Source organism: Manacus vitellinus, unplaced genomic scaffold (assembly GCF_001715985.3).
Source record: "Manacus vitellinus isolate BGI_N305 unplaced genomic scaffold, ASM171598v3 scaffold_0_pilon, whole genome shotgun sequence".
In the NCBI taxonomy this organism is placed as follows: Eukaryota; Metazoa; Chordata; class Aves; order Passeriformes; family Pipridae; genus Manacus; species Manacus vitellinus.
The window spans coordinates 30,804,651-30,948,829 of record NW_021938789.1 but is presented as its reverse complement, the minus strand read 5'-3'; the positions used below and the strand labels follow the sequence as shown (position 1 = coordinate 30,948,829).

At 35.5% G+C, this 144,179-nt stretch overlaps 1 protein-coding gene across 2 annotated transcripts; it reads right to left on the bottom strand.

Annotated features, from left to right (window-relative positions):
- Positions 1 to 54,453: 54,453 nt before the first annotated feature.
- Positions 54,454 to 137,196, bottom strand: GLRA3 (glycine receptor alpha 3). Of its 2 annotated transcripts, XM_018080189.2 has the most exons (10): positions 137,078 to 137,196; positions 116,537 to 116,664; positions 110,321 to 110,388; positions 89,791 to 90,014; positions 86,844 to 86,926; positions 77,491 to 77,628; positions 66,186 to 66,400; positions 64,505 to 64,651; positions 59,285 to 59,404; positions 54,454 to 55,506 (listed from the first exon to the last, which is right to left on the bottom strand). In XM_018080189.2, the coding sequence occupies exons 1-10, from the start codon at positions 137,194 to 137,196 to the stop codon at positions 55,237 to 55,239; spliced, it is 1,512 nt and encodes a 503-aa protein (XP_017935678.1). In that variant the 3' UTR covers positions 54,454 to 55,236. The 2 variants fall into 2 exon arrangements, with proteins under 2 accessions (XP_017935678.1, XP_017935729.1); XM_018080240.2 differs by lacking the exon at positions 59,285 to 59,404 and having other exon boundaries at positions 137,078 to 137,133.
- Positions 137,197 to 144,179: the final 6,983 nt, after the last annotated feature.

Genomic DNA, 144,179 nt, shown 5'->3' with positions numbered 1-144,179 from the left:
GATTCACAAATGTTGTCCCATAGAAAATGCAATGTTGTGGAGTGTTGGGCAGGCAGAAAAATTCCATTGTTTCAGTCTTAAGTTCTCTAAACATGTACATCATGCAAGTACATGTGTGTATTAACACACACACATATTTGTCTTTTGTGTTCTCTGTTTTCTTTTGCCTGGTGTATCAGGTTTAAACTTCTCGCTTATGCTTTCAAGGCCCTGAAGTACTCTGACTCAGACTGCATCTCTATCATTGTCTGTTGTCATTTCTCCTAACTTCTCAGCAACAGTGTGCCTACCATGCCTTCTCTCTTATCCCAACTGCCTATTTTCTACTAGTCTGCCTTCATCTATGAAATTCTCCTCTTTTGTATTACCTAGAAGAAAGAAATTACATTGTTCCTAACACCAGCAAACTATTACAGAACCATTAAGGTAACTATGTTACCTAATTGAGTAAATTGAGTCAATTGGGTAACGCAAGATCTTGTTATTATAACCTTTGTCCTTAAAAATGTGAACTAATATAATCCAGCTGCTAAATTGGATCTAAGCCATTTAGTTTTCCTAAAGATCATGATTCACAGTACTTCATAAGAGCAGTCAGAGCTGGCCTCTGGGGTTAGTGAGTTGTTTGAATATGATACCCATGTTTCTGGGAGGACTCCAGATTGCTTTGGAGCTGTCAAATTTGTGCCACCTAAAGTGCCATGCCTAATGATTTCTTTCCCAACCAGCTGAGCCAGCTTCCCTAATTTGTTGGGAGACAAGTACAGTGCCAGGTCAAAGTCACATCATGAGAGCAGTATTACCACACAGGGACCTAACAATAGCATTGTAGTGGAGTCTTTCACCCTCAACCCAAACCTGATTAGCCCCCCCTTCCTGTTCTCCTCCACCCTTTATGACCAAGTCATTATCAACATCTGTCATGGTCTTTATTTCTGTGATGTAATAATATTTTTTTAAAGAGCTATGCAAGGGAAAAGATCAATAAAGCCCTTTACATTTCCAAACAGCTGTAGCTGGAATGACCTTTGGCAACCATTTCTTAAATTGTTGATAGTTTGGCATGAATGTTAAGAACAATCTGGACTCTTTAGAGATTCTGGAATGTTTTAAAATCTGAGTGCACACACTGTTTCCATAAAACAAAGCTTGTAAGTCTGCATCCCAAAGATCAGCTTGATTGAATATAGTCCTGGGTATCATAGATTGAAATTGTTTAGAAGTATTGTGATAAACTAAACCAGGGTTCTAATCTGTTTTTGTTGCTGAACAGGCTCTTTCCATTATTCCATTCAAGAATCTAAATGACACATCTTGCAAGATGGCAGAAAAAAAGGTTCCACATTGATACCAGTAAATTTGGAAAAATATATTTGAAATAAGACACAGCGTTCCTAGCTAAAACAGTATGTACCAATCCTCCAAATCTAGGCAGAAGTAATAGAAGGATGGCTCTGTGACTTACCCCTGCAGGCAGCAAAGTTAGCTTGACAGTAAGAGATATGTACACTCTTCTCATTCAAACTGCACTGGATTTGTTGCCAACTCACTACAGGTACTTTCAAGAAATTTGTTGGAACACAGTCCTTTACTGCCCCAAGTTTGCAATAAGGACAAAACATTGTCCATAGGAAAAAGCTCCTTGTAGACATTTGCTGTGTTAGCATCTCAGTCTTCTTGGTGAAATCTGAGGGGGGAGGTAGTTATGAAATATTTTTCTTCCGTGGTTCATAAATTGACAGTTTTTGAACCTTTCATTCAATTTTCAGGAAAACTTTCTTAAAAGCATGAGGACTTCCATTTGTCAGTGTTTCAATGGTCCATCTTTTCAGATAACCCGTCCTTAAGGAAGAAAAGTACCCAAGTTCACATAAAAAGTTGGAAGAACTGTCACAGCAGACAGTAGCATACTATAAAGAATCTGTCTTCCTAAATTACCAGTTTACAGAAGATTGAGTATATGCTTTGGGTACCTTGTTCTTCGTGTACTGATATGTTGATTTAAGCTGGTATGTTCATTTAAAAAAATGTGAGGTTGCATTATTCAATGGTAGAGTTAAACCGAATCTTACCACATTTATGTTTTTTTCATCAAAATGAAATGTGCACTAACACTTGCCCTAAGGGGTTCTTATCCAATACATTAGTTAGACTCAAAAATATCACAAACAACTATTATCTGAAATCACTAGCAAAATGTCTGGGTTTTTTGCTTTCCTTTCGTGTCTGTGGTGCTTTCTCTTCCATTTCCTTCCATTTACTTAGTCCATGGTTTATGCTGCACTGTTCCTCATAGAACACAGTGGCATCAAAGTGGGAAGAGACTCCAGGTAGTTTTAATCTGTTTTTGTAAAGGAATATGATCTGAGATGTATGCCGTCCTGTTCATTCAAAAATGGCTTTTCAAAAAAGCAACCCATGCCTCATTTTTGTTACCATCTCTTCATTCTCTGCAAGATATTTTCCAAGTTGCTATGAAAACTAAATAAGTGACATCATACCTGTGAATGGATTATCAGGCAATGCATATAGCAGGATATACAAACACAGGCAGCATGTGCACTTTGGTATGTAGCTTAGTGCATTTCCCCAGCTTCTACTGAGAAGAACAGGTGGAAAACGAAGATAGAGAAATGACACAAATGTCCAGCTTTGCATGGGGTAATTAAAGAACTGATTTCAGGTCACATGCTTAATCTGGTGTAATCAAACCTTCCTTAACAAGAAACTTAAGTGTTCAGCAAGTATAAAACAGTTTTCCATGTCCAAGAGGCTTTTTCATAATGAAATTTCTGTATGATCTCTTTGCATGTATTAAGTTGAAAGGCATCAATTACTGCATGAGAAGATGAGGTTATGCAGCTAGGCTTTATTTCAGATATTATATGTAAATAATATAAAATAATATAAAATAATTCAAGACATAGACCGGTTGCCAGAAATATCTAACTAACTCGGAGGGCAAGAAACTGAATGAACAACAGGCTCAGAGATTTGCCAAAATGCATTTTTAAAGCACAACATCATGTCAGCTCATGGTAGGTGAATGGCTAAATTATTTTGTTCATCCAGGACAACAGCAGTAGATGCACAAAATGTAATGTACTTGGCGAAAATAAGTGAAAACAGGATACATCAGAGTAGAGTACAAGAAAATAGTTGCGAAAAATCTACTTTTATGGTGCTCATGCTACATGCTTGAGATGTCAAGACTTCCATGGTGAGATTTGGAGTAAGACATTTAAACAGTCCTGTGATTGTCTGTCTTTTCAAAAATAGCAGGCTGGATAGAAGACAGCACAATATGGTGGTTTTTTTTTTAAATACAAGAAATAGAAATTGAGGTTAGTATTATTGTCATAATAGAAATGACAGTTCATGCATTAGCATTATATGAGAATAAAAAGGCTTGGTTTAGTAGCTTTATGAGGATCATACAGTGAAGACTAGACCACTTTGCATTATAAATTAGGAAAGAGAAGTCACTGAGGACATTAAAAAAGGGAATGAGAAACTCATATAGTGCAATTTCCTGATTCTTAAGAATATCTGAAAAGTATACAATTTTTGTGAAAAGATTTGTCAGAGCATGTGGGAGGATGTTACAGTAAATGAGAGGCAAGAGAGGCTATGACTGGTTTTTAGATTGCCTTCAACTGATATTAGAGAAGGAATGCTAAGAGGGAGAGAGAGTTTCCTGTCCATTTGGAAGTATCTACTACTACTGAAAGAAAAGTTTTGAAATACAGAAAATAATGTAGTAACAGATATCTAGGGAAAAGGGGAAGAAAATAGCTGCCTAGGAAGCTAAGGACAAAAGATTTAGGAACCGTGTCCTGGATACCTATTCAGAGAGGCTTTCTAGCTCTCCAGCATGTGTTTCCTTGACCAAATTCCTTCTGTCATGCTGAATATTGATTCAGCCTGTATCTTAGGCATCACAATTGTAAAGTTTTCAATCCATTGTCCTGCATATAGATCAAATAACTGAGGATCAATAAGCTGTTTGTGTTTCACCGTAGATACTTAATGCTGTTAAGGAAAAATAAAAGCTCAGCAAATAATGTAACACAATGCTCAATGAGGATATAAACATTACTATTAAAATAAATTTTAAAAACTAACTAGATAAGGTAGGAAATTTGGGTTTAATCTGATGCCTGAGATAACACATTTAAAAAAATTGTAGTCTGCTGGAAGAATGAGAACATGAGCATGAGGCCTTGCTAGGAAGGCAGTTCTGCAAGGTGTTAAACTTCTCAAGGCTTGAGCCAGGCTCTAAATGAATAAGGAAAGATTCAGTGTTAAAGCATGCCCTGCCCTTTCTCTATCTGATATAATTATAGGAGAACCTTTAAAACCCTGTATTTGGCACTCTCTTTAAACACCCCAGCAGTATGGCAGCTGGCAGCAAAAACGAAACAAAAATATGTGAACCCCTCCCATGCCTCTTGCAACTTTGGCAACACACTATATGCAGGACTGACTGTCTATTCTGTTAATTTGATTATCAACCCATCAAGCTGGGCAAATATCTACACATTTGGAAAGAAAATGTTGTAAGCTTACACTCAAATTGTGAAGGGCTTCTTAAAATCTAGTGTGAGCAATCAAAATCAGACCAGCCACCCAGCAGAGTAACTTGTGTTTCTTAGAACTGTGTAATTCTAGTGCAAGTGATTTGTTTACTTCCTTTCAGGATTAAAACCACAGAGATAAAAGTCATGGGTTTTGATATTTGTTGAAATGCTAGAGTCTGATTAATTATTTTATTTGATAAATACTACTAATGGGCCTTCTTTGAGTAATATCCAGTTGAGGAGAGAAAAAAAGCTTTTTATTATATTTTAACATTTAAAAGTAAGAATATTACAAAAAAAAAAGAGAAATCTCAGAAAACCCTCATTCCAACTCTGAAAAATAAGGAATTAGCAGGGAGGCATGAATCCAATGAGCCCTCCTTATTCTGCTTTCCAATTTTATGTATGGTCTGATGGATAGTTGTCTTTCAAGCTAGTGTTTTGACTCCTTCCTTTTTTTTTCTATACACGTCTCTATCTAGGTACCTCAATTTCTCGATGTTCTGTTTTAGAAAAAAATCTGTCTCATACGGAGTTTTTTTTTTAACTCTGCAGACTATTTTGTGCTGCAGAGTGATTGTTATATGTGTGTTTTAGGAAACTTCCACAACTGTCTTTTGTGCAAAAACTTGGAAGTGCTACAGAAAACTCGTACTGTGTTATAGATAAACATCTGGTCATAAGAATGATGTAGTGACATTCAGAAATTACATGAAAACATAAACAAAGCTCAAAGAAAATTATTAAAAAGGAAGCAAAAAAACTGGTGAGTGATGAACTTACTAGAAATTACACTTATCACGGAAAATGAAATTAAGAAATGATTAAAAAATCTCAAATGTTAACACCATGGTACTTTTTCTCATAGGAAGTTCATTCTTTTAAATTTTTTTTTTATGCTTAATGTTAAGAAATACATGAAATTGAATCAGAAACTGAGTAAAAACAACAAAAAATATATAAAACTACGAGAATCAATTTCATAATTTCTTAAGGAAATGTCATTGTTGATATTGGTGAAAATACAAAAAAGAAGCATAAATATTTACTTCAGGCATGATCAATATAAGCTTAGATGTAGATATTAAAAATAATAACATTTTTTAAAAAAAAATCTATTAAAAGGAAATATCCTATGCCAAAGGGAGGACTGTAGCTAATACTTAAAATTTTAGCCACTGGCCTGTTTTTGAAGTGTTTTAACTAATAGAAGTTTACAGTCAATTAATGAATATTATTTTTGATCACTGAAAAGCTCTCAGCTAGTGCTGAGTGCTTATGGAGGGTGTACACAGGCGCCTTTCACAAAGTCTCAGCTGTGTGGCCTTCAGAGAAAATAAGATGTATTTACTAGACAATTGAGAATGATATATTGTGGACTTTCTAGCTGAAATTCTTAGATGAATCTTGACTTACAAAGGAACATTCAGGGTTTTAAGGAACTCATCTATGCGGCTTGGTAAAAGAACCATGTTATGCTGGTATAAGAATCTTTACTTTTTTATGAATGCAGCCACAATCATCCTTCTGTTCATATTAAAAACTCCAACTAAATATTTAGTACAAATCCATGTGGAGGCATTATCTGCACATAGTGAATTCATTTACTGAGATATACAAATTAGTTCCTGCTTACATAATAGGGTTTCCTTCATATCACCATTAGAAAGAAGCTGAAATCCTCGATGTAATTATTTGGCTAAGTTAGAATTTGCCATTATATTCTAGAATATCTGAAAATCTTACTAGTAGGTACATTCTTCTAAGACAGTGTAAATAACTAGGTATCTTTCTTCCATTTTATATTTCTGCTATTTGGGCAAGTAGAAATAAACTTACCAATTTTTAGAATTGTTGTCTAACTGAAAGCCTTTTTTTACTACTAGAAAAATGATATCTTTGACTATGTTATGAAACTTGAAACCTCATGACGGTTTTGTTTGGATTGTAAATCTATAATGTATTGCAAAATTTTTTGCATGAAGTCATATAAATAAGTCTTTCAAGACACTTCAGAAGTCATATAAAAACAGAATGCACAGCCACATCAAATTTGATGACATACTTAGGTATTTGTGGTAGAAAAGTAACTGATACACTCTTTTAAATATTTTAATATTTTCCAATTAGCAGTTACAGTACAGAATTAAAAAACCCATCAACATTTATTGGATTAATTCCATTTTGAAATTAGTCAGAAGCTGGTAGCAAAAGTAGTTTAACTTTATTTCATTTCATACATGCACATTCATTAGAAAATAGCATGAAAAGATTGAGGTCACATATGTCTATGAACTGGAGACAATAAAAAGTATTTACAGGAAATATTTAATTTTGCTCATACACTAAATTACTACATTTCAAAAAACATTTATTTAATTTTTTTTTAATATTTTATTTTTAGTTTTCACAATAAGAGGTCTTCATGAGTGTCCTAGTTTGAGCAGCCGGGAGCAGTTTATCACTGTGTGGGTGTAACCAAAACTGTGTATTCTACATCTTCTATGTCATTTCCCAGGAACTGTTGACAATATACCATTTGCAGCAGCTGCCCAGAGCAGGCTATAGTCATGGGTGATGCCCTGACCCCTCAGGCTATAGTTATGGGTGATGTTAACTCCCCTCCAGGGAGTCACTAGCACCTTCACACCCAGCCTGAGGGGTCATGTCTGCTAACAGGCCACCAAGGATTCCAAAAATATCTCAGGACTCACAACCACCCACTGTGGAACTCCCTGCACTTCGGGAGGTACTGGGCATTCCCACTCGAACCTGTGTGTATATATCTTGGGGTCTTGGGACTTCTGGTACCATTTGTTGGATCCAGAGGAGAACCAGAACCTCGACCGGACTGCAACCACCACTCTCGATTGGACTATGACCACCACCCTTGACCAGACTGCGACTAGCGCTCTCACCAGCAGGTTTTCCACCCCCTTTTACTTTGGCCTCAGGAGGACCACGTGGGGCTCAGCACGGGGGCCAATGAACACCATTCTGTTCGTGCCCCAGGGTGCTGGGTTATACATCTGGGTTTGTGGGTTAAAACCAATTGCTTGTCCGTATAATTGTATTATTGTATTACTTTTTATTAAATTGTAACTCTGACTTGTGATCTCTTTTGAGTTGGGTTCATTCCTCCTGCTGGTTTACCTTTAAACCAGCACAATGAGAGAGATCATAAAGTACTTTCTTAGAAATTATTATGAGGGCATCTATAAACAGGGTTGGTAGCACAGCCCAAGAAACTGTCTCACATTTCTCATTAGAATTTGCCTGCTTAAAATTCTTCATAATTCTACGGTGTCAAAAGTAAGATATTTTCATATCAGATGTTTTCTTCAAATTGGAAAACTGCAGGTAAAGACAAGTTAAGTAAGAACTGAGACTCCCTACATCTGCAAAAGTATTTCTGTAATTTTCAAACAAATGCTCAGTCACAACACCCTCAGGATGTTTTTGTTTTTACCAGGAAAACTGTCTCACTGACGGTGTTGATGTGCAAAGTGTAAACTCTGTGTTAATATTTGTCTAGTTCATGCATAAAATCTTCCAGTCTTGTGATCAGTCCTATATGCTGTGATGCGAGCAGTGAGCACAGATACTCATCTGGGCTTTGTGCTTAATACCATGGCAGTGCCTCTCTCACTACATTATGTTTTCGTGCAACTCCAACTTTTCAAAATAATTCCATAGTAAAATAATTACCTTGGTTTTGGTTCTTTTCTTTTTCCTCTCATCAGGGAGAGGGGACTGTTCAATCCACATTTCTGTCTTTCGAGAGGTGTCATTTACCTATATAATTTAAAGCTCCTGCAGGGTTTAAATACTTCTGGCATTCACGTGACACAGGGTAACGATGGAATTTCACTAGGCCAGATACAAACAGAGATAGGCCAGATACAAAGGCAGAAACACAGCAAATATCTTCTTCTTACTGTTTCTTACTTAGTGCCTTTGAAAGTATTTAGAAATGCATACAGTGCACTAATTAAGTTTTGTGTTAAGATAGGCAGACTATTTATTGGGATACTTAATTTCTCTCCTAAATATTATAAGGCACTACTGTTGATGGAAGTAACAGGTCTGTAGAAATGAAACATATACATGATTACTGAGATATAGATACAATCCTGAGATGAGCTCAGTTGGTTAGAGTATTGTGCTAATAATGCCAAGGTCATGTGTTCAATCCTTTTATGGGTTATTCATTTAAGAGCTGGACTTGATGATCCTTGTGGGTCCCTTCCAATATGTTCTGTGAAATCACCTTTTTATGGACCCAGACCTTCCTCCTTATGTGACTGAATTTCATTTCTTGGAATGGAGATTGTGAGTACCTTAACATTATACTATTAAAATAAAATTTTCAATTTTCTTAAATGCCTTTTCAATTAAGAGAGAAATATCGCTCCTATTTGAATTATTTCATATCCTGTAACACTACTGAATAACATAACGTTTGAGATGCTAAGAATTACTTCTTAGTCTTTTCAAAAGAAAAGTGAAAAAAAATTCCAAAAACTGAGAAGTTAAAAATCCAAAATAAGAATATGAGACTGAACATAGGAATGAACATGAAAATGAACATAATCTGACAAAAATCTGTGAACCATGAACCATGTAAGACCAGAATGAGTCCTGGTGACAACTGAAGTATTTTTGTTAAAGTGAAGTGAATCAGACTGGATCATTCCACCTTTCTAGCTCCCCATACCACACCATATTTCAAGTCATTATTCTCTGTAAGTAGAGATGTTCAGAGTTTCAGTATTAAGAGAGCCCCGATCTCTTATGGAACCACATTTATTATGACAAGTTTCAAAGAAAAAAATCATTAGAACAAGACAGTTCTTATTTTATTAATAAGGAATTTTTTTTTCAAAATTAATTTTATTCTTAATTCATTTTGTTATTTTTTATTTGGGCCTTTATATTCTATTAGTTGATAAATAGTCTCTGTTATATACAGTATTTTTAATGTTTTTCAATTTTGTAGCAGTTCTTTTTCCCACGGAATTTCTAATTTCATATTCCCTGAATAATTTCTTGACTGTGAATTCCTTTGTAGTGATAAAAGTACTTATGAAATGTGAGAATTTTCCATAAAATTGAACATCAACCATTCTAATCAGGGGTTTTTAAGGCTTATTACATTTTAAGACTTATTAGACAAACACATTTAGACAGATTGTCTGCCTGGAAAAAAAATAAGGATAATACTATTAGACTGAATTCCCATGAGTGAAACCATTTATTCAATTCCCCCCTAATTTTTATTGCCTCACAATTATTGCCTTTTCTTTTGCTTCAAATAATGAGTCTCCCACGAGGTACTCAAATGTGTGTTGTAGAAACATTTATTAGATATACCAGGACATGATAAAAAGATCATCCTCTCAGTTTTGGAGGGAAAATTTGTGTTGTTTTGTGAATCATGGCCTAAGTCTAAAGAACTATGTAATCCATTTTTAGGTAGCAGAGACAGCAAAATCTATAAGGCAATTTACAGCAGAAGCATTGCAGCAGAAGTCTACAACAAAGTTTAATTAAAGTGTTCTGGTGATCTGAACATATTCATAATCCAGCACTGTAATTAAAAAAGTCCTCATCAACAGAACTTTTTCTCAGGCTCATGGTGCCAGTTACCATTGTTATGCATATATATATATATATATATATCTCACATGTATAAATCTACTGTTAATGATCATTATTCAGCCATCTCCAAGTAAGCAAAGCAATGCCAAGATATGATGCACTGGTCCCAGATGGTTGATTCATATCACTCAAGTGATGCATAAGCTTTTTATACAGTTCATTGAGAGAATATAGTGTGTGATCTAAATGGGAAACTTTTCTGCTGAGCCACTTAGAGCTTGTGAGTAAGAATGTTAAGCATTGCGTAGGACTTATGCACAAGCCTTGTGCTTTGGGTGTCTGTTCATTTGGCTCCAGTGCACCTGTGGACTGTGGAACCCATTGCCATACGATGTTGTATAATTTTAAATGGGTTCAAAAATTATCAATGAGATTTACGTTAATTAGACACCAAATTATCATCACTGAAGGTGAGAGCAAAATGTGGGAAACTTAGTATATACATATATATGTGTGTGTGTGTGTGTGTGTATGTATGTATGTATGTATATGTATGTTCTGATCTAATCTGGCGACTGTCAAGGAAGGGATTCTAGAATATGTGGATTTTTGTTCAGAATGAGTGCTGTCGTTTTCTATATTATGGCAATACTGCAATGTCTGTAAAGTTAATTAAATCTATTACATACATTTTTTCAGAACATTTTTTCCAGAGAAAACAGATTATTTTTCAAGAATGTTTGATTGGTTTTTTAAATCTAATTTAGGTATATTCCTGTCCTTCTTCATATATCAATATTCATTCAATAATCAAAATATATTTGCGTGTGTGTATCTAAATATATATAACTTGCATACCTTTCTATACCAAGGAAATAGACCAGTTCTGCATGTCACTAATTTCTATTTGAAAGATAAATTAGCCCATTATGAAATACCCAAACTGGTACAGCTTGAAAAATAACAACACTATTTACAGAGTGAGTTTATGTTTTCTTTCCTGGCTTAGGTGACATTAGGTGGGGCTCACAGAGTTCAGTGACAAAAAATGCATATGTATATGCATCTTATAGTGCATTTTGATGAATTTATCCGATTCTATGCCTTAAAAATTATTTTCATGTAAATGACAAAAAAGAAATTTTGATATGTGATATTTTTAGCACTTATACAGTAAGATTTTTTGTTCTTTCTCCTCCTGGATTTCATGAGATTATGGTCAGGCAGATCCAGTTTCTGTGTGATTATAAATTAATTTCAGACAAGCTGCAGGTATCTAGTGGCTCTTATGAGACTCTGCTAAGATCAGGATTCCACACACTAAAGGCAATTTAACCGTAGAGTTTATAATATAGTTTAAAACAACAGTAATGTTATTTTGTAGTGGGTGAAGATAAAAAATAGCATTGGTTCGAACAGACTTTTCTTAATGTGTTTTTTTCACAAATTATAGAGGTATAAAATATTAAAATACTCTTAAAATATTGTCTGCCTCTATAAATCCTATTGAATTACTTGAATTCTCTAAAATAAAGAGTATTCTTCGTAAAGAAGAATAGCACAATGCCTCTTACTATCATTGGATAGTCTATTTCTGAATTTATTTGTTTTATTTTGGACTTTTTGTTTTTACAAGTAAATCTGGTTGTTTATTTAATTCATGTCTATCTTCTGTAGTGTAGAAATATGTTCTTCTGAAATTGGTTGTGTAGGGTCTTCCCAGGTATGTTTCCACAAGTAAACTCTATATATGTCGAATCAGAGGTCTAGTAAATACAAAGTGCACTACTAGGCTGGAGCCTTCAAGTTTTCTTTAGGCAATTTTTCTGAGGTCATTTTTTCACAGCATTAAGCGTGTGGATGGAGCATTTGTTTGCTCAAAGTTTTCAGTGTACCTTCTATGCATGAAAAGTGAGGGTGGATCTTGGCACCACTGTAGGTTCTTTTTCCATATCTGTTTTGACCTTTTTTTTTTAGTTTCTGGGCTCGAGTTCAAAGTTACTAACCACATCTGGCATCTGGAGCAGATAAAGTTCAAGGCAGGATGTCTCAACAGCCAGCAAAGATGTCCAAAAATTTAGAGAGTAACTATGTGCAAATTCAAAACCGTACACTAGGAATCTAGGGATCAAGACAAATCAAATATTGCATGACTAAATGTAATCCAATGAAGCTAAGACACATGAATTATTTTGTGCTGATTCACTTAGGTATATGACTAATCAGGCAGAGTTAATACACTTGCAAACTCAAAAGGGAAAGACAGCTGGAGAAATCAGCAAATTTTGTGAAAATATCTGAAACCAGGAGAACACTTTGCTTAACACTTAAGTTATTGCACAAATTCATTGCATGGCTTCCTTCTGTTGCACTGAGAACAAATAATTAACCTAAACAATCAGAGATGTGTCTACTCTAGCCTTTTACCCTTCATCTTTCAACCACTAGTATTAGTGAGGAAGCAGTCCTCATGGTAGCTAATACAGTACTACTAGCAATAATAACTCTTGGCATGCCTGATTGCAGATAGCTTGGGCCTCAAAGATAGTAGTAACTTTCCCATAGCAGACCTCTATAGTTTCTTGGAGTACTAGAGCTATTTTAGTCTAAATCAAGGCTTAGAGAGTTTCAGGTCAAGATCCAAAAAAATATGATAGTGCCAAAAGTGGATCTGTAGATGGTTCAAGCATCTAAATCCAAGACTGTGATTCTCAAAAGCCCTGTTGAACCATGTTAGGTCTGTAGTTTTGGCAGTACATCTACTCTAACGCAGAAGATTCCACAATTTTCAGTGACTGACTTGTTAGGATTAAAACTGGTAGCTGTATGAAACTCAAATCCAATCAGTAGTCTGAAAAAATGATGTTTCTCTGCCCGAGTATTTACCTGTTCTGCTCCACATTAACTTCAATCAAAATATGGTTGTTTTGACCACTTTCTTTAAATTTACAGAAAGGGTGGGAAACATGATCTGTCCTCTGTTTTGTGGAATACCTGAGCAATTAAAGCATTTGCATGGAATATGGGGCTAAGGTTGTCAAGACTTTCAACAAAACAAATGCACTGAAATCCTCATCTCCCTGGAAAGTATCTTAACCGTAAGGCCATGAGGCTGTACAATGATACTGTATACTGGTGGGGGGAAATGCCCTTCTTTTGAAACTAGGGCACTTGAAGTAGTTCCTGAAGTATACTTGTGTATTTTAAACTAAATGATCATTTTATGTAGCTCCAGAAACTCCCAGGCTTCTGTGAGATTTTGTTATTGTTTATTTGTTTTTAAGTGTACCAAAATGATTAAGTTCTAGACAAAATAATTTCTTGCAAAGACTGCTGTGTCACCCTGTGGGGAATTAAAAAAATCTTGAAATTATTAACTCCAATTAGAAAATCCATCTTATCATAACTATGGATTAACTATTGCATCTGGATATTGCTAAAATAGTCTTCAAGAAGAACACAGAATGAAATAATAGATATAGAAGTAAAGCAGAAATCTATATCAAATTCTTACGTGGGATTGTTGCTGTTCATTTAACCTAGAAGTTGTACCAGCAGAAAATGTAATTTATCATAACATTAACTAGTTGTGACTAGTATTTAAAAAGCAATATATTTTTTAAAAAAATTAGGTAAACAACTGAGTATTAGCCTACTTTGAGACTGCTGTTCTCAGTTTGTTTTTCTGGCGTCAGACAGTATTCTTTTGTCATAGAAGTGAACTCAGTTTTCAATGCTGTTATTATAAAAGGCATATGTAGTCAGAGTTAAAGTAAAAAAAGGAAACCAGAACTAAAGAGATAGAAGTGGAAAATGGGAAAAAGAAATAAACACACAGTATACGGAAACTACGATTTAGTAAAGTATAAAGACAAAATACAGATGAAGTATCCTGTGATAGGGAACTTGCAACTAAACATTTGTTTCTTCAAAATTTCTAAAGAAAAATATATTCATGCATTATGCCTAAATGTTTAAGAAATTAGACTATACACACATGAGAAAATGTCAACTTTGTATTCAAATTGTAAGAACTTAGTTTGTATGTTTATAGACTTTATTTAGTACAATCACTGTCAAATAAGCATTAGTCAGCAAAAAATGAAGATTTACACCATATGGGAAACATCCTGACTTTTGAACAGTGACTATTCTGGCTATTTCTGTTCCCTAAGAATTTTTTACATAAATCTTGAAAATAGTTATTGTTGAAAGTTAAAGTACTGAACCACCTTTGACCCACACTGTATTTTGCAATATACCTTTTACTTCAATTTAGAGACAATAATAGGAAGGATTCTGCTGCTTAAACACTGGCATCCACATATTTTTAGATGTTTTAAGGAATCTTGGATATCTATTGACAGGTTTGACATGAGACATTCAAGAAACCCAGATTTTCTGGAACAACAGTGAAAATGTAATCATGAACATAATCCTGAAACCCAAGTCTGCCCCATGCAACAAGTGGAGAATTCCTGAAAGTAAATGAGTTTTTCTGCAGCATAAAGGCTCTCATATCCATATAGTCTTAACAATCCTGAGATCCAAGAGTTATGCTGAGGGGACCGAGCATATAGATGCACGTATACGTATGTCATACATATACATAGGTGGAGACAATGAGTTAATAAATTCATAGTATCATGAAATGTTTGAGATCACATAAATGATTAGTTCTCAGTCCATTGTGAAGTTATTTTAGGTTAAGCCTACTGCTTTCTCACCTTAGAGCAACTCATGCTAAAGGCATCCTGGCCATGGAACAATATAAGGTAATAAATAAAAAAGAATTTAAATATTTTTCTGTCATACCAGGATGTTTACAGCAACCAAGCATGAAATGAATTATTACCTCAGGATGACTCCAGGAAGATATTATAATTGTATTTGGAAGATGGAAGATCTAAAAAAGGTGTTGCCTCTGGTGCATGCAAGCCTGTTGCTCACTTCAGTTTACTTAATTGATTCATTACTAGTGTTTAATTTAAGTGTGGTGACTATATGCTAATGGTTGCCACATAGATTCTTTACTGCACAAGTACAATCAAGCGACTATTCACTCATGGGTCTTTAGCAGGATTTTAGCTCCTCAGTTTGTTCCTAAATGCTAACATCAGTGTATCATCCCTGAATAGAGAATAGATTTTTCAAGCAGTCGGAGAATACTCTGAATATCAGATCTCTGAGGTTTTATGAGTCTATTCTGCACTTTGCAAGCAGTTTTCACTGAAGTTGGTCCAAATTTTTCACAAATGGCGTTTTTGCCACAGAAAATACTGGTAAACCATAGCCACATAATTTGTATTGGCTTCAGAAAAATTTCCAGTAGTATGCTCAAGCTAATTGAAAACTATGTTGCCTATTTAGTATCAATGTGGTTTTACTGTTTCATTCTGACTTGACTTCAGGAAGTTTTACTTCTGTTACATGTTATTGCATGTGTCTGTTGACTTTGTCAGTTCATAGTGGTGATACATGTGGTTCACTATAGCCTGGAGGAGACTTAGGAGGGATCTTATCAATGTGTGTAAGTAAAGGGAGGGTGTCAGGAACCAGGCTGGTTCTTGACTCAGTGATGCTGGGCAACAGGACAAGAGAAAATAAGTAGAAACAAGAACACAGGAAGTTCCACCCAAATATGAAGAAGAACTTTGTTGTGTGGGTGACCCTGAGCACTGGAACAGATTGCTCAGTGAAGTTGTGGAGTCTCTTTCCCTGGAGATATTCAAAAGCTGTCAGGACATAATCCTGAGGGTCTAGGGGTCTAAGGGATCCTGCTTGAGCAGGGAGGCTGAACTAGATGACCTCCAGTGGTCCCTTCCAACCTTAACCATACTGTGAAACTGAGGTAACACTCGAAGTCTGCCCTTTATTGTAGTTGTAAGTTTGTTCATTTGAAACTGTGTCTGTTTACAGTGGTGAAGGGAAGGGACTACCCAGAGGAACAGAAGTAGAAGGAGCAGTCACTTCAGAGGATTCTTTAGAAAAGTGGAGTGATTGCATACATAAGTATACTTTTGAATGATGGAAAAGAGGATTGGGAGTTATTAATTTTCCTAGTCTCAAGAAAGAAAGAGAACTATCTCTGATAATGCAATACTGCTGCTTGATCTGGCAACTTCACCATTCTCAAAGCAACAAACTGTGCTTATGGTTCTAGGAACAGCAGTACAGGCTGTTCACAGGCAGCATTCCTCTGACCGGTACTTCAGAAGGAGAAACAGAAAGAAGTCCTCTGCTTCTGGAAGGTTGCTTAGTGGAACAGCTAGTCTAGAAGTTTTGCAACATGAATCCCAAGAATCAGTGAATATGAATTTCCTATGCCAAACTCTGACCTTGAGGCACAGCTCTTCATTTTGAACATGTTAATGATGTGGAAGAAGAAGATCTCTAATTGGCCTGGAATCAACTGATGTAACTTCTCAAAAGTCACAAAAGTTGTCAACCATTTCCCAGAGATTGTCAATTAATTCTATAATTGTGATCTACACTCAATTATGGAAAGAATGTTGTTGGTTTTTTTCATGATATCTAGCTAGAGGAATTTCCTACCAGGAGATCAAGTGACATATTACTTGGTAGAGACCATCTCCACTTGTAATTTTTTGAACCCAAAACTATCAAATGGCACAATGGCCTTTAGCTGGCTGTGCAGATGTTTTGACTCTGATCTGAAAAGGATGGGGACACCAGGCATGATAAAACAAATTAAAAACAATCACAGAATCAGTATGCCCCAAAAAGTTACTTCAGGTAAAAAGAAGTCAAGCACTGTGTCTGCTAGCAATCTGAATATAACATTTAACTGTTGCTTCTCATGATTTCGTCACTTCATTCCAGCAGCATGGCTCAACAGACTTTAGCAAGTCTTTTCAGAGGCAGCAAAAATATCATTGCAAACACCCTGGAGCCATGAACTTCGTCATGTAATGTTCATGGATGCTGACCACAGTTATGCTTTCTTCTAGGGAATAACAGAGATATTAGGTACTTTGCTGCTGCTCCTACCTTTACTGACAGGTTTCCCATAGTCTTAAAAAGAGCATTCGTCAGGCTGTAGTACCATGAGAAGAACATAACAGAAATGATGTTGTGTGTGCTGTAAAATCAAAGTAAATTTATACACAACTCCTTAATTGTGAAAAAGAAAATACCAACTGCATCATGGTTGGTATTCAACTATCATTGAAAACCAACTACAAAATCACTTCTGAATGGTAATCGAAAACATACTTACATTATCCATACAAAAATCAAGTTAATGATTTGGTATGAAAAAATTAATCTTGTGAAACACTCTTTACAGAATTTGTACTTTCTTTTAATGCAAATTTAGTCACTACTTTGACTGAAAGTAGTTCAGATTTAATATGCAATGGATGAGAATTCAAAAATCATATATACCCCGTGTTCTTAAAAAAGGCTGAACTGACTTCAGCTTTACATCTCTAGCCAAATCTGCTTGCTTACCAAAGCATATTCTCTAAATTAGAACAAATGACAGATAACCTTCAAGACCTTGCAGAACTGTACAGAAAATAACAGGAACTAAACTGTCTAAAGCTGAAAACAAAGTTCTTTCTGCTTGAGAAAATGTTCATAACGAACATTTCAAAAAAACAAGTCATAGCCCTCTTTGAGGAAATTAGGAGTGTTTTTCTTTGGATGATGTCTGTACTACAAGATATGTTTTGGGATGAAGGCATCCCAGAAGACAAGCAAACAGTCTGAAAGATTGTATGTCAAAGAAGCTAGATGCTTTGATGTGACAGTTCTGAATAAAAAGGCTTTGCACAAAAAGCCATAGTGAACACAGAATGTATGGTAATGTAAATGCAGAATGTTTCTTCAGTGATGTGAAGAAAACGAAGAAAAGATCCAGGATTTGATCTGGGAGACTAAAGTGTAAGTTTCTAGTATAAATTGTCAAAAGCAGTCACCCATATGTGGTATGTATTTTGCCCTTAAATTTGCACGAATGCAAAGGAAACACAGTCTTCTTGAGCAGTTTGATATAAGAAACAAGACCTGGTTTTTTCTCTGTTACACACATAATGATCTAAAAAGTAAGGGTGAATTTATTTCAGTTCCCCTTTAAACAGTTGCGCGTTCCCATGCCTCAGTCAGTGCTTCCAAGTGAGAGAGTCATTCCTCGGCCATTGGGCAGACCTGGAAGTATCTGTCAAAGTGTCAAAATATGCAGCTGCAAGACATTGCAGTGACTAAGATATGAAAAAGGAAGCAAAAAATAAGTTCTCTTTTGGCTGCTGAAATGAAATATGTTTTGTTGTTTGCTGTACTGAAAAAAGCTTGATCCTTACTTTCCTTACCCACTTCTTATAAAACGTTTTGTTCAAAACGAATGCTTTCCAGGTTTTGTCAGAAAAGCAAAAGGAAGGAGTGTATTCACAAATCTAGTAAAAACTCAGCTTTTATTTTTCCAGAACCTAGCATATTCAAACATGGCATATGGAATCTAGCATTCTGTATGAGAGATTTTTGAGATTTGAAATCACGTCCTTTACCTCCTGAAAGAGCATTCTGACTTCCTAGGTTTAGAATAGCTATCTTAACTACTCCTGTAACTGTCCTTTCTCATGGAAACTGCAGAAAGAAAAGAGTGAGACACTAAAAACAGGAAGGAGAAGAGTGACTCTAATCTTTGGGATATTTACTATAGAAATGAGGCACCTGGACTCCCATTTCACTGTGGAGTTTTAATTATTATTGCTTGCAAGGATATGTTGAGCAAATCTTCCACTGCTGATGTTACTTTAAGAGGTGGGAGATGCAAATAGTCAGCAAGTTATGAAATAATTTTTTACAACTCTAATCTCAAACAATCTTTTTTTACTAAAGCTGGTGTTTGCTATTTATATGTTCAAATTTTGTGAAGTAAAAATTGTATTTCTTTTCATCCTTTCCTTATTTCTGATGTATGAAAGCATACAGAATTTTTGATAAGTTCACTGTATTCAGTATTTTGCTATTTAACAAAGACCCTACCAAACTTAAAAAGATTATACTTAAAAAAAAAAAAATCTAACCACCGTGGATTGATTGACAATATTTGTTTATATTTCTCTGCACTTGAATGCTGCCAAGGTTGGCTTTTCTCTCTCTTTCTCTCTCTCTTTCTCTCTCTCTTTCTTTAAATGCTTATTATTGTATGAGTAAGCATTAAGCTTAATCCTGTTGTGGTTAAATGAGAAGGTTTAGCAATTTCATTCCATGTCTTCATCTTTAACTGTTCTTATCCATGAATGCATGTCTCTTGCTACTGTTTGATCTGTTCAGAAGAAATTTCGTTCAGAATGTCATCTATGTGGAGTTTCATCAGAGTTATGAACATATGATTTGGAGGCTGTTAGCAAAAATATTTGTTGTAAGTTCATATCTTTGTAGTTGAAAGTAGTTAAGGGAGAGAAACATAAGGCATTTTTGATGGTCATGGCATGGGTATAAATTGCTTACTGGATGAAGCCATACCAGAAGGCAAAAGAGACTGAAATACTCCCCGCGAGGAGAATTCCAAGGCAGCCAATGAGCAGGTTGATGGTGCTAGGCCTTGCTACGCAGTCATCTGGAGTATCAAAACTCCAGTTACAGACATGCAAAAAAATGAACTGAAACCAGTTTATTTTCAAGACGAGACTACGAGGGTGAGGAAAGGAGATCCTGATTAATGAGAGGTGATGGAAGACTGTGATTTATTTAACTTTGCAAAAGGAAGGCTGAGAAGGGATAAGATTGTTCTCCTCAGGGATAAACACCTCAAGGGAACAGATCTGTTTAAGTTAAAGAACAATGTCGGCACAAGAACAAATAGATATAGGCTGACCCTGAAAAAATCTTGGAGTGACTGTTAAAAGAATATTGCTAAGTATTAATAAAGTGTTCTTCAAGTAACCATCCTGCAAGTATGACCAATGTACACCTACAGTTGAAGCTAAGAGATTTATGTCTCTGAGTGACAGTGGATCATCCATAAGCAGAAAGCTTACACATATATATGTACACCTGTAGGTGTATTTCTCTAGTAGCAGCAGGTTTTTCACTTTAAGTCAGGTTTACCAAATGAGTCTGATGCAAGGGTCCAAGTGTAAAGGCTGTATTCCAAACTCTCTTTCCAGCACATATTCCCAGCACATGTTCCCATTAATCTCTTAAAATTTAACTGATAGGAGTTCAATTCTTCTGTACTGTGATATATTCCAACTCAAGAGGAAGTTATTGACTTAATGCAGTGTTTACTTGCTGATCTGCTCTCTATCTGACATATATATCAGGCCATAACAAATGATCCTAACAGTACCTTCTAGTCTTAAAGCCAATTAATATATGGGTGACCTGATCATAGGTTCACTGCAATCCATGAGTACATCGATATTTATAGATAATAAGTATATTTTTTTAAACAGCAAATTATTTTTGCTAATAGGGATTTTGTGAGGTGTCAGCTATAAAAGCTGCCATCAAGCTTTGTTACGACATTGCAAAGAGAAAGTAAAGGGGCCTTGAAAATTACATAATTTACAATAGATTATTTACTTTTGGCTGTCACTTTTGAAAGATTTAGAGCCCTGCCCAGGTTGTATTGCAGAACAACATTAGGGGTTATGAACTTAAAAGCACCTACTTTTTATGTAGTAGACTAATATGATCTGCTGTCATATGCTGTAATGTTTTCCTTGCAGGTAAAGCCTCTGTTCTACAGACAGCATTTTACTGAGGAAAAATAAATTCAGCTATTGAAGACTTTATCTAGGTATCTTCATTTTTGTAGGAAACATAGATGTAGGAGCAAACACCTGGCATAAAAAAAGCTAAGATGAGGTCTGTTGAGAACAGCAGAGTTAGATAAAAGAAAATCAAATAATTTTCTGAAACAAAATAAAAGTTAGTCTTTTAGTTACCAGCTTTTCCAAATTAACATATCACCGAGACTTTAGTAATTTTTTATATTTTTTTTAACACAGAGTTGAATAGCACTTTCTAAAAATTTAAATGGTGTCCTTGCTCTAGATTATTTACAATCCAGTGAATCAAACCAGTAAACACTAGGGTGGTCATAAACCAATGGTTAAAAAGCAAAATAAGTTTATGTTCTTACAAGGAACAACATAATATTTAGAATGATAACTAGTAATAATGCTTGATTTGTTCAGCAAGAAATAGCCTATTTTCAAAAAAACCTGTTTTCACAAAAAAAGTGGCAGTTTCTTGGTCCAGATAACTCAGTGATGACCAGAACTAACCTGTTTTGCTAGAACTGTGTGCCTCACATATGACTGGTTTTCATTTCTAAAAATGTCAGCAATTTTTCTGTGGCAGGCATATTTATAAGATGTATCTCCCATGCATTTGGGATTTGTTCGTGTTTAATAATGTACAAACTGACTGCATCTTTTCTCACAGTTTGAAGAACTGCATGGTTTGGATTTTCTCCCTGGAATCTATTTTCATGGAAACTACCTCCAGCCTTCTATGAGAATTGTTCAAAATCTGCTGAACATCTATTGGGAGAAACCAAACAGTCAGAAAAAAACCACTGACAACACATTCACATTGTCTTATTACAGAATCACAGAAACACAGAATCATGTAGGTTAGTAGACCTAAGACCACTGAGTCCAACATTTTACCAATTATTTCCGTGGAACATCATAGCACAAATTAAAAGAAATGCATCAAAAGTATTACCTGTTGTCCTGCTGTCTTCTGACAACTAATTAGTCAGAAACAGTTGATCATTGTTTCAATAGCCTTCCATACGTATTTGGAAGAAGTAAAAGTAAATTCAACAGCAAAAGAGAACTTACCTGTAAACTTCTGAAATGGAAAACCTTAGAACTTTTAACATTTTTGATCATGTTTTATCAACTGAATAAATCTTGTTCTCACAGAAACTGGGAGCCAGTGTGGGAGAGCAGAAGAAATGAAGTAAGGAAAGATGGTAAGTGACAATCAGTCTTCAGTGGATGAGCATTTGCTGAGAATTAAATTGAAAAACAGTGTATATCTCCTGCAGGGATTTGGAGTTTCTAGCACACAATGGCACAGATGTGAATTTACTGAGGGGAAGGAAAACCATTTTCCTAAGACAATAGAGTCACCAATTTTCCTGCCGGCAGGATAACACCTCATGTAATTTCTGTGCTATGCTGTGACTCCTGTCCAATAGTTGACCCTCCACAAAGATAAACGGAGCAAAGATGGGATGTTGACAGTGTATAAGTAATGTTTCTCTTTTCTCACTGCAAACCAGACAGCATCATCCAACATAAACTAGGGAACAGTCTAGTCATGTAATCCTCTCCACTCTTTACTTCAAGATTGTAGACATCCTTGAAGTCATAGATGCCTTTAAAAAGTTCATTTTATTACTGCGTTTTTAAAAATGCTTTTATTTTTTAAAATGCAGATGTTTTCCCAGAGGTACTTCCAGTTGGTTACAGTACATTCAGGATTTACCATACATCAAGAAAGTACAGGAAGTTTTCTCACAGGCCTTCATGGAGATGCTCTTTTAGAAAATGTACTACTTTAATGATGAAATGACAACTGTGCTCTTAAAATAGGACAAGAAGGGATATTCAGGGTAGAAAGGAAATCAAGTAGAACCTGATGTAAACACAATCTTAAGCAGAAGGATCAACTTATCTAGAATAATTCCTGTTCCCTTCATTGACAGTAGGTGAAATACATAGCACACATTTTGGTGCTTGCTTTTCTTTTATTTTTGAAAGTGCCATGGAATCAGTGTGTGAACTGGGTTCCTGGCAATCAGTTTTTGGATTCCTGGCAATCAGTTTTTGGTCTCCAGAAGAAAATTTTCATTGTATCCAGGTTGACTTACACACAATGTTTCATCTTTTTTTTGTGTCCGTTGGTCTTTAAAAAGAATTAGTAAAACAATAAGAAAGAGTAAGAAGAGTATTGAATACTTGCAGTTCTGTTGCAATATGTGGCCAGTCCTCTGGGAAGAGCTCTGAGGGATTTCATGTGACCTGGCACTGTTTGTTGGATGCAAGATCTTAAAAGAAATAAGAGAGACTTGAAGTCCTATTAGCCTGAGTTTCCCTCACATGTGCCATTATGCTTCCTCACATGGTAAGCGAGAAGCTTCTTAGGGGAGCTGAATTATAGAATTTCAGCTGAAAAGCATCAGGACTGCATTCTGACATGCAGATATTTCTCTGGGATATGTTCATTATGTAGGCTGAAAATTATCTTTGTTGAACTCAGTAAAAGGCATATTCCGCTTTAAAATCCCTCCAAAATATCCTGCTTCACAAGTACTTTATTACTAGGAGCCATGCTGAAAGGTGTTTACTTGCAGAGCTGAATACAAAACAAATATAGAACAAGTGTGCTAATAAGGGAAATGTTAGAAAGACAAACTTTTAAGAACTTCCTGTTCTTCCTTGAGATCTGGAAGAACAAGCTGTAACTCCAGCACCTGCCCTATGCTCTGTGTATCATCTCTGCAAATATGTCATCTATTAAGCCATGACACAGAGAAAAAGCTTTCTTCAGGCCTGCAACAACATTTAAAGGGCTGCTTAGCAGTTCCCTGTTTCAAACAGATATTTAAAAGGCAGATTGATGAAGAATGTACGGTCCAGATGAGCACAATATATGTCAAACATTTCTTAGCTTCTCAGTATCAGTATTTTTCAGTTTAGGGTAGATTGGATAGATCAGTGGTAATATTTAGACCAAAAAAACCCAGAAACCTGATCAGTCATTATCAAGTAGATTACCTCCTTCTAGGACTTCTCTGAAACTGTATGTGGATGTCACAGGAAGAAATGGGACTAACAGTAATATTCACAGAATCACAGAATATGCTGAAATGAAAGGGAACCACAAGGATCATCAAGTCCAACTCTTAGCCCTGCAGAGGACCATCCCCAAGAGTCACACCATGTACCTGAGAGTATCACGCAAATGCTTCTTGAACTCTGTCAGGTTTGGTGCTGTGACCACTTCCCTGGGAAGCCTGTTCCAGTGCCCAACCACCCCTCTGGGGGAAGAACCTCTTTCTAATACCCAACCTAAACCTCCTCTGACACAACTTCAGGCCATTCCCTTGAATCCTGTCACTGGTCACCACAGAGAAGAGATCAGTGCCCACCCCTCCTCTTCCCCTCAGGAGGAAGTTGTAACTGTGATGAGGTCTTCCCTCAGTCTCTTCTCCAGGCTGAGCAGAACAAGTGACCTCATCTGCCTTTCATACGGCTTCCCCTCAAGGCCCTTCACCATCTTCATTGCCCTCCTTTGGACACTCTCTAATAGCTTAATATCTTTCTTATGTTGTGGTGCCCAAAACTGCACACAATATTCAAGGTGAGGTTGTACCCATGCAGAGCAGAGAGGGACAATCCCCTCCCTTGACCAGCCAGCGATGCTTTGCCTGATGCCCCCTAGAACACAGTTGGCCCTCCTGGCTGCCAGGGCACTGCTGACTCATATTCAACTTGCCATCGACCAGGATCCCCAGGTCTCTTTCCTTGACACTGTTCTGCAGACTCTCATTCCCCAGTCTGTACAAACATCCAGGGTTGCCCCATCCCATATGCAGAATCCAGCACTTTCCCTTCTTGAACTTCATATGGTTGGTGATTGCCCTGTCTTATAATTTGCCGAGGTGTCTCTGCAGGGCCTTCTTGCCTTTGAGGGAGTCAACATCTCCTCTCAGCTGTGGGCTGGACATTTTGTCCAGAAGGATCCTATGAGAGACAGTATCAAAAGCTTTACTGAAATTCAAAAAGATTGCATCAACTGGCTTCCCTTGATCAACTAGGTAGGTTACCTTGTCATAAAAGGAAATCAGGTTTGATAAGAAGGACTTTCACGAAGCAGTGCTGGCTGTGACTGATGACAGCGTTGTCTTCCAGGTGTTTTTCAATACCTCCCAGAATAATCTTCTCCGTAATTTACCACTGAAGTGAGACTGACAGACCTGTAGTTTCTGGGGTTCTTCTTTTTGCCCTTCTTGAAAACTGGGACAATGTTCACCAGCTTCCAGTCAACTGGAACTTCTCTGGCTTCCCAAGACTGTTCAAAAATCATCAAGAGAGCTTTGACAATGATATCAGCCAGCACTTGAGGATTCTGGGATGAATCCTATCAGGCCCCATGATAGGAGACGCTTTGTGATTGTCCTGTTGCTTCCATATGCTTACGGAGACTATCCATCCCCATCCAGTGCTGCTTTTCCAGAGAGGGACTGTGTTTGTGTGTTGTCTGGCCAGGGGAGAACTTCAACCCTTATCATACCCTGTGGCACTGGGGCTAAACGAGAATGGCTCTTCAGCTCAGCATGATTCCTCTCTTTGGGAGTACTTCACCTGTGTGTCCAGTAAGTTTCAATGTCTGTGGATCCCACAGGCCACCACACATGGCCCTGTTCCATCAGGTGATGTGGGGAGAGGTGGCTTCAGGTGGCCCATGGCAGGGCCTCAGGAGCCACTTTGGGCTAGTTACAGGACTGGTCTGAGAAATTGCCACAGCCATTGTGTACATCTGTGGGTCTGGGCCTGGGCTGCCTCCCAGGCACCAAGCCCTTCCCAATGCTTGGCTGGGATGGTGAGACAGTCTCTGTTCTGATGGATGCTGGGGGAGTTCCTGTGGCTGTTGGTTGACATGCAGAAATTGATTCTGCAGGGGTAGGGATAACTGTTCTTTGTGTGCACAAGCATAGATGTTATTTTCAGGAGTAAATATCTGTGTTTAGTAATCCATGTCTTTTTAAAGTTCTGATCTTGGAAAACAAGTGCTCAGATAACCCACATGTTCAGGTAACATCTGTAAGGACAAAAGAGAGGCTAGGCACTGACAGCAGTGTGTCTGTGGTCACAGGGAGAGTGAGCTTTGGAAATCAGGAAGTAAGGAGGTTGAAGTGGAAGGGGAAGACTAGATGAAAATGGGGGCCAGTGGATACCAGGAAGGAAAAGCAGCAGGCTGTCACAGATCAGAGGGTAGAGCAAAAATACTCTGCTGTAATCTTTTGTATATGATATAGAGACTTATGTTCAATCCACATAGCTGCTGAACTGCACTGGATTTTAGTAGATAACCTGGAAGATGGCCAAGTATGGTAAGTGTGTGTGATCTACCTGTGATCTACCAATAGCCTTTTTGTCAGGAACCTGGGAAAAGGTTTGTTGTTGTGAAAATCACATCCCTCCTTCAGATGCTTTAAGGACTTTCAAACTTAGTATAAGGGGTTTCCTATAACTTTAAGATTTCCTATGATTTCTTATTGGACTATTTGTTGTCTTTGCTACTATGTTCTGTTACCAAATGTTCATAGAGAACCCTACTCAGCTGGCATATCCAGCTAATTTGCTGGGAACACAATCATTTACTGATAAAATCACCCATATTTGCCCCATCCCCATCTCCCCCCCAACAACAAATACTGTCAAGGTAAGGAATATTTCTTTCTTTTGTAGCCACACCCAGCTTACTGTAACCCTGACTCAGTCTTGTGTTCATCCTATGTGGTAATACTATCAGCTTAATTTTTCAAGGGGTAGAATAAATAACCATACTTCTTTTTCCACATTACAATGTAACAGCCATAAATATTTCCTTCCAAAGGAAAACTACATAAAAATAATTTTCAGAATATCCTACTCTTCTTAAAATGTCTGATTGTGACTGAAATGTGAAACTAAACTCTACTCTTATTTGCAGAGTAATCTGGAACATATCCATTGACTTCAATAAAGAGATTCCAGATTTACATTTCTTTAGGCAGAATTTGGTTTAAATCCTTGTGGTTAAAAATTTTTCACAGGGTTGTAATATTTAAAACTCATGTGATGCAATAAATTTGAATCAAAACTTTGTCCTTATGGTAAACTCTTCTAAAATACCCATTACATGTGCCAAAAGTACTATGACAATATCAGGGGAATATAGGGTTTCATGCTTCTTTTATCTCCAAATCTCAAATAAATTTGAAATCAGACTAATTTGTAAATTGGAAAACTGTGACAGGTCACAGTCTTTTTTGCTTCAGGGGCAAAACCTAGGGCTCTTCTTAATATATAGCTCCTCTTAAATACAGTTGGTACACAAAGCTGTTCCTTTTCTAAAGAAATCTTCTAAAGATCAGATCTTGCATATTTTTTGATGTCTTCTTAAGCTTAAGTAGGTAAGCAGTTTATTCAATTCAATGGAACCTACTGTTATGTAAAGTTTACTTGTAAATTCAAGACCTTTGAGAACATATCCATATAATGCCATTGTTTGCAGTCACAGTATCCGAACACTATTTTCATAAGTGTATGCTGATCTGTAACTAATTTAGCCTTATACATAGTAGTTGTGACAATGAAAAAAAAATACAGGAGCATGATCTAAACATCTAGAGAATATGCAATGAGACATAAACCAGTATGAAGTTAAAACATGGAGATGAACTTGCAGGGAAATGTTTCAATATATGATACAAGGACAGAAAAGATGTGAAAGGGAGATTAAAAATATATGAACAGTAATAAAATTGCCTAAGTTAATCTATAGAAAGTAATTTTTCTTAGACTGTGCGGTTATTTATTGTTAGATAAGATTGATTTTCCTGTACTCTTCATACATCAGAAGTAATTTACTCAATATAGGAATGGTCATGGTCTTCCCAAGAAAGGTGATGCAAACACCACTGAGGAAGAGACATGTTGATCCCTGTCTACAATTTATTGTTAACACAGATTATAAAATTGACACCAAATAAATACAAAACCAACCAGCACACTTCACTATTTTTCCTGAATATATTTTTTGGATCTCACTAAAGCTGATATGGAGTTCAACATGTTTACTTTGAAGTCTAAATGTTCATTTCACTGCAGTGGTTAAAAATGTATTTATCTCTCATGTTGTGATTTATTAAATTTGTCACTGAAGGAGAAATATAGATGTATAAATAATGTGAATAATATGCCCTTATTTCTTGTGACTAATACATGGAAATGGAAATTAAATAAAACAACATCTAGGACAATAAAATAATGGAGACATTTATTACTTTAAATAGTTAACATCTTAGCAATGGAAACATGTTTAAATAAATATACAACCAAACTATTCTTCTAACTTTTTTTTATTTAGATAATGGGTATATTTGTCTTTCAGTATGTTTATTTAATAGTTGTGTCTCCCATTAGAGTCTTCAAAGCAAATATTCTAAAATCTCTGTTAATTCTTTAAAATAACTATACACTCCCTTACTTTAAAATAGAACAGTTTTGTTTAGTCTAAGACAGCTGTGACAGCATGAAAAAATGATAACACAACATAAATATTAGAACTCCACTTTGTTTCTCAGCTTACTGAGAGAAAATTATGAGTTTTGTATGTTAGGAAAAGAAGACTATCACAGCTCCTTTAAGATAAGTGTTATTTCTGTATAGAGTATGTTTTAATGCAAATTCCAGCTAATGTTACAATTTTATTTGAGATGGAAAAATTAATAGTCCATCTCTATTTCAGAGAGGTGGACTCGGGTAAAATAAACTACTACATTAGACACATAAATCACAAGCATTCTTTCAGTGCTAGAAAAAAAAGTGTTCTTTTGGAATGGAAAATTTCCAGATCTCAGTAAGACCAAGGAAGCAACTTATTCCCTGAGATGTGAAACAGTGCTTATACTTTTTCTCTTCTTCCCTTTTCTTAAAAAAACCCAAAACTCCCCCAAAAACCTAAACCAAACAAAAAAACCCAAACCCAAACAAACAAACAAACAAAACACCATAAAGGGAATAAAAGAAATCTTCTTTCTCTCTATTACAAGATCAATTACAAAACACTTGAAATTTTTGTTATATCAAATAAAAATTTGTTTTCACAAAGTAAACCCCAATCATTGCAAACTAGAATATAGGTATATGAAACCAGTACCAAACACAGCAAAGAGACCATATACGACCATAATGCTTATCTTATTTATACCACTGTGATTTCATTGTCAGAAGTAATTGTGAAGGTAAGTCACAACAAATTTGTCGTTTTTCTGATGCTGAGTGGCAGTCATACATAGGAACAGCTCTTCATTGTAATGCCACTTTATATCTTAGCTTTGGTTAAGTATTGCTGGGAATTGCTTTTGATTTACACCTGCTCCAATTCCAGCTGTCATGACTTGTTCCTTACTCTGTCCTCTGGACATAGTAATTAATCTTCATGGCCATTAGGATGTGATCCATTGATTTCCATACTTTCTGATTTCTCTTCCTGACTGTTTTGCCACCAGACATGCAGTGAGACCAAGAATGCAGCATTCTAGACACAGCTCTGCTAATGAGATTTTGTTTGAAAATATCTTGTGCAGATATGTCAGTCTCACAGACTCTGAGCCTCACATGAGAGACCTCTTGCAAATGGAAGTTTCCTGATAATTATATATTACTAATTTTAAAGGATAGTATCAAAATACACTACCTCTGCCATTTCCCATTAAAAATATCTCAGACAAATAATGCCATCATCATTAGGCCTGAAGCATACTTCTGACAATCTGCTAGTTATACCTGTATGGGTTAGAGATTGCTAGCAGTTCATCTGAGCTCAGTCTCTATCACCAGCTCAGTCTGGTTGTGAATACCTACCTAAGACTGTCACGCAGGTCTTTGTATTTTGTGGAATAAACCATTTAGCTGCATGTTTGGCATAGTACCCTCTTTGTGCCTTTGAATATTCTACTTTCATGTAAATTTACTGAGATCTTGTGAATTACATCAGTGTGTGTCACATAGAAAAAGTCATTCTTCATGTCCTACTTGTGAAAAAAATTTCAGAAGAATAATAAATACTTGCCAGTCATGCAGTCCTCTCCTTCAAAAATGTTTATGTTGTGTATCCATCTCAAGAAGCAGTGTTTTTTCTCATCTGATCGGTTTTTGTGGAATTATTTTTATTCAAATCTAGACTGAATATATTTCATTCTCTCTGACTTCTAAAATATAACCATTAAAAACTGAGTTACAGGTATTTTCTAATTCATAGGAATCTCTTGTCTTTTAAAAATGCAGTTCAACAATGATGGAATATATTCACTTGTTCAATAGAAAATGAATTTAAGAAAATGTGGAACAGCTTTCCAAGCTTCTCTGCAAAAGCTAGGCACAGGAATTGCTTTTATGTCGGAAAAGCATACTGCTTTATGTAATTTTTAATTAGACATTTCATCATAACAGAACACAATTTTGATTAATTGTTCTCTACTTCTGATATAGCAATAAATTAATTTGCTTGTTGAGTTATACCTACCTAATTAATATATCATCTGCCTGGTGCAAGATCTTGTGTTTTGGAAATGTAGTAATGGTGAAGCATATAGTCATCTGTGACCTATAATCTGTGTTGCAATAAAATACCATTTTACACAGGCCCAGACAATTTGTGTTACTGTGGTAGTTGGCTCCATAATCTGGCCTCAGTGTTCTGTAAATTTGCACTGCAGGATTCTTATGTGTGTGTCCTGTACACAATCACCTAATTTGTACTCAGTGTGAGAGTTGAAGTTTGTTACAGATCAATGTTTTTAGTATCATATACAGTATTCCATTAGATACCATTCATGATAGTGTAACAACAAAACACCTCTCTATTACTTCTGTTCCATTTTCTGTTCTTGAAGCTTTGTGTGTTGTAGTTCCTACCGGCAAACATGGTAGCCAGGTTTTCCTTATTAGTTTCTATTAAACTTTGTTCTGCTTCAGTCAGAGTTCACTTTACTTGTAGTGTAGAAATTCCTAAACTATCTTTGCATGTTCAAATGACAAAAGATTAATTTAGAAAAGTATTCAGTGCCTAAAAAGCAATGTGATGTTTGGAAAGTCAGACAATAAGAGATTTCAAACTATGAATTTCTGTCTTTGTTGGACAGCAAGCACTGCAGTCTTACATAACACAACACTGTATCCAGTTGCTGCAAAGTTCCATCATATTTCTCTGACCACTGACAAGTTATCCTGTTGTCTCAGCAAAGATGTCTTCCCTTGGGTACCCTCTGTGGTTACTCTAATTATCTGCAGAATCTTTTATACGTCTTCCTGTACTATAAAATTTTCATTTTCGCTTCTGCTGAAACATCTTTGCTGTCATCTGTCTAGATTCCTTTTGCATTTACCATCTTTCCATCTTCACTTGAATTAAATTAATATTTTCTATTTGGGTCTTTGCCTTCCCTTTCATCTGTTTCTGGTCGCGTTCTGCCTTGATTGACATTGTAATTACCATGTCCCCAATTATTATGTGGATGTCTATAATAACTCCATATGTTTCACTGTTGCTTTGTTGAAACAGTTTCCTCATTGCCCTTATTCCCAAAGCTAGATGTTATCTATCTTCTAGCTGCCTCAGGAGTTCCTTAGTCTAGATGATTCCTCATTTTAACAGACTTGCCAATATTGGTCTTTTTTTTTCGTTGAATAGAGTAAATATGTTTTCATCGAGTAGTCAATGCTGAACATCTGTTTGTGAACAAATGGAATAATCCTTAGCAGAGACCTGTTAAAATGTCTGGGATTAAGATAAATTGCAACTTTTTTAGCTGTGTGAACCTCAGTGTGTATTAAATTAATTGAGGGTAGAAACCTGGATCAATACAATCTTTTGGGAAGCTTTACTAAGGGAAAGTCCTGCACTACAAAACTGTTGAAGACCTTCAAAGGGCTCAGCAGACATGTACCTAAAGACTGTAGATTACCTGTATTTGTCCAAAGGCTTTCAAGGGGACTAAATAGTCTTGGAATAAGAAGGAAGGTCCCACTGACAAAATGCTGGTTAAAAGATAACCAAAATAAAATATATATGTTTTCATTAGAGGAGAGAAAGGTTAATACTGTAGTTCCACTGCAGCTCTGCCCATCACCGTATTCTTAAATTATTTAGAAAATTATATTACTATTGGGTGAGACCATTTTCAGATGATATCATTTACCAGAGCACTTGAAGACAGCTAAAGGACCTTAGAAGTCTATGTAACTATGTAATGAAAAGTCAGTTGACATTCATTTTAAATATACACATGAGGAAAAACAATCCTAACTTTACATTTGACCTGGTAGGCTTCAACTTTGCTCCTCATAAGTGAACTGGTGCTGTGATAAATAGATCAGTCAAAACACTGACTTAACATTCAGCAGTAGACAAAAAAGGAATGTTAAGAATTACTACAAAAGGAAGAAAGAGCTAATGCTAAATAAATGTTTATGCCACTTTGTAAACATATGCTTCATCTTCTCCTAGAATACTGTGATTTTTTCTCATCTCACTACAGCAGAAAATAGGCCTACAGCAGAAATCATGAAGGTTCAAAGACCAACAAGGATGATCAAAGATATAGAACAGCTTCAGAATGAATAATGATTAAACTGAATGATATTCAACTAAAAGAGAGATGACTGGATAGGCATATGGTAAAACTCTTCAGAATCATAACTATATGGAGATAGTTGTGGAGAAGCAAGAGAGAACTTTTCGCTGTCTCTTACAGGACAGGAACTGGGGGCTAATGAATAAAACTGGTATGAATTTAATTTAAAACAGAAGGAGGTGTCTGATCATGGTTTTATATCTTTTGAACTTTTTGCTAAACAATGTTTAATATTTAAAAAATAAACTTGCTCAAGCAGACAACTGGAAAGGCACTTAGAAATGTGATACAAGTACTTGGGAGAGGTTACAAAATAGGTAAACTAAATTTAAAAAAATTCCATAAACTGAAGATAACAGAGGCCAAGGAATTATTAGAGAAAATACAATCTGTGTTTGCTGTGTACTATCTTTTCTCTAGTTACTGCCTTTGTCTTTTAGAATCAGGATCCTGGGAAATAAATATTACTCATAACCCATCATCTCATAGTTTTCTGTGTTTCAGTTCTGGTTTCATTATTTATTTATATTGTCTACTTATCAATTATTTATATTTATTCCTCTAAATTAAATCAGCCTCTGCTTTAGTTCATTTCAGTAGTCACTTTATTGAAACTGATTCATTTACACTGGTATTCTTAACAAAGTTGTCCAAATTTGGTTTATACTAAAGCATGCATACAAGCATGCTCTCAGCCTCTCTAATAAGCACATTTCAAAGAAAAAAATTGTCAAAGAGAGCTATTCATGCAATTAATGGGGATAATGAATAAAAGCATGTATTTATTTGCTGGAAATTGCTGGATGAACTTTGCCATTAAACTAAGTTAATTAAAGTTATATGCAAAAACTCAATTATTGTTGCATGTAAGTTTTTTATGTGTAGCTGTTTCTTCTAGGTTTATAGTGACTTTGCTTACTCTATTCAGGAGCCACGGCAAAGGTGTGGTATTATAGGATAAAATACAGAGTTGCTTTAACTTTTACTCAGAATGTACCTAGAAACATGATCTGAGAAAAATTTTATCTGAAAGCAAGACAGGAGTTAGCTTGGTTCCATTCAGATTCTGTTGCAGGAGAATAGAGAACCTTGTTGTATTTACTAAACAGTAATAATTTTAGACTATACCAAGCAGACAACAGGCTTCATACTCTTACCAACTCCATGCAACCACCACTCCAAACCCCACAATTTTAAAAACATTAGTCTTGTTTTCATTATTAAGTAAGCTTTTACCTCAGGGTAATTACTACAAGCAAAATGCATGCAGTGACAAGGAACTTCAGTGTTTCTACCAGGTAAATAAATATAAACTAAAAAAAAGAGAGACCTACTAACCTAATCTGTTTTACTTAAAAGCAAAACTGAAGGATCTTGCCTCTATTAAGCTTTTAATATTCAGCATATGTCTGTAACTCTGGATGTAAAAATTAAACAAAGCAGAACAACAGTAAAAAACAACTCCTCTCAAATTACCATTTTCTAAAGTAATAAAGCAGGAAATTTTCTCCACTAATCTAAACCAAAGCATAAACCTCAGGATTTTAGGAATATTATATTTGTATGTTTCATTTGGAAAAGCAGTCAAATCACCAGAACCCCGGCTTAGATTTTTAAAGAATGTAAACCTGGAGATTGCTTGCCAAGAAAAAAAAAATTGAAAACCTCCTATATGACTCAATCTAATTAGCAGATTGTGCCAAGAAGGCCTTTGAAAAAGGACCAATATCTAGCCCAACACATAGTCAATTCCCACCTGCCCTGTGGTCCTTTTGAGATATTTGCATCCTAACAGTTCAAGAGACTTCCTTCTTTTGTAACACTAAGATGATAAAGATCACTAGACTATTCTCAATGTAATCATTAGTAGACTTTGTTTACAGATGAGTCAATTTAGATCTCAGGTAAACAGATGAATTATCTCATACATCTTGTTTTCTTCAAAAAATCAAGGTGTTCATTATTCAGTTTAGCTACCACATGATAACTAAGATTACAAATATGAGGTCAAGTGCTCATGATGATAAATAAGTTCAGAATTTCAACACGAATTTAGAGATCAAGCTGGACCTTTGCTGCAGCACCATCTGCTGCGGTAAATTGCTGATGTGTGAAAGCCGCACATTGTCTGACTTTGGGAATTTATTAACCATTTTTACCCTAGGTGACTACACACCTTGTTTTCTAGTGAAGACACATCCTCCATGGAAATGGCTTCCATACTTGGAAAAGATTTTGCTAACTGCAGACAGGCAGATTAAGACACACAGACTTAACAGTCATTTGGACTACTTGCCTGCTTCAGATGAAGCAGTTAATTGTTTTGTGGCTCACACCCTAAATGTTGGAATTTTAGGCCCTTTCCCCTTCCCCCATCAATTAGAGAGAGCCTACTGTCAAGACCTTTGAAGGTGGTGTTATGCAGACCTTTAAAATTTTTGCTTAGAGAGCTCTATAGAGTGGGGTTTCATTAAATGTTTCTCTTAATAGCAAGGAGTTGTTTATTTTTGTTTGTTTTAATATTTTCTTATTTTGCTTTTTTTGTGTTTGTTTGCTAAAGACTATGTTCATGTTGTGGTAGAAAGTTTGTGGAACCTAAAGAACAAATACTAATGATGCTACTAGGTAGATAAATAACACAGCTATGATTGTTAAGAAAACTAATAAGTATCTAAACAGTACTAGTGGACTTTTACTTGTTTTCAAGGAAGTTATCAAATCTAGTAAATGGCAAGACTCCAAATGCTGTAGCTAGAACATGCCATAATTAATCTCATAATTTTTTTCTGATGTATGTCAGATAATGATTCATTTTGCAATAACTGTTTAACATAATGCGTGACTTCTCTCTTTCTTTTGTGTTATGGAGGACTGAAAACTGTAGCAAAACATTGTCTCGCTATGCCAGTCATAACTACAAAAAGGCAGAGGATATAGAAATGGATTAACAACATTTAAAGGTACTTCTTTTGCAGTTAGGGCAGATAGTCTTGACAGAAATTCTTGGTTCAATTGAACCTTTTGTAGGTCAGTCATATAGTGGTAATTTGCCCATAGCCCCACATATGTTTCCAGTCTCCTAATAATACAGAATGAAATTCTTGACTTCTTGTTAAATACCTGCTGTCTTCTGCAGGCTTGTAGGAATAACAAAGATTTCAAGCAGGTGATATACAAGGTACTGTTTACATATGTTATACAAGCACACATATATAAACATATGTGCACAGACGTATGTAAACAATACAATTCAAAATAATTAGGTGATATTTAGCCATAAATCACGTTCTTACTTGTTTTCTTATCTAAGTCATCTACCTACTGGGCCTAGTGAAAAACAAATGAGAAACTTGTAAATGAAAACTCTGACAGTAATTGTCAGAGATACAGTTTTGCTGTGATAACTGTATATCTGGTGACACTGGTCTTTTGCAGGAAAGTAATGAGGATTAGAGTTATTTAAATCGATCTGATGCTATATCCTGCTCCAAGATTTTTATTGTGCTACACACCTTCCTTTAAGCAAGACACAATTTCTTATGCATATAAGTAATTAATTTCATGTTTCATGTACATTTTAATTAGAACAAACTGTGATTTGAAACACATTGTCACTATCATTATGTGAGAATTCAGGAAGGCTTCTCTCCTCAATTTTTTCAAGAAAAACAAAATTATCAACAGGCTTTTTAATATCCTGTTTTCCGAGGTAATAGCTTGACATGTTTCTAAGTCAACTGGAAACACTCTTGGCAGGTTTACCAAGTATAAATTTAACATGTAACAATGAACTTCTTGTTTTCTTACTGTCCACAAGAATATGTACACAACTGGGGACAAAGAGAGTTCTAAATTTAGGAGATAGCTTTAGGCTTAAAAGATGTTTATATTAACTGAGCAGAAGACCACAAGAAACAAGTCTATTTTGCAGAATCTTTTCTACACCATTTTCCTCCTCCACTCCACCACATGAATTCTTTTTCCTAGACTGTGTGAAATGAGCTTTTCATCACAGGAAGACTCTTCAGGGACAGCTTAACCTGCCTCTTATGTGTTTTTGAGGTAACAGGATCAAGTGAGAGACAGTAGTTCATCAGCCTTCTCATAAAAAGCTGACATTCAAATAAGAGGACGAAGCTCATGAAGTAATGATAAAACAGAAGAAAGAAGTTCAGGATCTCTCTCTGCTTTGTATGAGAGTTGTATTTTATTTCTCTCAAACACGCCACCACCATTCCCCACTCCTCTCTGAAGACATGAAGTCAAATTCTTATAGAATAACTTCATAGATTATATTTTCTCTTAAAAAATGCTCTTCAAGACAACTTGTTCAGTCTTTTTCAGGTAAAAGTTAAAAGCAAACAAAACAAAAAACCGTAAAGAAGTGAAATCTTTCTGCATTTTCAAGGGAAAATTCTGAATTACCCAAATAATTCATTTCAAATTTCAAAATCTTCCACTTCCACAGGGCATTTAGCCATAAGTTTGGTGACCAATTTTTCTCCTGTCTCACAGCAATCCCTTTTCCAACACTGTATATTCTGAAGAGCAATTGCCGTGACTGTGAGAAAGCAAGGTTTAAAGCTCTCTGACATAAAAAAAGTCTTCCTAAAATTGCACAACTACTTTCATTCAGTCCTTTTGCATAAAGTGAATTTTATGATTCTGTTTCTATCATTAAACACACTAAAACTTCACCTGTCATGCAGATATGAAAAGGGATGGTATTTATGAGACAAATTCACACTTCAGTGTTGCAGTTTGAGGAAGCTGCAGAAAGTGAAGGGTGAAGCTAAAGATTCCAGAAGAGAAAGAAGAGCTTTAATTACAGTGATAGGCTTTAATAGGTTAAAGCCTATCACTGTAATTAAACTGAAGTTTAATTATTAATTAAGCCTTGATAAGTTAAAGACTTTTATTACAGTGAGAGGGAAGCTGATGTCTATAACTTGGTGGACTTTGTGTTTTTGGACTTTGCGTAGTGTGAAATGAAGCTTTCTGAAGACACACGAAAACATGAAAGGTTACCTCTGATGCTGTGTGAAAGAGGAACCAAAAGAAGTTATTCTGACTCTAGCATAATCATTTTTACACAGAAATTTGTTTCCAGATTTTTCTATAAAATTTTTAAGCTTTTAAAACCCATAGATTTGTCATTTAGAGTAGATCCAATGAAGGAAGGGAAAGAGAATATTTATCATTACAGTTGGATGATGGAAGAATTTCAGTCCAGATGTTATAAACTATAAAAGCAGATGTATATCTGTGATTTTGATTATTTTTCAGCCAGTGTTTCTCAAGACCAAGTCTTGAGAAACCAAGTGTTTTGACTCCATCCCCTCTGACTCATAACAGAGCACAACAATATTTCCTCAGTACAACTCTGGCACTTGTGCTTTTCATGTAATTCCCTTCACAATGGGAAACCTTTCAACAAAAATAAATATGGAATTGAAAGCTAGAGAGTTAAGGGGAAATGGAAAGGTATGGTACTTATAAAAATTTGATTGCAATCTGTTTACTGAGGCACAAAATCATGGCTTAATCTGTAATTCGTGGGTCTGATGATAACTAACCATATTATCATTCCAGAAAAAGAGAGCATTTCATTCTTTGGAAAGGAACTCTCATAAGGACGAGTAACATAATGTTACTAAAAAGGAAAACTGTAGAAGGAAATTAGTGAAATTTCTTTTGCATAAAGTTATGCAGAGCCATATATGTATCATATATTGTAGGATTTGTTCTATCGGTTAGATAGGAAAAAATGCAAATAAATCAGCACAACCTTACCATGTTGCATTGAAAAACAGTGTAATTCAAATGCATGGTAAGCAGCTGTTGAGTTATTAGGAAGAGAAGGGAAGGTTGTTCCAACTGCCTATGTGTTCCTGGGTTTTTCTTTTGGGAGTGGCTGAGAACATGCTGTGCTGCTCTTGCTAATACCACTGAGCATAAAAAAGATGGATGAAGGCAGTAAAGTAAAATATTAAATGTATCCCATGTTCCTTTTGTTATCATTGCATCACTTAAGTATGCAGCCTCACTGCTACTAGCTTAGTGTAAGATCATTTCAGTCAAAATGAACAAGACAACGTCCAGTTGTTCCAAGTAACCCAGCTCAGTTTGAAGAAAGCTGCTTAGGGACTTCAGAAACTGAGTTACAGATTGCTAGCCTGAGGAAGGCCTTGAGTGGGGTCTTTGTCAACTGATTCAAGAAATACTATAATTTCTTTTGCCCCTTTAGAAATATCCAAGAAACTCCTCAGTACTATGGAACAAATATTGTTGCTTCTTCTAGTGATTTGGGTCACTATTCTGAATAATCTAATCATCAAGGCAACAGGTATTTTTGGCTATAAATGTTAATAACGAGTTTTGAAACATGAAATGGGTAACTTGGTTCTTCTTTATTTACATATATACAATACACTCACAAATGCGTACACATTTTTATCTATCCAGAAGAAATTTAGATCTAAAGATTAATACTAAATAAAAATGTGTACATTTTTGGTATAATCCTGGACAAATTATGTTTCCTTACTCTTCTTCCATGTTTTGGCAGAATGATTGCCTAAAAGATATAAGTGAAAATGCTGTTATTAACACTTAAGAAGTAGTGTCTTTCACCCCTTTTGAAGATTGTGAATGTAATTTCAGATGAATGAACCAATTGAAGAACATTTTATACTGAAAACATAGCCTTGTCTCCCATGGCCCTGACTTTGGGCAGCTAGAATTGACTGTTCCTTCCCTATTTTTATTGGTAAAATAGAGAGTTTAGTGAGCTGAATTAAATTTCTTAAGGGCAGCCTCAGAGCTGGTATGAGAGACGGAGCTGTGCATCTGGGCATCAGGGAGGAGGCTGAGTTCACCTCTTTCGCTGTCAGTGGGTTGCTGGCCGGAGTTTTTATTGAACTGTCTTGAAGACTATGTTGTGCTCAGTATAGTAGGTGAACACTGATTTCAGTAATTCCATCAACACTGTGATTGAACTAACAATAGTAAAAATAGGCCCCACTTGGCTTTCTTCTCACTAATTGTAAGTCCATGATAGAGCAGAAATTAAACATATCCTTTAAAACTGGTGCCCTAATGAGTCACTCCTAAATTATACACTGTTTTTCAGAGTATACTAAGGTACGCTAGATCCTAACGAGTTCCTGGAAAAATGTATTTGTTCTTGCTTTGTCATATTTATCTAAAATAAAAATATTGTATAACAATTGAATGTCAATAAAAACAGTGACTCAGGGCTATACACCCAAAGTACATATTTTGCTTTGCAGTGGCAAGAGGTTATGACATTTAATTCCTAGCTGACCTTTCATGTATCTCTGTTTACTGTTCACATATATAAAGTCAGATTGAATACTCCACACTGTCATGGGTAAAATGCATTGTACAATAACATGTAGTTTCTATGTACTGGAAATATTATCTTCATATATATATGCGTGCATGTATGTACACACATGTTTGCACAGTAATGAAAACAATGGACTAGAAGGAAATTAGTCATTGAAAGAAATCCCATTCTGCAGTAGGTAATCAAATTATGTTCCTTCAAAGTTCTCTATTTGAAAGCCTTTACCCCTACTGTTTTCACTAGAAGTCTGTTTCCTAGAATTCCTTTTGCCTTTTTCTCGCCTGCAACACATGACAGTTTCCTGACATTCTGTAGTCATCTTTAAGTCCTTTTTCTGGGCATTTCAAGCTGACCAGCTTCCAGTTTACAGCATAATTCAAAGACTTGCTGTGTTATACTATCGAATGAGAATTTGTTCCTCCTTCTCTTCTAGAACACAACATCATTGAGAAGTTTATGGAAACTGCTTTACATATTTCCAAACAGCCGTGTTTGGAAGCTGTAAAAATGAATTTTAAGTCACACAGTATTGGAGAGTTACAGAATCTACTGTGATAGATCTTGTGTACTGGTAATGCTGATCTGGGATTGTGCCTTGTGCTTCTAAATCATCAAAGGATTGACGGAGCAGTAGCTGTTAAATGTAACTTAATCAACTGCATCTACTTCTTGGAAAGGGTTTTTGTGACCAGGAATGTTTATGCCTATGATTTGATAATGGCTCTGGTGTGACAGGAGTCCAGAACCACTCAGGGGATTTCCATGTTCAATGTAATGTCTTTTATTGAGGCTTCATCCTTATGTGGAAAATTTAACCATTTTCTCTTTTCACTCTCTCCTTCTATTTATGGTTTAAAAAAAATAAATCAAAGAGAATCACTGTAAAGTTACAATTAATTTCCAGGTAGTTATTTTGTTTCTGTCCTCAGAGAAGTTTTCTCAGAACAACACTCTCACAGTTGTTTAGCTAAAGAATTTTTGTCAGATATAACTGTAGGCACAACCAGCCCTTCTTTTCTATTACCTTATATTTTTGTAGTAATTTACACCATTGCAAGCATTGTCAGGATTACAGGACCTCTTGAATGAACTGTGGGTAAAAACAATAATGCCAGGATTCTAGGGAAAACAAATAAAACAAACAAACAGACCAATAAAAAGACATGAGAATTCTTATTACCATGCTACAAAATTAATTGTGACTGTATTCCTGTTTCAACAGAACCCATCCCTTTCTGCATCACAGATAGCATTACTGAAATAGCATTCTGTCACTTATTTTAATATATTTAGTAAATCATGACAGCCATTAAGTATGAACCACAATCAAGATAAGAAACTTATCAGAAAAATATATTAGGGTGAAGAAAAGAAATTGCTTTCCTTGAAATGAAATTCTCAATATATTACACATTGCTACTTTCTCTGCTTCCCATGGGGTACACAACCTTGTGTTTCCTCTCACTTAGAAATCGGAGATGCAACTGATATGAAAGAGGGAAGCAAAAGGACAATTCACCTTCACCAATCAATAGTAAATCTCTTTTCTTTAGAAAGTGCTGAAAAGGAGAAATTTTCCCCACTGAATCTGAGCCAGTTGATATCTAATCACCCTCCAGTTTACACCAAAGAGTTTACTTTTAATAGATGAAATACTTCACTGCCCTCCCACTCAATTTTAAAATTAGTATCTTCTTGTGTACATTTTACTATATAAGACAAAACCCAGTAAGAATCAGGTCTATTATCTTCTTTGTTTCTTTAATGATTTAAGAGAAATCCTTAGCATTGGGCTATTAATGTTTTTCCAGATGTTTGAAAGTACATCAAAGGAAGGTTTTGGATTTCCTGACATTTCTGGATTTTGGAAGGGTATCTAGTTTTTTTTCCCCCCTGTGCTTTCTGAAATAACTGGCAGTCCCAGTTAATAATTCTTGACATGCTGAAAAGTTTGGCAGGTTCAGAGAAAATTTTCCTTTAAAAATAAGTATTGAATCTGAACACATTGTCCTTAGCAACAGGGGGAAAAGAGGTATGACTGTCCTCTTGGAAATATTGGAAACCCAACTGTAAGTATATTAAATCGTTTTGCCACATTTTATTACAATTTAGATTTTGGCAACTATATAAAAACTCAAAAAATTCACCTACATATTCTCTAAGAACAGTGAAAGACAACTTTAACCACAGTTTTCCATAGCAGTACTACCGATTTCTGAATTCACTTTCTGCAAAGGCTTCTCACCAGATCCAGCTGCCTCTGTAAATGATACCATCTTTTGTAGATAGCATCAGTATAGCTTTTGGGACTGTGGTTGAAGAATGAGAGATATTTTTTTTTTTCCCCTTACTAGCTAATGGTTGAAACTCACTTAGAGAAAATGTAAAGGTTCCACAATGGGGAAACCCAAAATGTCTTTGGAATAAACTAATGCTACGCATATGAGAATACGACATTTTTAAAACAATGCTTGGCTTACTCCCCACCCTCCCTGGATAAAGCTTCAGCAGAAGAGAAACCACTCTGATCAGCAAAAGGGTGGATAGAGAGATGCTAGGCAACATAGACTGCAAGACTGGTTTACATTCTGACCATCAATACCCTCAGCAGAACACAAGGTACCCAAAAATCCACAAAAGCATTATTGTCAGTTTGCAGTAAGTCATGCCATTTAAGTTAATTAGGTTAATTTACTGTGAGTTATCCTGGAGGCTGTGTCTAAACACTTACATGAAGGTGAGCTAGAACATCTCAATTGCTTTTTGGAAATGGGACTTTCCTGTTTTTTCCCTTATGAGATGTGATGGTACCAAAGTTACATTTATCCAATGATGGCAAGTTTCCTAGTGTTCTGAAAACCTAAAATTTCATTTATTTATATGAACCTCTGTCATCATTACTTTTTATGTAATACCTTTATGTAATTATTTGTATAGATTGTCACTTAAACTTTTTATGGTGGCAGTAAATTCTCTCTTCTTGTTAGGTGCTCGTAAGGTAGCTCTTAACCTGCTGAATGAATGCTAACCACCTAGCCTCTGTAAAAGAGCAAGTTTCACTGAGTTTGTTAACTGTGGCCTCAGAAATGCATAAAATAAACTTAAGAAGCTCCATATTCTTAGGAGAAATGCCTTATTTAATGACAGCTTAGCTTTTACCCGGGAACTGCCTCCAACAGAATTTATCCTGAGTTTTGAATAGGTGAAAAATCTTAAATTGAGACATGGCAGTGTAAATCAATTTGATACTAAAAGGTTTCAAAATATTTATGCAAATAGAGGTAAATCTAATATATAAACAACTTGTCTATTACTTGATGTTTGGAGGGCATTCTTTAGGAACTGTTTTCAGTTCCTTAGTTGTAACACTAATAATCAGGCATGAAAAGATGTATGTTTGGCTGTTGAGCCAGAGAAAAGTCAAAGGACACGTTCAGGGAAGGGTGAATATACTTTGAGTAACAACAGAGTGTTACTCTCAGTTTCTGTAATGTCAGTTGCAACAGTATTGTTTCCATGGAATCTATTAGCTTGGTTTTACCTTGACCTTGAGCTGTCATTCCTGGGACATTACATAATTGGTTTGGCAGTAACAGTTCATAGATTTTTGATCATTAAGAAATAATAGTAATCTTTGCATCTCATATTGTCATTTTTCACAACTGAGAAGTGACTTTCATTACATGATTTCAGACTGGAATAAACACAAGCGTTTGTTTTGAATCTGCTGCTTTCAGAACTATGTAGATGCCTCTGTGGCATCTGGCTATTTGGATCAGGTTTCAAGTTAACTGGTCAAGAATAATTACCTTCTATGGATTTATTTGTATGGACAAAAGAACTGAAAATCCATCAATACACTGTTCTACACTTTTCCCCTTCTGAATCAACTGATCTCCCAAGAGAAGCACACTAAGCGTCTACCTATTTCCACATCCATCTACAGAGTGATAAATCTGCCAAATTCCTCCTTTTTTTTTTCAGCCTAGATAATCTTAGGGATAGTGCACTAATGAAGTCAAATGAATAGAATTCTCATACCTTTGAAGAAGGAATAGGATATAAAAGAGCTGATTGAAAAGGAGGTCTCCAAGGCTTTGCATTTTTTTTTTCCCAAAAAAGTGCAACAATATCCAAGGGTGATTCTTCAGCAGGTAAAACATGGGTAAAATCTATTTAATCACCTATGCAAGCTTTTCCCCTTCTCTCTGATGATCAAAGATAAGTTCCTGTCAGCACAGAATCTACAGGGAGGCAGTTTATGTTTGGACTTTGAGTAGTGGCAAAGATATCTCTGTTAATTGGTATATCTATTTGGAAGGGATAGCCAACCTCTGAAGGAGTCTACTTCCTTCTGCGAAGGATTTGATAAAGATTTTAATAAGGATAACTGTCCAGGGAAAGGCAAGAGCTGTTGTCCTCTGCTGGATTTAAAATGTTGATTGAAGAAATTTCAGTCTGGGCTTTTAAGCAGAAAAGGAACAAATGCATTGTAAAGGAACCATTGAGAATAGTTATGAAGCTTCTCTAAAACATGATAAATAAAAAGACAAATGTGATCATTTTCTAGACCTCAACTCAAATGTATTGTCTAAGTCTAAGTGATTTCAGTGTTACTTTCCTTGTCTGACTTCTATGTAACTATAATTGTCTGGATATAAACAGCACAAACAAAAATATTTAGTCTGTTTTCACAGTCTTTTATTTCTAAAATTAAAAAAAACCCAAAACAACAAACCAAAAAACCAAAACCAAACAAACAGAACAACCAACAAAAAGAGACTGGAGGATAAAAGAAGTGTCAAAGAGTTATATAATGAAAAGGATTTTTTTTTTGGCAGCGTTTCTGGATGTTTCATGATTACTATCTTGCCATTTCTGATAATATTTTACATGTTTATTTTACTATTTAAAACATTATAGTATAATTGAAACTAACCACTCTTGATGTCTGTAGTAATATGAGAGGCTGCAAAGCAGTGCCACAGAAAGGGACCTGGGGATCCTGGCTGATGGAAAGTTGAATACGAGTCATTGTGCCCTGGCAGCCAGGAGGACCAACCATGTCCTGGGGGGCATCAGGCAAAGTGTCACAGACTGGTCAAGGGAGGGGTGTGTCCCACTCTGCTCTGTACTGGTGTGGCCTCACCTTGAACACTGTGTGCAGTTTTGGGCACCACAACACAGGAAAGACATTAAACCATTAGAAAGTGTCCAAAGGAGGGCAACAAAGATGGTGAAGGGCCTTGAGGGGAAGTTGTGTGAAGAGCGGCTGAGGGCACTTGTTCTGTTCAGCCTGGAGAAGAGGAGATTGAGGGGAGACCTCATTGCAGTTACAACTTCCTCATGAGGGGAAGAGGAGGGGCAGGCACTGATCTCTTCTGCGTGGTGACCAGTGACAGGACCCAAGGGAATGGCCTGAAGTTGTGTCAGAGGAGGTTTAGGCTGAATATTAGAAAGAGGTTCTTCACCCTGAGTGCTGGAACAGGCTTCCCAGGAAAGTGGTCACAGCACCAAGCCTGACAAAATTCAAGGATCATTTGGATGATACTCTCAGGCCCATGGTGTGACTCTTGCAGGGCCAGGAGTTGGACTTGATGATCCTTTTCGGTCCCCTCCAACTCTGCATATTCTGTGATTTTTTGATTCTGTAATACTGAAAACTGAGTTTGAACTTTTTCCAGGATTAGGTAGTAAAGAAAGGAAAGAGGTGAGGAAGGGATCTAAGTACCTGAATTTTCTTGTAACTCTTATCCTAAGAGACTACTTGGGGATTTTCATGTTATTGTGGGTCCACACCTTCCCTTACAGGAGGAGCTGGAACACAAGCATGGGTACTATAGGTAAGAATGAAGTATTAGAGATTTAATAATCTGAAGGACAGTGTAACTGTTCTACAAGTGGAACAACTGTGTCAAATGGGAGAAATATTAGAAGGTGAACAGGAATAACAAAACAGTTCAATACACTTCCTCTGTGTCGTACAGTGGTGTTGGAATGTACTGCTTTTCAAATTAAAGCAGCATCCTGGAGGTGTCATTAAGAAACAAAATAACTAATGAATGGGTGAAATCATCTCAGGTCAGCATGTAAGGAGCTCTCAGAAAGGGACCTTCTTGCACTGTCAGAACTTTACCTGAACTACTGACACAACCAGTAGTACTTTTTCCCTGTTCCCTCACCCAGAAGCTGCTTTGATACTGCTTCAAAATTCTTCAGAAAGTTACTTGGCCTCATTTATTTGCAATAAAAAATTCAAGGTGTTTTTTGGTACTTAGAAACCTTAATTAAATCTGAGGCTGCTGAAAAAGGGGTAGGACACTTTTGAAAGTGTTTTAAAATTTATTTTCTCAAAATTGTGTGTGGGAATAAAATTGTTTCTGTGTTACCTCTGACCACAACTGTATACAATTGAAAGTTTTTCTGTTGGAGTGAGATATGCTCTTCTTGTCTTATTTTTACTGACCTTCTTTTAGTGGTAATGCAGTTAAATATTGAACATTTGGTTGTTATGCCAAAGTAATTCCGTCATGTTATCACTGAGGAGACCCTGCAAAGCCAGTGGGGAAAAGAATATAACGACCACGATACTAATTGATTTTTAGGTTGTAAATGCTTCCGTGAACCTTAAACATATAATTCTTTAACTTTTAGGAGACAATTTATTAACTAGTACAAATTCAAAATTAATAGTGTTCATCATCATCCCATTTAACTAGCATCTAAATCATGTTCTTGAGAAATTAAGGATAAACAGTAAATGGATGCTAGTGTCTGTTCTAGTCTGCAACTATTCTGTAGTATCTATCTATAATATCTATCTGTAGTATCTATCTATAATATCATCCTTGGTATCATTTCAGATCGAAGTTCAGGTGTTCTCAATGCTGTTTCCATATTTATTCAGTGAATGTGAAAAAGGTGAAGTCTGCTAGGAAAGCAACATGGTGGTGATACAACAGACAAACTGACTTACAGATTTACATTGTTAACATTGCTGAAGTGTATGGGTTCATGTCCTCTTAGATATAATATGAAGCTACTCATTCCTCAGCAAAACCTATATATCATAGAATTGTAGAATGGTTTGAGTTAGAATCTTAAATATCATCTAATTCCCACTCCCTTGCCATGGGCAGGGGTTACACTGGACCAGGTTGCTCAGAACTCCATTCAACCCAGCCTTGAACACTTCCAGCTTCTCTTGGAGACCTGTTCCAGTGCCTCATCACCCTCACAGGAAAGAATTTCTTTGTAATATCTGATTTAAACCTACTCTCTTTCAGTTTGAAGCCACTATCCCTTGTCCTATTTCTACATTCCCTGTTATAAAGTCTCCATCTTTCTTGAAGGTTCCCTTCAAGTACTGAAAGGCCACAATTAGGTCACCCTGAAACCTTCTAATACTTTTTTCTTTGCCTTTATTATAGCATGACAGCACACCTATTGTTAATAACTTTCAAAATGAAGTATGATTTGTAGCATGAATAGTAGTTATGTTTTATAAATTTCCCTCTTAATAGTGGCAGTCAGTGTCTGGATCGTCTTCCGGAAGAATGCATTTTGCTGAAGTCTATCTCCTGGAACAAAACCGAAATACCCATGACATCCCTCAATCCATGTGCGAGGGAGCCATCTTGTGGTCTAATTTATACTGTCCGGAGAAATGACGATGCTTTTGCTACTGTAAAACAAGAAATGGATGGGGAGGGAAACCTCATTGGCATATAATGCATTAAGTATAATTGAAACTTGTAAAAATGTCCGATATCCTCCTAAATAAGTTCATCTTAATACTCATAACGAGTGATCTAGCACACCTACATGAGGTTTACTCCAACTTCATACAGAATCACAGAATGGGTCAGGTTGGAAGAGAGCAGAGTGGGTCAGCTGGTCCAACCTCCCTGCTCAAGCAGTGTTATTCTAGAGCACATTGCACAGGATTGCATCCAGGTGGTTCTTGAGTATGTCCAGTGAGGGAGACTCCACAACATCTCTGGGCAATCTGTTCCAGTGCTCGGTCACCTGCACAGTAAAGTGCTTCCTCATATTCAGGTGGAAAAACAAGTTGCAGTATAATGTGCTTTTAGAAACAACTGTTTAATGTCTTCTGTACCTACTGAACATACCTACTGAGAATAAGTAAACATATCCAAAGTAACACCCTGATGTTTTCAAGTAAGTCAGAGTGTTATTTGGCTTGTTAAGAGAGGAATTAAAACATGACATAAGTGGATTTGAGGCTGAACTCATTACCTCAGTAGAGATTTTAAATACAGATCACTTAAGGACTAACATTACAAGAAAAGTTTTTTCAGTCTTGTGAAAGTGCAAAGCCCTGCATCTGGGGAGTAACAACCTACGCACCAGTGTATGCTGGGGGATGAACAGCTGGAAAGTAGGTGTTCAGAACAGGACCTGGGGGTCCTGTGGGCCCCAAGCTGAACATGAGCCAGAAATGTGCCCTTGCAACAAAGATGACTAATGGTGTGCTTGGCTGCATTAACAGTGTTGCCAGCAGGCTGAGGGAGGTGATTGTTCCCATCCATTCAGGACTGGTAGGACCACATCTGGACTATTGTGTCCAGTTTAGGGGAATTTCATCAGTTTGTGTAAAATTTGTGTGGAGTTTGTAAAGAAGACGGAGTTAGGCTCTTTTCAGTGGTAACAGATCAGAGGCAATGAGCACAAACCAAAACACAGGATGTTCTCTCTGAATATTACAAAACACTTTTTGCTCTGAGGGTGACCGAGCACTCCACAGAGGCTGTGGACTCTTCATCCTTGGAGATATTCAAAAGCCATCTGAACATGATGCTGGGCAACCGGCTGTAAGTGGTCCTCCTTGAGCAGGGGATTTGCAGAAGATGACATCCAAAGGTCCCTTCCAACATCAGCCATTCTCTGACTTTGTAAGTCTGTGAAGTAATTGTTGAAATATCTCTTTTTTTTTTTTTAATGAGGAAACATTAAATATAAAATATGTATTTGCTTATTAAATGTTTAGAAGTATATTATTTAAATTTTGAAAAAGTTTGATTTATTTCCAAAATGACAATTTTGCTGTAATTCTAGTTTGTGACTTCTGGGTTTTAAATTCACATATTCAGAAAAAAAAATTGTTCTCAGATCCTGATAGTGTATAGTGAGTAGGATAGTACAAAATAAAATCTAATGTATGGACCATGTGAAATTAAATATTTTTTAAAATTTAAAAAATAATGAGATATTTTAAAAATAATTAGGTAGCTATATATACAATCATGAAAAAGAATATTTGATATCTGATTTTCCAGAATTCTGTGTTGAAAAGGCCACATAGTTTATGCCATACAATCATATATTGATCTCTTTAAGATCTGTTACTTCTCTTTTCTATGACTCTCGGGTGACATTATTTGGCTGTTAATTTCTTGTTTAATTGTTTGTTGCTCGCCTGGTACAGTACATTTGCGGTTTTCATGCTCTGGGAACTATGTGAAAACATTTGCTACTGCAGTAGTTTCATGGCGTTGTTGCTTGGGAACATACTGGAACAAGGTCAGAGGTACCAGTTATGCTTTGCTTTTGGGAAGACAAGGTGTTACAGATCTGCTGGAGCAACAACTGTCACAAATAGTAAAGATCTGATCACACAGTTCTGTGGGCTCTATGAAGGCTTGCTCAAGATTTCTGTTAAGGTTTCCCTGGTGGTCTTGTTACATTTGACTGTTCTCTTGAGAAATTTCTATTTTATGAAGCTCCAAGTCATAAGTTTGCTGAACTGAATTATTAGAGACAGGTAATGGAAATACTTCATTAGCAATTATGTCAAACTTTTTGTTTTGTATTCCATCAATGTGAAAAGCAAGTTGAAATGTATGAACTGATGTTGCCTTTTGTCATATGTGGGCAGGGACTGCAAAACATTTATGATGTCTGTTAAAAATTTCTAGTCTAAATGGCATCACATTGACATGTGGCTATTACTTAGATGGGCGTTCTCTGTGCTCTTTATAAGTGCATTAACAATGCTGCAATCAGATTATCAGAACTCAGACTGTTTGCAAAGGATTTATTTACTAACTTCAGGCATTTTTTATCAAGGAATACTTAGGAGGGCTCACAGTTCTATAAAATTTTCAAAAGTCTGTTTTGCTGCAATTGACGTTCTTTGCCTTTTTGATAATAAGATCAGCAGGACTATTTGAGCATGGCTGTACTTATTTCAATAGATATTTGTCAAGATAACTTTCCTTGAGTTTTCAGAATGAGCTTTTTTGAGAACTGGAGCCCATGTAACAATTGAAGGCACTCAATCCTTCTCTCAAGTTTTCACTCCTGAAATTCTTAATGGTAATGCACCTTAACTACTGCTGAGGATTTAATCCTTTTTTTTCCAGTGGTGTTGATACTCCTTCCTTTGACTCTAAATTCGTTGCCTAAAATATCATAAAAAATTGCATGTTTTCTGAAAAAAGTTGTTTATTTTTTTTGAACAAAATATCTACAATGATACGGATGTTACCATAAATTTCACATTTTTAACACTTCTGTCTGCAGAGAATGTCAGCTTAAGTGCAATATGATACTGTAATACAACAAAAAGGAATCTAATTAAATCCATGCACGACACATTTATAGATTTTTACCAAAAAGGAAGTACTTTGAGATGAAATTGCCATCAGACAGAACTCACGGAGAATATTTTGAAAACTCACAGACAAGTTATTAATACACTATCATATAAATTTTTCTTTTTTCTTGCTGTAACCTTTAAAAAGCCAGGATCACTAACACACAAAATACTGTATATTATGTTAAACCTTTATGTCAAAAGCTTATGGTGCAATTTCTTTTTATACAACTCACAATTCCACATTCATGGAACATCAGTAGCTACTTTAGTCCATTTCATCTGTTAGTATCACTCTGTCATCCATTAAAATACAAACATAAGAAACGTTTCTTGCATATTTCACAAAGATGAAAGTGAAGAAGTGCAGTAATATTTGAGAATGTCAAGAATACAGGATGAGCCAACATTTTTTCTGGCATTAACCCACTGTTTCTAGCAATCTAACCTGCTTCCACAAGCCTTCCAAATTGATAGTACTTCAGTAATTACTGTAGGTGATGTGTGTTGCCTGAAGACACCTTTTCCATAACCACTCCAAAACAGAATACTCATTTTATTATTAACAAGTAGTCTGGTTTGTGAATTATATTTTTCTTCTTAGTTGTCTCAAAAAGGAAAAGAGCTGTGAAGGTCTGATATAATTGTCATCTAAATAGCCATATGATTGTGCAGTAAGATGTGGATAAAGTTATTTTATTATCTCACAGGCGTACTGTAAGCACTACGAGCTCATTTAGCAGTTTCACAGTTTAAGGCCAAATTCTTCTCTGTTGGATTAGATTAATTCCTATAATAGCTCAAATGAGAGCAGAAGTTACACAAAAGTACATCTTTTCCAGCCAACCATGTTAGCTTGGGCTGGAAATGGTATAAATAAATTTATTTCCATCTAATATAAAATTATTGCTACAAATAATACTTTTTTCTCCCCCTAAGGTTAAGGAAGACTTTCTATTTTTTACTACTGTTAAAAATATAAGGTTTTGTACAGTTTATTATATTCTATTTTTATCTACATTATCAGCCTACAGTTCTGTAAGGGCTTAATACAAAAAGTGGAAGCAATACCTTACTCCTTAAATGTAAAGTGCACATCTAAATCACCTAAATATGTCTGTCTAGTGAGCAAACAGAATCACCCCTCACACACTACAAATGATTCTTTAGAAAATAGCTGAATTCTAAACAGTAAAACACCTTAAAGCCTCCTATAGTTTGTCAGCATTATAGAGAAAAAAAGCCATTCCTCTAACCATGAGAGCGCATTGTGTTGGTATTTGAATATAATTTTAAAAATAAAATGCCTTTTGCTGTTTCGAATTTAAGCAGGAATTTGGTACTGTGGTAGTTCAGTAATTCTACTGCACCTCAAAGGGACCTTTCTTATCCTCTCTCAAAGTCCTGGAGTTTTTGGCATTATGAGGGGTGATACGGATTGGGCCACATCTCTTTTTAGTAGAGGAAGAAAAGACAGTCATATGAGAGGTTCCAGGCTCTGCTTTGGGCTTCTCTCTTCCTGTGGCCCCTGTTATGCTATGCACAGCCCACACTTTTCATCCTGTACCTTCCTGTTTTGCTTCTCTTTACATTAGGAAAGCGGATGGTGAGGAAGTCAATCTGCACAGGTAGAAACTGCTCTCAGAAAACAATATATACTTCGTAGCAGTTGATATAAACTGTTTCTCCCTGCAGCTACTGCTCCTGCCTGAACAGTTGTGCCTATGGCAAGGATACTGTGAGACTGGGAAAAATAATGATGTCTCATCCTTTCTTTTTTTCCTTTGTAGTGACTGTGCCAGTTCTTTAGTAGCTGTGTTATTGGGGTATTCCTCCAGATCCTATGGTGCCTCCCTCTCTTTTCATTGTGTTCCAATGTCCTTCTAGTACCAGTATTTTATTTTGAAAGTACAGGGCTGGCCTACAGAGACCACAAAAACATGACCTGAGAACTACAGAGTCTGCACCTATGGTGAATAATGACTTTGGACAAAGCTGTGTTAGCCTGTCATACAGGGGTTGTGCTTAAAAGGAACCTTGTTGTTTGCTAAGGACTTGTACTCAGGCCTGGTCCAGTGATAGTGAAATGAGGTGGCTATCTACTTCAGCCTAATTAATGGATTCTTATTTATATGTGGATGGACGCCTGCTAGATACCATCTGCCTCAAGCATTATTTCCTTGATAATTATTTTTCTGCTTCTCCAATGTCTCTTTCACGGGACTGTAGCACAAACACTGCAGTCTGACAAATACCGCAGAGTACCTTTCAATTCTTGCATCTTCTTAATAGTATTCTCTGCTGCTTCACTATAAAGTTACAAAAGAATCAACTCCCACACTAATCTTAGCTGATGTCTGTAGCTATTGATTCTAGCTTTGTAAAGAGGGCTGGTATGCCAGCTGGCAGTTTTGGACTTTTCCCCTAGTCAGTGGTGAAGAGCAGGCATTTGTGCCTTGAAGTTTCTTATCATCTCAAATGACATTTCTCTCTTTCTTTACCATGTGCCTTTAAGTCATTTAGGAATAATCTAAATGAAAATTGAATTTTAAGTTATTATTTCTTTTGAAAAACACATTATTAGTGGACTGCAGAGGCCTCTGTTACCTTGGCAAAAGTAACAGAAAAAAACCAACTCATAAAACCAGTTCAGGAGAGATCTTGGTTTCATTATATCAAAATAGAACATCTTTACTCACCTGAGGGCAGCAGAATGATATGCCAAAAGTTATGTGCATTTGAAAACAGCCCTTAAACAAAATACTGTTGACTTTGCTGCTAACAGAAGCAAATTAACATCCCTTTTCATACAATACAGTTAATGACATCTTTGAGAGAGGTGAATATAACTCAACTGAAATATCAACCATTATTTCATGATACCTCCTCACACAGAGGAGCACCTTCATAAGTGAACATGATATTTTGGAACATGCACATAAATAGATCAACAAAAAGCAGACACCATCTTAACAAGAAAAAAAAATATTTTAAGTAAATTGAATTAATTTTAGATCATAAATGAAGTAAAACTATAAAAGAATAATAGTTTTAAAATAAAGGCAGATTATACACCTTCTTTCTGACACAGTTTAACAAAATCTCAGAGCTACTATTTTAGAATCTCTCTAAGTAATCCTTGGAGAAGAACAATAACAAACCAAAGCCAAGGTTGCTATATTACTCAGTGCAGAGTTACATTGCTACTGCTTCTTCGTATGCACCATGCCTTTGGCAGTGCACCAGATGTTTGTTTCCAGCTGATTTTGCTTTTGTATACACATTCTGATCAACAACAAACCAAAAATTTTAAACCTGTTCAAAATAAAAATATTTTGCAATGAGAATCAGCCTCAGCTACTGGACTTAGAGTATCTAATAATTCTAAATGATGCATTTTCATATCTTAGTATAGTTTTGTTTTCCAATAGACAAGATTGATCTATGGTGTTACAATTCAAAGAAGTAACTAAAATGACTTATTTAAACCTAAACAGGGAAGATTTTTCTAAGAGTTTTAATGGTTGGTCTCCTATTTATTAATGTGAAATACAGTAAATGTAAAAGACCATCCAGATCCTTTTTTATGTTTTAGATGAGCTTCATGTTTCTCCAAAGTTGTGAAGTGCTTCTTAAGCAATATCTAAGTTATATCAATAAACTTCAAAACATGAGTCAGAAAACTTGATATATTCATAAATTAAGCTTCCTATATTTATGTAACATGTAGGAGATGAATGTGCGTAAACATAACTGTGTTCATCCTCCAAATGCTTCAGTGGAGTTCACTATTTGCTTTCAGTTTTGCTCCAAAATCTCTTTGCATTGAATCAAAGTGACGTATTGCAAAATTTTGATGTAGTTTGTCTATTTCACTAGCTGTATGAGTTTTATGAATTGAGGAAAAAAAACCTTAAAATATGAAAAATATTAAAAAATATGTTTCAATTATCAAAGTGTAAGTAATTAAAAGGAAAAAAAATCCTTTGCAGGAGTCAATACCTTACAAATTTTAATATATTTCTCATGTGATAGGCAGACTATTAGGCTGTATACTTTGTGCTGTCAGAGACTATTTCAACAAACAGGGGAACAGTAATATAAATACATTTAGTAAATTATATGACTTAAATATGTCAAATATATTAATTGCAAAACGACCAGTACTGTCCTTAAGACTAGATCAAGTCCTTTAAATTGTTTTCTCCAATCAGTAATTTGTCATTATATTGTAAAATTGAAATCAATGTTACAAACACTAATCTATTCTGCAATACTGTGAGATTTACCTAGGGTACTCAGGAACCATTTTTAAAATTAAAATACATCAGAATTAAAAAAAAAATTAAGGATCATCAGAGAGTACTGTACAGTTATACCACTGTGTAACAGTATGTATCAATACTTGGCAGTAAAGGTTCAGTAGAGAGTGATTTACAATGAAAAATTTGTTAATATTTAGCTTTACAAGGAAAGTTTGCAATAGCAGGTGTATCTTTTCTGGGTGTCATTCTTCCATCCTGGTCATTGCAGTCCACGCAGGATCTTTTTTCACCACCTCAGTGTTTTTAACTCTTCCAGTCACTCCTCTGATGTGCATTTCTAAAAAAAAGCTTCTGGTCGAGTGTGACAGCCAGATCTTTATGTACTGCAAGCCTTAGTCTTGTTATTGGTGAATGTCCTCATGCCTGATGATTTTGTAAATTACCCAATAAAAAATGTTGAAAATCAGAAAGGCTAACGGGAAACAAGCTCTGGATATTGTGTCTATTTTCTTGGCCCGGTCAATGAATACCTTTCTCATCTCATCAGGGCTTTTTGGTACAGCTTGAACAGGATTATTTGGCCCCTTTTGTGTCATTCCATCTTTTGCTTGCACGCATGGGCCCACTCCATATGCTGTAAAGCTAAACTGACTTTCACGTGCATCATCATCCTGTTGGACAAAAAAAAAAAGAAAAAAAAAAGAATATAAAGAAAACGAGCAAGAAGGTTTTTTTTTTAATTACTATTATTTACACAAATCTTACCTGCTGCTAAATAACAGTTGCACCATTACCTCAATGACTTCTTGAATCCACAGTTTATTTTAACTGGTTGAAATTTCATCCCTATCAATGTCTGTCAAAAATATTGTAGGAGTTTGAACAAGCACAGAATTTTTCTATTTGTTTATAGATTCTGTAATCTACTCAGAGAAATGAGAAAGCTTAGTAAACTAACAGTAATTTAGCACACAATTTCTGATTTGGTTTAAGTTTCCCCATTTACAGTAAATATCCACAGTCTTCAAATGGAAAAACTTCACAATGGTCTTTTAGACAACACCCATTAAACCTGTACACTGCTTAACAAACCAGGATCCTGGCCTCTAGATATCTAGAGATACTTATCATAAAATCAATAATATTTTGCACATTATTTACATTAGTGAGAATTCTGCATATTTGGCCATTGTATATTTAGTTAATTGTATCTGTATGCCTTATTTCTGCTGATCTGTGTGAATGCATCAGATAAAGAGAATGGCATGTAAAGTGTCTTAGTTTAAAATACAAATGAATGAAAACTAAAGGCCAGATTTTTCTTCCAACTCATTCTTCTGTCAATTCAGGGGAAAATTGGCAAAGATATTCAGAATTCAGGAAACTTTAAGAGAAAGTGATTTTTAATTACATGGCACAGAAACAAAAGTACATGGTCTGAAGACAGACATATTTTCATATTTCATATTTACACTATTCATACCTACAATATTAATTTACATTTACAATATTCATACATTAAAAAATGTTGCTTGTGTCTGGAGACATATTTTTTACTTCTCTTTATCTAGTTATAAGTATCCTCAAGCAGTAAAAGAGGCACATATGCAGGCAAATAAATGATATATAGTCTGTGAAGCCAGAGCCAAATTTGGTTCTGAAACATATTCCAGTATACTCTTTCACTATGTAGGTGCCTCAAGGATAGTCACATGATTTTGATGGCATTCACCATTTTTTCAATAATTTTAAATTAAAGAATGTCTATTTTTCGTGCCTAATTTATCCTAGTTGCTTTAGGATTTTAGACTTTCGTGAAGTATATAAATTATTATGTATACGTTAGTTCTTACATAATTATTTTGAAAAATAATTCACATAAGTATTATAAAAGGAGGTGAGCAGCAATTTTCCTTTTGTAAGCGAATTTTTGATATTTTTAAGCACTTCCTACATAAAAAAGTATTTATTTATTTATGTGCCAAAGTCAAATAATTAGAGTTTCAATTCAATAGTTCTGAAGCAATTTTTTTTTACTTTAACCTCTTAGTTTATACAAATAGAATTTCTCAAAGAGCTCAGTTAAATCCAAGCTTCCAAACTTTTCATTCTGAAACTGCCTGTGACATTTGGTAAATCTGAAAATATTTTTCAATGGAGAATTAATTCTAAAAATATTTAAAACTTCCATCAATAGTACTTACTTGGAGAACCATTTTTAATTACTATTTTTAAAAAAAATCCAGTGAGGATTCTTAACAGTTGAATAAGTTAGCTACAAAAGAATGCAGATAAATCACTAAGTTTGAAGTGAATTATTTGGCCATCAGCATGACCATCCAGCAGAGATGTAGTTATCCCCCAACTGCAATACTTTTTCATATATGTAAACTAAATAAACGAAGAGAGTAATATAGTTCACTGAAACTACTGTACTTCAAATTTGTATTAGATTTTGCCTTTAAAAACACAAAAATAAAAAATTAACATGAAAGAAAAGGAGGAGGAAAAATCACTGACTTATTTTACTATGGAAATGAATAACAGAAATACAAAATGATAGGATCATTATTTGATGACGTGATAAAACAGAGATTTAATTACTACAATAGTGTTCCTCTCCTGTCAGAAAAGAATGGGAAATAACATCTTTAGAGCAGTTGCATTCCAGAGGAGTTGTAGTGTTGTATTTCAGCTAACAGAAGTATTAAGTTACAAATGCGTGGACTTTGAGAATTTACCATAAACTTGCCATTTAAACACTGTCATATGTGCATTTCAGAGTTTTGTCTTTTCATGCTTCTCCAGAAAATAATGCTTATAATTGCACAGACTGAGAAAGACAGTAAAATAATTCCTGAGTAGCAGCTTTCAGTTATACATGTTTTCAGGATGAGGCACTAAAACTTTACTGTCTCTGTTTTAGGCTTACCTGAATGGAATGATCCCCTAGAATGTTTTCAAGGACAGATCTCTCATTTTTTTTTTTATGCTTGCAGACATCCTGTATTCAGTCTGCCAGCAGGCTGCTTGGAAATGCCCTCTGTTGTTGAGGAAGTGATGTGAAGGTCCTTCTAGGAGTCCAGCATTTTTGCCCATTGTCTGTTGGATGGTGTCTCCATGAGGTCAGGCAGGATGTTTGGAGCCTGCCAAGTCAGATCAAAGCGCTAGGGCTAATGGATAAGCAGGAATTGCCACCATAGTTCTTTTCTAGGGTAGCAACTGGATTATTCAAAATGTGGTTCTGCAAGTTTCCAGCAGGTTCGTAATGCAGCAAAATCACTAACTTGGCCTCAGATTCGTATGAGGGTGCTTGTGCACAGCAGGAAAGATGCATTTACTGTTATTATTTATGTTAACTTTTGAGTACTTTTTCAAAGGCATTTATGTCAGTGACATGCCATTTTTTTTTATTGTTGATTGGTTTGGTTAAAGTCTGTCTTTTTGACTAGAAATATTTCTCAGAATGCATGCCTCTGAGTCTGTCACTGTAGAAATCATCTAAAAGACTGTCATGGTATACATGGTATACCCTGTATACTCCAGCTGATAATCTGGACAGTGAATTCCCCTGAAAAAGTCCTCCATATTGGTTAGATTATTTGAATTTTGTAAATAATAAGGAAGCTTTTATTTCCCTTTGTGTATTTTAGTGGATCATCACCAAAGAAAGTGATTTCTCATAGATTTTTGATAAAACTTAAAAAATCCTATCATGAATGAATTTTAGTAAGAGTTTGATTTGAATGCACTTGTCACATGTTCAGCTCTAAAATTCACAACTGGAAAGTTATTCCGCATACAGCTAGATATAAATATTTTATCATCTCTATTAAAATTACTGTAATTTAAGAGTGCAAGTAAATTTAGATAACAATTTTCATTTAGAAAGTTAGAATTCTTTGAAGATCTGAAGGAAGTAATTTCAATTAGGTTACTTCTGTATCAGTGCTGTTCTACAAAATACTTAAGTATAAATTAATAGAAAACTGTCACTGTCTGTGGTCTTGTCACCACGCTGTTTTCCATCCATATATTTAATAATACATTTATCTTGAGAAATAATATATATAAGGGCTGAAAATAACTCCACAGCCTATTGATTATAGGTTGTGGTAGCAACTTGAAAGCTTATTTGAAGCCTTGGCTCTGGTAATTTGAACACTACCTTTTTTACTGTTTTTGAGAAGGAAAGTGTTAATGAATTGTCTTGCACTACAAGCTGCAAAATTTTAATACTATGTTTTAATCCAGATTTAAACAGATCAAAATGGATTATGAAATTACCAAGACAGTACCTTTATTAACATTTCACGTCATCACATACAGGTAGCAATGAAGGTATATGAAGTTCACATGGGAAGACATTATTTCAGACAAAAGGACAGGGCCTCTATTAATGATTGGATATCACATTATGACAAATGGGAAATCTTCTTCATAGTTTACCCTTAAATTTGTACTGTAGATTTGAGGCAAAGTCCCGTCTATAGGTCCTGTACATCTCAAGCCATTGCTATGCTGTAATGATTCACTGATTTCATTTCCATCAAGAATTCCCTCAAAATACTTTCATCAAAACGGATGGGTTGACCAAAAAGAAAACAAAAGAAAAGAGGTGTGATTACCATTACAGACAATCTAGTTTGCATGTCTATTTTCCTCTCTAAAGATGTGGTGATCTTTAGATTTTTGAAAATAGGGTTAAAAGATTGAATAGTCCTGAAAACTAAATACATATTAACAGCTGATCTAAAATAAAAGTGTTATTATTCAGTATATATACAGAGTTAATATTTTTCCCCATAGAATGTAAATGCAACTAAGAAAAAGCACTGATCATAGGTGTGTTCCAGTATCCCTGTATGACTTCTAATTCTGACATTTTTTTCCTTTTTCTTTCAAGACGGAAAGGAGTGTAACTGTAAATGAATAATTAATATTCATTCATTCTGAAGGAATGGTAATATAGTGTTTCTGAAATAATTCTGTTCACTAGACAGGTTTTTTCTCTGTCAGAGACAAAGCACTATGGTTCATATACTGAATAACAAATGAGGTCTCAAATTGAGAACCAAAATTCCCCTGTTCTCAGGATTCATTATGCCATTTTTGCAATCATAAAGGTATTAGACCCTTTAAAAAAATCTCCTATGCCTATTGTGATGCTCATTGGCAAATGCAATGAGTAGGTTGTATATTATGTTGCAATAATAGTTTTTATTTATAAATGTATTTATAACACAATCCCAGACACTTCAAAATTTTTGTTAATTCTGTGCAAACTGGATTGGACCTCTGGAAAGAAATTTGCCATTTAGTTATCTGGAATCATTGAATGAGGTCCATACTTACAATCATAAAAAGTGTGGCCAGAGGGTGCTGTTATACCTAAGAACTGCCTTTGATGGTGCTGTAACTGTTGTCTGGGAAGGGAGGCGGCAAATGAACTAGATGGTGTAAAAAAGAGGAAGTGACTATAGTTGGAAAAAGCATTAGAAAAATGGCAAGGATAGATGAGCTTTGTATCCCAAAATATCTTATTACAGCTCTGTACACAATTGCAATTTGTATAACCGTATATTTCACTGCAAGGGTCTTGTCCAAGTTCCATCATATGCTTTTTAAGAGAGAGATTCCAGTTCCTTTGTGTTTTCAACCAGCAATGAGAAGGAATAACCCATACTTTTAATTAAATTTACAAAATATTCCAACCTATGAAAACCTTCAAATTTGTTTGAGGATATGCTTAGAGTTAGAATTGAATTCAATGATTTGAACAAAGCATCTGAAAAATACAGAAGCAGAGACAGTAGATGCAAATACAAGGTACTACATTTAGCCAGAAATGATCAACTTTGCAAGCATAAGATGGAAACCCAATGGCTCTGCAGTAGTTCTGGAAAAAGACCCAGAAGATATGGAAAGTCACAGTCCTGATATGGGTCAATAACACGATGTTTTTTAGAAGACAAATGGTAAAACAATTTGGATAAACAAGTGTATAATTTGAATCATTTGATCCTTTGGCTGTTTTTAACTGTTACTGGGTAGATTTCATGTTGTTCATGTTGCAAACACAGTTTTGAGGAAGTATATGGACTTATTAGGAGAATTTCCAGGGAAGGCAAATGAGAAAAAACAAACTTAAAAAAAACCAAAACAACCAAACCCCCAAACCAGACCCCAAAACTGTACCAACTGGGAATACTTAAAGAAAAGATTGAATGGAAATGTGCAAATGGTGACATAAAGGAAAGAAGTAATCTGTTTTCTGTGCCCCTCCTAAACAAACCATGAGAGGTCAAAAAAAGTAGTAGTAAAAAACTTTTTAAACAATTGGAATAGATTTAAGGGGAGCTTGTGGAATTTTTATGACTGAGGTGAATTAGGTATAAATGATCTTGACTTTAGTCAGGAAAATGGATCCACTGACCTCCCAAAGGCACTGAAATTCAAACATTGCACTATTGTTTCGGTTACTTGGTAAAAGTAAATATTTTTTGCAACAAGCATATTTTTCTAATTACAAAGAAAATAGACTTTGAAAATTCTTCAGTTGCCTTACTGCAATTAGATATTATTCATAAATATTCTCTTCTGTCAACACATATCTAGAACAAAATATTTCCAAACTCATCTATTTTTTTACTTTTGCAACACAGTCGAATCACTATAAGTTTTGCTGTGCCATTGCAGATAAAATGCCAATGCCAAAAAAAAATAAATCTGTACTTAACAGTAAGAATTCACCTGGTAGAAAAACCCGACATTAGTAAAGTGTTCCAAGAATGGAAGCATGAAGAATGTAAAAGTCTAATAAGTTATCCTAATGGATATATTTCTCTAATAGTTTTGGACATAAATACTGAATAGAATAGTGTTTTTCACTTTGCAAAGGAAGAGGATGTAATGTTCAAGGGAGCCTCTGGAGTTTATTTTAAATGCAGCCTTTTAAAATAACTTCTTTTCACCTTTTTTGACTTTGTGGCAAAATAAACATTTCTTTATACAATTTTAAAAGCTAATGCAATCGAATTCTTGACAGCTAGCGTCTGTTTGACCTAGTCCAATAGCATAACAAACATACAAAACTTTATAATCATGAGCTGTAGTAGCCAACTTTGAAAAAGACAAAAGAGAAAGAAAAAACAGGTTACTTTGACTTATGATCCTGGGGACTACATTTCATGTTAGAAATTGTGGTGAATAAATAATAATATTTGTGGTAAGGAAAGCTAGTTTTTTACTGAATTTTTTAATCTGTAAAACTTTATTATTTGTATACCAGAGGGTTTAGGATGTGATCCAAATTTTTGGAGGAAATAAAATCTCCATGCTGTAATGTTTCCAATCCTGTATACTTGTTGGCAAGGAATGGTTTAATAAAACATTGAGAAAGAGAGAATCAGTTAGCTGAGCTGTCTCTAAAGCTTGAGAAGGTGTATTCTCAGAGGTTAACTCTGACCAGGAGCTCTAGCTCTACCTGGGTTGGAAGTGAGTCAGGAAACATTTAGTTAAATTAATATTTTCTGAAAAATTACTGTTTCTCTAAAATCATAACCTTGCATAGGAAGAAAGTATTTTTTGGTGAATTTATACTGAGAAGCCTGTCTCATGATGAAGCTTACAGATACAGGAGGAAGGGAAAGCCATATACCCCCAAAAATATTTAATACCCTCACCTGGGTTTGTTATGAAGAAAAGCATTGAAGTGCATGTCTCCATCCTTCAGAATCTAAGGGGAGTACTTTAGTACATACCCTGAAGTCTCTAGGCTTAATCCTGTGATTTTATGACAACCTAGGAGGCAACCTACCTGAAGATAAACACTGTCAACTGAAGTGTAAAATTAGAATAAGGACTTCTAAGCTTGAATTCAAAAATACCGTGATGTCAAGCACTAATCCAGCAAAACACTTAAATCAGTGAGGTTATTCATGTGCATATTTTTTTTAAGAGGTCTTCTTTTAGCATTATTTTGTATATCGTGGATCCTCCCTTACATACCTCTAAGTTGAAATTTCATTGATTGTGATTGCTGAATAAGTGTCTTTGGTGAGTTTGAAGTCTTGCTAAGAGAGAGCTGGAAAGAGATTTGGTTTGATTCCAAGGAAGGAAGATATCACCTACCAGTTTCTAACCCTATGCTCATAATAACTGACCTGTATTTAAGAAAGATGTCATTAAAGTTGAATGTGGTGAATTTGCTTGAGATCCAGAAGAAACTTTCTCAACATGGTAAGAAAGATGAATGGACTAAAGGTACAGTGACATAATATATCACTCACCACAGCTGTTTGTATTTGATACACCATGCATTTGTTGGGGCTCACCTACATCTGTCCAGTAATCTGTGTCTGCCTCATCCCATTCTTCCCATTCCAAACATTTAAGCAGCTTTCAGAGAGCTGCCATGTTTCAGAAACACTCTGTCACAAAAATTCTATTTTTTCTGCTACTGTCAGGGAGAAGAACAAAGCCCATTCTTCACCGGGATGAATGTTGAAAGCAGGTACATGCAGTCTGAATCATCATCTAGGCTACAGTAGATGAGTTTCTCTGTGCAGCTTAAGAAATCTGGGACTCAATACACAAGGGCAGGCAAACGTGTGAAAATGTCATTTTCATTTAACTGTCCAGCCTGCCTCTTAACACAGAGTCTTACTAGCAGAGACTGCTTAGGTAGGTTTTACAGCAGTGCAGATTTGCAATATCTTTTAAGTAAGAGCAAAACAACATATAAAATGTCTTCTCTTTGCATGTAAGCAGTAAACATGAGGTAAGTCTTCAGGAATGAAAGACAACAGAACAGAATCATGTTGCTTTGATCAGACTTCCATTCACTAGTAATATTCTAGATAGTAACTAAAAACCTGTGGAAAGGTGGGTACTCATTTAATGGATAGGCTGGAGAACTATTTACTCTTCATGAAATCAGAAGTAGGAATTATATACTGCCGTAAGAAATTTTCATTATTACTTGATTTAACTACAGGCTTCAGAGTTCAAACTTGCCTTAGCTGTTTGACTTTACACACTGGTAGTGAGTTATTTTATTGTAGTCTATATATCTCCAGCTATAAAATAAATATTAATAGCCATTACTATATTAAAGTTTTTTACTATTTGTATGAACAATTTACACTGAATTAGCAGGACAGAAGAAAAAAACACACATTTATCAGCCTTTTAAATTAAAATGTTTATTCTTTACCAATAATGTTAATTGAAAAAGTATTTCTTGTATTAAAAAATATTTGCATGAAACGCAGCTGTTAAGGCTTTGAATTGAGTACTAGAATTAAATTAGGAAACATTATTTGTTGAATCTCAATGTAGTACAAACTGCTGCAAATACCAGCAATATTCATTCACTGGAGAATAATCTAACTCCTCTAACAGAGTGAAATTCATGTTTGTGCAGATGGCTCCTACATGCTCCACGCCTCATTTAAATCCCTCTTAATCCCTCCTTCGGGAATTCAAGTTGGATTTATACAGTTTACAGTCTTTGTAGCTACCCTCTGCCTATAGTGAATTTTATGCTGTGATGTCATTTTATTTATATTGCCAATTTAAACTGTAGCATGTTTACCAAATTAACCCTATATCCTGGCATAATTCAGTCAGGTTCTCTTTCAAAGCTGTGAATACCATTACTTTTACCTTGCTCTTCTTCCTTTTGCGGCGGAAGCGCAGAAGTTCTTTATGCTGCCTTGACACAAAGTTTACAGCTGCATACTCCAAAAGTGCAGAAAATACGAAGAGCAGACACACTGCCATCCAGATGTCAATGGCTTTGACATATGACACCTATGGAGATAGTAGAAGACCGAATATGTCAAAGCTACAGATGTGAAATTAAGTATTTCATGTCAGCAGGAAGTGCATTAATACCTCCACATCCCCACACTACTGTTATGAAACAAAACTTAACATGAAATTACATAATAAGAGGAATAAAAATTCAATCTATAAATTGTTATTTTTTTAAAATTTACTCTTTTACAAAGTGTGTTTAAATCATTAACAGTTCCTTATAGTATACTGTATCACAAACATCTCAAACCAAATAATCCACAAGAAACGCACACTCTTCCTCCATTTCTCTCACTGAGATCTGTGAATGACACTAAAGAATCAAAGAATAGCTTATGGTAGGACCAGTCGGAATTCCTGTATTAAAATGGATACAACTGAAAATTCCTGCAATAAAATTAGGTAGAAGAAGGACATAGGTGGAGAACTCTGATATGTTCATTCATTGCTAATATAGTTGCAGTAAATCAAATATATAGTTTTAAATGAGTCCGGTAATTTTGACACAGTGAAAGTCCTGAGAATCAGACACAGAATAGAGCTCATTGCAATCCCATATGGCCAAGCTCAGATGCAGGACATAATCTGAACCAAGAAAGTAAGGCCTGCTCTCTCTTTGTGCGCAGATTTACAAGAGCTTTTTAATATAAGCAAATATAGCTAGCTTCAGGCCTCAAAATCTGACAAAAACCATATATAGCTCTCTGTTAATCTCTTACATTGTTGATGCTACATTTGGATGCATTCAGATCCATATATCTAAGACACAGAGCATGCTCAGTTGTCTTAGGGCTATGGATTTTACTTAGAAAAAATGCAATTAGGCAACCTAAAAATATTATGGTAAAACTAACACAGAATGGGACTTTGTGTATTTTTATTGTATACATTTTATTTTTATTAATTGCAATGACACATGAAGAAGGTCAAGGAATAAGCCTTAAAATGAAACAGAAAATATTCAAAGTAATTATAATTCAGAAAACTGAATAATTAATAATAGAATAATTAATAATAGAAATAAATTTTAAGTGCTTTACATTGTGTTGTAAATGTTTTTTACACAATTGTTTGGAGCTGTTTAGGTTCACATTTTTCTACATTTTAATGTAACTGTGTTTGTAATTCATAATGTTGGCAGTTTTTGAGAAAGGAATATAATTGAGAACAGGTTAGGATCTGTGGCCTTTAGAATTTCAGTTGTAACTGCTAGTATGTCATCAGATACTGGGATGTGAAAAAGAATGAGCCAGTCAATTACTAAACAGTATTTATGTAGTATTGAATAACATTGTTTTCATTTCTTGTTAAGGTTCATGGAATTTAGTAGATTGGGTAAATGGTTGAGATGGGAGAAATAGAATGTATTTGTCCTGGAGAATCAAAAACCCCCCTAAATAGTTCAAAATTATTTATCTCCTTTAGAAAATGGTTGAATGCTAATAATCAAAACACATAAGGTTGATTGAAAGTGTTTGTCACATAACATTATAACTAATGTAGTACAAACAAACGAAATTTCACCTACCTTTGGAAGAGATGCTCGTGAACCTGAGCTTTGTGTTGTCATGGTCAGCACAGTTGTTATGCCTAAAGCCACTCTGGCTGGAGCTGCATCCATATTGATCCAAAATGACACCCAGGAGAGAATCACAATCAATAGACTTGGTATGTACATCTGGATGAGATAGTAACCCATCTGTCTCTCAAGGTGAAATCGGACTTCAATACATGTAAACTTTCCTTTTTATAACAAAGAAGAAACATTCAATAGAAATAGAATGTTTTTTACTGTCAACATCTAGTCCACATTCAAAAGAATGTATGCTCTGTCAAATATATTTGTTCACAAATGAAAGATTAATGTTTGGATTTCTCTTTTTAATATGCACAGTCTCCATTATAATAGGGTATCTACTGGAAAGAAAAGGGACAGGAAACCTGAAAAATTAACAATTCGAGAACCTCTGAAACTTGTTTCCATATAAAAACTGAATCACAATGCATTAGGACAACAAGAAGTTTCCTGTGGGTGATCACAGTTTTTTGCCATTTATGATTTGTAGATACATCTGTGTGCAAAGAAAGTGCTTACTCCTCCATTGCATAACATCTCTCTTATATTTTCATTCAATTTTAAACTTAATTTTATTTTTTTTAGTCTAAAAAAATTGCTAAAAATATAGGGAGATCAGTATGGGCATTAGGTTATCAATAGGAGAGTCTGCTGTCTCTCCCTTTATTCCCATTCAAACTGTTCCAGCTCATAAGTACAATGACCAAGATTCAAACAGAAATTGAAGACTTAGTATTAGGCAACTTTAGGAAGGTACTTAAATTACCTAGTTTTACCCAGATACTGAACATCAAGGAACTTTTACTGATTTAACCAAAGCACAACAAAAAGAAAACTATTGCTGGCTCACAAAAATACCATAAACCCATTTTTTAATATTATCCAGATTGCTTTTTTTTGTTTGTTTTTTTTTGGCTTGTTTTACTTTTTTTTTTCATCCTGTAAACTGTAGATTATATCACAGATCTTGACCTGGTCGCATTAGATTTTCTAATTCTGCTCAATGTTCATATTAGTCACATATGAATGGTGCTGAGGCAATGCTCTAACTGTAAGTGGTGTATACATTAAACCATTTCTTAGAGTAAGAAATTACATAACTCAGTTTTCTTCCTTATTTTGAATGAAAGCTATTTCTAATTCTAAGTTTAACATGGAAAGCTGTACGGTTATTTATTTATTAAGTGATATGAAGTTTTTTGGTTATGTTTTCCAGTACTTTGATAGCTATTTTACCAATCAATTTTTATTTGCAAAATGCCATTTTATACCAAATTGTTTCTCATTAATAGTTATTTGATATTTATCATATTAAAATTATATTTGTAATGGACTTATTTATGAGCTTATCCTATACTATTATATTGTGTATTATGCTGTGGCAATAGTATTAGGTATACAGAAATGAACTTCAGATAAAGTCAAACTGAAATATTTTTATTCAAGGCATATTAAGTGATTGTAAATGCTTTCTGAACTTGATTATTTTCATAACAATTCTCTTAAGAGGCCATTAGTTCTCTCTGTGACGACATAATCAAGGTAATTTTATGACATTTTTATTCTACTGAGGCACTAAAAAAAATTTAAAAAGACATTTTTATGATGTTCAATTTTAAAATTACCTTCTGTATCTCAGGAGTTTTATATCTGCAAGCTCAATTATTAGTTCCATTCCTAATTGTCAGCATTTTCTGAATCCTGTCTACACTCCTGAAATCTGTGTCCCAAATCCTGGCTCAGCCATCTGCTGCCCTAGCTTTGAGACTGATTTCTGCTTCAATCATGAGACGAAATCTTAGTTTAACAAAGTGAATGGGAATTTTGGTGTTTACTGCGGAAAAGGCCAGGATTTCCCCCTTCTCTTCCAAGGTCTTCAAAAGAATACCTAAACAATATATTCTTTCTCCTAGCTGGTCAGTACACCCCATGTAACTAGAAGTTCTGCACAGGCTGGCCTTTGTTGAAATCATATTCTTACTTCAAACTGGTTCTTACCCTGAAGTTTTCTTTTTTTGTGACATTCATTCTGTTAATTCAGTAGCTTTGGACAGCAACAGTTTCCTCATACACCACAGTAAATCATGGTGGTAAGGAGTAGCAAAATGCACCAACCAAATCTAGGCCTCTTGCAAAGTCATTTTGTTCGGCATCACATCAGCAAGAATCATTCAGCACACAACATTTTCTTCTTACAGGGTCCTATATTTTCCTTTCAAAACAAATTAGGAAAGAAAACTAAGGGGCATCAGAGTGCGTAATATAAGCGTCAATAAACATTTGCTATTACTTGTATGGTCCAGATAAATGTGGGATAAGAGATATGAGACTCTTCCCTGAGTACTGTAGTGGACTTGAATTGTGCTAAACGGGGACCAGTAAATAATATAGTAGCTCCAGTATGGATTATTTTATGTGGCTGAAAATTTGACAGGTAAATCTGAACTAAGGAGAAAGAGAGGAATAGCTGGGCACAACAGGATTCTAACAAAATGAAAGATATTCTAAATGAAAGAAGTGCAAATGGAATGAATATATTGTAACCATGGAGGAAAAAGTGGGGCTTATGAAGTGGCCAGAACTAGGACTGAATGATGTGTCAACAATTTTTTGCTTGGTTTTGTATTTTTGGAAACATCATTGGCCAAGGTAAAAAACCCCTCAAAATCTACAGCACCAAAAACAAACAAACAAAAAAAAAAGGATAAAAGAAAGTGAAGTGAGTCTCAAAGTGGAAAATTAACTCCACACCATGTGTGACAAGAGTCCTGCCTTTGTCTTAGACCCATTGAGTTTATGGACATGCCAGGCACATATATCAGCGCTTCCTAGTCAAGACCACTGTGTTCCTTTGTTCCATTACAGCACTGAACAATTAATATAAGGCAACTCCCCAGGGAGACTGGTGGCTACCCAGGTTAGATGCTTTTCTCTGTTACTCAGCTACTGAATATTAGAGAAAGGCAGCAGTTGGAAGTCAGTCTCAGCACTGCAGTTGCAGCAGTTGCTGGTCTAAGTGTGGAAGAGGTGATAGTTTTTTCCCTTCCTGACTGACACCAGAACCACCCGCATAAACTTAGCTAATGAAGCAGGGTGGAAAAAGAAAACTCTTACTCTAACTATGTGAGCTTCAGATAGGAGGCAGGCAGCAGAGGCTGAGCTGTTGTTTCCCAACTAAAGCCAGCATCCAGTTGTGGACCTCTTTTCTCTTCCTGTATTCCATTTCAAATTCAAAGCCAGCTTAGCTGAGGTTTAATCTATTTGACTGGTTGCTTGATCAGAACAGACATACCCATGAAGTCATCTCAGCCGGCAAAGGAGATAGACAAGCATCTAAGAGCGTTGCTCTAGCAATTAATTTGCAGTACATAAAAGATAAGATCTAGTTCATTTTGATATGCACTGTAGGTGTCACAGAGACTGCCTAGGAGAAGGATAGGATACTTTCTGGTATTGTGGGTTTGCTGAGGCTGAGCAACAAATTATGACCTGATGGTAGTTTCAGATTAGAGCAAAATCTAGATGTGCTCACAATCCATAAAATGGACAGATTTTTGTCATGCAAAAGAAAGAAAAGCTATTGAGGGCTTCCTAAAGGATAAGCATTCTTTCCTGAAACAAGGTAACATTCTTTGTGTTTGTGAGTCTAGCCTAACCAGGGATTTAAGTGTGCTAAAGGCACCAAAAGTGCTGGCTTTATGAATGTTGTATCTATGCATGTGAAGTGAATGTAGTGGTGTATATGCATGTGATGGTGTATATTTCTGTCTTACCCATATTCTTTGGTAACAATGTTAGAGCTGCTGGGGTGGCATGATTCCCCTGCAATGTCCATGCTGAAACTAATAGGTAGTGGAAAAATATATACTGCAGTCAGTTTATATGATTTTAGTTCCACTCAGTTACTGCCTACATCACATACTGTTTTTTTAGTTGTTGCTGCTGTGGCCAACTGTGAGTAACCTAAGAAGAGAAATTTTCTACTTTAGCACATCTTTCCACTGCACAGTCTCCTCTGACCGTGGCAGGTGGTGTTTAAACAATGGGCTATGCAGGCAGCAATATGCTCATGTGACTAAAAGGTACTTTCAGTAGTGTGGGATGTGAAAGAGAAATCAAGCAGAAGTAGTAAATTCAGGCCCTAAAGAGTCCTCCTTTGCAGTTTCACCTGTCTCAAACTGTTCCAAAGACAATAGTTGGAAGGGCTTAAAAATTCTTTGTTCTTTTTCAGCAACCCTTAGGATGCCTTTTGGGGAAAACTTTTCTTACTGTAGCCCTACAATGTCATAATCATGTTCACAGTTCCCAGGAAGGTTGAGTAGCTGTTTTGGAAGCTACATAGAAAGTTTTCATAAGGGAGAATCACTTTAGAAAACTGAGTCAAGGAAATAGTGTGCCTCAGAAATAATTAAAAAAGGACTAATAATATTTATTAAATAACTATGAAATTAAAATAAATAATGTAGTAAAATACAAAGTGAATAAATATAAACAAACAAGAAAAGAACTAAGCATGCATTCAACTGGTAATTCATGCAGAATGGAGAGATATCTGCTGAAGGTTCTTGATACTGCTTTAGATACTAGTAAATGGTAGTCTGACCCTCCTTGCAAGTCATTGATAGTGCTAACTGATATACTGTGAAATATTTTATGGATTTAGAGAGGACTATGGCTTAAAGACTATATAGCTTGATGAAATTACATGAATCTATTTACTTAAAATTAGAATCTTATACTGGCTGAACAGAGATGATTCAAAACCTAAAAATTGAACTAAGTTAATCATATCTGAATAAATCTTCATGGAGTGCTGCAGAGTATGTGCCTTGGATCTTGGAAGCAGATATATCATAGTCTGATTCCAACACATCTGTTAATATGGGTTTAGACTATACAATTCTACTTTTAACAGTGACAGATGGCCAACAAATAGCCAGCCTAGCAGCCAAAATATTGCTAGCTATGAAGATTTCCTAAGAGAGTCCTGGAGCAATTTGACTGTGAAGATTGTCCTCTCCTATAACACTTCATTTTCCCCCTTGATAAACAGTTAGAGACACAGGTTTAACATGAAATTAGGTACCGAGAGACAGCAGGAAAGGAGAAAGGGAGACTGAGACTACTTCAGTAGCTAGGATATGCTCAAACTAAATGGCTGTCTTAGATTTAGACCTCTTAATACAATAGCTCCTCCCATTTGTCTGTCTTCTGGAAATCCTTTTATTAAGCAGCTCAATTCCTCTACTCTACTAAACATTTAGGTTCAAAATGAGCTTGAAAAATGTATTAAACAGAGTACTTCTAGATGCTATTCTAAACCTCAGCAGTGTTTATAAGTTTTAGACTTGTAAAAACCACAGTTCCTCATTTCATGTAGGTAAGATAACATATTGCAAAAGCCAGCTAACACACTTTTCTCTATAGAAATAAAAGTAAAGACAGTTCTTTCCTCTAAAAGCAAAAATAAAAGAGTCTTCTTCTAAAATAAAACAAGAGGTGGACTCAAGAAACAGATTTTGTATGGAATGATGTAACATGGCTACTGCACTTTTTGACTTTGTTTTCTAGTGCTTAATACCTTGGATTCACAGGTTCTTATTGAATAGTTGCTATTGCAATGCTTTGAGTATTCTTGTCTACTCTCTGCACCTCTGTATGAAGGAAAAAAGGACAAATATTTACTCAAAAAAATGTCTATTGCAAGACAACCTACACTAAGAATAATTTATGAGATATAATATATACAGCAAATATGATCTATCTGCAGGCCATCATAGACTTCCCCTTTGCTATATTTTTCCAGTCCTTCCTAATGCTGGTTCTGACATTCATCTCATCCTGGGTTGACAGACTTCAGTGTGATAGGTAGTAGAAAGCTAGTCTTTTATGTGTGTGTCAGAGCCCCAGACAGACGAAGTTTTGATCAGAATGGTCCTGAAACAAAATCATTCATCATGCAATTAAGTCTCCTGCATACATAGACCCTAATATTTTATCTAGTACACAGGATGGAATCACCCTGGCAAATGCTGTTACTGTCTTTAGTGAGAGTGTGGGTATTGGCTCCAAGTGTCTTCAGAAGAACTGGGGGAAAAAAAGCCCCCAAACATCAAAGAAAAAACTTTTTATTTTTAAAGTTACTAATGTTGAAAAGAAATTTTCCAAGGACAGTTTTTTGTTCTAACTGAAGTTACTTTAGCCAAAAATACAGACAGTCTCAGAAGGAAACAAAACTGTATTGCCCTAAGAGGGACAACATAGACCACCAACACTTTCCTTTTGCCTTTTGTTGTGTGCTTTCTTTTTTCTCTGCATCTGCTAAAATAAGTTTGCAATTAACCTTTCTTGGCAACAGCATGTTATGTATCACCCTGCAATCATAATGGTAGATGATTTTCACAGAGAGCTTGAAGGAGAATGAAATATGTAAACTGTCTTTTCCATGAGACAATACTGTCCCTTTCTCTCCACATAGCAGAATCACCACACAGCAAGCAATCTACTTGATTTTACCTTGTCTGACACTTCCTTTTTATTCCTCTCAGAATGCGACACCATCATTTGACAGGAGCTCTGCTTTACTTATTACTGAAATACAGTTAAACGCTTTCACTCCTTTTGTCTTTTAATGATAAAATTTCTTAAACAAAAAATACAATTAATAAATTATGCGCATGTAGAGCTCATTATTTCAAGAGATTGTACCTCTAAAATTGACTACATATAAGTAAATTTAGCCGAAATTATTTTCATACCTTTCTATGAAGAAGTCAGGGTAATTAAAAACACTTTATTAGTTCAGTCTCCAAAAACTTTGCAGTTTGCATTTAATATAAATTGCAATTTGAATGCATTTTGCTGACAAAAACTGCTTACAAAAGTACTCACCTTTTCCTTGTCATAAAACAGATAAAACAGGTTGTATGTATCATCATACAGCCTGAATAGAAATTATGATTTTCCAGTGTTTGGCATATAGAACTAGACAAGTTGTTTATGGATCTAAATATCTAAAGCCAAAATTCACAAAACAACTCTAGGAATGTACTATCATTCAGTTTTTCTATCAAGTTTGTGGATATTAGTAGCATATTAGGAGAAATCAGTACTGATGTTGTGACCTGTCATTGACTACATAAATTCCTGGACAGGAAGGAAGTGTCTTTATGCAGCTTTTCAGGAAACAAATACTTGGGCAGGTGGTAAATTTAACATTGGTGTAAGACTGATAATGACTGCAATAAAAGAAAGTTGAAAATAAATATGGAAAAGAGAAACTAATTTTTTTTCCAGCTTGATAAATTAAGGAAACATGCCATTCATCAAGACTGCAATTATCAGAAATGGTCACATGGAATTCATCAGTTCTGGTGGTGAGTGTAGGAACCATAGTTCCACTGTTTCCAGGACCACTATATCCAAACCTTTGAGCCAAAAAGCATTAATAGACCTAAGACAGTTCTGAGCAGCATCATTCAAGTGCAAGTGTTGTGCATTATCCATGGAGCAGGATTAAAACCAAGACTCAGAGTATTTCTGTTTGTGCCTGTTAACCAACGCTATTATGCACAAATTCAAGCTATTGTATATTGGACTTTCTGCAGCCATGATTAAAATTATCTGTGATTGAAGTAAAAATTAGGTGAAATAAAAATTCATTGCCCAGGGGAGCAATGAATGTCACATAGGAATGAAGTAAAGCAAGACCATCCTTGTAACATAAATGGTTCATATGTGATTTTGCTGGTTGTTATGATTCTACTTCACTTCCCAAATGTGTCACTGCGGATATGCCTGTGGATGCAAAACATGAAAATTATCGGAAATGTTGCGTCACTTCAGAACACAAGACTTGATGAACCATTTTGCTGTACTTTTGCTGAAACTGTTATGTCTCTATATTTAGATATAGTTTGTTTTTTGAGCTGTGGTTACAGTTATTCATTTTCAATTGGGCATGAAACACTGACAAGACATGCACTGATGAGTTTCCACAAGTTGTCCTGAAGCTTCATATTAAATTTTTTCACAGGGAGAATTTGGGGATTTTTTTTCTGTTTTACAGGATGTCTCAGAGGAATTTTCCATTCTATGTTGTAACTAAATTTAATTTGAAAACTCTTATTGGTCACTTACTGCATACCAGCTGCAGTTGTTTATCATTATTTTAAGAATTCAGTTTATCTAATCTGTCATAGGCCAGAGAAATAGACTTTACTTCAAGTTTTGAAAATTGATTTTTTTTAATTTTGTTTCTTGTGTGGTGTTCTAAAGGCGTATCTGCCTGCAAAAGCTCATTGCAGGAGTCTTAAGAAAGCACATTACTGGTCACATATCCAAGTGACATAGTGAAAATAAACTCTTAGCTGTTGTTGTCTTTTAATATAATGTTTATGGGGTTTTGCCTACAAATGGTAGTTAATAATACTGGTTGTAACAAAGAAATAAAATGCATTCTTACACTCCTAGAAACCAAACCTCTCGAATCTTATTAAACTCACTTTATACTGAAGACTTGAATTAAAAAACATACTCTGGATAAAATACTGTTGTCTTGAAGAGGAGAGTATCACAATAAATGTAGTCCTGCATGAGCAAGACCATCTTTTTTTATCTGATTTGTCCTGCCAAAGTTCTTCTAGATCTGTATCTCTAATTTTGTTGCTGTAACTCAGAGCAGGCCACTCTGCTGCTTACTCTGGTGAGGACATACCCTTTTGTCTGCAGATGGTGCTGCTCAGCATCACATTTTCCCCCCTTGCCCATCACAGGCAGGTTCCACAGTTGTGCAATTGTCTTCTCTTTTGCTGACGTTTTTTAAAGTCTCCATCGTCTAGTTGCATCCAGGGTTCCAAGTTTTCTATGTTAGCAAATACTTTGACTTTTTATGGACAAATTGTCCAATTATTCTTTCAGGAGAGGCATGAACTTCATCCATCTTTTCAGCATTGTGGGTTGCACTGATGCTTTACAGCATGCTTGGCCACAGAAATGCAGTTTGGCCAAAGCAATACAGAGTACAACAGACTGCTGATTGGCCACACAGTCCTCTCGACTTATCATGGTAAACCCCTTCTCCCATCTCAGTGTGACAGAATTGCACAGAGATAAGCACACTTGTCTTGTAGCCACATTTTGAGAAGCGTGAGGCTTCACATGCCTCATGTTAATAACATCTGTTGCTCCTGCTTCTCAACTCAGTTTAGGGGCACAGGGAAAAAGCAGTAGAATTAAGTTGACCCATACAACCTAGTGTAGTATGCCTAGGTGAAGCATGTTCTCCTATTTTTCCTTAGAAGAAAATTCATACCAAATTAAAAAGGCTTGAAACATAGGTTGTGAAGAAAAATGTAATGCCTCAAAAATATTGAAACAATGAAGTTTTAATCAAAAAGATAAGGTTTAAACCATGATGATTACAATGTGAGTTCTCAGACAAATGAGTAAGGGTACAACTCAGCTTTTGATGAGGTGTTTGGAAATCACTGGAAATTATGAAATTTTAATACAGATTTCCATTCAGCACCAGATTACACCCCATGTAAATGTCTTAATTCCTCAGTTAGAGATTTTTTATGCATCATGGTATGCAAATGAACTTCGGAAAATATTCTATATCATGAATTCGCACTTGTTAATATCACTAGACAGGGTATAGAAGTGCAATTACAGGCAGATGTTAAAATGGCACAAAAGCAGGAGGGGGATAACTTGCCTGTATATCTCAAAAGGAGACAGTGGAAAATAATGAAAATAAAATTTTCTTATTTGTCATAAGGATTATGGTAGAAACAAAAAAAGGAATAATAGGAAATTCTATATTATCATTAACAAAGAGATGTTTGAGTGAAAAAATTACCCTGCTATAGGATATATATCTCCATTTTTAGAATGTTTTTAAGGATTATGCAGATATTAGTATTTGTACAGTAAAAATGTATGTTAAATATTTCAAATTTATTTTAGGGAACACTTCAAAATGTCTTTATCAATATCTTTCTTCTCTAAATGGAAATCATTAGAGAACCATTTTTTCTCTTAGGTCACCACAACAGTTGTGATAAAACTCAGGGTTGAAAAGCACTCATCCTTAATTTTGATCACAACCAGACATTCCTTATGGATACCACCTAGTTAATTTTTTCCCCCTGACATTCCAGCAGAATTCAAATGAATCATTCTAATCTTAAATTTTAAAATACGTTTAATCTAGACTCATGTTGGAGAGCAGAATTTAAAAGATACATGGATTAGAATAAAAGATTTCTAGATTTTTTTTCTTGAGACAAGATATAAGCTACGCATCATTAGCCATTGCTACATGTTTTTTGAGGATTATTATGCTTGAGATTGTGCAGTTATTGAAATAGTTTTTTACAATTAAAAATGAGATAACTATATAATTAATGTTAATCCCCTCCTTTTTCAAATAATCCCAGAGATAATGAGTTAAATATCTCAGTTCTACAAAGGCTTCAATTCAGTATCATAAATCATAGAATCATAATCATAGGATGGCTTGGGTTGGAAGAGACTTTAAAAATCACCTAGATCCAACACCCTTGCCATGGGCAGGGCACCTTCCACCAGACCGGGTTACTCAGATCTCCAGCCACCCTGGCCTTGAACACTTCCAGGACTGGGACATCTACAACTTCTGTGGGCAACCTGTTCCAGTGACTCATGACTGAAACAGTTAAAGGATTTATTCCTAATATCTGATTGAAACCTACTCTCAGTTTGAAACCATTCCCGCTAATCTACCACTGCATACTTATGCCTAGTTTTTACACTTGGGCACCGCACACTAAGCATGATTTCAGCTTGTTCACGTTGGCCCTTCATGAACAAGGGCAGGAATATCTGGTTTGGCAACCCTGTGTCCCTTTTTCCTGACTGAGCCAGGTTATGATTAGTGTGCAGCATATGGACCTTTGTGTTTCAGTAGTGCTTCAAATCCACAGTGTAAATGTGGTCATGGCACTTGTTGAAAAAGCAAAACTCCTGACTGAACTGCTTCTGAATTATTTCAACTATGTATTTTCTTAAGGTAACTAAAATACAAGTTTGGTCAGTCTTAAGTAGTTTTGTTTTGTTTGCCAGTTATTTAAGTTATTCTGCACAATGCACCTGTACATTTTAATGTTCTTTGGAGTTCAGTGAGAACATTTAAAAAATATCCCAGCTGTGACATTTATTATAACAAAAAATATTAAATGTTTTTCCTGTTGTAATCACTAATAAGCTTTCCTACCTGTATTATAATGCTTGGTGCAGTAACATAAATCCTTTTCTTCTTTCAACAGAAACTGTGGTAGAGTGAGACCTTCTGCTACTTGAACTGCTCCCTTTTCTTGCCACTCAAAAATGAGATCATTCATTGTGTATCCAACTAAAAAAAAGGATAAAAAAAAATAAACTGTAAGTCAGTGGCAAACTTTGAAAAGCAGGAATGTACCAAACTATAATGTTTTAAGTAAATTTCATAAAAAGGAGGTAATACAACTTGTACCTGTTAATCCTGAATTATTATCTACCATTCTATACAATATTGAACAAGAGAAAAAAAGAAAAAGGCTTTCTTATGAATCTCTTTTTAAATCTTAATAATCGGGTGGTCTATTAATGGATTAAACCAAAGCATCTAAATTAGCTAAACCTCCAGGTCTCTTGGGTGTTTGGGAACATCTTATCCTCCCCAAACTATGAAGGATAAAATAGGCCCTTCACACTCAGATGCCTTCCTCCTTTTACTACAGGTGAAATGGTGGATAGTCAAAGCTGTTTTTATGGATTTATGTCAATTTGAATTGTTAGGTGAAAATTCTTCAAAAAATGTGAATTTTTGCAGCAGTAGTAGTCAAACTGAAAAATTGCTTTTCTCTGAAACTGGAACAACACATGGGAAAGCAATTCATTGTAATCTTCTCATACTAACTGTCTGTGACATATAATGATATTAAAAAGCATTCAGTTTTAATATTCCTGCACTTATCCATACCTCCTGCATGTGTGTATAAGATTAAATATAACAGCAAAAACCATAGTAATCGAGGGCCAGACTTTGCAAAGGACAAGTATTTTTCCTTCTATTTTCATCTCTCAGATGAATATTTGCATGGGATATCATTGGGTAAAATATCCCTACTTCCTCTGAATATATTAACTCTCCAGGATAACCCTGATATTTTATTCTAATTCTTTTTTCTGAAAAAATTTTATCTGGTTATTACAACTGGAAGAAAAAAAGGTTTCCTTTTCTCATTCAGGTTTCATTAAGACTTTCTTAGAATCTAATAGATATGAACAACGTGGTATTTTAAGACTGAAATCTAAAACTATACAACTTCTGTTGTTGTAACAGGTTGAATGACAAGGGTACACAAATACCAGAAGGAACCAAAAGGAAAAGGGAGCAATTTTTTCATCTAATTTATATAGCTTTCATCTTCTTTGTAATATTTCTGCTTCAGTGTGACGTTAAAGAGCTGCTGAAGACAACCTACTCATAACCAAAAATCTTTTAACCTTTCAATGACAAATACTGTTTAAAGTGTATTGTTCAGAACTAAGAGTAACTGTTTACCCACAAATACTGACATTTTGAGTTCCAGTGAAGAACATAACATTGTTATGTGAGCATAAATCTTACCCCTGTTATATTCAATTACTTCATTACTCTTTGAATACACCTATAAATGCCATTCAGTCATACCCAGTGACCTGATCTGCTGACCTGAAATCTTCAATACACTTCATCTTTTCTGATCTGTCTATGTTGAATGAACCTAGAAGGTAAGAATTAGTGTTTACAAATTTTGAAATGCTTTCAGCACTTCTGCCTTCTAGATTCTTGATTTTCCTTTTGAGAAGAACCTTTACACAAGGTATTCACAGAGACTCAGGCTGACTTTTGGTTTACTTTGATATTTTGTTGGGGATAGATGAATATGCTAAAGTGAGACCATATCCTTTTAAATAAGTATTTAATTAAGATCAAACATTACTCAAGTAATAAAATCATACATCAGCTGTGCAAGGAGACATTTTTCTATCTTATTGATTGCATGATATTCCAGAAACACAGTCTAAAAATTCACTATTAAATGCCGTAAACGATGAAAACTCAGAAGTATATATCTTATCAAACTTTGCATGAATTCAAACAAAAAGCAGTCATGTGTAAAGCAGATTATCATTTGAAGCATGTAGATTATGGCCAGAGGTGATATCCCCCTGAATAAAACTCATTGAACTGGCAAGAAACAACTGCTGCATCAAAATGTATTTCACTAAATCAGATTCATTCATCTCTAATGTATGCTTTTAATTTTGATTACCCAGCCTGCCCACTAATTCATCAAGTAAAAATAATGAAAATTAAAAAATATCGGTGTATTCAAAATGCTGATGTAGTAATTAATTTTTGTCATGTTTACATTTTAAATACCAAAATATAGCTTTATCATTCAATACTGTAACTTCAGTTTTGTGAGTCAAGGTCGTAGTTATAACGTAAATGTGTCTTATAACATAAAGGACTTAATGGAGATGCGAGAGATGTGAGTTTACATTATACCAAATAAATTTAAAATAGTATAATGTTTCCACTAGGTATGTTAAATTAACTTGAATTAGATATCAATTAAATTTAAATGGGAAATACATGGCCCTATCAAATGTGTTCACTGAATTATGGAAATCTGAAGTCTTGTAATAGTCCCCTGGGGAAGTTAGAAAATATAAATTATGCAAACTTACTGTACTATTTGATGACACAAATTTGTCTCTAAAACTTCTTTAGTGATCAATGTTAACAAGGAGAGGTATTCTTGATTTTACAACTGAAAATATTTCATTATTTGGTATAGTTCCAAATGAATTGATGATCTCTATTTTTTTTCCAACCACTACATCATTCTTTCTTCTGTTATTATCAGTGGCTGAGAAATACAATGTTATTTATGAAAGTCCTACTGGTTACATTTTATCGTTGAAAAAAGGACAGTCAGTCACTAGCCTAGGTAGTATATGAGGGTGCTGATCACTTTTAGTTGCTGATGCGAAAAATGAACCTTTTATTCTACATAAATAGCTGAAAGCAATATTCATCTAGCATGGTCTGTAGGACCAGGCCAACCTAAACTAAATCAGGTGGGTTAGTAAAGACTTCTGTCACTGAAATGCGGTGTGCTAGGGTTTGGGTTGCAGGGCATGGATGCATGAAGGTTGAGAAAGGAAATAGAACTGCCAAACTGTGTTTTGTGGGACACAAACCAGCTACTGTGGCTGAAGAGCGCAGTTTTCAATGTATTTTGTTTTCGTTTGGCTACTGTGCAGGTACTTGCTCTTACTTAATTCTAAAAAGTTATCACTAATCACACAAAATCTAAGTGGTGTAATCATTGGACTAGAAAGAAAGGACAGAAAAAACAACATTGTTATGTTGAACAGTGGTGTTCAGAAGGTACAGGACTGGTTAAATTACATTAATACTCTTCTGACCGAAGGTCTGAGGTCTAGCACATCTGAAGTGCAAAAAACAGGTGGTAAATAGTTGGTAATTACGTGACTAAAATATCATCCAGGGAGGAGAAGGTTGCCAGAGGGAGTATTTCTCAGGAACACTCAAGAACTGTGTGAGTGCATGGCACTGTAGCCTCTGTGCAAACAGCTCTCTTAAATGGACAAGTATTTTTTAAGTGGCTGAAGTAATTCCAGGTAATTAGCTGGATAAGCATATACTGGCAGACTGAGAGCTCTGCCTGAGATGACTATGAAGAACTGGCAAATTAAGTAGAAATTAGAATTATCTGGAAGGGAAGAGGGCCTGAAACAACTGGGCATCTTGGATTTGGCCTACAAAAATTTTACTTTAGAAAATGGTCTGCCAGAGTTGGTGGTAATCATGGTAAAATAAAAGTAAAAGTCTGAGTGGTCACACTAATGGAGAGAAAAGGTAGAAAAATTAAGGCCTTGACAAAACGTGGTTTTCAGGACTTGTGCCCGGGATGGTTGTTGCAGGATTTTTAATATCTGGACAACAAATAAAATGAACAAATAGGGTTCCATTTGAACCACATCTATCCACATGACTCTACAGAATGTATTGGAACTAAGCTATATCAGTTGCATACATGCATGCTAAGAGTAGGAAGATTTTATCTTAGCTAATTCAATATCAGTGGTAGGCATTAAAAGCCCATTATCTCATAGGTAAGACAGAGACCATACAAGAAGTTTGTCTTGATGATTATTGAAGTGTCTAACATCTCTTCTCCTGCTTGTCCAAGGACTACATCGTTACAGAAAAACAAAGTTTACTATTCAAGGCAAACAATTCACCTGCACCTTCAGAGACTCCACACCTTTGAAGTGTCATTGTCTTCCCAATTCCAAGATAACTCCTTTTTTACATGTGCTGATACAGTCTTATTTGCTAAGTTCATTCATTTTAATCACCTTTAGCATGACATTCCAAGTCACAGGGAATAAAATTTTTGAGCAAACTTGGGCTAAAGCTGAATACCGATATATCTTGTAAATTTTCTGTTTTATTACAGGAAGGCTGTGCTTCCCTTGTGTCATTTTACAATCCCTACAGGTATATTAAGACCCAACTCTTTTCCTCATGTTCAAGAAACAAATCCATAAATGGCATTAAACAACTGAGCAAAATATCTAGTGTTTTTGCAAAAGAGAGTTTGGTTCAGCTACAGAATTTATTTTTTAATTTTTAATCCCAGTGATTTATTTAAATTCCATTCTCATTTATTTAATTTTTTAAAGTAAGGTACAGGCCCAAAAGTAAGACTGGATTTAGTCAGCAAACCAAGCCATTCTTTAGGTATCCAGCTGATGCAATGAATGACTACAGTCATGTTGACTAAGGTTATTTCACTCCTCTTCTGTTAGGCATCACAGCAGTTTGCCTCCAGAACAGGCTGCTTAGACATTACTGTTCCTAAGAACATGACAGATATTTGAATTGTGCCTTAAATTCCAGGCAACATAGCGGGGGGAAGATATGACAGAGCTAACAAATCTGGTTTTGGCTTGGGGTTAGAACAAATTCTACCATATGCACTAAAAATATTAGCTTCAAAAATCAGCTGTGATTCATTTCAAGGCTAAATTTATGCTGGAGCTCCAGGAAAGCAGGATTCTATGCAATGTACTTCTGAACTGCTTTGCAAAGGGTCTGCATCTTGCACTACCCTCTAAGTCATTCTGATGGCGTTCCTTGGGAATTATAGGTTTATCCCTCTTGGTCTGAATTTCAGAGAAGAATAACATTTTAGGCTCAGCACACTAGCACATCTCTCAAAGCTAATATTCCTTGCTGGAGTGTACAGATTTTCAGCTGTCAGTTTTATATTAGTTTCTGTATGTTCAGCAGCAGTTGTACAATTACTGCTGCCCTTTCAACCTGTGTTGGTCAGGAGCTGAAGACTACGAGTATCTTGATCTTTGTAGCTGCATGTCAGGTCTTGTTTCAGATAAGCACAATAGGTTGAGTTACTCATCTGCAGAGTGGAAAACACAGGATGAGTTGTTGACAATTTTTATGCTACTGAAATGAAAAGGAGAGAAGTGGTATGGTTTCTATATTTGCTGGCAGAGGCAGACACTGACCTGGTCTGTCCATAATCTCTGTCATTCAGGTAGAGACCTGAGGTTTCCTGGCTGATAAGAAATATGCTCCAGTTCTTTTATCTTATGGTGTCTTTGTGCTGTTGTGGGAAATGAACAATGTGCACATCATTTTCTGTAACACATTAGTTTGCACCACTGCAGCTTGCCTGCACATCTTTCCACTTGTACAATCAACAATTAAGAGGTTGGTGGGAAAGAAATAGTGCAACTCAGCATCACGTAGTATGGAATTAATTTTTTTTAACAATCCAAAAGACAAGAATATTATTGCTTAGAAAGACTAAAAAGCCTTCATAAATCAAAAGGGAAAATAAAAAGACCATTGTTTAATTTAATAATAAGCATCAAATTAAAATTATGCAGTAAGCAGGTGCTTTTCATAGTATGTTTCTTCTCTTGTAGCTGAGTTATTATTTTCATTATTTTTTGAGAATTCAGGAATATTAAATGTCACATAAAGTTATAATTGTAATATATGAATAAATAAATGCTGTGAGATAAAAGTGAAACTTAAAAAAGAGAGGCAACAAGCTCTAGCACATGAAAGAAAAACATTTCTTTCCTGGGAGACAGGTCACAGAAATAAATATGTATCTAGCTGACATTTCTTTGTATCTTATTCAAGCAGAATGAAATTAAAATTATCTCGCATGCCTATAGGCTGCCCTAGTGTAAGGCAAAGAAATGTAGAAGGGATTATTTCATATATGCATTTTCATTTACTTTCTTCCTAAGATACAAAAGCAGCTTATTCTAGTTGCTGAGGAACCATTTGTTAAAATAAATCCTTTAAAAATAGAAGACATTTCCACTTAAATATTTTTCAGTCCCTTCATGATATAAGTGAATTACTTTTACTAGGGGCAAATACAGCTACTTAGGCTGACCTTGGAAAAAACAGAGCCAGGTAAAAATAAAAATATCATTTGTGAAGAAAAGCTATAAATGAATTTTCCTCTTAGACCCTCCTATGCTGGAGCAACAGTATCAATATTGAAGGAAAGTATTTAGTACTAAAAGAAATAATTATTTAAAGCAGAGGTAAAATGCATCATCTCTCTAGGTAACTGTCAGTCCTCGTAACCTGGAAGTAAGATGAGTAAGAAAAAGATGAGTGATTTAGTCTAATTTTCTTAATGACCCATACAGGAGCAAGGCTTTCAAGATCAGATACATTTTAAAGAAACTATGAGATAAGTGGGCCTTGTAAATTCATAATTGTACAATGTTCGACCAAACTTGGCAGTTAGTGGAAAAAACAGCAATGATCACAACTTTAAAAAGAAACATCTGGAAGCATGGCTACTGCTGTTTTGCTCCTGCAAACACTTTGATTTTTAAACAACAGACTGATGGTCAGATCATTTACTCAGGATATGAGAAGACTGTGCTCTCAGTTTTGAAACAAATGTCTTCCACTTCCCCAGACAGGGCAATAACCACTAGGGTTATGGCTTTGATTCCTCTGTTTACATCGTCTCATTGTGCACCATAAAATGCAAGTTAGACAGCCACAAGAGAGTATGACACTGTGGCCTAGAAATTAGAGGTGCTTGGATGGATTCAGGCTCTCAGGGTTATGTCAGTTCATACCTCAGGAATTTTATGGGAAAATGCCGAATGCACCCAAGTCCTTTTTTCTTCTGTAATTTTAAATAGAACTGAATGCCTTTTCTTAGCCAGAGACTCTGGAATTCGAAATGCCAGAAAATATGTCTGGAATTTGAATGTTTCTGCTCAGCCTTTTCAAAGTATTGCAAATTGGGTAGAGTTCACACTTATATAAGCTTTTTTTTTTTTCTTTTTAACCTAGTTACTCTCCTGCATAGCACGTAGATATTTTTTGTAAACTTCCAATTTGTCTATTTCCTTTCCTGTCCTTCCTGTACAGAGAAACTGGCTATGGACAGGTGAATTCCTGCTCTTGAAGGTCTAGGATCTTGGAACTTAGGTCACTGTACCTATCTGCTTTGGATTTGTCCCAAAATAATTTTGGGGAACTCCTGTCCTTGCTCTTGCAAACCTATCTGGTTATTCCCTATTAGACATGTAAACATAGCCAGAGCTCCCACATGCTGCAAAATATTCTGCCTCAGGCCACTTTCTTTTTTCATAGTTTGTTTTTTGCTGTCTGAAGTTACAGGTAGAACAGAATCAGACAAGGCAATATGGGGAAAGCTTTATTACTTGTAACTTCCTTATGAAATCAAATTTGATCTTTGTAAGTAGAAGACTTTGAAGCACTCATTTGTATTTTGTTCAGCTCTTCTTTTGTGAGCATTACCTCTCTCAACTATGTCAATCTGCAGCTGGGAATTTACTCCCACTGAATCGAACGATTAAAAACAAGACTACAGTGAAAAATGTTCTGCTGAAAAAGACAGTAGAACATCTACAGAGCTATTCAGCTAATAAGTGTTGGTTCCCTATGGTGCAGTCTGAGGGAATTGTGGGCTCCTGCAAGGTTTTTATAAAGCAAACCAGATGCCTGTTTTATCAAGAATGCTCAGTTGTTGCCTGACCTATCCTCACAATGGCTGAAAGAGAGGTAAAAAGCAGCTCAGTTTTATGAAGTTGTAGCAGCAAAAATTTCATAACTTTTTAAAACATTTTTTAAAGTATACCTTCTGCTCGTTCAAACATTATGATACTTCCTCTTTGAAGCATAATTATATATAATGAATATCCCTGCCACCTGCATGTATTCTGATACAACTCCCTCGTATCAACCTTTTATTTAGTCACTTTAATTATGCAAGCGACATAGGTTATTGTTAGGATCATCTGCCTGGGTTGACCACAGAGTTTTGCTTAAATTTTGGATATATATAATATTTTCCTAAATTCCTTGACATTTGCTGCAAATCTCTCAATTTTTGTCAAGAAAATTTCTGCTATCAGATTCAGCCATTGCCCTCATATTGAAAGCCTGCTTCATAATGTTACCATCTGTCCATTACAGTAAAAGACAGATCTGGCTTTTATACTCAACCTGCAATTTTTTGTAAAAGCATTCATACATTGAACAGTTCTGACATACTGGCTGATAGATAATTACCTCTCCCTCCCCTAAGATGCTACTTTGCTCCCGTAAAAGAAGAAAAAATCCAAGAAATACTTTAATCATATTATGTGTGTTGTGTTTCTCATCTATAATATGCTTCAAATATTCCAGTATATTCATTCTATATGCAGATTTTTTTAAAAATATTTTGAAATATTTACAGTTACTAAAACTGTAAATCTAGATAATTTAGATGGATACTTCCTAGTATGTTTTGCCCCGTCACTAATTTTCACAAATTTCAGATTACTGGAATCCTTCAAGGAATGCTTTACTTTATTTTATTTTTGTTCTTTGCATCACTGGGAGGATTTTTCCACTAGAACTCTCTTTCAAAGTCCTCTCATTTTAAGGGAAATGGCAATTTCCAAATACTCATATCACAAGGAAGATGAAAATTTAATGCATATCTATGCCTTTCTCCTCATAGATCCTCTGTTAGCTCAGATCATAACATCAGAGAGAAGAGCTGATTTGTCCTTTTGTGAGTGTGTGTATGTGCCTTGAAATGGCATAGCTCCTTTACAGTTTCCATTCTCATGTTTCTTTTATGCTCTCCCATATTATTTTCCTCCTGCACGTGTGAACACAGGGAAGACTTATGGTGAAACTCTATATGCAGAAATTTTGTTTGAAAGTAAACTGTCGCTGGGTATTTAAGTTTAGTGATAACTTCAGATTTACAGAAAACTATTGATTATCAGTGCAAATAAGGATGAAAATATCTCTTCCTCTGAAAATCATGTATATTTCAGAGATTCTTTTGGTAAAATAGAAGATTCATTTTGGAAATTTATTTTTGTACCACTACAAGGGATTTTTCTACCTCCTGCATAGTTGTAATCCCTGCAAAAGTATTTATTGGATAATATATTACACAAACTTACAGCTTTCCAACTGCATTATACATGTTTGCACATCCATTGGAAAATTTTTGAGATCCATCGGACAGGACAGTATTAAAGTCAACCTGAAAGAACACAAAACCCCATTAAAAATATACCACCAAAATACCATAGAACTGCGCAGGAAGAATGCATGAATAAATTAGAAGTAAATAGAAATAGAACACGTTTTCATTAGAAAGCTCTCAAAAAGGATGCATACTAGCTGAACCCATTTAACTCGCTTAGCTTAGTATGATAATATGGAAAAAAATTATTGCAGACTTTCAGAAAAACAAATTTTTCAGTAGGGTTGCCTAACTTTATGAGAAGTCTAAAAGAATGCAGCAACAGCGTGCCTTTTTGTAGTACAGCAGTTATTGTACTGTTTCAGTATTTCAAATCCTTGACATAAAATTTATCCAAATCTACAAGGATTTCATAACATATGTCAGCTGCAAATCATGGTGGCAAAGTAATTAATGTGCTGTTGTCCTAAAACAAGGTACTTAAAATGTCAACACAAAGGTTTAAGATAGCATTTTATGATTTGGATGGTAAACTGAAATATGCCTGTAATTTTGAACTGCAGCTGTGTTTTATGTTAGTCCTGATACTTCCCGTGAAATACTTCACAACTTGTGGGCAAAAGAGGTATTTTTACATTTTATATAAATACAATAATTTATCTTCAGAGTAATACTTCTCAATGGAATGAGAAAGAAGAACATAAGAGATAAAGGCGCATGTTTTCCCTCACTGGCCATTTTTAGGTATCCATTCATCATTTGTGGACATTACTGTACTGTCATTAATCAGTTCAGTTGATAGAATGTCCTACAAAAACCTGAGGAACTTGAATTGAAGACCTGACATATAAGGCTTTTCTAGCATGGGAATGCTCTAATCCTCCTCTCTTAAACCCATTCCCTTGTTTTTGTCATTGGGGCTAAAGGGAAGTGGGCAGTAGGTGGCAAGTATGGCTGTATATTATTTTATGTATTTATTTTTTTTTGCTGACCAAATCTTCTTGATTCATTCTTTCTATAATTTCTGTTTAGCCTGCAAGTGACAGAGCTGCAGGGTAAGAGACTGAGGAGGGAAGTCAGATCCAGGCTCTATTCCTATGCTATTAAAAACAGCTCGTAATGCAAAATCAGACTAGTAGGCTGGTAACACAGCAAGTCATCTCAGAGAAGATGCACCTGTATTTTATGCTTCAGTAAATATTTTAGTATTTTGTATTAAGTATTCATTGAAATAGGCACTGTAACCTTCCATTATTTTCTTGTCTGAATTGTTCAAATGCAATTAGGGGAGGAGACATTAAGGAAAGAAAGAAAAAAGCAAATTTAGAAAACTTCTTTTTTTTTCTTTTAATATCAACACATTAGCTATTAGCATGTCTCCTCTTATCAAAAGCTTAACTGACTGAAATGCACATAACAATTAAACTACATGCCAATAGTATGATTTTAAATTTGTTTCAGAAATTGCAATAGTCCTTAGTTAAATCATGGCAACATAAACTTTCTGGCTTCATAAGAAACACAGGAACCATCTGGTATCTGCTTTCATCACATTCAATGTTTTCTTGTGTAATTTAATATTATAATATTTTTCATGTTTGGAGTTTTTTTCCCCCATTTCACCTGGGCACAAACTTGGTCTGAATTCTATTGAAGTTGCAATCCAAACTTGCCTCAGTTGAGGGGTGGGGTCTATACCCTGTGTTGTATGTATCTGAAAGGAGTAGGGCAAGGGGGAGGAGCTACTTGATTAGAGTGGAACAGCTGCCAGTGCCTCTTGGAGTGACTTAGACAGTCTGGAGATAATTGATTTAGATCTACTTTCTACTTGAATCCAGAGACAGAACCCTTTTAACTTTCTTTCCATCTGTTTCTAGTGACAGAATACAGGTTGTGACACTCAAGACTCACTATGTTCCCAGAGTGGCAGATGAACCTCCTTTTGAATATGAAATGCCCATAAGAATTTTCACCCAATCCTTTTTCCTTGTGTAAACTTGAAAAGATGCTGCCCACTTGCCTTGGAGGGAGGGAGGAAAGAGGCTGTCTTGCCACTGATACATCCATACAAATCACAAATGTTTGCTTTTTTTTCTGGTATACAAACTATTCCTGATATATCTTCAAAGAGTCTGATTACCCATTAATTAAGTGTCATAAAAACGTGCAAAGTAAAACACTAAGTGGACAATAGTATATTTATTTTGAAAAGTGCAACATTTTGCACTGCTTCAATACCAAATCTATACCATGTCTAGTGGGCCATTAGTATACTTATATCCAATATATTTCTCATTAGATTGAGTTTTTGAAGACAGTGGTAAAATGCCTACTGATGTCTGTATCTGTATCAGTAAAAGTGGTAAGAATAGAAGACAAATGAACTATGATAACTAGATTTTGTTAATACTTATGATTGTTGCTTATAGCTTCTTAAACCTTTTCAAAAGTTTGCTTTCCACTTTTCTCTCCAACTCCAGCAGTAAGTAACTAATCTTTAAATGTCATACTTCCTCAAACAGGTCATGTTTCCATGTTGAAGGTCAACTGCAATATGCAAAAAGGCGAAAGAGAAATAACATTTGATTGTCGTGACATTGAAGGCTACAGATTGTGAAACTCATACATAGGCCAACACAGATTATAATACTAGAGGACTGCTTGCTCTGTGCAGTATCCTAGTTCCTCTAGGCTCAGTACTTGTACTTTAAAATGGGAAAGATACTTTTCTTATTACTTTTACTATGTGCATGCCTAATGAAGGATCATTTTTTGATTTAGTATTAACAGTAATGTTGACAATTCTATGTTCAAAACTCACGGATGATACTTCCACATGACTAGCAACTGAATATATCTTTTAGCAATTCTTAAGTATACTTTTGAGCTTCTATCTGAAAGTAATTTGATTAGAGACTTACCTGATGGAATAAAGTACATTTCCATTTTTAAAAATCCGCAACAATTTATTATCTGTTGTAACTTCATGAAAGTTGGCACCTTTTTCATTAGCAAAGAACAAATCAGGTTTCCAAATTGAATCCAGCATGGATGGATCTAAATCTAAAGAGTCATCTGGATATTCACTGTATGCAAGGCGTGGATCATTCCAATTCTGACGGAGAAAGATGTTCACTCGGTAATCCTGAATGAAAGAGAAAACAAGCAGAGCTTTATCAAGCGTAGAGATTTAGCTTTTATTTCATTTCTTAGCCATGTAATCCCCTGTCCATCTGTGGATGACAACAGAATTACTTAGCTGAGTGCCAGAATGATACCTATTTATATTAGTGGGGACACAATGGATAAGAATAACGATGTATTTCAGGACAATTGAAAAAATCCCAAGATAAGGAAATCCAACCTCCATGTACAGTTCATAAAATTCCATATAACTCTACCCCTACCACAACTTTGTCTTGAAATCAAAATAAGCATAAGAGTTTTATGGAGTTATGTTTTTCTGCCCAACTCCTGGCAAGGGCATTCCCACTTCCTTCTCTTTGTCAGTGAGAACCTGTCCCACTGTAAGAGAAGTTAAATTAATTTCTTTTTTCTCTCTCTAATCCTTACATATTTTAGAAGCCACTAGGCTTTCTCTACCTCAGTTTGCTATTGAAAACTATATGAGCAGTAACTTGCCATACAACAGTGTGAGGAGGACACATGTTCCTCCTCTGTTCAAATACGGTGGAGATCATATAAGTCCTTATGAAAAATTAACCTAGTTACATGTGGAGGCACAGACAATCCTGTCTTAATCAAGGGTGCTTTTATAGAGAAGACAAGTGGAGTGCTTCAAACTTCTGGAATTCCTTTTGGAGCTGTATATGCTTTCTGTCAGAGATGTCGTATTTATGGCTGTACACTTAAAACTTTACCACTCTGAAAAATGAAAATATTTGTTTTTAAATAAAAGTGAATATTAGCATCTCATTATGTTGTAGTTAAAACTAAGACTGAGCATAAGGACATAGGAACTATATTTTTATTGGTCATAATATAATTTTCCTCATTATTTGAACTGCATTAAAGAAAAAAGAAAAAATAAAAAAGAAACAAAGACATATTAGCGGCAGAAGGGAAAGGGTACTGATTGTCAGACCTTACATGACATTTCTGAATGTAACAGAAGTAAAAACATCACTGCTTTATGGTTAAAAATGGAAATGAAAATTAATTTTAATAAGAATACTTTTTGAGTCAGAAGGGGAAATGAAGTGTGCAGGGCTGAGCAATACAATTTGGCCAATAACTAAGGGTACTAGTTATTACAGGTTAGAATAGCTAGTTAAAACCTCACTGGTGTAGAAAGCCAGTGTTGTATCAATATTGATCTTAGGAAACTTGGAACATGCAGCCATACAGTTGTGAGAAGCAAGCCAACAACAGGAACCTCAATATGCAACATTTACTCATGAGAAACAGTTTTCCATATATGCAGCATCCTGCTAGTTTTGTCAGTTTAATTATTCATCTTGAATAAGGGTAGTTGAATATGCAAAAACATGCTTATGAAGCGTTTGTTGCTTATGATGAAAAAATACTGCACATTTTATAGAGAAAATCCCAGTAGAGGATTTTATATTCACATAATCTTATAAATTTACAAGACAAAGAAATTGGGTGGAAAACTACACCTGGAGAATGAAATTGATTCAAATTACTGCTTTCAGCAGACAGGAAAAAGGCTCTCTAACCAAATGGAAGCATGCAACATGAAATGCCATGTGGAAGAAATGTAGGATTTGCTAATCAGCTGTTTTAAAAATATAAAAATAGTTAACTAATTTGTTAAATACATACACCCCAACCTCCTTCAGGAAAGAATTGAAAGACATTTCCTTTCTTTTTCATCATGGGTAATGACAGCCTCAAGAGCCACACAAAGTTCTTATGAGAAGCTGTTAGTATTTTCCATAATTAGCAGCATGGCATGATGAAAACAGGGCCAGGCATTTGTACTTTAGAGACGTAGAAACAAGCTTCTGGTTTTTGTTTGTTTCTAAAGTAAGCCAAAATGCTTAGACAAGCTTGTGCTTCAGGGTTCATACAACTGAATTTTTGATCTTTTCTAAAGAGGGCATGATAACCACTGAAATACCCTTATTTCTTTGCATGATATCCCAAATACCATGTAGTACAAGTTCCCTTTCCAGATTCATGTATAAAATCAAAAGGACAGAAAGAAGCAGGATGTGGGAGCAGTGATGGCTCTCCTGCCTTTCTCAACATGGGAAATCCTTGTACTAAGGAAACACTTGCTCTAAACCTGGAGTACTAGGTGGGAGCACTGCAGCTCTCAGGACTTTATCTGCACTTCAGCCCAACCCAAGCTCTACATTTTAATTTGTATAACCTAAGGTGTGTCTATTTACTTTATTTTTCTCAGTAGAATATGAACAGTTTATGAATGGGATTAGTTGTAGAGTAATCATATGTGTAAAAGAAAACAGGTGATAAATGCATAGCAGAAAGTTGAAATGAAAAAGGAAAGTGGACGAAGAAAATGATGGAATCTTTTCAAGGTTATATTAAGTTGTTCTATATGTCAGTTTGAATAAAGTTTATTGGTTTAAATTGTTTCCAGCTCTTAAGAGGAAAAAAGTCCTTGTTAAATTTCTCATTGAAGCAATTGAAGCTATTTTTCATCGTTCCTTTAAAAGTCTGACTTAAATTGGCTCTCATTATTCACTAAAAAAAATTCTAATCTATCAAAAGGAAAGAGATATATTTGACTGCTATTTTATGAAGGACAAGCATTCATCATCTCAGTTTATAATTGCACATTATGAACACAAGGCTTAATTGCTTTAAACAAGTAGGGTTGTTTGACGCAAACACAGACACCAGAACCAAACTGCCTGAATTGACTTTTTATCCTACAAGAGGCTTGCTATTCTGATGTGCTATTTGCCTGAAAGGGTGATTCGTAATTCAAATAACTGTGACAGGGATGTTCCCTGAGGGGAGAGAGAAATCATTTAAGTTGTGGTGACTTCCAAAGCCTTGCTTGTAACCTTAAGGCTGCCATTGTCTGAACAGCTGCTGTACCCTGATTCTACAGAACAAGGTTGCTTATGGGTCTGCACTTGCTTCACCATACCTCAAAACCCTTTAGCCACAGGGTGAACTTTCATAGAGGCTCAGGATACTGATCATCTGCTTCATAAGGCTCAATAAAATAAAAATTGGAGATGAGGTAACTGCTCTTTGCTGCCAATGCTGAGGCTGAGGCCCTTAGGGACTCTAGTGCTAACATTTTGACTAGCAATTTCCGGCACACAGTGAAATCTGACACACTTAGAGAATATTTTGATTTCTACTTCATGATACTTGTACAGATACAGCCATATTACCATAACATACTGATACCTTAGAGTTTTTAGGATTTTTAGCTTTTTGTAGATTTTAATGTTCCTGGGGTTTTCCTTCACTTTAGACCCTTACTTTCTCACAGTTTGTGCGCCACATTCCTGAATCTTTGGCTTAACCATTTTTTGACTTTCTTTTCAAGGCAATAGATTTTAGCAAGGACATTCCATTGGGATGTGCACCTGGACCGGAATAGCAAGAGATAAGGTAGACAAAACAAGATAGAAGGTTGAAGGCCCTTGGAGGTGCTCCAGTGGGGCAGTTCTAAGGGTGGTACCTGGGCAAAAGGATCTTAGGATTGAATGTCTCCATTAGATATGACAATTACTAAAAGACATAAAAGTGTAAGAATTCTGTATGTAGGCATGTGCCTTTGTACTCCATGTACTCTTCATTAAAAGAGTTGCTCTCTATCATATCTAATATTGCCTGGAGAGTCCTTTTCTCCCGATTTTTTTTAGGCAACATACAGAATATAACTTTACGAAAACATTTGCACAAATCCCTAAGATATGAATTACCTAACTCTGTTTCTTTAACACATTTTAATATACAATGTGTCCTTCTAGATATGAGACAAATATTCCAAAATATGCCTCTCATTTGAACATTGAATATCACCTGCTCTCATAATTTTTGTATGCTGTTATTTGAACAGTCATCAAAATTTCATGCATAAATCAGAGAACCCTATCTGTTGCCATTCCAAATACTATTTTGACTAATTTTGACTAATATATCCTTCTAAGTGAAGTTTACACTTGTCTTTTGCGTAATATAGTCAAATGATTCTTCCTTCATTTGTTATAACTCACTGTAAAATTTTAACAAGGAAATCTTACAGACTTTTGAAGAACACTGTTAAGAGTAAAGGTAAGTCACTATAAGCAATATTGTTCTTGTAGGGAACTTTTTTTTAATCTGTTAACTATAGCTCTTTCTTGTAACGAAAGCTCATTCTCACTGCTGTACAAGAAAAGTTACTGTGTTACGGAACAGTAATTGTTTTAATTTTTACTGGTGAGATTTTCTAAAGTTACTGTCTCAGGCTCTGAAAAACATGTAACTTGACATGCTTTTTACTGCTGTCTTGATTGGTATAATTAGACAGGATGCCCTGTGGCATGGTAGTACTTTGTGGTAATAACATCTTTCCATTTTAAATTTATACACTGGTCGTAAGCACTGTGGCTGCACTTTAGGTAACTAATTACTTTGGGAAAATTAGTGCAGTTTTCTCAACTTTCCTTTACACAGCTGAAAATTTCAGACTGGACCAAAAATTATTCAGCTAATTATTTCAATATGCCTTTGATGAAAGGTCTCTAGTATAGAATCTCAAATATTTAAATTTAAGTAAGCCACTCAAATGAACAAATAATTTTCCATGCAGGTTGCCAATGCCATTGCAAGATCAAAGTAGGAAAATCTTGAAATTCACACTAACATTTGAAAAATAAAACTATATATGTAATCTGAAGGATTCACTTTTATTTCCTCATGTTTAATAGTTGGAATTCAATTGTTACTGATATTATTTATGGTGAAGCCCCATCTCTAGTCGTACCTGTTCCAAAGAATATGCAGAAGAAGGTGCAGAAAAGGATGATAGAGGAGTGGACAGGATAGCCAGTTCTGTCAGAGTAGACAGGAAAAGTTGGATTTCTTTAAACTGATAATGTAAAGAACTTGAATTATGACTTAATTGATTACTTCATTGCCACTTGTAAATATATCAAAAGGTAAATACTAGAGGGAGAAAACATTTTAAATCTAGAGACAAGAATATCCTTCCTTAACTATCAATAAATTTAGGCTGAACTGAGATGGTTCCTCTTTTTGGTTATCATGCTAATAAACTGGTGATATTTTCATTAGTATGATTTATTATAGCAAATAAGGGGACTCTTTATTTTTTATTACATTTTGCACTATCACTGGGTTACTGTGTACAGCATAAGAAGGACATGGAATTGCTGGAGCAAGTGCAGAAGAGGACCATGAAGTTGGTAAGAGAACTGGAGCACCTCTGCTACAGAGACAGGCTGAGAAAATTGGGGCTGTTCCACCTGGAGAAGGGAAGGTTGTATGGAGACCTTACAGCAACCTTCCAGTGTCTGAGGGAGGCCTACAGGGAAGCCAGAGAGGGACTCTTGAACAGGAACTGTAGTGACAGGGCAAGGAGTAATGGGTACAAATTGAGAGAGGGAAAATTTAGGTTAGATACTAGGAAGAAATTTTTTACTGTGAGGGTGGTGAGACACTGGAACAGGTGGCCCAGAGAGGTTGTGGATACTCCAAACCCTGGCAGTGTTCAAAGCCAGTTTGGATACGGCCTGGTCTAATGGGAGGAGTTCCTGCCCATGGCATGGGGTTTGGGATCTTCAAGGTCCATTCCAACCCCTTAATGTTCTATGATTCCATGATTATGGGCCTGAACTGCATCTAGAATAGTGCATATGTGCTGTATGGCAGTTCAATTAGTGAGTGAAAACCAATTACAACAAGTTCCATGCTCCATCATTAACTGTAACTCATTAATCTGTCAAAGATTTACCATAGTAGCTAAAGAGAAATTAACTGTGATTTAAATCAATTGCTGAGTACTTAACTTTAATTGGCACATCAAATCTGTGTCAGAGTACAAAGGTTTGACTAATGCCAAACGTGCCTGACAACATGCTTTTCTGTATGAAGAGCTGCAGGGCATTCACTACAAGAAGCAATGTAGATAGACTGTTGATTATGATAAAGAATTTGTCTGACACAGAGAATCCTTCCTGGTGATCTGTCGTTGGATATTTCCATAGGTAGAATCTCTCTTTCCAGAACTAAGTATGACCTTATTGCTCTGACTCTGGAATTAGGAACTCATAGAGAGGCTGAGAGCAATTGCAGTACCGCACCACTCCCTCAGTAAGAGCAACTTTGTGAATTTTCCAGAACCACGATTCCTCCCTCAGAAAGCAATGTCTTCATCGATGGGCCTTGGGAGAAAACCTTCCTCTTGCAATTTTTGTTTCTAATCCTGCGACTCCTGCAATTTTGCTGTATTAGGGAAAGTATTAAGTTCCATACGCGAAGACATGGAAAACTTTCCTGTCTAGCCCTGCCTCAAATTAGTTGGCTAAACACTTTGTTGGTGATTAGGATCTCCAGATTTCATCCCTTGAAGGCTGAGGATGAGCAGTAAGGTCTGTTCAGTTCCTGGATAAAAGCTCTTAATCCTAGACTAGTTTGAAAATTATAGGTGCTCCTACTCCCTCCGTTAAGTAGGACAGGCCAGATGGTTTGGAGATTTGGGTGAGGACTAACTTACATCTGATCTCAGGAAGCCCTAGAAAATTATTTGAGCTATTCAGAAAAGACTGTTGATGGATTTGGATTAACAGGTACTCTGAGGAGCAAATTTTAAGGTGTGCATTAATATTTTTAATATTTTTTTTCCCAATTTTTGGGGAGTTTTAGTTTGGTTTGGTTTGGTTTTTCATACATTTCTGAACTACTAGATATCCTAGTGGGTGTCCTGTGAATGGTTTGGTTAAAGTTTTATTTCAATATTGCCTAATTCAGAGTTTGAGTCCGATAACTGTCCAGCAATAGACATATTGAAGTCAACAGAACTAGAACTTACTTAGAAAGAACTGGCTAAAACTAGTACTTCTGAATTGCTACCTGTAATATCAGATCTTTCAGACTCCCTTACGAAATCAAAATTCAAAGTTCAGCAAATAAATTTATACACTACTGTACCAAGTACTCTTCCCAGGTGTGTCACCTGCTTTTCATAACCTTGGATTCTGAAGTGAAATGGCTTCTGCTAGCATTCTGCCTGGGATAGATGAATGTTGCTCATTTTCTTTTCTTCTGGGATGAGTAATAGCTTATTTGCTATCACTTTGAATGGTTTGGAGGATGACAACTGTTCTGCAACTACTCTGGTTCAGTCTTTGCCTTACTAAAAGTTGTTATTCAACCCATAGCTAAAAGAAGAATATAGTTAGCAGTTTCTGAGAGAACTCCTTGATTTTTACTTCTTTTACTCACTTGTCTTTATTACAAAACATCCCAAATCAGTTGAATTTGACAATATAATATAATATCTAGTTATTTTCTGTAGGTCTTTGGATGAAAACATTGCAAATGAACATATTTAGTTAATTTTAGTGTTGAATTATTTTACTGAGTTTATTTTTCAGTAGCAATACCAGATTTTAGTTTCTCTGCTCACAAATAATCATCAAAAGTCAAAAGTAGTTAATATCTAGGATATTTATTCTGAAAAATATTAATTAAACATAGTACTGATATACTGTATAATAATGTTTGTCATAGTTCCTACTGCATGTCTTAGAATATTTATTAATTAAAGACTCAATATACTACTTCCATATTTAATGGCAGCTATGTGTTCCCAACTCCTAATGCATTACACTAAAATCACATTTTGCAACTTGTTCAGAATAATTGCTTTTTAAGCTTTAGCTCAGGAGCTTTAAAAATGTTTGCACTTTCAAGCAGTAATATAAAGGATTAGATGAAAATGGACATGACAATTACATGAACAAACAATGTGCACTAAGCCTCTGTCTTCATTGGTCCTTGCCAATGTTCTCAGTTGACAAAAGAGTCTGGTTTATTTTCTCGAAAAAAATGATATGTTCCTGAAGAAGTTTTTGCTCTAACAGCAGAAGGTACTTCTTTGTAAGTGAAAATTTAAGTTCTTCTGAGATCATTAATTTGTTCCCATAATTTTTTTCTGCCATGTATTCCATGTTGTTATTAATGCCTTTTACGTGTTAGCACTTAGAATATGAATGGTTTCAGTTAGTGACTGAATTGGCTAATAGTAGAAAACTTTACTGAAACATGTATTTGAAATCATTCTCTGTTTCGTCTGCTCAGGGAAATACAACCAAATTAGATCCAATACAAACTTGGAAATTCCATATTAATTTTGCCTCCTGCTTTCCTTGTGTTGGTAGGCAAATATGACATTGCCTAGAATAGTGTAAATAAGGTAAAATAAAAGGTAAAACTAAACTAGCTCAAGTCCAGAAACAGGGCCTGCTAACTCCCTCAGTTTAAACTGCTAAAATGGGCTATGAGAAGGAATACATCTGTACTTTAAACAAACTTGATCAGATACGAGTTGACTTTAAATTTATTGATATGCACAAAATGCACCAAGAGGTCTATCAGGAAAATAATGTTGTTTTAGAGGTTTTACAATGATACCATGGCAACACATAAAATTTAATGTGGATTTGAACTGTAGCAGTACCGAGGAGAAAGGGAACAATTTGTTTTTCTAGACAAAGACATCATCTAGTGGGACTTGAAAAGCCCTGAGATATTTTGCCTTTTGGCTGCTGGTTCAAAAAGATGCACGTCTCCTGCAATTCTGTGATATGTCTACCATCTTAGATAACCCAGGGACTCTAAGGGATTATTATGGCCACACTAAATGCACTTGGACAACTAAATAAAACTTTAACAAATACAAATTCCATTCAGTATCCATTTGCTAACCTGTTCTTTTCATAAGGAAAATAACTTTGCGAACAGTGCATATGAGTCCAGATGAGTAACAAGGGATAAAGAAGAAATGTCAAGCTGATGGACTTCCACTAGGTCCATGATGAAGAGGGTAGAAGTAGAGGTTACTCGTTGAAAAGCAAATCTAACCTTATTTTGATAGATCTCAAGTCCTGTGGTTCATAATATTACAGTAATACCAGAACAGTAGTCACAGACACAAATCTGAAATATTTTCTCCATGTTTTCCCAAGCTAGGAAACAGTCGTGTTACCCTGTAAGGTCTAGTATAAATATTTAAAAATAAAAGTAAAACTATCCAAAATTAATGAGATAATTAACCAAAGTACAAATATATACTTTGAAAACTGTTGTTACACATGTTTGTAGTATATATTATATCATTTTATCAAGACATGAAAATCATGCATTTTATATATTCAGTTTTCTGGAATTGTAGAGTAACCAGTTTCATAATATTCACAAAAATATGGAAAAATATATTGCAATCAAGGGAACTAATAATGACTAATAATGACAGATTAGAATCATCAAATTTGAAAGGAATCATCCTTTCAATCCTACCAGAAGTCAAGTAGTTAAACCCTTATTCAATTTAAATCTTCTAAAAGAAGATAGAGGAACTAAAAGAAGATTGTGAGAGATCCCGCATATTGTAGCTCACAATGTTTGTAGATGGAAAGCAGACTAGAAATCTTCTTTAACTAATCCCATTATACCAGTAAATTAACTTTCATATGTTCCTATACATTTACATTATGGAAATCCGTTAACTGAAAAGGAAATCTAGTGACTGAATGAGCAGGCAATGTAAAGGCTTTTATAAAGACTTCATATTTTTTAAAACAAGGGAATAAATTCAGATTTTCTGGAAGTGTTTTTGAAAATTATTGTTTTTTTTTTGTGTTGCTATTTTGTTTTGTTTTGTTTTGCTTGGGGTTTTTTTTTGCTTTATTTTTGTTTTTGGGTTTTGTAATAAGTGAGATTCTGAAGTCATAAGGATTATTTAGTGCAGTTGAAGAAACAAAACCGTCTGAGAGATGCTGAGGTTTGTTTTTGTGTAAATTGGTATTAGAATCTAGAAGGATTTAGGAAAAGAAAAAAGAAAAAAGAAAGAAATCTGGCACCATTGTTATATTGGCAGTAATGACATCGGATGGGGCATTAAAAATGCATATCAGACCACACTTTCTGTGATCATATTAGCTTTTAAACAAAATTAAAGCCTGATTCATAAGTCTCATAATACTTCTTGTTCTACCAGCTGCTGTTGACCATAATTGATAACATGCTGTGTATTCTCTATGGAAAAGGAAAAAGACTATGTAAAAAATGGATACTTAGAAGCTCCTTTGATAAAATATATGATTTTACTGTTTAATTTTAAAGTATTATAAAACATTTTCAACTTTTTTTTCTAATATATGATTTAGGATATATCTCTGTACTTTGGGAATATGTATTGGTTTGCGTGGCACATTTAGGTAGTGGGATACCGGGTGGTTTCTCTGAGAAGCTGCTAGAAGCTTCCTCCATGTCCTACAGAGCCAATGCTGGCTGGCTCCAGGACAGACCCTCCACTGGCCAAGGCTGAGCCAATCAGGAATGAGAGTAACACCTCTGTGATAACATTATTAAGAAGGAAAAAGAAAAAGTTAGGGGTCAGATGAAATTGCAGCCAGAGAAGAGTGGAACATGTGAACAACTCTGCAGAAGGTCAGTGCAGAAGAAGGGGCAGGAGGTGCTCCAGATGCTGGAGTTGAGGTTCCCCTGAAGCCCGTGGTGCAGACCATGGTGAGGCAGCTGTGCCCCTGCAGCCCATGGAGGACCATGAGGGAGCAGAGACCCACCTGCAGCCCATGGAGGAGACCCACACTGGAGCAGGTGGATGCCCAAATGAGGCTGTGACCTTCTGGGAGGCCATTGTTGGAGCAGTGTCCTGACAGGGACCTGCTGACCCATGGAGAGAGGAGCTCATGCTGGAGCAGATTTTCCTGGTAGGACTTGTGGCCCTGTGGGGAACCCACACTGGAGCAGCCTGTGCCTGAAAGACTGCATCTCTTGGAAAAATGATCCACGTTCAGTAATTTGTGTCCAACTGTCTCCTGTGGGAGGGACCCCACAGGGAGCAGGGGAAGGACTTCTCTCTCTGAGCAGCGGCAGAAACAACCTGTGATGAACTGACCATAATCCCTATTTCCCATCTCCCTGTGCTGATGAGGGGGAGGAGGTAGAACTTGGGAAGGAGGGAGGGGTGGGGGGAAGGTGTTTTTAAAATTTATTTTACTTTCATTATCCTGCTCTGATTCTGTTAATTAATTTCATTAATATCCCCACTTCAAATCTGTTTTGCCCATGATGGTGATCAGTAAGTGATCTCTGCCTGTCCTTATCTCAACTCATGAACCCTTCATTGTATCTTCTCTCCTCTGTCCAGTTGTAGAGGGGAGAGATAAAACAGCTTTGATAGGTACCTGGCATCCAACAAGAGTTAACCCACTACAGTCTTTTGAGATAAGGCAGTTTACTAAAGCAAAAATAGAAGTTTGCACACAGATAAGCAAAGAGGAAATTAACAAGGTGTATTCTCTACTTCCCATTAGCAAGTAGTGTTTGGCTGTTTCCTGTGAAGTAGGGCTTCAGTACATGTAGGGGCTGCTCCAGAAGGCAAACGTATATAACAAATGCTCTCCACTTCCTCCTCCTTTTTTTATAAGCTGATGTATGGGTCAGCTGGCCTACTTGTGTCCCTTCCCAGGATCTTGCCTGCCCTCCCTGTTCCGCCCCTCAATGGGAAGGGAGAGTGGGAGAGAGGACTGTTGAGACACAGCACTGATGCTGTGCCAGCGCTGCTCAGCAGTAACCAGAAAAATGTTGTGTTATCAACACTTCTATGGCTACCAATGCAAAGCACAGCACTGTGAGGGCTATGGGAAAATAAACTCCACCTCAGCCAGACCCAATGAAAAGTATGAAAATTCTAAGTGTACAGCCCTTTCGTGCTGAGCAATTGCTTTGGCTACTGTAATTAAAAATGCACATCCGGAGTATGCATACGCAGAGTGCATGAAGTACTGAGTATTCAAAATAAAATGAAGACGTGAGAGCAGAACAAAATTTTTAATGATAACTCAAACTTATTCAAGGAAAGAATTTCAAGGTTAATGCTTCATGTAAAATCTTTTTCTGGGGAGCTTTTCCAGCACATATTTACTAGACTAAAGAACAGAAATTAGGAACAAAGGTGACAATCTGAAAATCCTTTGTTTTCTTAATTCAAGTTCCTTAAATGGTTTTTCTAAAGTCGACTACAGCTTCTGTTTCTGTAAAGAGTGTTAGTAAGTTTAAGGTTCATGCAAAACTGAGGACAGGCTATAGTCTTATAGTGATAGATGGGGATTTGTGGACTTAACTCCTATTAGCGTTAATGGGAGTTAAGGACAAAATCCACCTATATCATGATGCCATTAACTTCCATCTCTTAAATACACATCATGAGGTAGCTACACTAAAGATATTTTTAAAAATATTACTTTTGGCCTAGTCCTTTTATTTTATTTTTTTTTTAATAATGTCTTTACACTGGTATCTGTGTTCTTATAATTTTAGGAAACAATATGAGTTACATAATTATAACCTCAAGAGAGTTAATATTCTTGTATGATTACAACAAAATATGAAACTTTATAAACAGTATACCTGATATGATGTGAACAGAGCTATGCAGTGATGCCACAATCTTATTTTCACATATCCTCAGATTTTCTACAATAGTGACTGAGTAGCATACAGCTTGCAAATTAGTTATCTCCACAGCTTTTTCTGGATAATGCTGTAATTGCTATATCAGGATATAGATTTTTAGGAACAGCCTACCTGATATCTGCTCTTCAAACAGGTTGAAAAGACTAATATAAAAATGTGAAAGTAAGTAAAAAAATACTGGAAGGGATAGAAATAGTGCCATGGGCTTTCATAGGGCGGTGCTATAAAAGTCATGGTTTTTTCCCTTTAAGTGAAAAAGAGCAGTCAGAGAAAGAAGAATCAATATAAGCAAGCATAGGGAAGTGGAAATAAGAGGTGTGAACTGTTCTCCAGCTTTGCTAGAAGATCAGTTGGCTGAAGAAGAGGGACAAACAATGATCTGTTCTCTGTGGTGACCAGTCACAGGACCTGAGTGAATGGCCTGAAGTTGTGTCAGGGGAGGTTTAGGTTGGATGTTAGAAAAAAATTCTTCACTCAGAGGGTGGTTGGGCAGTGAAACAGGCTCCCCAGGGAAGTGGTCACAGCACCAAGCCTGACAGAGTTCCAGATATGTTTGGACGATGCTCTCGGGCACATGGGGATGGTCCTGTGCAGGACTACGAGTTGGACTCAATGATCCTTGTGGGTGCCTTCCAACTCAGCAGATTCTGTGATTCTGTGATTCTGTGTAAATTTGACTAAAGGTTAAGTCTCCCTTGGAATGAGAAGATAAAGATTCTGGAAGAATCTTTTGTAAGGTTGTAAAGAAATCATTCAGGTTTTAGGCAGCACTAGAACAGGTGATGCTGCTCTTGCAGCAGCAAGAACTTGCCCTGATGATGTAGGAGGTCACTTCAGGTCTTCTGTTGCTAATAGTTGCAGTAAGTGTCTGTGGGGAAATGAAAATCTTTGTCTATAAATTGAGCTGTTCAGCTTTCTGTATTGTGCAAAGTGCATTGTAAAATCTTTAAGAATGCTTGTTAAAATGGACCAGAGAGAACAACAAAATTGTTAGTCCTAGTGTGTCTGGAGGAGCTCATATTTACCTGTTCTGGTAAATATTTACCTGTTTTAGATGAAACAGAACTATTACTTGCAGGCTTAGAGAACTAAGGCGACTGTAGGCCTGGATTCAGTTTTTTCTTCAAATGAGGTTAAAAAAAATTCTGATTTATCTTCTTTCAAAAAAACTTTGAAATAAATGATAGGTCACAACCACACACATGAACCCAGATTACAAATCAAAACAATTGGAATAGGAATTTTAGTACTTCATTTTGCATTAAAGGCATCTGCTTTCACAAAAGCACCACACCTTTATACTGTTTGTTATACAATCACACTCAGTGAAAACTGTCATTTTGAAATTCTGCTTTACTGTAGATACTTGTTATTATATTTTCAGATCTATGAATTGTTCATGCACAGAATATAGTCCTTTTCAGTTCTTGGTTCACTTTTAAATTTTCATTAATACTGCAAATGCACACTAAAACCTGAGTGAGATCCTCTGTGACATTCATCTAAAGGTATTGAAAATGTACAAAAATTTTTCTAGCAGTTTTTCATCATTACAGTATCATTTATTCTTGATTGGAACTTCACAGTTAGTCTAGAGATTTGACTGCATGATATAATTTCTTTTCATAAAAGAAGTTTCAATTTTTCATAAATTGTTGAAATGTTATCTAGAAATGTCTGGAAAACAAAACCCTGCTGTTTTTCTTTTTTTTTTTCCTCAGGCAAATGCACTCTGTTATTAGGTAAGTTTGACTATATCTCTAGAGCTTTCAGCAGAATTTGGCCTCAGGATGCTATAAAAATAAACCTTAGTCTTAAATTGGTTTATTGGAGTTTTACTGCTATAAACAGGAAAGATTAACCTAATGTTTAACAAGGCAAGTTTATTTGTTCATTTTTTTACTGATGTGTCTATTCATAGTTTATGTTTCTGGTTTTTTTGGTATATCCATGTTTAATAAACTGGTTTTCAAGCAAAGGAAATATGTGCAAACCATCCCTGTAACTGAACCTTTTTTTGAAGCAACATGAACACACTATTAACCAAGAAATGAACACTAATGGTCCCTAATAACTCACTGGAGAGTTACTTCTGAAAACAGTTTAAAAACCACTGTCTTGAGAGGCCAGAAAGAGAATTCTGCTGCCAGTTTCTGCAACAGCCACCAACTTCAGTGAAGGCAAAGTATCTGATGATTTTTAAAAATCTGCTTAATCAGCCATTTTTGCTAGTCCATGCCTAAATCAAACATAAGAGTCCAAACTCTTTGCTTCAGTGCAGAGCTCATTTGCTGCCCAAATACCAGTAATTTAATTCTGGAATTATTCAGTCCAAACATTGTCTATTTTTTTTCTGAATCATTTATAAACCATCAAAAGAATCCAAAAGAAAAAATGATATTTCTCTTACTTTTTCAGAGTAATCAAAAGAGCCTAAAAGGCTGGAGTTATTTCCTGAGAAAAAACTCAGAGATGCCAGGAAAGAATACAGGAATATCGTCATTTTATGACATAGAAAGAGGTTAGGAAAAGTATAGAATAGTACAATCATTTTCATAAGATCCACAGAGACTAGTGGATAAACACAGTGATATTCTTTGTCCTCACTTCTGACTTACATAAGGACAATTTTCAGTGTTAGTAGGAAAACAGATTTCCCTAGATTTGGAAATTCAGCTATTGGTACTTGATAATTATCATATGTTGTATCATCTGTACTAGCCTCTTCTATCTGTAGCATCACTCAACCTACCCATTAGCTGCACTATCACAGCTTATCAGCAAATCAGATACCTGACTGTCATGTTTTTATGTAAAACTTCAAATTGATCTCATTTTAAATAGGCACCTGACTCAACTTGTGTTAGTAATATGCAATGTGCACCCTTGATCAGCTATTCCAAGCAGTTGGTACCATGTCACACCCTATAACTTGGTGAGATGGATGGGAGATGGTTGTGCTACCTTTGCCTAGCATTTTCTTGTTTCTCTCTGCTTCATTATGCTGTTGTGCTGTTGTACAACCAGTCAGCATTTTACCTGGTATCTTCCACCACACACTATCTGAATTCCAAGATTCCCTTCTAAAAAGTTATCCTAGACTAAAAGTGTCAGAGTAGAAGTGTACAAAAAAATGTTTTCTATTGCTGCTTGTAAAACCAATCAGTATAGGAATTATTATTTTTTAAATTAAAAGAAAAATTATACTATTTGATAATTCATATGTTGTATATATCATAATGTGCTTTTCCAAGCATACTTTGATTGCATCCTAGAGAATTTCCTTATAATATGGAATAAATGCTGTATCTCAGGAGGGTGATATGATATCTCTGCTTAGAATGCAGATTCAGCAGAGGGATTTGCATGGATTAGTCTGGACATGTAACAGACTGAACAGCTGCAGACCCACTAGAATTTGTAAAACCTCTGTCTAGTCCTGACTCTGACCCAGGATCAGGGTGGCAGAGGCAAGTTTATGAAAAATAAAGCTGTCTTCCAAACTTGTACAAGAAAAATCAAGTTTTCTGTGTTGTGATAGAAGGGAGTTAATTGACAAATAGAGGGAAAAAAAGATTTTTTTTTTCAATTTTGAAACTGTAAAGTGGCCTTTATAGCAAGGCCTCACTTTCACTCGTCTGAGATAAAAACCATATATATTTCTTCCTGCCACGTCAGTATTGACACATTGCTATACAGGTTTTTTCAGCGTATTTTCACCAAAGAAAGGCATATATTTTAATGTATTTGAGACAATCAACTAAGTGATTACTCTGAAGAAAAATATTTGGTGAAACTCTTCAGCATTAAGGTTTGTAATGTATGCAAGTGAACACTTCTTCCAAGCACTCTATTGAGACAGAACCTAGAGTAGGTACAATAGAACATAAACAGAAATTCTCAGTTGAAAGAAAGATGAAGCTAAAGAAATTAGAGACCTGTGACTCCTGAGAGTAATTACGACTGCATAAAAATGGGTTAATGTGGTTTAAAAGCACATTTTATTTGTAAATGCAAGACAATATCATTAGCAGTGGGAATAGAGAAAGATCTATCACATGCTTCCTATCAACATTCAGTTCTTTTCAGACTGAACCAAGAAATACCTATGAGCAAAAACATGGCAAGACCAAATAAGAGACATATGGTTTTTAATGTGTTAATTGTCTGAACCCTTGTCATTTGCCATTAGGTTTCTCAGTGAGCTTCCCTTTCAATGCACTTTTAGCATATGCATTATGCTAAGCATATTAACACACACTTAGTAAAAATTGCTGTAAACCTACATTAAGATCAGTATTGTACCTGACCTTTAAAACTCAGAAAACCTTGAGCAAATCTGTCAGTCATATCTACTAAAATAAAAGCAGACTTTTTGGTATGGCCTACTATCACCCAATAGCCAAACTGTCCTGTAGCCTTTGTTTCTTGTATTCAGTATTTCGACTCTGAGCATTTGTAGCTGAAAATGTTGGCACTGATATTACTCTTACCCTGTAAGACTGAATAATCTGTTCTTGGTTTTGTTGTTGTTGATAATTGCCAACAATATATACCAGACTGCTCTTAGTGATCAGGAAGTCTTTTAGCTTTAGAAGGTACAATGCAAATACAAGCTGAGTACCATTGAGACATGCACAGAACTGAAACTACCATTCAGTTCAATAATACAGAAAGATTGGCGAGGTTAGATCATAAATGGTGCCAATGACAGAAGTTTGTTTAAGAGGATTTTCAATTATATGGTTCACTTTTTTTCTGCCTCCTCAGAGCATACATAACACAAACTAAATTCCTGATATGATCACTTTAAGTTATGTAGGTTCAAGTAGAATCACAGCTTCCTAGCAAGAGGTGGTATGTCTTTTCCCTGCTATGAACCATCTGATCTCTCTTTTGAGACAAAGAAAGAAAACATGAAATAACTGTAACCCCTTTCTAAAGAAAGTAAAAGAACTGTAAAAAAAAAAAACCCAAACCTCCAAAAACAAGAAAAGAAAGAACCAGTTTACCGAGTTAACAAGCTGTAAGCCAAACCAAGATACTTTTTAGGATTCTCTGTCTCTCCTGAGCTGTTAGACCAGGTGTGGATGACTTTAAGAGAATCTGCTTGCCTGAGAGACACACAGTGCAGTTCCTACTGCGCAGTGACAGACTCCTTGACCTCAGTGAGAGCTATTAAGTCTGGTAATGTGAAGTTGGCACCGAGCTACTTTGCAACTGCTGCGGGTTTTTTTAACCCCTTGTTTTTCTGTGACTGTTTACTCTGTTATACACATCCGGGGCAGCAGAGGGAGCTCAAGGATTTTGGTCATCAGCAAGGGCACCGGAGAGGCAAGGAGAGAGATTGACAGTGCCAAGGGCAATTACAGTGACAGCGAAGGTCATGCCTCGATGTATTCATATTTCTTTAAAGCTAGGAGATTATACGCATATCCCGTTATTAGCTGTTTTAAATGCAAGGTATCACTTAGTGGCCAGGTTTTATTTTGCACCTGCTGCTTACTTAACCTGTTCTGTTTACAGTTTGGAAAAGAAATATTTATGAAGAATATAAAAGCCCTTTTTGAGTCTAAAAAATTGTTCTAATGAGTCGTATGCATAAAGATTTATAACAGATATTGAGACATAGGTACCTGAATTTTAAGGGCTACAGTAAATAAAACTGATAAAATAGTGCCAGTTGGTGAAACACTGAACTTCTGTTAAACCACGCAGAAATTCAGGTTGTAAAATAATGCAAAATGATTTTCATTGTCATTTTAAGATATATTTTAAGATAGGTTTTAATGTTTTTTAAAAGTTCACCTTCAGTGTTGGGGAGAAGTAAAGCTAATAAAACATACAATTAAAAGTCCTATCTAGACAAAAACATTTGTTCTTCTGCAAAGCAAGATCTGAGTCTCTGGGAGGTCAAAAGCTGCTGACAATAAACAGAAGTCTGTTTTGAAGTGCATCAGTGAATACATTATAAACAGAATACAAGAGTCATGAAGGTCAAGGTTGTGCTTAAGTGCCCAGTTTTTCAATACATATAACCAAGACAATGAAAAGCCTTGTGGTTCTGACCAGGTTTGGTATTTCCTATAAAGTACTAACTGGAACTATTTGTTACAGGTCAGGTCATTATCTATCTTGACTGTTTTAATTTGCTTTCAAGGCAACACAGTACAGAAGGTAGTTTCATTATAAAATAGATCTATTGAACTAACTTACTAAGTTGCACTGAAAGGAAATGTTTATAATTCTCTGGTTTTGGAGAGAAAATACACTTCAGATGTGAACTCAGCCATTCTCTTCCCAAATTCAGGACAATTTTTCTAAGTGGTAACAACTCCAATTTTCTAGATATCCTTTAAATAATGATGTAGTGGCTGGATCTTGGCACTTTATTGACCCCATGGTCTGTCTCCTGTTTTGGATGAAATTCACTCATCCAGGCACCATAAAGTAGCTGTTGAACACTATTCTAATAATGTGGGTATTGCTTAATCCTCTGATTGAACCTGAATAAATCTCTTTAGATGCCATGTCAATCTGTTTAGGATTTGCAATCTGGAAAGGCCCCCAAATACAAATTAAAGTAATTTTTCTAACTGGAAAAAATCATGTACCTCTCTCACTAACCTCTACTACTATGTTCAGGCAGTTGTTAATATCACCTTGGAGATGGGGAACATAAATATTTCACTTTATGAATTTGTCCTATTGTTTTCTTAACTAGAGGTCCTCGGTTACATTAGGGTGGGGTTTTTTTTTTTGTTTGTTTGGAGGGTTTTTTTACTATATCCATTACTTTTAGTCTCTGTTCGGTCATTCCAAGTACAACTCTGAAACTACAGGGATTTCAGAGTATTTACTATATTTAGATCTTACAACCTACACAGTTCTGTCATTTCCCTGTATTTTAACTCTCTCTGTCCCCAAATTACTATGTAACTGGTTTCAAAGGGGTATTTTTGCCTTTCTTCAAAAAAATGTGAAACCATTGTACAGAAAAAGAATGTATGTATGTCCTCTCTAACCAAATTTTAATGATTAATTCTGTGCTCCAAGTTATTAGCATATGTGTTTCTCATGTTAAATGAGATTATCCTAGTGTTTTTTGTCAGTTCACAGTTCAATATCTAGTTTTACTACCTTTACACTTTGACATTTTTTTCTCCTTATTTTCTTAAACTGTCCAATCTTTTTTTACTCTATCATATGTCTTTCTTTACTAGACAAATTATAAGTGTATGTACAAAGGCATGCAATCCATTTATATTTACCCAAATTTTATATACCAGTTCAAAGTTTTACTTATTCTATTATCTCTGTGCAATAGCTCTATGGAAGAAAGATTTTTAAATAAAATATACATCTCCATATTCACTGTATTAAATGAAATTATAAAATATTATCAACAAAGCAACAATGCATTGGTATTTTTGAGGTTAGAAAAGTGATACACTATAGAAATTATAGAAATCTAATAATTATTTCATTGCAACTGTAAAATAAAACTTGTAGAGAAGTTTAAAGAAAAACCCCAACTCTTGGCTTTACTTTTACTTCTGTGTGATGGTATAAAGATGGATTTTTTGTTAGAAAAAAATCAATTGCCAAATTGAAATTTTCTCACTTTCTGTTTTTAGAAGTGGATTTCCTTCTTTGTTTCGTTCCGGGTGAAGAGAAGCCCTAGCTAGCTTTAGAGCTTCTGGAACATCTTTAAGTCAAATTTTAAACATTGATTAAGTCAAAATATCTTACCATGGTTGTCTCTGCAATGGACCCAAAGCTGTTTATAAATATGTTGCATGTGACATTAACTGGAGGACCTGCAAAAGAGAAAAAACATCAGTCCTTGTTCCAGAATTTTTGCTTATTGAGTGACTGTAAAATATAAACCATTATGAAACAATGTTTGCTGACTTAGGAGGAAATAATGCAACATTCCCAACTTATTTAATACACAATTGAATTGAATGGTTTCTAATAATTTTCCTTTCAATTTTTCTCAAAGGTACACTACTTGACTGGCCAGTTTTAGAAATTAAAAAAAAAAGACAGAGAGAAAATTCAGTATAAACTTGCACAGATGGTTCTATGCAAAAAAAAAAAAAGCAACATCCAATTTGAAATATATAGTAAAAATTTTTATGTGTGTTTCAGTGAGAATGCACATTACTTCTCACAACAATTCAGGGGAAAAGTGACTTTCTTCACTCAAGACAGCTGGTATCCTTAATGTTACTTGTCATCATTGGGAAAAGAAATGCATTAATGCTGCTCTTGTCTCTACTGCTTACAGGAAAATTATTTAGATTCTATTCCCCTTTCTCTTAAAATCACACAATGGTTAAAAGTTCATTTAAACTCAATTCTCTGCTACCATGGGTCTTCAGTCAACTGTTGTTCTGTCTTATCTTGCATTTTGAAGTATCAGTAGTGGCAGAGCAGTCATTATGATAACTGAATAGTGAATCGCCTCTTTGTGGAAAAGAGTTTAAATTCTTTTTTTAAAGTCTCTTTAAAAACATCACTGTGGGAGAGCACGCTAATTTCTTCATTATTTCTTATAAATTTCAGTCTGCGTACAACAGAAACAAGTTTTTTCCATCACAAGATGTCTTTGTTACCTTCCTGTAACTCAGTATTCTTAAATCAATAATCCAGTTCAGCACTGGAAAACCTGGATTCTTTTTGTAGTTGTAAGCAGTCACTAACAATGAAAGATCTGTATCCGGAATTTGAGGACTGGTCTTATAAACTTTGATGCAATATTTCTTTTTTAGGGTCACTGAAGTAAGAAACTATTCTGCCTCTACTGGTGGTTTGCAACTAGCAAAATCTAACATGACCAATGAACTTGATATTAAATACTTAAAATATCAGAATGTCCATTGAAAATTCTGCCAACATGACACACCTTGAAACATCCACCTTTCTTTCCTCAAGGTAATAAATGTTTTGAAGTGCTGTATAGCAATTGCAACAAAACATTTCTACATGTACTTCAGTCTTTGTAAAATACAAGACTACACCTATGGAACAGAATTCTCAGGTAAGGAGGTAGCACTTGCAGTCACTTCCAAAGTTGGTTAATTATTTAGAGTTGTTCAGCATATACAGTACCTCTTAGAACTCAGTAGAAGCTTTACATGCACAACCCCTGGAAAGGATCAAGGAAAAAAGAAAAAGCAGGGAAAATGAACAGAGTCATGAAAAACTGTCAGGGAGAAAATTGTACTTCCTGCTAATGTTAATTTGTTTGCAAGGCAGCTTTCCTTTCAAACACTTCCATGTTGTACTACTTGCCATCATTTCAAATTTGATGTGATACTATTTTGTTTAAAATAGTACTATGCTTTAAATATAAATTGGCTGTATCAACATAGTTGCTTTTATTAACAAAAAGTCCAAAATAATTACAGCACTGAAGCTTAATTTCAAAAGCAGCATTGCAATAAAATAGTTAATATCTAGTTAAAAGGAGCACAAAAATAGAAGCTAAAAGTAGCTTGCAAATGGTTTAGAGATAATTTAAAGATAGTATGCTGTGAGTGAAAATGAACTTCCCAAAATATGGTCAAAAAGAAGCCCAAATGGAAGCTGTAAAAGCTGAAAGTCATATTCAAACACAGGAACTCAGACAAGTTGAAATAGATTAAAGAGAGGGAGAAAAGAAATAGAGTGAAACTCACTAGAGACGGAAAAGCGAACAATGATAGCTATCTACAAGGCATTAAAAATAGAATCCTGCCAAGATCTGGAAGGTGAGAGATGATGATTAAGGTATAAAAGTATCCATGAAAGTGCAGAAGGTCAGAGCAGCAAAGTAAATGAAGTCTTTGTAGCAGCATTTGTCTCCGATTGCCAGCTGTGTCAAATACTAGAGGCATTCTGATGGAAAATTTGTATGAGAACTGTAGAAGATATTCCAGGCTAAGTGAACAGGAACAAACTGTCAGGGTGAGGTGACATAAATCCAGACATGATAAAAATCTTTGCAAAATTGTGGAAATACGAACCACTGTGAGTCAGCTATCACCTGTGTCAATCTTGTAATCAGTGGAAATGTGTACCATGTCCAGCAAGTATATCTTGAATTAAAAGAAACAAAACTTCAGGTATGATGGTGGATTACATTGACAACGAACTTTATACCTGTAAACCTTACCTCTGTACCTGCCAAACAGATAGAAATAAGAACTTTTATGATTAAGATATATAGATTAATACTATCTATAAACAAGATATATAAATTAATATTATTATATATCTTTATTGTATATTATTGTTATCACACCACCAAGCCTGTCTGAGTCCAAGAAGTGCTTGGATGATGCTCTCAGGCAGATGGTGTGATTCTTGGGACATCCTGTGCAGGGCCAGGAGTTGGACTCCATGACCCTGATGAGTCCCTTCCAACTCAGCATGTTCTGTGATTCTGTGATTATTCTATGATTATTTTTTGCTGAAATAGCATATCTCAGATCTGCCAAAGCCCTCTGAAGGAGCTGTTGAGGATGTGGACAAAATCAATCTCATTAATTTAAACAAATATTAATTTTAATTATAATAAATACTTTAGAGAGTTTATTTGAAGCTTTGAAACTTTTCAACATAATATTTTGTCAGAAGTTTTTAAGAATATTAGTTTTGATGAAATGAAAGGCAGTTCTCTCATAGGCTTTTTTCTTTAAATTTTTTTAATATTAGGAATAAAGAGCCATTTTTCAAAGTTCAAGGTGATTGCTGATGAGCATCTGCACTGAACCTCTGTAGTTCAATATTGATGAGTAAGAAGATATAGCAATACGATATTGCTTGTGATATAAGATTGTTTAGCATGGTTGTATATAAAGTTGACTGCAAGGAGGTGCAGAAAAATCACAAAATACTGAACTATTAAGTTATAAAATGTTTGATGAAATTCATTGTCAGTCAAATACCAGTTGATCCTTACTATTCATTCCTGCTGATGGGCTCCAAGTTAATGGCTTCCATACGGTAAAGAGAGGCTACATTAGTTATGGATGGTTCTCTCTAAGCATGTTTTATATTCAATAAAGATAGGATAATGCAAAGAATTACATTAAAAATGGTCTACCATACAAATAGATCATGAACTTCCATTTTGATTACTTCAAATTTTCTTCTTTGTCTGCCTCATAAGGATATATTAGGAAGAAAGACATCAAAAAGTCAAAAGGATCAAAAATTCTATGACAAGCTGCCACACAAAGCCAGTTTAAGAAGAATAGGACCCTTCACACTGGAAAAGGTATATGGTAGGGAGTAATATGTAAGTATAAAAATCTGTAAAGATGAAAAGGAATTAATACTTCTCCTCCATTTCTCAGTATGTCACATGGCAATAAAATCAGTAAAATAGCCACCCAATTAAAAGCAAGCAAAAAATGATACTTTCCAATATTCCAAAACACAAAGATTTTATTGACAGAAAATAACAAAAAGGTCAAAAGTACAAACAGCTTACAGAAGTGATCAGAAGAACATATGTAACTAAATTACTTTTTTTTTCAATTAACTCCTGGCTAATTACTGCTGAATAATGTTTGTCAATACGAGGGCTTTTTACATTTTCCTCTGTAAAACCCCAATATTTCAACAGTACAATTTGGCCTGTATAGATTTAAAAATATTCTATACTCCTGTGCCAATTTAACTCCAAACATCTTGACGCCATGACATTTTCTACACACAGGTTACATATTTGTGTTCAAATTTTGAAAGACAATGAAGTATTTCCCATATTTGCAGGAACGGTTATAGTCTGCAGTGTAGAAACTAAGAGAAGTACCTTTCTATAGGTTTGATGTAAGGGGAAAAAAAAGGTTAGAACTGGAACAAAGATTTTACAAGAGTTCTTAATATTCTGTTTTATTCCATAGCTGAATAAATACTAAGTCATCTCTATTATTTTTGTGGAACAAGCACTTATATGCAGAATTTCTTATGCAAAAGCAGAGCATTCAGACAAAATATATAATTATGTGTTCTTGACTAAGATTCATTATTACTAAAATTGGTAGCTAAAAACCTTGTGTACATAGGAATTTTACTGGAAGTAAAGATTATTTAAAATGATTGTTTGAATTCTCTTATTAGTACTCATCCTCTTTCTTTAAAACTGTTTCTAGATTATAAACTCAAACCCTGCACTTGTTCTAGCAGTAGTACAACTAACCAGAAAGCAGCAAAGTCACTTAAGGAGATACTTATTCTTGGTGGTAGATCTGAATCATTCTGGGCAGATTTATTCAAACCACATAGCTGTCTAGAAGATTTAGAATGTGCACTTTTTGAAAAAGTACAATGTCAAATTAGGTTTTGTCTCTTTAAATTGCAATAGTTACAAAACAAGGCTCTAAGTCCTTTGAATTATACTTTCAAGAACTACTTCATTGAATTTGCTAATCTCTAAACCATCTGCCTATATTCTTCACTGCAGCCTCATCAGAAGATTGTCACTGCATGCTGTCCAGGTCAAACTACACAATCCAATTCCCAAATCAACTAGAGATGTGTTTGAAATTTCAGTGCATGTTTATAATTTTCTGAGAAATATCAGATCATTAACTTAAAAAACCCAAGGCATTTCCAGCTGCAGCAAATCCTGGGTAATAAGTTTATATATACAGGACCAAATGTTTATGGTTTATTGACGAGGAAGTAATTTGGCAGATTGCTTGCATGGTCCTTGTGAATCAGACTGGGCGAATTGTGGCAAAACCACCATATAGCAGTGGCTTTAGAGTCAAAATAACTTAAGTTTCTGGGACTTAGAGATGTCAAAAATTATAACATTTGTTGCTGAATAAGAATGAAGATGGAAAGGCAGTGACAGATGAATTACAGGAGAAAGGACTGTCAGCGAGAAGGAAAATTTTTGTAGTAAACATGACCTGCTTTGTAGTGAAATGTTAGAACTAAGAGAATCTCTTGGACTCAGGAAGATAGGCATAGGAGGAAGCAGCTAAGGCAAAGTAAGAATAACATAGTTTTTAATTACAATAACTTTATTCTTTCAAAACACTATTTATATTCTGGATAATTTAAAGACTGATAGTTTGTTTAAAGATTCAGAGTTAAATATGGTTCCACTATATTATTGGAACTCCTTGTTTTCAAAAAACAACTTTCCAGACTGTGAAAGCTGGAATGGGTGGTGTTTGTCCATAAAAAACTTTGTATATTCATATAAAAATATAGTTTGCGTACTCCCTCATTAAATATTCTACTTTAGCCTGCCTGAGTCTGGATAATATGATTTATGCTAAGACCCCTGGAAGATGTAATGATTTCATTTGCAAACTTTGGACTTTCAGTCTTCTTTGAATCTCCTTTGTCTTGTTCGAATGCCAAGAGACAACTGCAAGTATTGAGAACTTGCAGTTTCAGTGGAGAACTGAGAACTGGGAAAAGAACAAGAGGGAAGATGGTGTCTTTGGCATTTCAAAGCACAAGTGGGGCTGAGGAGTAAAGAATCTAATTTGGTGATAGAATTGATAACTAAGATAAGCTCTCTTGAGTTTGACTCTGATGGTCAAGTCCTTAATACACTCTTCCTTTTAGTTAGAACCAGGTAGATATGAAGATTTGGCTTATATTTCACAGAACTTTCTTTCTGGACTGTTTCAGGCTATGGTAGTCCAAGGCGGCAATCTGAATCCATTAGCAAGCATTTCAGGAAAGAAAAGAAATCAACAAACCATATTAGACAATTCAAATCTAATGATAAGCTAAATTTACAAAGGGCCTGTAATTGGGCAGCTATGCAAGTGACAGGGATAGAGTGTATTATTACTAAAATGAACTGTCATATATACAAAAGAAAGGCAAAAGAAGGCACCTTTTAATTTTTTTCAGTGAATGTACTTTTTTGTTTTCATATTTGTTCCAGAAATTGCATTTGTGTGAGTAATAAAAAAAACCCTGAAAGCTTAGTTTTGAAATTACCTTTGAAATTTGGTCTGATCCTTGCATCGTAGCCTGACATCCTACCCATTAGCTTATCCAGGAAATCCGATGGTGACATTGGCATGCTACGAGATCTTGCACTGTCCGTTTCCTTTGTGGCTACCAAACTAACAGTAAGAAAAAAAAAACAAACAAAACATTTGTTAGAAATTTTGTTAGGGAAACTTTAATTTTGTGTAGTCAATCATAGTTCATTTTATATGAACAGGAAAACAGCAAAATTTTATTTTGCTAAGCTGAATAGTTATAGCTTGCTGTTAATTCTTCCTCAGAACTTCTGTAGATGAGTAACACTTTCAGTCAACAGCTATCAATCCATTATCACAGAGTTAAGTAATGTCATCTTTCGGAGTCTATTCTAGGACTGGTCTGTTTAAGCAGGTGTGGTGTAATAGAAGCCTAGATCAGGAAAAAAAAGTAAGTATTTCGAACAGAATAGTACTAATATCATCAGTTTTTGTTTTATTTTGATATTTAAACATAATAAAATATATCAAACAGTCTCTTGGCAGATGGTATTCTTTACATTGTCTTAGAGTTTTGTTTTCTGTTAAAACAAAAGTGACTGCTACAGTGGGAAAAAAACCCCAACATCTTACTGAAGGAACTATTTTAGGGCCACATGACAAATGTCATCTCCTATAGCCATGTCTTCATATGCATGCAAAACTCCCACTGACACTGTAAAGTGTGCTCTGCAGAAGAGTATTGGCATTGTGATCAGCCATGTGGACCCAAAGAAAAAGTCTTTATTACCATGAAACTCTTACTTGACTGCCGTCCAACACATTGGAAAAACAATACAGTCAGTAAATATATACATAAATAAAATTTTGAGTAACACTGAGATTCACAATGCAACTAAAACCATTTGTGGTTTTTGGAATCTCAAAAAAGATGAGGAAATTTGACTGTTTGTGCTGAATTCTAGTAAAAAAATCTGTTTCAGAAGGATTTGAATCTCTTTTACTTTCACTACATTGTCTCTATGCCAATTCACTCTTTTAGAAGTGCTTAGATATGCCTTTGTTTAGAAGTAAACACAGGGAATAACTTAAAACACTTAGGAATTTTCTAACTCATAAAAAACCTACACTAAACTTCGATTGTTAACAATGGGTGGAGTTTCAAAATGGAAAAATTCAATACGGGTATGTATGTATGTAGATACCATGTGCAGGGCAGACTGTGAATGTAATTTTTTTTCTTCTCAAGACTCTGTTACTCACAAAGTAAAAAGTTACACTTTTATGGAAATTCCATTTAAAAGGTCTGCTAAAATTTTAATCAAGTGTGGAATTTGGATTTAATATCTTAAATAAAAATTATTTCATATTAGGTCTTAACTGTTACAAATTTGAACACACACCAAATATGAACCCATTGTTAGCTTCAATATCAACCACTTTCTCTGAATAAAGAATTTTTTGTTTGTCCTTTTCATACTTCACTGAACTTTTTCTAAATCTTTCCTTGCTGTACCTGTAGTTGTTGCTTTGACATGAAATAGAGTACTTTGAAATTAAGATAACTAATTTTGAATAAGAAAAATAATAATTGCTGTGATTACGGATTTTCTCAAAGCGATGTTTACCTTTTTGTGTGACAGCATCATCATTAAGATTTGCCTTGATTAGTCAGGTATAAGTCTCAAAATATCTTGAATAATTTTATTGCATGCTTCTGAAAACGATACATTCAGTACAATTAATGCATTTTGTATAAGTAAGTTTTATCTCAGAAATCATCTGTAATTTATAACAAAATATTTCTTCAAGGAATGTTTTCCCTTTTACTCATCTTGATGTGTTATGAGTAAATGCTGTAGAATTCTGCCCTTTCAATGTAACTTTAATAAAAAACACATATTGCAATACTATTGGATAAATAAAACTTTCATCTGCTTGAGATGACTTGTGTAATAATTGTCTAGTTAAGGAGGAGCAAGACTTGGTAATACAGTAAAACCTGAGTAAGGTAGTGGATTTTAGGAAGGGGTTTTCTGTTTAGAGCTTAACATAAAAATTTAATCTGCATGGTAAGGGTTCTTCAGTTTTATTGCACACTGCCTCTGAATACTAGGCCTCTGGCTAAAGGGTTAGAGAAGATTACACTCCTTTCATGAACTAGGAATTTAGCTCTTTTTAGTGTTAATGCACAGAGCTTCGTCCTCTACATACAATTATTGCATAAATCTAGGATGACTTTGTGTGCCTCCAGAGGGAATTTATTTCTGACCTGTCACAGTTTGTACATGTATTTTCTAACAGGCATAATAATAAGAATTTAGTATCAACAAGAATTTTAATATCAGTAAGTGTATTCAAAAGTAAGGTACGATGGACTTGTGATTAGCATAAAGACATTATGTTACTTTACACTACAGAAAAAGAAAGCTGTACATTTTTTTTCACATGTAGAGGCTTCCCATTGCTGAAGTCTTTTATTAGAGAGAGATTATAACCTCACACTCTTCTGGTCTGTTCGTAATTTATGAGGAAAGTTACCAACAAGAATGCTCTCCCTGGTAGTGATTCTGTGTTGTGTCTGTAAGCTACTGGTAAATGTTACAGTTATAAGGATTTAAACAATTTAAATTGTTCGATTTCAGACTTTGAACAGTGCTTGATTTCTCTTTTCTGAATGTATCCTGAACATCTTTACAATGTAAATTAAGCCTTCCCAATCTATTAAAAAGAAATTTGTTAGCTGCAGTAGTAGATAGGAATCTGGAAAAAAATTGAAAATGTCAAAAGATGAATTCAAAAATTATTTGTGACCAGATGAATTTACACCATCAAAATTAGGGTAAAAATTTCTGTTTCAAATAAGGTATTACACAAAACCTATTCTATCATGAATAGATAAATAGAATAACAAGGACTATAATTACTCCTGTCTTTGGTCTATTCATTGTTCACCTAAAATCTGAGGGTAGATAAGCTTTGCATCAATACCTGAAAGACTGTCAAGTTGGAATTTCATGGCTGAGATAGGAAGACATGCCAAATCACCAGTCTGTGACACTGCATAACCTATCAAAAGTCATATTTGAGTCAGAAACTCAAATATTATGCTACGTCAAGCTGAAGCCTTTAACAGTGGGATATACATGTTAAAGAGTAAGAAGCAGCCCAGCCCAGACAAGATGCAGCTTCTAGAGATCAGCACCCACATCCTAAATTCCAAACAAAAAGGTAAGAATGTTGTTCAGTGCTGCCCTCTATGATCTGGAAAGGAAATTCAAAATCATTGATGGTTTAAAACTAAGAAATACAAAAAGAATTGACAGAGGTATAAATACGGATGATGTCAAGAAAATAACCTATTTCTTAAGTTCAGGTCATTTAAGTAGAACAATTTAAAACAATCTGAGAAAGTATATTAAGAGATATATGAACTGGGAGTCTGGGCAGAGTTGGAGGAAAGAGTTGTGTCTGAAAAAGGATTCAGAATTCATGTCGAGCAGCTCAGCACTGTGATGGTAAAGTTCTCACTGCACTACTGTGTAATCCAGTGGTGTGGAAAGATTGAAAGAGTGAGTAGAAGCATGAAGGTCACTTATTATTTTATATGATATTAATGAGACCAGTTCTGGGACGTTGCATCAAATTCCATATCCAAGTTTAAAAAGGACATTAAAGCATTAAGAAAGGTACTGAACAAAGCCACTAAGCCATGACCTGAAAGTTAGGGAAATTTACTTCAAGTAAGAGACTTTCAGAGCTTAATCTGCTTTTATCAAAAGTTTATCAAAAAAGAAGATTGAAAAAAATAGCATGATTGAAGTGTATAAATACCTCAAAGAGCAGAAAATGCTGGACACTTATCTAAAGAAGAAAGGCAGAAGAAAAATCAATGACAGACAAATTCAAATGGGAATTTGTATACACACTTTAACAATAAAGATCAACCTGTACCAGCCAAGACAATACAGTTTTCTGGAAGAAACAGCTTAGCAAAATTTAAGGTATTGTGTTTTATATAAGGTTAGTTTGGTGAAAAGGAATGAACTATAATATATAGAAAAACAGGCTAAATTCAGAGTAAACATACAAATCTCATGTAGAAATCTTCAGACTGTCAAAAGACACTTGATGGATTTGAGGAGTTTAGGGTAGGGGAGCAATGGGCATAGTTCCAAGTATAAAATGGTGTCTTCTCAGGGTCCTTCTATGCAGGGACTGGGTTGCAGGCTTGTAGTAGCCTGTACTGTAACCTGTAATAAGGGTTGCAAGTTACGTGTCGTAATGTTGGCTCGTTTTACTCAATTCCTTTCACAACTGGGTATTTGACTTACAAAGCAGTTGTATGAGCATCAGCTCCTTGCACAGTATGGAAACTGCACTTGAACTGCCCATAAACTACACACAACTTAAAAACTCAGAGGCTGACAACTAGGAAAAAATGAACTAATGTTCTATCTATGACATGGACCTGCAAAGAATAAAGAATTTTAAGCTAAATTAAAATGTCGACATGAAAGATGATGGATTTGAAGTGTCCAGGGATATATTTAGATCAAAATTGAAAGGCTTTCAACCACTGAAACACTTCAGGAATAGTTCAGAATTTTGAGCTGAGATAGAAAAGCCCTGGGTGTTTTAAGAAGGAGTTAGGTCTTAGGATTCTGTGACATGGATGACTCTGATTGCAGGTAATGGAACTCAGTTCTTTAATCCTCGGCTGAGAATATGTTTACATCATTATTGATTCTTGTGTTTTTAAAATAATTGCTACTACAGAAGTCTGAAAAAAAATGTAGTTAACACAGCAGCCATAGCACCAACATCTACAGAATTTCAATGGGAGATCTCATCTAGCAACTGGCAATTTAGCTACCAAGATGGGTCATGGGTCATGAATCTGAGCTCCTGAAATGTCTTTTTAAAGTAGGCACCTTTGTAAGAGAAAACTTCTTTCCTCCCTTCCTCCAAAATGAAATAATTAAGAAAAACTCTTTGCAGGGAATTTTACAGTCTTCACAAATGTTTCTTTCTCTAAAACATCTAAAGCTGTAAAAATCAGATTGCTTTCCCGTGTTTTTTTTTTCTTTTTTTTTTTGAGAATCACTCTGTTCTACTCAGAGGTTGTCTCTTTTCTATCTATACTAAACTTCTGCACATTTTTACCAAAGCACAAATAAAGGAAAGGAACTTTATTTATGAAAGTGCTTTATATAAGATTTAAAAACATATATTTTCAAAGGCAATTTCAATCCTACTGTTTTGAGACTTTTGCATCATTTATGTACTGCAGAAAGTTCTGGTTTTCACTGATTTCTCTCTTTTCAACACCTTCAAGGTGGGTTCTTAAAAATTGCTTTCAGTATGTGGTTTCAGCCTTAAAAAATATATCTATTTGTTTGCAAATACGGAAAAAAAGAAATAATGGACTATTGTCAGCATTTGTATAAGAAGGTTTGTGTCACTTCAGAAGGGTTAAATAAGAATAGCATAGAAAGCGAAGGAAGAAATTACATCTTACGCCATTTGCTGAGTCTTCTTGTTGCAGCTACACGTAGGTGACAGAGACAAAGCAAGGATATGGTGTACTGTAATTTTACCTTCTACTGTAAAGTTCCCAGAAAGAAGTTTACAAGTCCAAGTTAGGACAATGTGCTAATTTATCCCAATTATTCTGAGAGTAGTTTCCAGAGTCTCACTGACTTACTTTTGAATATAATTGACACAAATTATCTTTGAATTATATGGTAAGTTAATTTTTTTCCTTCCATAGATAAACTGCATATTTTATCTTAAATGATCTTACATTAACACCAAGTTACTGTCATATTTTGCTTGCTGATTTTTCTCGTCTGATCATAAATTACTTCTTTTGTCTTAAAAACAATCCAGAGAGGTTGAAGGTTTGCATTTCATCTTAAAATGCATACTACAGTGCTGCTATATGCATTGTGATGGTCCAGTAGCTCTTTCATTCCATTACTTAACTTATTCTCTCAGACAGCAAGTGTGGCCAAACCCCTGGAGCAATTGGATGTTGTGTTTTGGTTCATTCTCTCCAGCTGATGTTTGAATGTTTGTAATGCGCTTTATATTAAAATGGTTCAAAAAGAAGCTCAAAGAAACTAATTAGACCCTCATAAGGAAAGGAAAAACTGCAGCCAATATGCACTTAGTTGCATCTCTCAAACAGCACTACACAAAAGCATTTCAGTAAATTAGTCTACTGGTACTTATTCATTAATTCACCAATAACAGTTAGGTGAATTAATCTCATGACTACTCCCCTTGATTCTGCAACTGTAAGTAATGGTGATAAAATTCATCAATTTGAAAAACAAAAATTATTCAGTGTAACCATGTCATTAACAAGGTCTGCTAAAAGGAAATGATCCTCAAATTGGTAGTGATGGATTATCTGACAGTGCCTTGCATTTTGAAAATTGTAGCAATAAGATTTTGTGGAATGATGAAAGTCTTTAAATCCTCTTCTGAGCAATATAGATCTTCATGAAATATATTTGGTAAAATTAATGGGAAAAGCAAACAGTAAGTTTGATGAGGTCAAAAGCATAGGAAGTTTATTTTGTAAAGGGAATGTCTCTTATTATCTGATCTACTAATTAAAATAAGTAAAGGGCCAACAAAATCAGAATTTATAGTAAGTAGAATTTGCACACATTATTCATGAGCTGTACATAAACCTGACAAAAATACTTTTTTGACAGAATGTTCCAGCGCGTGACAGCTGAAAATCAAAACCAAAAAATACTAACAAGAATATTTACTGAAGTCCTCAAGCCCATCCAAAGTAACATGTTTACCTTGTTTTTACAAAAATAAATCCTGCTTTTTTTAGAAAGACAAAAACTGCCTTCAATTTTACACCAAAAAAATATAATACATCAGTGTAAAGCAATACTAATTTGTTCTATTTCTGTGGATAATAAAACATCTGTGTCATGCTGTTTAACTGAACACATGCATTTTAATGAGAAACTGCAAAAATTTGGAACAACCTTAGCTTTATCCCCAGAGGTTCGACAAGACCAAGTGCTGGGTCCTGCACTTTGGCCACAACAACCCCCTGCAGTGCTACAGGCTGGGGACAGAGCGGTTGGAGAGCAGCCAGGCAGAAAGGGACCTGGAGGTACTGATTGACAGGAAGCTGAACATGAGCCAGCAGTGTGCCCAGGTGGCCAAGAAGGCCAATGGCATCCTGGCCTATATCCACAATAGTGTGGCCAACAGGTCCAGGGAAGTGATTCTTCCTCTAATGCAATGGTGAGACCACACCTTGAGTACTGTGTTTGGTTCTGAGTCCCTCAATTTAGGATGTTGAAGTGCTGGAGTGTGTCCAAAGTAGGGCAACAAGACTGGGGAAGGGTCTGGAATGCAAGTTCTGTGAGGAGCGGCTGAGGGAGCTGCGGTTGTTTAGCCTGGAGAGGAGGAGGCTCAGGGGAGACTTTATTGTTCTCTACTACTACCTGAGAGGAGGTTGTAGCCAAGTGGGGGGCCGTCTCTTCTCCCAGGAAATTAGCAATAGAACAAGAGGACACAGTCTTAAGATGCACCAGGGGAGGTTTAGGTTAGACGTTAAGTTCTTCACAGAAAGAGTGATTGAGCATTGGAATGGGATACCCAGGGACGTGGTGGAGGTGGTGGTTCACCGCCCCTGGAGGTGTTTAAGGAAAGACTCAATGTGGCAATTAGTGCCATGATCTAGTTGACAAGGTGGTGTTGGGTCATAGGCTGCACTCAATGATCACAGGGGTCTTTTCCAACCTAACAGATTCAGTGGTTCTTTTGAGGTGTAATGTGTTTAAACTGGCTACCTGAGATAGTTTTGTGAGAAAAGAAATACAATTCTCTCTTTTATTGCAATAAACAATTTTAAATTTTGAAAGCCTTGAAGACGAGGTAAATATTGTGGAATGGGAGTTCAGAAGGACGGATAAATATTTTTATAGCAAATATTTTTAAAAATTTCATTATATTTTAAACCAATCTCTTTATTGAAAGTAAAAATTCTTCGTAGGAAAAAAAAGATGAATAGACTTGTCTTTTTGGAGGCCATCCACTAGCAACATTTATTCATAAGAATTCAGGGCCATTCTGGAAAGCCAGGATCTGTGTCAGAGGATCCAATCTGCATGGATCAAGTACTGAAAGTGACATAGAATCAGCTGTCACTGCTGTCCCATTCTAGCTCACCGAGAGAGAGTTTCTTTTAAGAAACAAAACAAAACCAAAAAATCCTCTTCTTCTCTGAATTATCCACTGGAAGACTCAAGCTCTTTACATTATCTGTGTTGTGACCATTACTTTCTTTAAGGTTCATATATGGAGATTATTTCCTTCCAACTCTATTGTATTCCAGCATGAAAATAAGTCTGCTTGAATTATGCTTTATTGGTGAATAAATTACTGAGGGACAAAAAAAAAAAATGTTTCCTATGGGGAAAGAATAGTGGAAGAGGGTGGCATGTAATAAAACCAAAGATAGTAAATGAAGGAGAAAGAATTAAGTATGTGATGTGTTAAAAAGACTGATACTTAAAATGCTTTTCCTTTATTTCTGATAAAACTGACAATAATATGTTTCTTGCTAATTAAAGATGAAATCTCTTTTATTTGTTGGAGGTCATGAAGTTGAAAGTTCCTAATGCAATGAAAATGCAGATTTTCATATCCTGCAATGTTTTAGATAATAATAACAATTATAATAATAATAATCAGATCATAAAAACCACAGAACTCTTAACTCATGCTTGCTAGAGAAAAGACTGTCATTTCAACTAAGAGGAGCAGAAGCATTGTATGACCAAGATTTTAAAGGAGTATTTTCTAAGCAAAATCCTCAAGAGAATTTTAAATATTTTGTGTAATGATTTAGATTTTCTGCTGATTTTTCACAGTTTTAGATTTTTCTAGTTGTCCTTTTATCCTCTTATTTTGACTAAGTGCAAATGGTCAGATTAATTTTTTGGTATAATGCTACAGAGATAAGTCGAGTTATATCAGGACACATTTTTCAACCAAAGTAATATTTTTTTATATGCAACAAACAACAAATTTCTATTTTAAGTTCACTAATTATCCATTCTTTATTATTTTAGTGGTTATAAATGAAAGATACATGAAATATATAAGGGATTGCATTTCAATGCAATGACTAAAAAATATTTTCTTTCAGGTTTGAATAAAATTAATTTTTCTATTTCAGCCACAAAATTAACATTAAATTTTAGTGATCTTTGTAGCCTAGGTGATGGTTACAAACATTATTTTAGGATGTTTCTGATATCTTTATAGTGTCAAATTTTTTTCTTTTATTAATACAGCTGAGAATTCCTCCAGCTCTACAGTCTGCCTCCAGTTATGTTGATCATGAAAGTAAATTAGTTTGTTGAAGTAAATGTGTTTACTTTATGCAAAGACGTGTTTACATAAAGTACATAAACTGTGTGCTATAGTTTCAAAAAGCTTTGCATCGCTTTGTAATGTTTTGGCTTTTCTTAACAGAGAGAAAAATAGAAAATAATTGGGTTTTAAGTCTTCTGATTAAGTCATTTTGTAATGATCACCATTCTACATGTCAGAGGGCAGATAAGGTTAAGTTCATATACATTTGGTTTTGCTTGTGACTTGGTACATATATATAAGCACAAAACTTTACTACTTCCTTTTTTAGGAAAAAAAAATCTCTTAGGGTAAAGGAAGAAAATTAATTTGTCAGCATCCTTCATAATCCTATGGGTAAAGCTTTCTATGATAATTAAGATATGGTTTCAAGAAACTAGAGGTTGTGTCTGTAGTTTTGCTTTCTTGTTTAAGACAAGTTTATTTTTGCCAATTTCAGCCATGCAGCATGTGAATTAATATATTTTACGAATTATCACTCTATTCTGAATATTCATTCATTGTTTTCCCAGAAGCCCCTACTTAATAGTCTTTTTTTACCTGTTGTATAGACTATTTTTATAAATGCTCTAAACTCAGGTCTTAGCTTCTTGTTATTTCATAATTTATTCAACCTACTTTTTTGGGGGGGAAGCTGACTCAAACAGGAGCAGAGAATATCTCAAATATTCAGATTCTGATAAGTCACTTGCTTTCCCAAAGAACTACTAAATCGGTTTAGGTTTTGACAACCTTAACTTTCAATTAAAGATAGTGAGATTTTCCCCACATTCAATTAACTTTTTTTTTCCTTTTTTTTTTTTTAGTTAGATAATACTTGGCTAAAATAAGGCAATATTTTTGAAAATAGAAACTGTGAGCCACTTATTTATAGAAGTCTGAGCATTACTATCTCACTATAAAGAATAATTTGTGTATTAACTGAATAATAGAGAAAAGTTATTGGAGTAATGGATAGATTGCAAAATGACCAAGTAAAACAATTTCTGACTATTATATTTTATTACAGCAGATATCCTTCTATAAAAGCTGTCAGAATTGAACAATTACATTTATTTTCATGATTAATGAATGATTCCTCTAGCCAAATGAACTTGTGAAGGTACTGACTGGTATCTTTCACCACCATAGTAAATTGTAATTCAACTGATGACAATGAGGCAACACCAGAATGAAAGGTGAACTGATACAAATGAGATTTTTGACTGGCTAAAAACTGCAAACTATTGTTTCTCTAGGCAAATTTTTCCTAAGTCTAGGAGCAAACTGTGAATTCTGTGAACAGATTTCTACAGGTTATAGCTGCTTCTGTATTTTGAATACATCTCAAAATATTCTTTAAATTGTAAAGCTGCATATTACTGTGTTTTCTAGTTCTAATGGATTTTTTTAATATTGTGGCATTGCCCCATCAGCTTTGCATCTACTAGGTTGCTGTATTCTCACTCAATATAAACAGGAACAGTGTGTCCACTAAAGTGTACGTCTGTAGAAAAGGGATATTTCTTGTTATCATAATTTATGACCAATTAGAATAAGTGTCCCATTCCTCTTTTGTCTAGTTTTGCTTTAAAAATCCACTTTTATGAGTTGTAAACCATAACCAAAACTGAAAATTGTTTCCTTCCAATGCTTCTCAATTTTTACTATTCATAAAAATCTTTACAGAAAATCTTACAATAGAATGAAATGTTTGAGGTTTACTAAAGGTAGATACAAAATTGATTTTGAATTAAAACCTTAGGTTTGTGAGACAAGAACAATTCAATTAAACACTGTTCTGTTTGTCTTAGGGAAACTCTGCTTGTATCAGTCCTGTATCTTGAGTGAGCATGTCAGATGACTCTTTAGAAGATTAGACTTTTTCTCCAAAATAAGTTTGACAAGATATAAGTTCAGTTAGAGGAAAGTTGAATATAGCCTGAAAAGTCACTCTATAAGGTTTTTTTCCAAAACACTTCTCATGAAATTGTTTATTTTGATTAGCCAGCTAATTATAGTTTATGTCCATGTTATTACTATTAATTTAGAAGTTTCCCTTCAGATACATTTTTTCCATTTGAAAAAATACTGTTTTCTTGAAACACAGTTCTACAGAAATGTATCTGTTTCAATGTCGTTTTGTGAAATGTTGGAAGGCTTGGGTGGAATATTGTTCGGTGTCCTTCTTATTTTGTCTGCCACAATCTGTTCTCAAATGTCAATGGGAACTGAAGTTGGGGTTTTGGATTCTAATTTTTTAAAACTCTGAACATCCCTACAGAATTAGCAGAGATTTTTCCTGCTTTCTGCAACTTAAACTTCTTTTTATGCATTGAAAAAGCAAGAAAATCTTTACAGAGCTTTGGAATTTTTTGTGAGACAGGAATGGTAATGTTCAATCAGCTGTGTTAATTTATGTAAGATACGTGGATTAAATAATTTTTCCTTTTTATTAATTCTATCCAGGATCAACACTATAATAAATAAGTATAAGACTTTCTTTCACAAACAACAGAGTTGAGCTTCAGGGTGATGATGAGAGTGACAGAATTCATGCCACATGATGACAGAACCCAGTGTTCCTAATGCATGCACTGAAGCATATTCCTTACGGAATAAGTCAGAGAAAATAGTGTGAAGGTTAAAAAAACAGTGCTGCTAGCCTTTCCTGCTTCTACCAAAATTATCCTGGTCCACTACATGCATTCTCTTTCATGTACAGAAAGTGATATTTAAACATCCCCTCAGATACATCCCCTCAGATACATATTTAGTCGTTGCTGTTCTAGTCTTCATTATGCCAGTACCCTCTTAATTATCATCTCAGTCTTCTAAGCTTTGTGTAGAGAACTGAAAATAAGCTGAGTGAAGGAAAGATCATGACCTGCACTGATCCCCTATTGCCCCTGTAAATCCTACACCAGCTGAGCAAGGGACTTCATGGAGTCCAGGTAGAGCATCCCCTCCCCTTTCCTGGATGATCATGAAGGCAATTGCAACCCCCACCACCCCCCAAACAGTGCTGCAACCTTTATTATGTTCAATACATCTCCTGAAGAAATTATCCCTGACAAAAAGGATGAAAAAGGGCATTCTGTTAACTATTATTTAGAGAATCTGAACAAATGCCTTTATGTTCACATTTTGATTACAGATGAAAAGTTGAGCGATCCAAGATCCAAAAATATGTGTAGAGGCAGTAAAAAAAACAGGTAAAGAGATAGAGATATTCTGAGAGTTCATTTGCACAGTGAGATTTTGGGATAAGTTTTGGAGATAAAATTGGTAAAATTTTAACATGTATATGGAGAAACTTGCAAAGTGCATTTTTAATTCCAGTTCTTCACTGTACTGTACTTTCTGTAATCATAGACTACTGTCTTAAGTGGGGGCACTTCATATTCATTTTCTGTAGTAAAAATTTGCAATACGTTCAAAATGATTGACTATCAATCTTTGGTGTGCAAAAACTGATGAAATCTAGAAGATATTTTATTTTTACTTTAACTCTTGCAAATTAAGAGTTTAAGCAAATGCTGATAATTTTTTTTAAAGAAACAAAACAAAAACAAAACCTAAAACTTTCCATAAAGGATTTTTTCTAACAGTATAAAGTAATTAAAAATCTCACTATGCTTTTATGGGATGTAGTCCAGATATGACACTGAAATCTGCCCACTTTCAATTTGGTTCTAATACTGTTGAATCAGAGGTAATGAATCTGACCTGACAGCATCAGGGAAAACATTGCACGGACGGACATCCCTTCATAGAAATGCTATATAGATGCTTAGGCACAGAATTAACACTTATCATAGAATACTGGAGTTACCCCTAATTTAGCTGTGTGAAGTCAGTGCTTTAGTCACGATAGATTTCAAAGCTTTTATTTTTGCCAGCAACTTACAACTTTGTGCTTTTTATTTTATTTATCTAGTAGAACACTCCTAGTCGGCAGATATGTTGCTCACAGAAATGGAAGTTGGTCCTTGCTGATGGATATATCTTAGCCTACACATGCCCAGAGCATGGACTGTACTGTACATTACTGAATATAATAGAGGACAGTGAAGTTTTGAAAACTTTTTGAAATTAAAAATCTTATCAGGACAAAAACTCAGGATCTTTTTAATAATTGAGTCCCACTGTATCCCAGAACAGTATAAACCAACTTTTCACAAAATAGTCTCTAAGCTCTGCAGTCACCCACCAAGATGTAAAGTCATAACAGTTTAAAAAAAACCCAAATAAAAATCAACCTTTTGATAAACCATGCTGGCATATCTGTATTAACTAGGCATTTCTGCTGAGTGAAATTAAAATTAGTTAAAGTTAATTGTTGGTAAAAATCATAGAAAATTGTAAACAGCCAATTTTCTAGGAATTCATCTGTGAAATTACATATTCTGGCACTTGTGGATCCTCAGAGATGCTATTTAGGATTACATTAGATTTATATTTTACCTTTCAAAATTCAGAAAGGGAGAATGTGTTAATAATGCATTTTAAAAGGAATTGGAGACAGACTCTAGACATAGTGGAGTTTTATGCAAACTGTAGAGAGTATATGAAGGCTTGGGCAATGGTGTGATGGGCAGCACAATCCGGTACCTTTTTTTAGATTAATCGTATTTATATATCTATTTTATATCAAAGAAGGAATGCAATAAGGAGTAAAATATTAAAACAGTAAGTGATGTAGTTGTAACCACAGCTTGAATTTTAATTAGGAAGAGGAAAAAAATAGGTTTGCCTTTTTAAATGCCATAGCTGTTACTGATTTTGTTTATGATACCCTTCCTAAGTTAGTTTTAACTGTAAAAATCACATGGAGTTTAATAGCAATAAACCTCAAAGTTTGAGGCAATTTAGTACTCCTGTGTTCTACTCTATTGTTTCTCTAAAAGAGTCTCAGGGTAATTAGCTGGCTTGCTCCCATAACCATTGATTTGTATTAATCTGTAGCCCCACCACTTGTGCAGCTCCACTATTTCAACAGCCCCATAAGTGACCACATGACTTCGTCAGGCCAGAACCTTCTTGAAATTTTCTACCTTTTCTGTGGTCTCAAACTGTTTCTCTCAGAAACTGCATTTTGCTAATGTTTCATGTCATCGAAAAGAAACTTCAGTAATAACATTATTGAAGAGGACTGATTTTCCTTAGGGAAGTTCCTACCTGGAAATACCCTCGACCCTCCTTGCTGTCCCCATGCATTTTGTATATCAGTGGTAAGTTCAGAGACATAACAGAGTGGTATGTGGTATAGAAAAATTAAATAAAAAATTGTGGAATGTGAAGTCACTGTTCCCGGATGTATTTAAGACTGGATGTGAAACTTAGTGCCATGGTCTAGTTGACACAGTGGAGTTCAGTCACAGGTCGGATTTGACGACCTCAGAGATCTTTTCCAATCTAATTGAATCTGTGATTCTGTTCATTATGTAGAAAGTTCAATTCAGTGTAGATCAATATCATTACCCTGTTTGCTGTTGTATTCAACAACATGTGTTGGAGCAATTAATTAGACATCTGACTGGAAAAGTAATAATGAAATGCGTCCTTTTATACTTTTATAAGCACATACTGTCTATTTTTTTTTCCTTTTTCCTCTTTCTTTCTTTTTATCCTCCCTGCTCTAGCATTTCCATTGACACAGGTTTGAAGAAATCAGTCAGAAGGGATCATATTGCTTTGGAAGCCATAAAAAATAGTGGATTGTGCTAGGAAAAAAGTAGTCTTACAGATTCTCACTTTCTTTTCTCTTGACTTTACTGTGCAGGCTGTTCTGCTCTCTGATGCTCTTCTTATTCTTCTGTTTTGGTCCTACATTCCTGTTAAACATAGTTTTTAGCTGTGTCTTTTCCTGCTCTCTGAGATAATTCCTTTCCGCTGGTGGTTGATATCCCTAAAAAGGTGCCTTCATCTATTCATGATGCCTACATAGTAGTGAAAGTGATACCTTCTGTTTCCTATCTCCCTTTACTGATTCTTTCAATAAACATCATGAAGATCAGTAGGAAAAACAGCAAAGAGGACAAGAAGCAACACACACAAGGGCTCTTCATCATTCAGTACTTGAGAAAAGCTGATTTGCAGGGAATAATTCCCTATAGGTATTATTACATAATACTCAGTAAGGTCATTTGAAGCTTGTATTCTGAATCTGTTAAAATGAGAAGCTCTAATCTTGTAAAAATTTTCATTCTCTTTGATTGTCATGACTCCTAGGATGCCTGGACAAGACTAATCTGATAGAGGAGCTATTACATTTATCATCATACAGAAGCACAGCACTTATAATATTACTTGCTTTCAGTTGTTGTTAGCATCAATTGGCTAGGAATGAATTAGGAGAGGTTGAAAAGTAAGAAAACATCATTAGCACTGTAAGAATTGAAAGACTCATGGTTTTAACTGAAATTTCTTTATTATTTAATTTTCTTCCAGTTTATAGTATTAAAAACCAAAAAATATACATATTATTCTTTCTCAAAATTATAAACATGGTAGTCACTTAGAAAACTAACTTAATTTTTATAGAAATAAGGAACGGATAGTGAAAGTTCTGATCAAATTTGTACTCATGACGAAACTCCTAATTGATACAAAGGGATTTCAGTGTTTTCACTGGAACAGTTGAAATACAAGAGAATTAGAATTACATATTCTTGGTCACAGGACCCCCACTTCATTTTTGTCTCAGTCTTGGAAAGTACAATGCCTGTATATGAGTATATGCAAGGGAACCCTGATGGTCTCCTCCTAACGTTTTATAAGTATCCTCCATCACAGGGGTTTGACTACCCGGGCTCAGTGTGAACTCTAGGAGTGCAGCAGTGCAGCTTTGAAACAGAGCTGTGTGTATTGTCTGAATTGTAGAATCCTCAGCAAGGTTCACCTCTCTTCTCTCAGGATCTGTTCCTTTTTTCCATGTTTGGTTTTCACTTTTTTTTTTTTTTTCACCGTCCAGAGAGCTGGGGAGATGCTCTTGGTCTCTGCATGAGCTAGTGTCCGAGTGTACTTTCACTCAGACTTGTACCTTCATAATTTTGATCCTGAGCCTGGTCTGCTGACCTAACTCTTTGGCTTTGACCTTGGACCTACCTCTTAACTACCAACTTTGCCAGTCAATCTGAACTGCTGTTTGAACTGTTCTTCTCCTGCACAGGTGCTGTGCAACTGCAAACTTTTTTGGTAGGATCCTGCTCCTTCCTGACTTGCTGTGAGTCTCCACTCCTAGCTCACCTACCCTTCCCTTGCTACTCTCTGAAACATGTTAAATCTATTTCATCAGGACCTGGAGTCTGTCAACTGATTTATTTCACAGAAACCATATTTAAAATTGAGTCTGAACTGACAATGAAAAGTACTGTACCTCAGTGCTCTCATCTTGAATTAATAGATTTTCTTTCACACACTTTTATTCCTGTCCTGATTTTAACAGACACTTTTATTTCTTGAGTAGTATTATAGGTATAATATTTAGCATATTAATAATCAACTGAAGACTCATTAGAACACCTGAAAATCTTTATTTTCAAAGATGTTTGTGATGCTATGTCAGATTTAATAGCTTTTAGCTGATTTTTTTTTCTCTTTTGTTATTTGAAGGCACTAATGCTGACTTAAAGGATGAGAACTTCTGCTTCTTAAAGCTATTCACCTGAAATCAATTTACAATGAAATGCAGGAACAATTTCAAAATCAGTTAACTGTAAATTCAGATATGCCCCAGAGTTAGGTTGCGTGGAGGTTTTTTCCACAAGAATCTGGTTTCAAAGAGCAATTAGTTATGTCTGTGATACTGTTTCTCCAATGTAAGGCCAGTGGAATATTAAAAAGAGCAAAGCAAAAGGAAATAACCTAATTGTAGTGTGATTCTTGATCTATATTAATACGAATAACTAAAGAAAGATGACATAGGGAGAATCTATTTTGCATTTCCACAGTGCCACCTACCTTTTCACCCTGTGCTTTCCCTATACACAGGTCTACATATAAAATAGATGTACTACGTCCTTTAAAGAGAAAACAAGTCCCTGGCAAGTCCCTGACAGGGTAGATCTAAGAGACCCAGTGCTGGTGCCCATGCAAGTTCGTGTCCTGTTATAAAACTGTTTGACTTACAAATATGATATTTGTGTTGACTCTACAAATATGATCTTGCTTTCATTATGACCTCTTGGAATCCAGGTAAATCCAGAGGATTTTTTGTTAATACTATTACTTTAGTGAAAACTCAGAAGAATACTCAGTCTTAGATATTATTATAATTTCAAACTATATCTCAGAAGTGGTTTTCCTTCTTTGGTAGTGAATTAAAGCTATTTTTAGGATACATTAAATTATTTTCCCTAGGTTTTACCCTCTTTTTTACATCTCCACTCTCTTAGTATCACACTGGGGTTTGGACTGGCAGTCCTTAATAAGCAACATTTTTTTTTATTTTGGGTCTGACCATAGCTTTTCATCCTGTCTTAAAATACATTGCATAAACCAGACTGCTGTGTGCTTTCACCACTGTTTTTCACTTTTAAAATCTATTAATCTATTATCAATAACTGTGTTATTCACCTATGACATAGTAGTACAAATGTACAATATTATAAAAGACTATTAATAATCACTGAATCATTAAAGTTGGAAAAGACCTCAAGGTCACTGAATCTAACCTTTGACTGAACACTACCATGTCAACTAGACCATAGCACTAAATGCCATTTTTAATTGTTTCTTGAACACTTACAGGTATGGTGACTCCACCACCGCTCCGAGCAGCCTATTCCAATGCTTCCAACACTTTCGGTTAAGAAATCCTTCCTGATGTCCAACCTGACCCTTCCCTGGTACAGCTTGAGGCCATTTCCTCTTGTCCTGTCACTGGTTGCCTGGGAGAAGAGGCTGACCCCCACCTTGCTACAGCCTCCTTTCAGGTAGCTGTGGAGGGCAATAAAGTCTTCCCTGAGCTTCCTTTTCTTCAGGCTACACAACCCCAGCTCCATCAGCCCTCCTCATATGACTTACTCTCTAGACCTTTCACCAGCTTTGTTGTTCTTCTAATGTTTTATTCTTTCTACAATGTCTTTCAGAAATCAAATTAATAATTAGACCCTACAATGAGCAATATACATCTTGTTTCATTCATTGTAATTTGAAGAGTCTTTTGATGTGGGATGAGAAATTATTTATTTTTTAAAAAAATAAATTACGTGCAGTTTCCTCTTGTGAAGCATGCCGATCTTAAGACTTTGCTCATTAAAGTAGCAAGCCTGTAACTTTATACCAAAAAAAATCCTTTTTTAATTTTTTTTAACTGCACTAAAAATAAAACTAAACATCTATCTTCATAGGCATATAATTTAAACAGTAATTTTAAATAGCCTCAGGGCTGTTGGACAAGTATTGAAAGCTTTTTCCCTTAGGTTCATCCAGTCTTCTCACACAGCCTTCTGATTCTTAATGAAGAGCAGAAAAGTTTCGATGTTGCATGATTTCAGAGAAGATAACATTATTTTTTCCAAAATGTCTGAGCAAGTAAAAACTTAAGTTTTGACTGTTTCTAGAAATTCACAGCACACCCATCTTCTCATCAAGTATTATACAGGTGCTAAGGCTGGACTCTGGGTGACTCACAGAGAGGGGAAACAGCATTCTACCAGCAGGAAAAGAACTAGAATTAATGACTCCAGGAAACTTGAGAATTTTACAGCTTTTAATATTTTAACTTTTTCCCCCCACTTTTTTTCCGTATTAAAGCATGGGGAAGACTAGTCTGTATCTTGAACTGACTCAGGTTTCTCCTGTATTATTGCTGGACCTAAAGGTACCAGCAGTCTCTGTATAGAGATTGATATGAAACATATACATAGATTCAGAGCAGCTTTCTTAACTCTTTCTCAGTCTACATAGTCCTTGTGCACAGCAAGCATGTTCATTGTGACCTAGTTTCTTAAAATCTCTTCCTTTTGGCACAATTACAATAAAACCACATTATAAACTATCTACGTTGCATATGTTGATACAAAGCAGGTCATTAACTTAACCTCAAAAAGGAAAGATTTGTTATAAGCCTCTGATCACTTGTGAAGTGTGCCATCATTGTGGGGCACTACACCGTTAACTTTGTGGTTATAAATCCCTTATATGTATCCCCAAACTCTCTCTTAGAATTTAAGTTTATTTAATCTTTATTAAGTAACAGCGGGATTCTTAAAATAGTCTGGCATGTTATATGCCACAGTTTGTTTATTGTGGTACAGAGCTAGAATATTTGTTGATAACAAGAATGGGTAACTGCATTAGCAGTGAATACATGATGACATTAAAGTCTGTTTCTTTACATGTGTGATTTTTCTTTACAAGTTTTCCCTCACTGAGACTCAAATTTATTTTAGCCTGCTATCACTAGACTCCCAGATCCATGCATTTAAAGAATGCTTGAATTAATATAATAACATTACCTAGAAAGAGTGTGCTGGGTGGAAAGTAGAAAAAACCGTATGAACCTCAGTCTTCTCCTGAGGTCATAATTTATGGATATGTTGCCATCTTTCATAATACAAATCTTAGACTGCTAGGAGCACAGTAAAAGCTTTCCCTCTCAACGGAAGTTTTGTAGACCATACCCTCTCTTCACTCAGTTAGTGTTTTTCTGTTTCTATATAAGACTTCCCCAACCTGACTTGATCACCGATCAATCTGTGATTTTCCTTTTACTGAAACAAACTGAGAGTAATAAGGAAGTTCTATATATTCTCAACTCAGATTATCTTCTGTAACTTTTACATATAGACACTTTGCACATGGAGAATTTTCAGTACCATTGATGTTACAATTACTGTTAAAAACTGATAAAATTCACAGATCATATCGGCAAACTCTTACTGCGAGCAGGTGAAGGAAATACACAGCCTCCTGCTTGCAAAATCCAAAAGTCGAGGCAGCTCAATGTTGCAAAGCCATTTGCGAAGCATGGACCCCATGCATTTAGTTTCCGTGCCCACAGCCTGGCTGCCGAAGGGAGCCGGGCGTTCGTGGTGAGGAAAGGCGGTGACCGCGGCGTCTTTCCGCGCCAGTCCCAGGCATTTCAGCTGCCCGAAAATCGGGAAGGGTGGACACCTTTACTTCCCCAAATAAAACAACTCACCTGAGAAGTAGCGCAGCTTCCCACAGATAAAAGCCCGAGACAGCCGCGCGGAGGTACCTAATCCGGGCCATGCTGCTCGCAGGCGCGGCGGACCCCGGGAGCGGTGCTGTCCGAGGCATCGCGGGGGCTCGGCGGCGCTGCTCGATGGGCGAGGGCGGCCGCGCGGCTCCCGCGGGAAGGCGGGCGGGCAGATCCCCAGCACCCTGGAGAGCTCCGGCGGCTCCGCGCCCGCGCCCGCCAGTGCCCCGCGCCCCGGCCTCCCGCGCCCCCGCCCTCCCCCGCCGCGCCCGCGCGCAGCGAGCGGGAGCCTAGCCCAGCGGCGGCGGCGGCGCCGAGCCGCGGCGGCGGCGGGGAGCCCGTGCCCGCCGCTGCCCCGGCTCCTCCAGCAGCGGCAAACTCCGCGGCCGCATCCCGGGCACGGGGCGCGCGCCGCGGCCCGGCGGCGGCGGGGCGGGGGAGGCAGGGCGGGGGATGCTGCGGCCGCCCCCCGAGAGCGCGGCGCCGCGGAGGCAGCGGGGAGGGACCGGGCACGGGCGCTGCGGCGAGGGGGCGCCCTGGAGGGGTGCCCCGGGCGGAGGCGCAGGGGAAAGCTCAGCTGCTCTGTGCACAGAAGGGTCCCTGCCTGAGCGCCTTCCCTCCCGCGGGAAGAAGGGCGGCCGGGTCGATGCCTACACAGGGCAGAGACTATCAAAGGGCCAGGATGAACTCACTGGACCTCAGGTGTCGGAAAAGATTGGTGAAAGAGGGGTGCTTCTGCTTTGCCTGTAGGGCTGATGGTGTGCTTTTTCTTCGGAAATGGATGAGCGAGGGAAACCCATCTCTGTATTTCAGTACTTTGAAAGTACAGCACTGACTGACACAGGAAAAGTATATCCTGTTCTATTTGAGTTTTTCAGAGAAGAAAGATGATCTAGTGCCATAAGGTGGACTAGGAGGGAAATCCAAAGAGTTTGAAAACTTAGCTGGGGAGGAGAGTGGATGGGATTGTGGGAAGGAACAAGGGAAGGAACCTAGTTAGAGGGAAACCAGAAAGTTACTTATGAGAAGAGGGAAGAACGGAGAATAACGTTACAAGTATGGGTGCCAGCAGGAAAGTGAGTCCAGAATCATGGAATATTCTGAGTTGGAAGGGACCCACAGGGAGCATCAAGTCCAACTCTTAAGTGAACGGTCCATATGGGGATCAAACCATGACCTTGGTGTTATCAGCTCTAACCAAATAATATTTCATGCAAATCAGAAGCTGCTTTCCTTAGAAAAGGATTTGATTTGAGAAATATTGTTTGAGAAATTCTTGTGGGAATCCGTATGGTTTGTGCATGAAAGAAAATGAAAAAATTGTGAGGAAGGGCTACACCTGGAGAGGGATAGAAGAGGAAAATATGTATGAGATTGTAAAGTAAGGATACTTTGTGTGAATCTGTAAAAAGTGGCCTTCAAGCACCCATATCATGTCAAGAAGAGCCAATGGAAGGAGAAATCTGGCTGAGCATATTCCCCTCTCCTTAACTGCCTCAGTGTAATCTGCTGGCTTGTTTTTTCCAGTAGCCACTAATTTGTGTTAGATAGCAGCCCCACTACTTGTGCAGCTCCATTAGTTGTGCAGCCCACATGATTTTCTCATGCTGGAGTCTCATTAAAACTATTAAAAAGCCATATAAAACTAAAGTACCGAAGAAGGAAGCAGATGTGGAAAAAGGCGAAGGTTCAGCAAGATAAGGTACATGAAGCAAAGTAAAAGAAACTGAAATTTGAGGGAAGGATAATAACCTCATCAGAGAAAAAGGAAGATGGAAAGACAGAGAGTGCAATATAGATCAACTTTTAACACAGAATAGAAAAAAACAGAAAAGGAAATTAAAAGGTCATTTAGTAGAGAAGATGTAGGAAGGAAACTAGAAATGGGGATTTTATGCATTCCTTATATCCAAGGATAGGGTGTGAATTAGAAATAGGGTATTTAATTAGAAATTTTGAGAGCAATCAGATATTCCACCTTCAGGTATATTGCCTCTTCTTTTCTATTTCTTTAGATTTTATTTCAAAAATATCCCACATGTAGCTTCACCTCAGTTCTTAACTTACATTTTCCATTTCCACAATATCCTTATTCTTTTTTTTAGCTCTTATTGTTCCAGCAGGTATTGCTGAATAATAATACCTGCCAAACAATTTAGAACCAGTTGGGATTTCTTTGTTAATACATATCAAGTGTACAGCTGAAGAATGAACTAGAATATCACTAACTTATTTCCTCTGTACCCGAACTTTTTAAATTAGAAGTAACTACATTAAAGCAGGGATGCTTCAAGTTTCTAGGCCCACTTTGCAAAAAAGTTACTTTTTTCTTGTTCTCCCTGTAGTCCTGGGTGGCAACAATGATCGTGAAAGGAACTTGTCTAAACGCTTAATAGAAAACATAATAACAAGCAAACTAAAAAATCCTCTATTTACTCAAGGGCAGTCTGTCAATGCAGGTGCTCTACAGAATCAGTGTAGACTACTTCCTTCGTATATTCAGAACAGTTGATTCCCATCTTTCCCCTCAAAATAAGTTTGTAGTGAGGCTGCATTTTCAAGCACTGTTTACTCTTGTGCGTTATGTACTCCAACAATTAATTGATCTAACGTTTCATGTATTTACACTGAGGCAAGTGCATTTTTCTTATGGTGCTATTAGTTAAAACTACCATCACAAACTGTCCAGGTTTCTAATAGGAACAGTTCTATTAATTATAAATGCAGGCTATACTTTATATATGCATTGTTCAAGCTTCTCAAAATCCTTTTGGGAAAAATATATACTTGCTTGTGCTTTAAGTAGCAACTTTGCCATTACATCATTTTGTTCTGCTAAATAAGACTGTTGTTTTCAAGCTTTTGAAAATTTTCTATGGGTAGTGTTGAATATTAAAATGCTCTCTTCTGAGTGAATTCAAACAACCCACTTTGATTTATAAAAGGTTCCAGTTCAACAGAGCACTCAAGCATACACTGTTGACTCCAATGAGGTTAGAAACATAGAAGCAAACTTCATTTTTAATCAAAAGCCTTGATAAAATACTCCCTAATAGTGTCCTAAGTGTTTTGATTCACTATTCTTTTAATTACCATCTTTTATTTTTACCATAGCACTACTGGTAGACCTACCTGTTTGATATACAAAGCCAAACAAATGGCTTTGTCCAGTCTTTAGAAGATCTTTATGGTATCTCTTGATCCTTCTGTCAGTTACAGTAAAGTGAAAGGTGAGACTTATTTGACCATATGTTTTAAAAAAAAATCCACAGAGCTTCTTCATGACATAAATCTCTCTCAAATATTAATGATGTTCCCTTATATATGCCTCATATACATGGATAACAACAACATAAAATATTGTTAATCTTTCAAAACATGATAGCTGGTATGTGGACACCCTATGCACACAAAGCTGAACTGTATAATTTACTTTCAGTAGTACTGGAGATTAATCAAAGTAGATTCTTTATAAATAGAAAACATTAGTATGTTGAAATAAAGTTTTCACCAAAATATTCTAATGTCAATCTCTAATTCTCCTTCTAACCAGCAGGCTGTACGGGTACTATTTCTCCAATCCAACCAAAATTTAGGTATATTTGAAGGTAAATCACTTGTATTTAGGAGCTTGAGACGTTCACCAGGACTGGCCTGCAAGTCAAAAATGCCTTAAGGTTACTAGAAGGTGATCCTCATGTGGATCATAACAGTAGATAACTTTTTTTTTTGTCTCTGAAATGGGGATACTTGCAAAACTTTGTATATTTGCACTCAGCAAAAGGTAAGATAGGTCAATTTTATAGAATATCTCACTTTATTAACATACAGTTTACACAAAGCAGGTACTCCAAAGTGTTCATACCAAGAAACCAAAGTGCACATGCAAATGGAAGGATTACTTAATATGCTTTTTGGTGTGACAGAGTTCTTCTGGAATATTAAGGCAAACTAATTATAGTGGTAGTCATGAGAAGTTGTTATTATCATTTTAGTGTGACCAGTTCTAAACATGTTCAGTATATCTAAATAATCATTCTGTAAGAAGGCAGCTGGCAGATTTGAAAGGTTTCTGAAAAGAACTGCAAGAACAGTACAGTTTGGAATACTTTCCTAATATAAGATTAAAGAAGTTCAGCTTGTAAAAAACAGAAAAGTTTAGAGGAGTCTTTAGACACCTTCATGAAGTGAAAGCAATTGTGAAGTGAAAGTAATTTTTAAAATAAGGAGAGATAGTAAATTAGCAAGACTGGAACACAATAAAAGATGAATTCAGAATAGAAAAAGAATAATCCTACTTTGAAGCAATTAAAAGATTGAAACAACTAAAGAGGGAGCAAAACTGATCACCCTTTAAGGTCTTTAGATCTAGGTCAGCTGTATGTTCTGGGTTTGGTCCAGAAGCCGCTGGGTAAAATCTGATGAACCTTGAGATTAAGTTCAAGTCAACAATGGCTGCAGTGTTAAAACCCGTGAACCTATAAACCCAAAAAGTTTTGTAATGATATATTCAGCTACAAAGGTAGGATTATTTATTTTCTTAGAAAAGCAATAAATTGACTTTACAAACAGTAGATTGGCTTGCAAGCTGACAGTTGAAAACTACATGTATCAAAATGGTAAGGAGTAAAAGACCTCATGTATGTAGTCTTTACCACACTTGTATTGCCAGATTGAACATTACAGCATTTTAAGAGGGTGTTGTGATGGGATATGACATCACTGTAGTTTTAGATACTGGTTTTACTGAGACATGTTTGATTATGTTAATTAATCTGCCTTTCTCAGTACACAGGATTCCTCAGGATGTAATTCATTCAAGTGTGAAACCCTAGAGGCTTTGACCTATTACTAAACACAAAACTACAAATAGAATAGATGTTTTTCGGTAAACACAGTCCTAAAATAGAAAGGCCAATTTCAAAATATGGGAATGACTTCACTAAAAAGAAAAAATTTAGTTGTTCAATATACCCCAATAAGCAAGAAAAGGCTTGGCACTGTATTTCAGTCTCTGGAAACAAAGTGAAGAGTCTATATAAGAGCATTTGCTGAACAATTTTCTCTGTAAGAAATATAGGTGTTCATTTCAAGACTGTAACATAACATTCTTCAAAATGTATTACCTCAACAGCAAGTCTTCGGATACCTAAAATAAATAAACTTTTTAGATTGGTTTGCTTAACTGTTGGCCATTGCATTTAATTTTGGGATGTATACAAAGAAATTGTTTCTAATTCATGGTTAATTAAATTTTCAGTCTTTTAGCAAACTGTGGTATGAGCACCAGATTGCATGTGTTTTTCTTCAGATAATTTTTCTTCTCAAGCACCTTCTATCTTAAGCCTTAGTTCTCTTAATTCTGATGGAGTTCCCCAGTTCCAATGGCAACTGTTCTATCCATCATGATCTTTAGATCTGTGCTAATCTAGATGAGACACTAGTCTGTAGGGAGGTGGGTTATAGTAGTAGGAAAAATGAAAATACAGATAAATGGTCTATATTTTACTCTTAGGGCCAGAGCTCATCCAACATTAAGAAGAGTGGTGTATTTCAGAGTAATAACATATCACATGTGCATATCAACTGCATATAAAGGAGAATATGAAAAATATATTGATACAGAGAGAACAGATTAGAAAATTCAGTGAAACGCCCCCATTCTTGTAAATAACAGATATATACATGAAAATACCTCCAAGTTGTCTGATATCTAAATATGAAATTGTTGTTAAATATTAGTCATTGTGGTTACAGGAAGTGTGCATATGTATTCACTTTATAGGAAGACAACTAAACAAGGATATAAATACAATGTAAATTTGTACTCCAAAAGTAGTCATCACTGAAAAAGAAGTGCTGAGGTGTAGGTGTACCTGACGTTTATGTTCACTGTGGTGTCTTGATTGCCTTGGAGAAAAAATGATCTTTTCTTTATGTGCTTATAAACTGAATTTCTGTTAGATAATAAGAGTCAATGAGAACTTAGTATTTTCTCTATGTTTTAATAAAAAAGAACAGAACAAACAGAGATCTATAAAGAGGGCAGAAATGCCCAGAAACCATTGTGTACAGAGTTCAACCAAAAGCAGAAAGATTTGCAAACTAATTTTATACTATGCTATTAGCTCTGTTTATTAATCGAGGCTTCAATCCATTAAACTCTGTTTAGCTCAAAGCAAGTGAGCTGTTCTGCTCGAGTCAGCAGCTCTGTGAGTGTTTTGCTGGCTCAAGTGTCAAGGGAGACCATCCCTGCTAGTTAGTGAGTGCTCTTCTTTTTTTTTTTTTTATTTAATTACTCCTTGTAGTCATAGCAGAACAATTCTTAAACATCCAGAGTAGGCTGCCATTTTCCCAGTGTGAAACTTTCAGTTCCTTCTATTTTCTTGAGTGTTTCTTTTCTTTATTTTTTTTTCTTTGCCCGTGGGATAGTTTTGTATACAAAAATTAATGGAGAAGCAAATTGTACATGTACAAATTAAATCCCATGGATTTTGATGTTAGAAATATGTTTGCTTGCATGTGTAAAACTATGGTTGAGACCATTTTAATGATGGTTGAAAATCTGTGGCTCTAGTGATGAGGCAAATTATCACAAGGACACTTCAATGCTTTAAATTTTAGGCTGTATCATTTGTGCATAGAGACAGGGTTTAGATAGGATGTTTTTGAAATCTCTTAGCATTGGACTACCTTTGTTTCTGTTGGAGTATTTTACATTAAAATGTTAAAAACTCATCTAACCCCAGACTTCTCAGTGCCCATGAACAGATGCAGCAAAGTCATAGTGACAGAAGGTGTATGTGAAAAAGAAGTAAAAGCTGGACACCCAGATTTTCTTATCCTGCCATACTTTACAGCATTTTTCTCATTCATCTTGAGAGTATGCAGACTTTACAGCATGTTCTGGAAGCTAAGAAACACAAGTATGAATTTAAGGAGAGAGTGAATACTAAAGATGTAGAACAAAGTGGAAAATCTCCCACTAATTGTTCTCTCTCATTGTGGTCTGTGCTCAGCTCCAAAGTTTCTACTGACTGTACACAATACATGTAGCATAAGGTAAGAGAAAGGACATAAATCT

Bases quoted from the DNA above. Each gene is read 5' to 3' on its own strand.
- GLRA3 (XM_018080189.2), bottom strand. From the start codon at position 137,196: ATGCCTCGGACAGCACCGCTCCCGGGGTCCGCCGCGCCTGCGAGCAGC. The intron at 86,927-89,790 runs GTAAGTCTCTAA...GTGTTCTTTCAG, and splicing joins AATGTACTTTATTCCATCAG to GTTGACTTTAATACTGTCCT. The intron at 66,401-77,490 runs GTAGGAAAGCTT...TGTTATAAAAAG, and splicing joins CACCAAGCATTATAATACAG to GAAAGTTTACATGTATTGAA.